At 31.8% G+C, this 141,678-nt stretch overlaps 17 protein-coding genes across 22 annotated transcripts; 12 read left to right on the top strand and 5 right to left on the bottom strand.

The window, feature by feature from the left end:
- Positions 1 to 5,239: 5,239 nt before the first annotated feature.
- On the top strand, positions 5,240 to 6,420 carry LOC114164539 (uncharacterized). Its single transcript, XM_028049252.2, has one exon. It carries the CDS (start codon positions 5,565 to 5,567, stop codon positions 5,940 to 5,942), a length of 378 nt encoding a protein of 125 aa, XP_027905053.1. The 5' UTR covers positions 5,240 to 5,564; the 3' UTR covers positions 5,943 to 6,420.
- Positions 6,421 to 9,880: 3,460 nt separating this feature from the next.
- Positions 9,881 to 12,617, bottom strand: LOC114173132 (rho GTPase-activating protein 2-like). The gene is made up of 4 exons (XM_028057371.2): positions 12,142 to 12,617; positions 11,361 to 11,481; positions 10,894 to 11,244; positions 9,881 to 10,811 (listed from the first exon to the last, which is right to left on the bottom strand). Exons 1-4 carry the CDS (start codon positions 12,447 to 12,449, stop codon positions 10,254 to 10,256), a joined length of 1,338 nt encoding a protein of 445 aa, XP_027913172.1. The 5' UTR covers positions 12,450 to 12,617; the 3' UTR covers positions 9,881 to 10,253.
- A 6,603-nt stretch (positions 12,618 to 19,220) lies between these two features.
- Positions 19,221 to 20,716, top strand: LOC146888996 (peroxidase 3-like). Its single transcript, XM_085667058.1, has 4 exons — positions 19,221 to 19,488; positions 19,581 to 19,772; positions 19,867 to 20,032; positions 20,117 to 20,716. Exons 1-4 carry the CDS (start codon positions 19,279 to 19,281, stop codon positions 20,521 to 20,523), a joined length of 975 nt encoding a protein of 324 aa, XP_085523184.1. The 5' UTR covers positions 19,221 to 19,278; the 3' UTR covers positions 20,524 to 20,716.
- A 4,442-nt stretch (positions 20,717 to 25,158) lies between these two features.
- Positions 25,159 to 26,613, top strand: LOC114178961 (peroxidase 3-like). The gene is made up of 4 exons (XM_085667059.1): positions 25,159 to 25,435; positions 25,528 to 25,719; positions 25,821 to 25,986; positions 26,071 to 26,613. Exons 1-4 carry the CDS (start codon positions 25,226 to 25,228, stop codon positions 26,475 to 26,477), a joined length of 975 nt encoding a protein of 324 aa, XP_085523185.1. The 5' UTR covers positions 25,159 to 25,225; the 3' UTR covers positions 26,478 to 26,613.
- A 12,910-nt stretch (positions 26,614 to 39,523) lies between these two features.
- LOC114192772 (NPL4-like protein B) lies at positions 39,524 to 43,090 on the top strand. Its single transcript, XM_028082588.2, has 2 exons — positions 39,524 to 40,714; positions 42,558 to 43,090. The coding sequence occupies exons 1-2, from the start codon at positions 39,731 to 39,733 to the stop codon at positions 42,810 to 42,812; spliced, it is 1,239 nt and encodes a 412-aa protein (XP_027938389.1). The 5' UTR covers positions 39,524 to 39,730; the 3' UTR covers positions 42,813 to 43,090.
- Positions 43,091 to 45,550: 2,460 nt separating this feature from the next.
- On the top strand, positions 45,551 to 55,095 carry SCC3 (sister-chromatid cohesion protein 3). 2 transcript variants are annotated; one of them, XM_028072007.2, is made up of 22 exons: positions 45,551 to 45,839; positions 45,947 to 46,142; positions 46,397 to 46,509; positions 46,706 to 46,798; positions 46,997 to 47,160; positions 47,238 to 47,474; positions 47,584 to 47,728; positions 47,834 to 48,012; positions 48,127 to 48,272; positions 48,364 to 48,491; positions 49,113 to 49,286; positions 49,705 to 49,866; positions 49,939 to 50,139; positions 50,228 to 50,368; positions 50,459 to 50,662; positions 50,760 to 50,904; positions 51,093 to 51,199; positions 51,309 to 51,446; positions 52,081 to 52,343; positions 52,429 to 52,553; positions 54,087 to 54,386; positions 54,735 to 55,095. In XM_028072007.2, exons 1-22 carry the CDS (start codon positions 45,792 to 45,794, stop codon positions 54,746 to 54,748), a joined length of 3,423 nt encoding a protein of 1,140 aa, XP_027927808.1. In that variant the 5' UTR covers positions 45,551 to 45,791; the 3' UTR covers positions 54,749 to 55,095. The 2 variants fall into 2 exon arrangements, with proteins under 2 accessions (XP_027927808.1, XP_085530148.1); XM_085674022.1 differs by lacking the exon at positions 54,735 to 55,095 and having other exon boundaries at positions 54,087 to 54,415.
- A 951-nt stretch (positions 55,096 to 56,046) lies between these two features.
- Positions 56,047 to 57,128, top strand: LOC114184616 (large ribosomal subunit protein eL21z/eL21y). The gene is made up of 2 exons (XM_028071936.2): positions 56,047 to 56,350; positions 56,753 to 57,128. Exons 1-2 carry the CDS (start codon positions 56,114 to 56,116, stop codon positions 57,008 to 57,010), a joined length of 495 nt encoding a protein of 164 aa, XP_027927737.1. The 5' UTR covers positions 56,047 to 56,113; the 3' UTR covers positions 57,011 to 57,128.
- Positions 57,129 to 59,827: 2,699 nt separating this feature from the next.
- LOC114184624 (large ribosomal subunit protein eL21x/eL21w) lies at positions 59,828 to 60,901 on the top strand. Its single transcript, XM_028071945.2, has 2 exons — positions 59,828 to 60,131; positions 60,515 to 60,901. The coding sequence occupies exons 1-2, from the start codon at positions 59,895 to 59,897 to the stop codon at positions 60,770 to 60,772; spliced, it is 495 nt and encodes a 164-aa protein (XP_027927746.1). The 5' UTR covers positions 59,828 to 59,894; the 3' UTR covers positions 60,773 to 60,901.
- Positions 60,902 to 68,050: 7,149 nt separating this feature from the next.
- LOC114185169 (carbon catabolite repressor protein 4 homolog 1-like) lies at positions 68,051 to 74,643 on the top strand. Of its 2 annotated transcripts, none has more exons than XM_028072737.2 (12): positions 68,051 to 68,590; positions 69,957 to 70,701; positions 71,122 to 71,208; positions 71,298 to 71,381; positions 71,461 to 71,547; positions 71,637 to 71,720; positions 72,160 to 72,213; positions 72,296 to 72,387; positions 72,488 to 72,602; positions 72,713 to 72,857; positions 72,953 to 73,107; positions 74,456 to 74,643. In XM_028072737.2, exons 1-11 carry the CDS (start codon positions 68,433 to 68,435, stop codon positions 73,099 to 73,101), a joined length of 1,800 nt encoding a protein of 599 aa, XP_027928538.2. In that variant the 5' UTR covers positions 68,051 to 68,432; the 3' UTR covers positions 73,102 to 73,107; positions 74,456 to 74,643. The 2 variants fall into 2 exon arrangements, with proteins under 2 accessions (XP_027928538.2, XP_085530145.1); XM_085674019.1 differs by having other exon boundaries at positions 74,451 to 74,643.
- A 3,368-nt stretch (positions 74,644 to 78,011) lies between these two features.
- On the top strand, positions 78,012 to 80,741 carry LOC114164383 (Ubiquitin carboxyl-terminal hydrolase family protein). Its single transcript, XM_028049037.2, has 2 exons — positions 78,012 to 79,392; positions 80,375 to 80,741. The coding sequence occupies exon 1, from the start codon at positions 78,092 to 78,094 to the stop codon at positions 79,313 to 79,315; it is 1,224 nt and encodes a 407-aa protein (XP_027904838.2). The 5' UTR covers positions 78,012 to 78,091; the 3' UTR covers positions 79,316 to 79,392; positions 80,375 to 80,741.
- A 3,018-nt stretch (positions 80,742 to 83,759) lies between these two features.
- LOC114176167 (uncharacterized) lies at positions 83,760 to 86,359 on the top strand. The gene is made up of 2 exons (XM_028061116.2): positions 83,760 to 84,378; positions 85,537 to 86,359. Exons 1-2 carry the CDS (start codon positions 83,854 to 83,856, stop codon positions 86,062 to 86,064), a joined length of 1,053 nt encoding a protein of 350 aa, XP_027916917.1. The 5' UTR covers positions 83,760 to 83,853; the 3' UTR covers positions 86,065 to 86,359.
- A 4,264-nt stretch (positions 86,360 to 90,623) lies between these two features.
- On the top strand, positions 90,624 to 94,699 carry SPP1 (Phosphatidic acid phosphatase (PAP2) family protein). The gene is made up of 8 exons (XM_028082292.2): positions 90,624 to 90,977; positions 91,099 to 91,194; positions 91,272 to 91,346; positions 91,450 to 91,580; positions 92,141 to 92,244; positions 92,331 to 92,459; positions 92,722 to 92,837; positions 94,172 to 94,699. Exons 1-8 carry the CDS (start codon positions 90,810 to 90,812, stop codon positions 94,571 to 94,573), a joined length of 1,221 nt encoding a protein of 406 aa, XP_027938093.1. The 5' UTR covers positions 90,624 to 90,809; the 3' UTR covers positions 94,574 to 94,699.
- Positions 94,700 to 95,194: 495 nt separating this feature from the next.
- On the bottom strand, positions 95,195 to 101,188 carry LOC114194131 (serine/threonine-protein phosphatase PP2A catalytic subunit). The gene is made up of 11 exons (XM_028084204.2): positions 100,939 to 101,188; positions 99,739 to 99,795; positions 99,258 to 99,341; positions 98,872 to 98,943; positions 97,967 to 98,038; positions 97,724 to 97,764; positions 96,997 to 97,063; positions 96,175 to 96,366; positions 95,969 to 96,058; positions 95,770 to 95,877; positions 95,195 to 95,683 (listed from the first exon to the last, which is right to left on the bottom strand). The coding sequence occupies exons 1-11, from the start codon at positions 101,029 to 101,031 to the stop codon at positions 95,618 to 95,620; spliced, it is 942 nt and encodes a 313-aa protein (XP_027940005.1). The 5' UTR covers positions 101,032 to 101,188; the 3' UTR covers positions 95,195 to 95,617.
- A 2,290-nt stretch (positions 101,189 to 103,478) lies between these two features.
- On the bottom strand, positions 103,479 to 104,896 carry LOC114191013 (putative strigolactone esterase DAD2). Its single transcript, XM_028080142.2, has 2 exons — positions 104,499 to 104,896; positions 103,479 to 104,203 (listed from the first exon to the last, which is right to left on the bottom strand). Exons 1-2 carry the CDS (start codon positions 104,876 to 104,878, stop codon positions 103,762 to 103,764), a joined length of 822 nt encoding a protein of 273 aa, XP_027935943.1. The 5' UTR covers positions 104,879 to 104,896; the 3' UTR covers positions 103,479 to 103,761.
- Positions 104,897 to 109,949: 5,053 nt separating this feature from the next.
- LOC114163540 (Cleavage and polyadenylation specificity factor (CPSF) A subunit protein) lies at positions 109,950 to 126,235 on the bottom strand. Of its 2 annotated transcripts, XM_028047846.2 has the most exons (15): positions 125,814 to 126,232; positions 125,441 to 125,575; positions 125,224 to 125,303; positions 124,646 to 124,729; positions 120,497 to 120,581; positions 119,983 to 120,143; positions 117,910 to 119,854; positions 116,540 to 116,850; positions 115,218 to 115,533; positions 114,725 to 114,880; positions 114,143 to 114,281; positions 113,487 to 113,563; positions 112,477 to 112,616; positions 110,842 to 110,950; positions 109,950 to 110,554 (listed from the first exon to the last, which is right to left on the bottom strand). In XM_028047846.2, the coding sequence occupies exons 1-15, from the start codon at positions 125,979 to 125,981 to the stop codon at positions 110,360 to 110,362; spliced, it is 4,101 nt and encodes a 1,366-aa protein (XP_027903647.2). In that variant the 5' UTR covers positions 125,982 to 126,232; the 3' UTR covers positions 109,950 to 110,359. The 2 variants fall into 2 exon arrangements, 1 of the variants encoding a protein (XP_027903647.2); XR_014995405.1 differs by lacking the exons at positions 109,950 to 110,554; positions 110,842 to 110,950 and having other exon boundaries at positions 112,534 to 112,616; positions 114,143 to 114,277; positions 125,814 to 126,235.
- Positions 126,236 to 129,705: 3,470 nt separating this feature from the next.
- Positions 129,706 to 133,101, top strand: LOC114191006 (uncharacterized). Of its 2 annotated transcripts, none has more exons than XM_085667150.1 (3): positions 129,706 to 129,806; positions 130,197 to 131,132; positions 131,992 to 133,101. In XM_085667150.1, the coding sequence occupies exons 1-3, from the start codon at positions 129,801 to 129,803 to the stop codon at positions 132,895 to 132,897; spliced, it is 1,848 nt and encodes a 615-aa protein (XP_085523276.1). In that variant the 5' UTR covers positions 129,706 to 129,800; the 3' UTR covers positions 132,898 to 133,101. The 2 variants fall into 2 exon arrangements, with proteins under 2 accessions (XP_085523276.1, XP_027935929.1); XM_028080128.2 differs by having other exon boundaries at positions 129,793 to 129,948.
- A 2,154-nt stretch (positions 133,102 to 135,255) lies between these two features.
- LOC114165079 (eukaryotic translation initiation factor 3 subunit C-like) lies at positions 135,256 to 139,328 on the bottom strand. Of its 2 annotated transcripts, none has more exons than XM_028049767.2 (4): positions 139,202 to 139,328; positions 139,024 to 139,075; positions 137,106 to 138,908; positions 135,256 to 136,451 (listed from the first exon to the last, which is right to left on the bottom strand). In XM_028049767.2, exons 2-4 carry the CDS (start codon positions 139,045 to 139,047, stop codon positions 135,456 to 135,458), a joined length of 2,823 nt encoding a protein of 940 aa, XP_027905568.2. In that variant the 5' UTR covers positions 139,048 to 139,075; positions 139,202 to 139,328; the 3' UTR covers positions 135,256 to 135,455. The 2 variants fall into 2 exon arrangements, with proteins under 2 accessions (XP_027905568.2, XP_085530133.1); XM_085674007.1 differs by having other exon boundaries at positions 139,024 to 139,091; positions 139,202 to 139,291.
- Between the last annotated feature and the right edge of the window lie 2,350 nt (positions 139,329 to 141,678).

The raw sequence follows: 141,678 nt of genomic DNA, 5'->3' as shown, positions 1-141,678 counted from the left end.
AATAGTATTTAATAATTTATATTCAAATAAAGCTTAATTACTATACTAATTATTAATTAAAAATAAAATAATTAATTTAATAGTCTATGTAAAATTTTAAAAATAGTACTTTTAAAATAATTAGTTTTCTTCTGAAAAGGTTTTGAAAACTAAAAAATCAAATTAAAAACCTGTTTTCAGAAGTGGACTTTCGACCTGTTTTTAGGTCACTGCCGAAATGAGGGAAGGAAGACACAGAATTTGACTCTCTAGAGGCCCATTTATAGTTGAATAAATATTTGTATAATGGATTTATCTCAGAAATTTGCTTTTGTAAAGGGTTAATTACATAAAAAATTTCACATTAAAGTTTGTATAAATTTATTTTAAAAATATAATATTTCACCAATCATATTTTTATTTTCAAATCAATTTAATAAAATCGTTTAAGAAAAAATAAATTCTTTTACAGTAACAAAAAAAATCTTGAATAATGACGTGATTAAGAAGATAAATTATTATAGCCAGTCACATTTTTTGAACAAAAAATAATCATAGGTAAAATTAGTACTTCCTATAACATTATTACCAAAAATATTTTTTAATATTTAAATTAATAAATATTGACGAAGCAAGATCACAGAAAGAAATGATATTGAAATAAACAATGCTCAAAGATCTTGATACTCTTGTTTTTTGGCTTGATTTAAATTATGGATGTATTTTTATAAATTCCATAATATAGATTTGTAATCTTTTTTATAATGTATGCTTTTTTTTTAGCTGTTCATTTTTCCCTTAATTTTTATTTTCCTGTAATTTCGTTTAATTATTTGTATTTTTTTTTATCTTTTAGTAAATTGTGAACTATTCTTATAAGCATTTAACGTATGAATTTAAGATTTAAAAATACCTGTCCAAATAAAAAAACGAAAAACATCACAATAACTTGACTACAGAGAAATCATGTATCCATAACAAAATATAATTTTGTTATACTTTTAATGAGTTAAAATATATATTAATTTAGTTTCTATATTATTATATCAAACATACTTAACTACATAATATTATAGATGAAAATAAATAATGGGTTATAACTCCATCATAGGAAAGTGTAAAGAGAATCTAAATTCGTCAGTCTGTATAGACTAATTCAACATAAACTGTAGTCAAATTATCTTATCATGGAGTTAATATTATTTCTTTTAGTTTTTTATTATTTATATCTTGTAACTAAATATTTTTATTTATTATTTTATTAATATCATATATTTACAAGTATGAGTATAAATTTTACAATATATTTATCATTTATTTATAATAAGTAATAATTATTATAGTTCAAGTTTTCATTTTTATTTTTATTTTTTATAATAAAATTTTTTATAAGACACTCAAATTTAATATTTAACGTTGCACGATTTTATTAACATTTCTACTTTTTCAATTTAATAAAATATGATAAAATCATGCAGGTCAGGGAAAAAATGGAATGGTTTTTCACGCATATATACCCCTACATAAGATCAATATAAATGTAATAGTAAACTGTAATAAAATTATGAAAGTTAAAAATAGGGATCAAAATTAGTTTAAAAGAATCCAAGACCAAAATTTCAATTTTAACAAGATTTTGCAAAATATAATAATCAAAATTAAGAGTGTTAAGAGTGTTAATAGTAGAACCACGATGAGCTCTAAAACAAGAAGATAATGAGATGTAAGATTTAGATAAGAAAAAAGTTCATTATCGTTGGAAGTCTTACATTGATTAAAGATAAAACAATTTTATAATATATATAAGTGAGGTGCAAACCTCACCTTACAAGTCAGTTTTGTAGAGTTGAGTTAAACTTAAAACTCATTTTTAACATGGTATCATAACCAAGTTAGAGTCTATCATAGCGAGCTTTCTTAAACATTTTATTCCACTTCATATCGAATCGCTAACGGATCATTTACTAATTTCTAGTCTCATGCACACTGTCACTAACTTTCGCAACATATTTATGCTGTAATGGGATGAAAATACTTATATTTTTTTTAAAAAAAGTAATTTTCTTATAGTAAGATATTAAAAAGAAAAATTTTAATTAGACAGCTCTTCATGATGATAGCATAATTTACTCTCAATTAATTAACTAATTAGTATAAGCTTATGCATTATATTATAAGCATGAAGACATAAAGAAAAAGTGATGATTAATTAGAAACTTGTTTTAGACATAATAGGTTTTGGTGATGGCAATGACAATTGCCCACACGCTTTATAGATGTATGCTGGCTGCCTAGTGCATAACAAAAGTCAACTTTTCTCATTATCTCTTTCTTTTTAATAAATCAATCGCCACCCACCCACCATGCCTCTCTCTCCTTTTTTTTTTTTTATTTCATCTTTTTCTACCATCTTTTTAAATATTTTACGAAACAATTAAGATATGTTAGGTAACACACTAACAAAATAGCAACTAACAACTAAGATAAAAAAGAATATTAAACACGTAAAAAGACAACTAAAACTAAGATATCATTTATATAGAAAACAATATTTTTTTCAATAAAAATACGAAAAATAGTTATTATTTTAAAAAAATAAAGAAGACTTTTTTCCCCTCAATCACTAAAATAAAAGGAAGTGACATTTAGTATGTTTTATTAGAAAATATTGTGTTTCTTTTATAAAAAAAAAACATCAATGTTTCTTCTTAAGCGAGGCTTCTCTTCTAACATTTTTCTTCTTAAAAAATTCTTATTAAATTAATCAAATCTTCAAATCATCATGTTTATTAATTACTAACATTATTTTATCATATGTTTTTCTTTTAAAAATTTAAATAACATTTAGAGTTGCTTTTATTGTTCATTTGGTTTATACTTTGTTTTTTTAAGTTCAATGGTAAACAAATCGGAATAAATCTCAATAAAACTTTTTACAATTATAAAATTAAACAACATTAAAATTAAAAGTTAGCTCAGTTAATGATACGATTAAATTAAAGTATATTAATAGGTGAGAATTTTAATTCTACAATCAGTTTCAAGTAGTGGTGATAACACAGTCCAATCCATTTTGATTCAATTAGTCTGTAAAAATTGGGTTGAGCAAAATTGACTCGTCAAACAAAAACAGGTTAATAATGGTAATTTGTCTTGTACAGGTACATGACAGACTACCGAGTTCGTCCGTCACTTTTTAATTTGTTTTCAAAATTTTTAATCTTTTAAATTATTTTATATATATATATAAATTAATATTAAAAACATATTTAATCATATAAAATATTTTTTAAACTTTTAATTGATTAGTTAATATTTTTAATTAGATAAATTAAAATAAATATTATATTTACTTGTTATATTACTCTAATCTAACTAATAATTGAAACATAATAAGTGTTAATGATTTAAATTTACATTTACATATTTTTCAAAAATATAATATAAAGAATTCAACTTTTTAATTATTTTTATTTTTAATTTTAAAATAAACAAGTCGAGACAAACTAACCTGTATTTTAATTTATGAAATTGATGAATCAAATTGATGAACTGAATAAAACGAACTAACAAATTGAAATATTTAACTCGCACAGTCCCTTTAACATGAACTGTTATGTAGAAAATATTGAAGGTAAAGGTTGATAGTTTTAAAAATAGTAATAAAAAACATGTTGATAGAATACCGGTGGATAAAAAACTTTAGATAATCCCACATTTATTTCTATCGGTATATATTAAAAATGAAAAGTAAAAATTTGATTATAATAGTTATCTTTATTATTATACATCAAAAGAAATTCCACACCTCTACTTCAAAGAGTTTGTTCGTGTTTATTTTTTAAAAAGGACTTTTTTATATAATATAAAACTTTTACTTTTTATAACATATTTTCAAATCCGTTTATTTTCTTTAAAAAATATATATTTTTTTAAAGTAATCCTATCTATTTCTTAAGTCATTTATTTATTTTCAGCTTGACAAAAATGGTTGAATATCTCTTTTACATGTAGCCGTACGAAACTGAAAGTAACAAGTGTGATGCAAGCATGACAAGTGGAACAGGGGAACTTAATTCACGGAGTTAGAACAAGTGAACGGTGATGATTTTATTTTGAATGATAGTACTTTATTTAACAGTTCTAAGGTCAAGTTCAATTGTTTACCGTGACGTGAATCTCATGGTGACGCGGTCTTTCTTTTACCTTTATTTTATTTTGCTAAATCACCAAATATTTTTCTAAGTTGGCTGCCTCAAGTTTCATGCATTCGATGCTGCCCATAACGTTTCTCCTTTGCATTATCAAACACGGAACTATTCACCTTATCACAACAACAACAACGTAAGCCATCAGACCAACCTAAGGTTGGAGGATGTCACAAATAACTTAATGCTTCATTCTTGCCTTAATCATACCTTCATTTTTAATCTTCATACCCAATCAAACCAGTATTTTAATAGTTGAATTTTAAGCTTAATTTAATTTTATTATTTATCTATATTTGTTTTGTCTTTAATTGCTATAAAATAGAATATGCAACACATTTTTTATATTGATACATATACATTACAAACATGATATTAAATATTAATGATAGTTGCGTAAAAGGTAGTACAATAAAAATAACAAACAATAAATCTTATTAGAATATATTTAAAATGAATTTATATTATCTTAAAAAGTAAATTTTAAAATTAGATCAATTTTATAAAACTAAAAAGTGAATTTATTAATAAAAAAATTATGTACAAGTGAGATATAGAAAATACACATGATTTTTTTTATCGACAAATAGTAATTGTTAGTATTTTGATAATGGAAGGAGTTGAATTCACAATCTTTTTTACCCTTTAGTGACAGTTCCACATCAACTAGAGATAAGATCATTTCATAGTATATAAGTGAGGTACAAATCTCATCTTACAAGTCGATTTGGTGGGGTTGAGTTAGGTTTACAACCCACTTTTAACACCCTTCCTTCCAAACACTTTAAATCAATTTTATAACTCCAAAAATATTAATGAAGAGTTAAATTCACATCCATCTTACATTTCATCAAAATTTTCAAAATCTACAAATGAAACAAGAAAAATTTTATAAGAAAAAAAAAGTCATACATAGATCAGACTTGACCAGAGCCACGAATTTTGACACCTAGAGAGACAAATAGAGGCAAAGGCTATGTTTGAGGGTTAAGATCTTTTGTACTAAAATAGCAAAACAAACGTGGCTATTAAGATAGTTCCCATTTATGTTTCATTGTCTTAAATCTGTTCTAGAAGAATGTTGAAACATGTTCTTATTGCTCTTGGATTAAATAAATAGTTGCTGTCCCTCTAGAAGACCATGACAAATCTGAGGCAAATCCTTCTCCTTCAGTAATGACAATTGACTGCTTCCATACGTTAGAGGCTAAGTCTTAGAAAGATTGCCCCGTCACTGTCGCAAAAACTATCAAACAACTTCTTCTTTCGATCTCACTGTTTATTTCAGTGTCTCGGAGATGCCCTTCTGCAGTGTTGGATGCACCACTCGCAGAGTTTCAAACCAAATCTTTGCTTCATTTTGATGATACAAGGTCGATGGACATGAAGAACCCTTCTGATTTCCCTTCTAATTACATGCTTCTTGAGGCCAGTGGTGACTCTGAAACTGATTGCAATCCCACTATGGAAGAACATGGTTCTGATGATGATGCTCAATCTTGCATCCACGATAGTTCTGAGACATGTAATGCTGCAGAGCTCAAAGGATACGAGTTTTGGAAAAATGATCATGATGTAGACGATGTTGAAGATGATGAGAAGAAAAGTGAGGTTCATGGAACATCATATTGTGATGATGATGATGATGAGATGCAAGAACACCAGAAGTCGTGTGTCTCTGATGAGTCAGGCCATGAAGTGTTGGATGAGATGGAAAAGAACAGAAGGTTCTGGGAAGCTTGCTTGGCATCGTGATTACGTTTGAAGTAATTCCCTTTTTCTCTGAATCACACTGTTCTGGCTTCAAGAACATTCATACAAATTTCTTTCTTTTTGGGTCAATTAAACTTGTCAAAAAGATAAAAGCTTTCAATTGTATGTATCTATGGCTAAACGGAATTGTTCACAGTTTCAAACCACATTTACTTGTATAAATCATTGATCACACTATTCAAGTATTACCATTTCTTATAACAGCTTAATCATGTAGCATACTCTTGATACAGAATCGATTGATTCAGTTTAGTTATCTTTGAAATTGGGATTATGAGATTCCATGGTTAAGGAGATTCAGGGAAATTCGGTTCTGCGATTCATTCTTTCAGAGTTTTAGCTGTGAAAGCATGGTACAGTAGTTCAGCAGTTTTAATGCACAGGAAAGTATATTCTGGTTTTGCTTAGGCCCACTGATTCAAAATTCTCACATGTTGATCAATTTCTGAAGTTTTGATGAATAATAAATGCAATGCAACATGTGATCTTTTGAATAATTGAACACCAATTACGGTCCAACTGAGTTGAGTATTTTATTATTGTAGTACCAGGTATTATGCAGCATTCAAAATTCAAACATTTTCAAATAGTTTTATGGTCAAATTTCACACTTTTTTTGGGTCAAGTTCATGGACTTTCATGAAATGGGAATGATAATAAAAGTGTTGAAACTGTGACAAGTAATAAATTGCCACTTATCTATTCTATTATGTGATGCTAGAGTCGATAAGATTATTTCTAACTTGAATTCATCATCAAACTTCTAAGTTTTGACTAAGATATATGATATATTTATGAGTTTAATTGTTAAGCATTAACTGTATAAATATATTGTTAACCAAACAAAATTTGAAATAAATTCCTTGCTTTTTATTATAGTGTTGGTTCATTTTGGACTAGAGACTGGGTTATGGTCCATTGCCGCCTAATATTTTTTTTTTCTTCAACTTTTTAGCTATGATGAGATAATAATAATGTAAAAAATCATTTAAGTAAATTCTTTTCTTTGTATTTATCGATACATGTAAGAGACATTGGATCATGCACCACACATCTTTTTAGAATATATATATATATATATATATATATATATATATATATATATATATATTTTGTTGAAGAATTTTTTTTTTTTGTTAGGAGAAGATAACTTGTGTGATTTCATTATGAATCAATTAAATATGAAGCTAACATAACCAATGGCAGCCCTACTAACACGTGTTCTACCATGTTAGTTTGCATTCTAAAAAACTTAACATTAAAGTTTGGAAATTGGGAAAAAAAGACATTACATTTATGGAAGATCAAACCAAACTCAGAAATATCTTCCCCTATGAAGTCAATATCATTAACCACAAGTTTGCAATTAGGTTAAGAAAAATACTTATTGATAACCAAGAAAAATTACTCAATGCAAACTATTAAGTAAAACTCATGGCTTAAGTACATGTTGTGGTGAGATTTTGAATTTTTGAAATATAGTTATGAAATATAAAAAATATAAGATACAGGTTATATATAGAAGTTTATCATCTTTGTGTACTTGTATATAGAAAGTAAAAAAGTGACAAAATATTTATAACTCTTGATCTTAATTTTTTAAATTTAAATAATAAATAAATATATTTGTTATCTTTATGTAAAAAATATTTTCGGAAATAGAAAAATTTTCTAAAATTTAATTTAAATAATTTTTTTAGCATTCTTTTTCCCTAAATATTTATTTTAATTTCAAATTTCACAAAATTAATTATCTTTTTTTAATCTTCCTATTTTTTGTTTATAAGTTTTGTCTTTCTTTTTCTTTCAAGACATTATATTTTCATTCAATTTGATATTTTTTTATTGTATTTATTCTTTTATAAATCTTATGTTCTTTGTTTATTTTGGATCCATAGTACTGAGATGGTACATTTGTGGATGTTAAAATGTGATTCTTTATTATTTTTTCCGCTTGAACATAAAAAATTTTCAAGAAATATTCATCTTTTTTCAATTTTGATCCTTCTTTTATACATTCTTTATTTGTAATCAACTCTTCTTTTATTAAATATAAAACAAATCTTTTGTCTTTGATATAAACTTTGAATACTTTTAGGTTCTTTGCATCTTTAACCACATAAGGTTTATGATTAACATATACAAGATGCCAGAAATTAATTTGACACCTACATGAATCTTAATTGCAACTATTCTTATACCTTTCACAGTAAATTTTTCTCCATTCCTAATTCTCACTTTAGAAATATCTTATTTGTTGAGTTCTTTGACAAGGAATCGAACATAAGTTATATGTTTTGTACAACCTTTAATCCAACATTTTGTGAAGTTTTTGATTGTAACACATGGTGTTCAAGGAAGCAGTGAATCTTTTAATTCGTCCTCCACAATCTTAATCTTGAGAATGTTGGAATTCATCCTCCAAAAAATTGTTTTAATATTCTTTAATTATTGCAGACTCTTTCATCATTTGCATCTCAAACTCTCGAATCTAATTTAGCACTTTAAGATCGTGATTATGATGATAATCATTTGTGAAATAACAAAAAACAAACATGACTTCGTCTTTATCTTCTTTATCTTTTTGTTTATTTTGCATAAATTTGGGTCATAGTAGAATTTTTAGATAATGCATCAATCATGTAATCCTTTGTCGCAGTTTTTCATAAATCTAATACATCTAGATAAGTTTGCATTCTTAAAAATCATAAATCATAATTTTCACTATCATATAGTGAAATAACAATTTTTTAAAATTTTTCTTCTATCTTAATTTTATTGGTTTCAAAATAATTATGACTTTTGACATTATTGATGAAATTTTGAATTTTAAAAATATAAGAGATATCAAATATATTAAATGGAAGAGCTTATCAAATATATAAAAACACAAAACAAAATATGATAAAATATCAAATATTTATAATATTTCAATCTTAATTTTTTAAATTTAAATAACAAATAAATATTTTTTTAATCCTTGTATAAAGGATATTTCTAAAAACAGAAAAAATTTCTAAAAACTAAGATAAGTAAAAATAATATAAATAAGATGATGATGAGCGAATATTCTCCACATGTGATACCATAGCATTCATTTACTATCTCTGTCTTTTTACAAATAAATTGGCCCCCAAGGAGTTCAAATTTTATTTTGTCTGACAAAAGCATCAAAATTGCATTGAAGTATAGCATGGTTTGATCATATCAGAATTGTTGAAAGATAAAATAATGACCTTTATTAGATCTTGCATACTACATTACGTAAGGAATATGTCTTAAGTCACTCATTTGGGCACCAAAACAATATTAGTATCATTTATAGAACTAAAAAAATTCACCCAAACATAACCATTGGCATCATGCATAACAAATATCTTCTATTATACCTCATACAGCTTCCGCCTTAAATATAAGTTTCCAGAGTAATAATCTGCAATATCACGCAAACCCCTCATCTTCAACATTTTTATTACGTCCATCTTGCAACTTCTGAATTTTATTTAGTCTTCATCTAGTAGAAGCATGGTTGTGGAGAAACCCTTTATTTGATCAGTATCACGTAGCCAATAAATCTTGGACCTTTGCTTCCAGTTTTGTTCTCGGAGCATTCTCTTGAAACAAAAAAGTCACAATTCACTCGATATTATTTACTGAGAATTCAGGTGAGTCTAAATGATAAAGTTGAACACCATATAAAATTAAAAATTCGTAAATTTATTGTTTTAAGATTTTTTTTATTAAACGTGATATAATCTTTTATGTAGATTGAATTCATGTCTGAGTGATGTTTAAGGAAATGGGTGCCAAGGCCTGTGTTGAATTATCTTCTTTTGTGATAATGGATATACTTATTGAATGCTGTCTTTGCCTCAAGAATAGAGGGTGATGAATAGTGTACGACTCTAACAGCTATACCATTGTGAAAGGAATTCAACATTTATCTACCAGTAATGTTACATTACCACCAAATTTTGATCATGCACAGATACAAACAAAGCAAGCACCATTTCTTGCTGAACCAATCTCTCTATTCCCTAACAATTCGTCAATGCATTCATCACCACGTGTTTGAAATTTGAAAATACGCTTAGCCACTGCTTAGACTCCCCCATCCAATCCGGTACTGGGACATAGATAATCAGAATCAGGTCAAATTCAGCCCTAAACTGAACATAACCACTGTCCACACTCTTCAACAAACAACACATTTCCTACACCCGTGTACCAATTCATTTACACAAGGTTAGAAACTTAAACACCGCTTAAGAGTTAAAATACATTCAGTTCTTATTAACTAGATGCAAACAGTGGAACTAGAGAAACAGGATCTGGAAATTTATCGATCATCTCCACATCATTGGTGCTCGTGCTTCCCATTGATGAACTACTTGTGTCAGCATTTGATTCCTCGGCAGTAAGAGTTGTTCTTGAGTCATCTTCGGAAGAGAAACTTGAGCAGGAATTCTCAGTTTTTATGTCAGTAAATGATAAATTGGATTCCAAGTTATTATCTACAGGTTTTTCAGAGAATCTTTTTGTTTTCTCATCCAAACGTTTCAAGAAGCACTCCACTATCTCACTCACTGATGATGCATCACCCTCCTCGTCCTCTTCACTGGTAGGACTGTAGATAACATCATGAAGATGATGATCATGATGATCACCATCATCATCATCTTGCTGACTATCATAGTCACCCTCGGATTGGCGATCAGATGAACCAGATGACATGGGCGAGTATCCTCCTTCGGCTGCTTCCTCACGTTTTCTCAGTGTGTTCAGAATTAGTGTCTTCAGTAAATTCATCACTTGCACCGCATGCATCAGAGCAGTTAATGGATCAGACATCTGTTTCAGGAAACATGAAAATATTTTGACTAGTTAATGATTTAGATTTTAAGATTTTAAGATGTATGTATAGGAAACATACCTGAGTCATATTTGGAGCAAAAACCATTGCAATGTTTCTTGCATCCATTTTGTTGTAATCCTCTTCAGCTACAACATCAGCCATGAGATCAATGGCCCAGTTGAGCAAGGCTGACTCGGTTGGCTTTAGCTGCTTCACAAGCTGAACACAATCTTCTTCTGTGTCGCACTCAATAACTTGCTCAGGGGAAAGTCCATCAAGAACTCCTGAAGGAAGTTCTCTGAACCATGCTTTGATTAGGCCGGCCAAGCAGTGGACATCAATGTCATCAGGCACAACACCCTTATTCAACTGCTCCCTCAAATGCTCCTCTTCAGTGTTCTCTGGATTTATGCGAAATATACCTTCAGCCTGAAAATTCATCAAGAACAGACCACACAAATGAGATAGTCAATGACCCAATCTCGCAAGGTTTTTCTTTGTCAATGGTCCAAATGGCAAAGAATGTAATAACATTTGGTACCTACCTTTAGGCCACCCTGTGAGTATAATCGCTCTTGCATTAGCAGTAGAATGGTGGGGACACTGTTTCCTTTTGAATCGTAGGAACACTGCATTGATTCTGCTGAGACGCCAAACACACTAACGCTGCAAGTGTTGAAGATGGCAAATCACATCAGAATACCGATAAAACATGAATCCCACCCAGATCAAAAAACACAAACACCCCACTTTGCAATTACACAAATCAAAGAAACTTGCTTTCATTTTTCAAAAGTGTTACTGTATATCCAAAAGCATGAGAAAAAATAGGACAGCTTTTAAATCCCACATTACCGTTAGGTATTTTTTCAGCAAATAAAGGCAAACCTTAATTCACCTTTTAATGCAACTATAATAAAGGTAAAGTTTAATCTCCTTTTGAATGCAACTATCTAACTTTTAGTTTCCTCCTTATTTCACTTTTCTCCCACGCAACGGACGAAAATCCTTATTGAAGAATATTAACGTACATTCCTCCGTCAACACACTCAGTAGAAATGTAGACGGGTTTATGGCCATAAAACTCTCCACTTCATAAAATCCCAACACAGTGGATAAATTTCCAGCTTAATCTGTCAATTTTGGTGTTTGGCGAAACACTCCAGAGGATTTGAACTAGAAAATAAAAAACTCTACCAACTTTTGAAAAAGAAAAACTATTTACTCACGCAGAAACAGACCCACCAACACCAAATATGAAACAAAAGAAATAAACTTGGAGCATTTTTAGTAAACCCCATTTGAAAAAGGTGAAGAAAGGAGTACCTAGCACTGGGAACAGGAGCGGGTACATGAACCTCCAGCTCAAGGGGAAGACCCAGAAACCCATTGAAGCGATCGAAAGTGACATGACTAACATGCTTGACGTTTGTGGGCCATCCGATCTCCATGGGGTGATGGACGGCGGAGATAACATCGTCGGGACTGTCCACACTGCAAGCCACCATCGATTTCCTCAGCGCCGCCAACAGAACCGCCACCGGCGAGGCCGGGTTTTGGTCCTCCTCGGCGGCTCTCCGCCCCTTCCCAGCACCGCATCCGCCAACGCTGGTGACCACGACTTGCCCCGTCATCCTTATCTTCTTCGACAGAGAAACGAAAGACACACGCTCTATCTATGTCTCTCCGGGTGCACGAGTGGAGAGAGATTTTTGTTGTTTTTTGTTTGTGCTTGTGTTTATTGGGAGGTGGGAATGGAGACAGATTTGAAATTTGAGGATGAGTTTGGTAATGCGAGTTTTGTTGCGTTGCATTGAAGTTGTTTGCTAGTTATGTATGTTGTGTATGTATCTGTGAACTTTGAACCTCAACGGCCACTCGTTTCAAATTTTTGTTCCAGACTTTATCTACCCTCTTCTCTCTCCTTTTTGACCTCACTGTCCTTACTATTAACACCACATGCCACCACACATTATTAACTGCATCTTATTACTTCCAATTATCATTATTAATTCTAAATAATTATTTAGTCCCATTATTAATTCTAAATAATTATTTAGTCCCATTATTAAACTGCAAAAAGGGGACAACTTTGAATAATGGGCTATTTTGTTTTCTTTCGCCTTTCATTTTAGTATATTAATCATGAACAAAAGAAATAAATTTCCTGAAATATTTTTTTTTGTTTTGTTTTGTTACCGCTCCCCTGTTGAATTAAATGTAGTTTCATCCTTAAATCATCTAAGGTAATCGTTTGTTAAAATGTTAAATCTTAAAACGGCACAACCGAGAATATTGGAATAGTATATTCTCGTAGAAACAATTCATATAGCCAACGAAAGTGCCCTGCATAAAGGACAATAATTAGTTGGCAATAAAGTTTTTATAGTGAAAAAAAAGTGATCCTATTTGCTTCTTGCGTTGAGTGAGTCAGCTAAAATAAACAACACAATCATTTATGAAATTAAGGCATCGAATTCGATGTGCGTTCTATAGTTTGAACATCAAATCAAATCTATAAACTCGGTTTCATTTAATACGCAAATGGTGAAAAATTAGAATTTATGAACATCATTAAGGTGGTGTACTTTCACGCAAGGACAAATTATCAAATTCCAATGACCCATAGAAAGACATGCCGTCGTCCTTCATAATAAAATTCGAATTTTATGGAAGACCGTTGCAAAAGAATATGATCGTTCTTTTATGGACACTTTCCTTGTTATGTAGGAAGTGTTATCATCGGAGACAGCAACCTTTGCATCTTTTTTGCCTGATTCTAAATGCTTTATGAGAAACGGGATGCACAAGTAAAATGTATACGTTACAACCTTTGCATCATCCATGCAAGTAACAATAATAAGAAAAAAAAATTGTTTATTTCATAATTATAAAACTGTCTCTTTATTTTGTTATTTTGTGGGATACCCTAGAAAAAAAAATGAATGGGTCATAAACAAGCACGAAAAAGAGAGAGAAAACACAAATACCTGAATGTTGGGTAATTGTGGACCCTTATATATTAACATGGGATTGGGATGAGACTCTTAAAGACTGACATGTAAAGGGTCACTGATAGGACACAAGACTAGAAAATAATTCAATGGAACCATTTTTAGGAATTCAACTCACATATCGTATTGGAGAATGAACACCTAAAATAGACTAACTGATTTATGCTTTCTAACACCTTCACCTGTTGATATTGACTATACATTTTATTCCTATATAAATCAATTACTTTTTGTGAGAGATTGATGTTGAATTTTTTATTCACAAAAAAAAAAACAAAATAATATGTTGCTAAGAGAAAAAAAATGTTATTTTTTACAGGAATAAATGTAAAAATGTAAGGGTCCTTTTTCTCATTCCTTCTGTATTAGAGTTTGGCTGAGTTTAATTTATCTAACTCGAATTCTCGTTGTGTGTGATATTTTGGTCAAAGATTTCTTCTCGTATAATGAGAAGATTGTCTTTTGATAATTAGATAAGTATAGGGCCGAGGGAGCGGCACTTGAGGGGTCCATGGACCCAGCCCCAACTTTCTTTAAAATTCAGATTATATTTTTTTTCTTTCTAAATTGTAATTTTTATTCATCAAATTTTGTTCATGCATTTCAAAATAAATATATCTCATATCTTAAAAATTTTCAATATAATTAATTTATAACATTTATTTTCGCATTGCTCTATTATTTTCTTTGCTGGAAATAAAAAACAATGTGTCCCGCCTAAGTAAATTGTAATATCTTATTTAGATTCCTGAACTAAATTTACTGACTACAAATTTAATGACCTTCCTGTTCACAATAAATTATTAATCTCAGGAACTAAAATTTCAGATTATATATATATAATTTAAAAAAATACTGAAATCTTCAAACTTTTTTATCTTTGACACTAATTTGTTGTTTGCAGAGAGGCCCGGAGAAAGTTGAGATTTAATAAACATGTATAATTGCACTGGTACAATTTTTTTCGAATAATTGGGCCTACTTGGCCCTAAGAATCAGTTATTGGGCATATATGCAATACTTTATTTTATGAGCTTAGCTGTATGTCCTTTCAAATATTTGGTAGTGGCATTCATTTTATTTTATTTCCTCTTTTAAATTTCAACACGCGGCTTTCTACGAAACAGATATAATTAACAAAATAAGAGGGAGAAGATTAATTACTTTCTGGCATATTTAAATAATTTTAATTTATTTTGTTAGGTTAAAAGATTTGGTAGAAAAATTATGTTATGGCTCATTTTTTTAAAAATATTTGCTTTTAAAAATTAATAACATATTTTTAGATGATCAATGAGAATTTAAGTTAATAAAAAGCAGAATTTATGATAATCACTTATTTTTCTTTTACAATATGTAGTGTGTGATTTAAACTTATATATATATATATATATATATATATATATATATATATATAATATTTATAAATCATTCCTCAAATTAATAACTTGATTTTGTTCTTTTTGTAATAAAAGATATATTTGTTTAAAGTCAACTATATTTATTATAATTATATTTCTACATTGAATATGATTTTGTTACAATAAATTGGTTTAAAAATTATGTCATGTAGTTTAACATTAAAAATTATTTTATGTCTATATAAAATATGGTGGTTTTTATTTTTACTCCCTGCCTTTTTCTGTTTTTGAAAAAAAATACCCATTTCTAGTTCTTAAAATGTCATAATGAGAACCAAAACAAAATATCTGGAAAAAACTAAGTTACGAGTTTAATACTTAACTTAAATAGCTTATAAGTTAATCCAATGCTTATTTATCAAAGATCTTACCATAATTAAACAAAGCTTATGAAGAAATTCAGTAAGTTAGAAGCTAAATTATTTGACATATTAAAAGTTATTATATATATATCAGTCAAATGTAGTCTAATTCGTCATTTAAGTACTATTGAATTTGACTGAAGTGTTCTATGAAAAATAACTAAGCGTGTTCTCAACCAAGAAATTTTTCACCACTTCATAGAAGATTCATTTCCTTTTCATTTTGAAGACGACATACAAGACATCAATTATAAAGTCGTTTTATCAAAGCAATCATGATTTTAGCCAGACAAAAATCTCTTAGCACTAATTGTTATTTATTTCACTTTCATTTATTATTTAGATGTAAAATGATCAATTTCACAGGTACGATGTAAGTTAAAAAAAAAAAACTAGGATTAAATATGTTTTTTTTGTCCCTTGACTTTTAGTGAATTTTGGAATTAGTCAAATTCAAAACTTTATATCAATTTAATCTTTCATTTTTCGAAATACGTGGATTTAGTCCTTTTAATATAATTTTATTAGATTTATTTGATGTTTTGTACGTATTTTAAGATTGTACTTGAGTTGTTTATATTGTTTGACACATTTTTGTTTTAATGTTAAGTCAAATAATATTAGAAAACGCATTTGAAATGTCAAATAAACTTAACAAAGTTGTATTAAAATGTCTAAATTCACCTATTTCAAGAGATGAAGGACTAAATTGGTTAAAAATTTTGAAATAAACTAAAAATTAAGGAAAAAAATAACTTAACCCAAAAAACTATCGATAACAATTAGAATAATAAATAGTGTAGTAATGGATGTTACGTATAAATTTTTTTGCAAGTACTGGTAAAAATATTAACTCTCTTTCTAAAATAAAATAAATTTATGCATTTAACTTCTATATGCGTTTTTTTTTATCTAATAACTAAAAAAATGTATAAATTGATATTAATTTACAGATAAAATCTTAATTTAATTTTTCATTTGTTACACATATAATTATTTATAACAAAAATTATTAAATAACTTCTGCCTTCCCTCCGACTTGGATTCTAATTATTCAGAAAAAAAGAAACTTGGATTTTAATTAATTAAAATACTTAAATAATTAATTTCTAGGTGGCTACGTACGTATAATGATAATGATAAAAGATATGAGATAAGATAAGATGTAATCAGCTAAGAATAATCTCATCTTCAATTTTTGATGAGGGTATATAAGCTTTCTCTTAATCTGATTTCTTTTCTTCATTTACAATAAAATAAAATAAAATGAGAAGTTTATTGAGAAAAGCAAAGTATAGCTGTTGAGAATTTGTCAATGGATGTGAATTGTAATGGAATCGTTATCTTTATCGTAGCAAAAACAAATCCTAAAAGCATGAGTAGTGTAGGAAATGTTATATTTAAATACTATTTTTGAAGTAAAATATTCAATTCTTTGTTTTAAATTTGATAGCAATTTTTTTTTTGGTCTTTTTTGAATTATTTATCTGTTAGTGCTTTAGTTTTATTCATCAAATTTGTAATTTTGGTGACAAACAAAATTATTAAAATTGACAAAATAAAAGGGCACAACTTTTATAATAAAGAATTTCCAAAATTAATAAAAGAATCAAATGTGTTAAAAGTAGGTTTTAAGCCTAATATCAGTAGTCGATGTAGGACTTCCAAAACACCTTAAGATAAACTCTAACTTAACTCTGATACCATATTAGAAGTGAACTTTAAATCTAACTCAACCTCACAAAATCGACTTATAAGGTAAAAAGTCTTATCTCTAGTCGATGTAAAACTTACAACAAAATGAAAACCTAGAAAATAACTAAGCATGAATCCTTGCTATTATTCCCATTTTTTATTGAGTCTTAACCAAGCATGTGAAGTGGGACACGTCATTCTATAGACGACAAACTGAATTTTTGTGATGTTTGACATAGATAACATTGACTTTCGTTTGTTTGCTGAATTTTTCTAATAATTCCAATACTTTAGGAGTTGACATTCGATCACGATAACAACCACAACAATTTATTTGAACATTTTATAAATGTCTTTCAAACTTGTGTGTCTATGTTGCTTGTTGGACAAAACAACATATATATATTTCTAATAACTTTTACAGAATCGGGTGAAAAATAAATTTACAAATATACTGCAAAATAGATGCAACAAATTACAAACACAAGATCAAAAGAGACATTTATATATTATCGTGATTGAGATCATAAAACTATAGAGTACTTACCTCAATAACAGACTTAAACCTACAAAAACTTCTAATCAAGAAAAATTACATCACAATCATAAGCTAAGAATTCTAATTTAAATAAGTTTACATTGAAATGTTAGTAGTCTGACGAAAAACTTAACTACTAACATACAATTCGACATAATGTCAAGTTTGATGTTAGATCTCCAAGAATAAATAAGTTATAATTATTTACAAAATCGTAAAATTTGAGTTGTTTTTCTTTTAGTCTAATATAAAATATTTAACGACGTAAAAGACTCATGATTTTTTTGTGTTGTTTTTGTTTTTTTTCCTTTTATTCATTAGTTTGTATTTATTTTTGTTTTTTGAGAAAATATCACGACATTAACCTTAATATTAAATTGTCTGAAATGAATATAATTAAGTAGAGGGAATAAACCTTCTTAACAAGACTAACGACGCGTTTATGTCATCTTATTCTCCTAATGAATAGATTAGAAGACTAGCCAGTGGAAAATTAATGGCAGGAAAAAGACCAAAGATGTACACAAAAAAAATAGATTATTTATTATTCTACCATTGTTTTGGGTCATTGTCATTCATGTGACTGATTATGACGATGTACTTATTTGATTTTCGTCAAACTATTTAACATGTCAATTCAAATTCTTTAACCAAGTTAAATGATAGTAACTAACTAATAACATATTAACAGGTTAATTGCTAATTTTGTAATTTTAGAAAACAATTGGATCTATCAAATTAAAACAAAAGAGTAAATTAATTAATAGATTACAGTTTATATTTTTTCTTATTTGAAATTATCCAATCTTAAAATGTGTTATAAGACATATATCTTACTCATCAGAATAACATTCAAGCAATCGTCTGGTAAATACTGCATAAGCCCGAAGAGGAGAGGCTGAAATTTATTAAGTTTTGAAGATTCCACATTTGCATCTATATCTTCTGCATTTGTAAAACTACTCATATTCGTTTAGAAAAAAGTTTGACCCGCGAAGTTATGTTATGACAGTGAAGAACATATGTGCAAAGTGCTGGCAGATTGTAACCAACCACTGTAGAATAGAGAAAACTATTCTTTTGACACAAACTTACTAAAAAAATTAACTTTGATTTAGATTATATCCTATCAGAACCAATGGCAGTTGGGATTATCTTAATGCTACATTCATACATGCATTCGATGATTGAAGTGGCAATTAATTAAATATGGTTGAAGCTGGTTTGAGGGCACAAGTTTCCTTCTCAGAATAATCTTCTCACACAATTTAATATTAGGTTGTATGTAATGCTTAACTGGATTTGCTTGACAAAAATGACTTGGAATGCCTATAAAAGGGAGCAAATGTTCTTGTAATCAAGCACTGCACTCACTAATTAAGAGTTAGGACAAGTGCATAGCATAAGAGTGACACAAAGGGATTAAAAACAGGATGAAGATGAGAGGTTTTCTTGTAGCATGTTTGGCACTGTTCTGTATCCTAGGGGTTTGTGAAGGTGGCGACCTTAGAAAGAAATTCTACAAGCGAACATGTTCTGAGGCCGAGGACATTGTTAGGAGCAAAATCCAGGAACATGTCTCTGCAAGGCCTGAGTTGCCTGCCAAGTTGATCAGAATGCATTTTCATGACTGTTTTGTCAGGGTAAACATTCATATAGTTCCTGCTCTTTAATAAGTTTAATTAATTACACGCCGATTGACACTGACACGACATGGTTGTAATCAACATTTCAGGGCTGTGATGGTTCGGTTTTGCTGGACTCCACTGCCAGCAACACAGCAGAGAAAGATTCCATTCCGAACTTATCTCTGTCTGGCTTCGATGTGATCGATGACATAAAAGCAGCATTGGAGGCAAAATGTCCTGGAACTGTATCCTGTGCTGACATACTTGCATTGGCTGCTAGGGATGCTGTTTCTGTCCAAGTATGCAAAACCTAATTAACCATTATATATACTACAAAACTTGCATATGCAATTTTGTGTCATGCATGTAACTGACTACTGGTAATATTTGCAGTTCAAAAAGCCTATGTGGGAAGTTCTTACCGGAAGACGAGATGGGAAAGTGTCTATTAGTGGTGAAGCCTTGGCCAATCTGCCAGCACCGTTTTTCAACCTCGCCCAACTCAGACAAAGCTTTGAGAGTAAAAAGCTTACCGTGCATGATCTGGTTGTGTTATCAGGTACATTTTTTGCGCAAAGTTGTGTTAAATGTACATAATTATGAATGACAAATTAACCTTTTAGGTATGTTTGTGTATATATAGGAGCACACACAATTGGGGTAGGTCATTGCAACTTATTCAGTAACAGGCTTTTCAACTTCAGCGGAAAGGGTGATCAAGATCCTTCTCTGAATCCTACTTATGCCACTTTTTTGAAGACAAAATGTCAAAGTCTGAGTGACACCACCACTACAGTAGAAATGGATCCTGAGAGTTCAAGCACCTTTGACAATGACTATTATTCTATCCTTATTCAGAACAAGGGTTTATTCCAATCAGATGCTGCCCTTTTAACAGCCAAGGTTTCGAGAAACATTGTGAACGAATTGACGAAACAAGACAAGTTCTTCACAGAGTTTGGACAGTCAATGAAGAGAATGGGAGCCATCGAGGTCCTCACAGGCTCGGATGGAGAAATTAGAACAAAGTGCTCTGTTGTCAACTCTTAATTAAGAGTCCTCATTGTTTTTAATTTGTTGTCTTTCTTTTCCTACATTATTTTGTCACAATTTTATTTGCGTTTCCCACGCCACTGTGTTCTAAAATTTGTGTTGTCAGAAGTCGATTCATGTGAAAGTAAGAACCTTGTGGTTTATGTAATAAATTACTTGATGGAATAAAATGGCAAACTATTTTGCAGCAGCAACAGTCCAAATTTGATCGTGGCTACCACTTTGCAACCAGCAATTATGTAATGCTAGTATTGTCAAATGTACGACAAATTTTAAATTTTTTTGAAATCAAAAGATACTACAAAGTCAAAATAATAGAAACTATATACTTATCCGTAATTCGATTACGAAAGCCAATATGATACGACAAAATAATCTTGATTTTCTTTTTGTAATTGTATTTGCAATATTAAGGTAGGTAATCTAAACTATTCAATGGGTCGTGGTTGGAGTCTTACTTTTTTTTTCCTGTGTAACTTAGATAAAAGAAAATTTTTCAAAAAAAGAAATTTAAAATCAAAAAGTGACATATAACAGTACATATATTTACATTGTTACGATAGTATCAATCGATCTAATTGTTACACATTTTTTAAAATAGGAATCTAATGAAAATTAATCAAAATAGGATAATGATATTTTGACCAATTTTTTTTATTCACTTTTAACACATCATTCCAATCATCGTTCAATTATCTATTTTATTTTTTAAGTAGTATGATGTGATGATCTAAAAATGATTGGAGTGGTGAATTAAAAGTAAGTCAACATATCATTATCCATCAACACATAGGGACATACTTGAAATTTTCGAACAAATACAGTGATCAATTTTTAACCTAATCTTGAGTTAAAATTATTCAAGCATGAATTTTAAGCAATAGATGTTGCAATTATGTATTTTGAGCTTGTTTATTACACTAATATAATAGATCTTTTGTAGGATTTTGGAAATGTTTTAAATTGTTGTATAAAACTCTTTCATGACATATTTTGACTCAAGTATAATATCTTGCCTCATTAGAAAAATAAAGAATTATCTTTGATTCAAGTGATAAATTTTTACCCTCAAGAGAGAATAATTTTGGTTTAGAAAAAAGAAGATAGAAAAATAACCGTACTTTTATTCTTTGTTTGAATCTCATTCAAGGGAGACAAGGTTACTCAAAAAACATTTTATAGAGTTAGATCCTTTTAATGATAATAAAATGATTGTGAATGATGATATATATTTATAGAATTAGTGGAGGTTACAAACCTAAGAGGGTATGTGGTATGTGAAACTTGTAGTAATGTTTGTAATTAATATAAGCAAATATATCTAAAAGAGATATTTTAAATGACATAAGTGGTGAGAAAGGGATGGAGGATTTACTGTATATGTAGAACACATGAAGGTGTTTGAATAATGAATGTCTTAAACTTACTCTAACATTGAAACCTAGGTTGCGAACTAGGAATGTCAACGGGTAGAGTCTAAGTTTTATTATTTCATTATGTAACACCTCAATTATTATATAAATAATTGTTATTTGATTAATTATTTATTTTTATAATAAATTTTCTTAAAGAGAATATTAATAAAAAAATAACTTTATATATATATGTATGTAAATATTTTGTACCTTTATAATTATTATAAGCATATTATAAAAAATATATATTTTGTACAAGAGTTCAGAATAAATGACTACTTATATATTTAATATATCTTCTAAAAATATTATTATAAATTCTCCATGGGTTAACATTTTAAAGAAGATATCCCAAAAATTGGTTGAACAATTCTTATTGAACAAGTTTTCCTTCTATTGATATAGTACATACACTTCAAAGAAAAACACAAGAAGAGTATAAAGTCTTTGTAAGTCTTAAATATTAATATTAATAAACTCAATAAACAATGGGGGCATAAGATTAGACTTACAACCATAAGACTTAATCTCATTTTATCAGATATATGGACCAATATTCCTTCCACTTATGATGATTAAAAATTACTTTGGAAAGTGATTGAGTTTAGTACTTGAATATTTCCCATTAAAAACATTGATACAATCATAACTATTTATTTATGGAGAATACCAGCCATTTATTGGTCCAAAAAGTCACTACCTAACCTTCTTGTGCTAAATAGTCATAAGTTTTGCCTATGAATATCACATTATAGGGTGCTAAATATAGATTAAAATATCATAAACAAATATAATAATATAAATATAAATTAATATAAGGTACTAGTGCATGATTGAAGATAAATAAACTAAATAAATAAATAGAACGAGTGACTCAAAATAAATTAAGTGAAATAAAAAAATGGGTTAATGCATATAACTAGATATAAATTATATTCTTGTACACTCAATAAGTCTTATATCGCTTAGGAGTTGAGATCAAACACAATTTAAATATTTTTTCCTCCCTCCACCTTATTAAGCGATGGAAACTTATTGAGTGTATCAAAGCCCCCAGTTGAAAGTAAGGGAAGAGGAGAGTGTGGAGTTCCATCACAGTTTTGTGCTCAAAAGTTGCCTAGAAGGATAGAGGGAGGAAGCAATATTTAAATTGCGCTGGACCGTTTGACCTCGACCGCTAAGCGACGATGTGAGACTTATTGGATGTACCGAAACAAATTAAATAATATTAAATATATTTTTAGTCTCTGAACTTTAACAACTGAAAATCGTTTTTGATCAAAATTTTGAAACATTTTGATCCCAAACTTTAAAAAACATTAGATATAGTGTTTTTAACTCACTTGCATTCATTTTTTTTTAACGTCCCAAAAGCATTTCCTAGGTTACATCAAATTTAATGTAATTGGATTAAAAACACTATATTTATTTATTTTAAAATTTTGAAAATTAAAATGTATCAAAATTTTGAATAAAAACGTATTAAACTCATTAAATAACATAAATATAAATATAAATTAATAGGATAACAATTAAAAATAAATTAAACGAATAAAATAATATATCATTCCAAATAAAAAAAAGATGAATAAAAGACACATAAATCTTTTAAAATTAATATTAAAAAAATTAAGATCACTTCCCTTACCTTGTTAATTGTTGAAGTACCTTATTAATTGAAGTGATACATTAGAAATAGTTCTACCAAGTTAAAATTTAGTTGAATATGTTGCTCAAAATTCTCTCTCTTCCCTATCCTTCCTTAATTTTTTTTACATTTTCTCTTCCAATTCACAACTTGTCACATGATTAAATGCATTGTGATAGTATAATTTCTTATTTCGTTATTTTCTACTTTCTTTTTCTTTTCTTTTTTATTCTTTCTTCTTATGCCTTATAAGATTATTTCAAAAATAAATTTTAATATATATATATAATTAATACTTTTTTATTTGGTTTGCTTTTTTTTCATTTTACTTACAAAATATTTCCTTAAAATTACTTAATTTGTCATTTCCAATGTTCAGACATTATAAACAACAAATGTTATTCATTTGTATAAACCGATGTTATTCATTAGAAAATATGATAAAAATAAATTATTTTTAATATCATCAGTATGTTAAAATATTATATTTCATAAAATAATGCATTATTTTAAAAATACTATAATTATAAGTATGTGCTATCTTTAAATTTAAATTAAATGTAATTATAAATTAATTAAATTCATTAAAATATAACCAAATAATTTAATTTTATATAATTTAGTTATTGTACATAGAAAAAGATATTCATAATGTACATTTGATGAAATTAAACAACAAATGAATCGTAATTGAAGTCTTAAGCAATCATAAAACGCGGCGGGACTAGTATACACACGACAAACTTGAGAGAAAAAAAGTTGACTGTTTGCGATGCCTTTGACATATGAATAAGATTAACTTGGCAGCTGAATTTTTCTAAATCATCTGCACTTGCTTCAAATACTTTAAGTGTAGTTGACATTCGATCACCATAATTGTTCAACTACCTACCTTAAACAAATCACTTAATATTCAAACATCGAATTTGTCGTGTTGATGAATGGGCCAAAACGTGTGGCTCGATCAAATCACTGTTTTTCCCTGAAAAGCTTAAACTATATTTTTTGTCTAATTCGTCTTCCAAAACTTAAGGGACACAATCATGTACATTTAACTTGTAAAACTACACTCACTGCTACAAAACTAGAGAGGGTTTGGTCAAGCCTAAGAGAAAGTCCGAAAATGGTTGACCCAGAAGCTTATGACAGCAGGGAAGATATGTGCAGAGTGCTGGCATATTCACCACTGTACAATTTAGTAACCTATTCAACTCTCTTAACACAAAAACTCACCAAAAAGAAAAAGAACAACTCTTTCAACTCAAACTCACTTTATTATAGAATGCCAAACCAATTGAGAGAAGTATTTTGATAGAAAAAGTAATATCATGTGAAACCAATGGTAGGTGACATTATCTTAATCCTACTGGATACCTAAATGCATGCGATGATTGAAGTTGCCATTTATTATATATGGTTGAAGCTGGTTTGAGGGCACAAGTTTCCTTCTCGGATTAATCTTCTCACACAATTTAATATTAGGTTGTATGTAATGCTTAACTGGATTTGCTAAACTAAAATGATTTGGAAAGCCTATAAAAGGGAGCAATGCTATTGTAATCAAGCACTGCATTCACTAATTACGAGTTAAGAAAAGAGCATAGCATAACAGTTACACGGAAGGATTGAATTAAGGATGAAGATGAGAGGTTTTCTTGTAGCATGTTTGGCACTGTTCTGTATCCTAGGGGTTTGTGAAGGTGGCGACCTTAGAAAGAAATTCTACAAGCGAACATGTTCTGAAGCCGAGGACATTGTTAGGAGCAAAATCCAGGAACATGTCTCTGCAAGGCCTGAGTTGGCTGCCAAGTTGATCAGAATGCATTTTCATGACTGTTTTGTCAGGGTAAACATTCATATACTTCTTGCTCTTTAATAACTTTAATTAATTACACACTGATTGACACTGACACGACATGGTTGTAATCAACATTTCAGGGTTGTGATGGTTCGGTTTTGCTGGACTCCACTGCCACCAACACAGCAGAGAAGGATTCCATTCCGAACTTGTCTCTGTCTGGCTTCGATGTGATCGATGACATAAAAGCAGCATTGGAGGCAAAATGTCCTGGAACTGTATCCTGTGCTGATATACTTGCATTGGCTGCTAGGGATGCTGTTTCTGTCCAAGTATGCAAAACCTAATTAACCATTATATATACTACAAAACTTGCATATGCAATATGCAATATTCTTGTGTCATGCATGTAACTGGCTCGTAATATTTGCAGTTCAAAAAGCCTATGTGGGAAGTTCTTACCGGAAGAAGAGATGGGAAAGTATCCATTAGTGGTGAAGCCTTGGCCAACCTGCCAGCACCGTTTTTCAACATCACCCAGCTCAGACAAAGCTTTGAGAGTAAAAAGCTTACGGTGCATGATCTGGTTGTGTTATCAGGTACATTTTTTGTGCAAAGTTGTGTTAAATGTACATAATTATGAATGACAAATTAACCTTTTAGGTATGTTTGTGTATATATAGGAGCACACACAATTGGGGTAGGTCATTGCAACTTATTCAGTAACAGGCTTTTCAACTTCAGCGGAAAGGGTGATCAAGATCCTTCTCTGAATCCTACTTATGCCACTTTTTTGAAGACAAAATGTCAAAGTCTGAGTGACACCACCACTACAGTAGAAATGGATCCTGAGAGTTCAAGCACCTTTGACAATGACTATTATTCTATCCTTATTCAGAACAAGGGTTTATTCCAATCAGATGCTGCCCTTTTAACAGCCAAGGTTTCGAGAAACATTGTGAACGAATTGACGAAACAAGACAAGTTCTTCACAGAGTTTGGACAGTCAATGAAGAGAATGGGAGCCATCGAGGTCCTCACAGGCTCGGATGGAGAAATTAGAACAAAGTGCTCTGTTGTCAACTCTTAATTCAGAGTCCTCATTGCTTTTAATTTGTTGTCTTTCTTTTCCTCCATTTCTTTTTTGTGAGAAGCCATTGAGTTAAATTTGCTTTGTACACCTTCAAAATTGATTTGAGAAATAAATGTTGTGTTCTTTATTCTTATAGCTTAAATTGTGATTTAAATAGTTAGATCCCATTGCATTAAATTTCCTTTGTTCTTGTGGAATTTACCTTATAGAAACTCCTGTATTACCTCAAGATTCTAACCCCAATTAACAAGCATTCCAAGGTTATGATACAAACTCAAATATCACTACTATTCTAGACCTTAACACATGCATGGTGCATTGAACAGAAAAGTTTATCTAAGACTATTCAAATATAATGTTATCTTCTTGCCTGACATGAAATTTTTATAAGAAGGATAAGAGAATTTGAGATTGGATGAGTTATGAGAAGGATTGTAGGAAGGAAAATGAAGAAGAAATAACCGTAGATATTAGAATGGAAAGTAAGTAAACTTTGTCACATTAAATAATAGAAGGAAAATAGCACCAGAAAAGTACTACAAGAATGAAGAATTATTTTGGATGTATGGGAGACTTATATGTCATTGAAAGATATACCATCTTTCCAACCGATATTTTGGAAGGGAAAATAAAATACAATTTTTTAAAGTGTAATTTTTATTATTTTCACAGTTAAAATATCATGTTAGACCATGTTTTATATTTTAATTTGTGTTTTAAAAAGTACTAGAATCATAAATTACAGCTTTAAACCAACATTTAATTTTCCTCATATTGTTGTAAATTACATTTTTAAACCAACATTACAATGCTTTTTTGTTTCATTGTCTCACACAAGGCAACAAAAAATATGAAGTTTGATAAAAAAAAAGACTTCAACATTTTTTTTTCAGATGAATTATTATATATTACTATCTTTTTTTTTGTTTTTTCAAGCGGGTTTAAAGATATTAATAAATTACAGAAAAAAATAAAATACGTGGCTTTAAAAGTTATTTAAAAGAAAAATGTGCAGGATCTAAAACAGTTAAGATATAATTAATTTAGTATTATTTTATATCATCATTTAAAATTCTTTTAGCTATTTTCAGTTTTATATTTATTTTTTCACTCTCGTTGTAAATATTTATTCATGTTGTGCACTGCAATATTCATTGTGCAGTCAAATATCAAGGGTAGGAAAAATTAAAAAACGTGATAATATTTAAGATTACGTTTAATTCATACCACAGTTCATATATATATTTCATAAGAACAAACTAATGACATAATGCAATATAAAATATGACAAATAACCTTTTATTTAATAAATCTATTTGTTTATGATATTATTAGAAAAAAATTCGTTGGCTTAAATATAAATATAAACATACAAAAATTGAAAATTGAACCAAAATTATATTTTAAAAATATGAAAATAAAAAATTGTATAAAAACATATGAAAATTAAAGAAATATCAAATTGTAATAGGTGGTGATAAAATAAATATCTAATCATTACAACAAAAAGCAGGTATTTGACATCCCAAGAGGGGGATCTTCTAAATCTTTATTCTCACTTTATTTTGTTCATATAATATACTTTTATATTTTGAATCTAAAATTATATTTAATCTTTCTAGGATATATAATATTATGGTTAACGTAAAATAAATACTAAAGAAAGTATATATTAAATAATCAGATTATCATACTTATCAATTATTTTTATATCATCATTTAGAACCATTAACAACTTTATACATTTTCAATAATAATATTTTTCATAGATTTTAATTATTTTCTTTGTACAGTTTCATCCAGTGATGTATGAAATTATTTCTATAACACATATGATTAATTTTACTTCTTTTTATATTTGTATTTGTTATTTTTTTATCATGTATAAAATATTGTTTTTAATAATTTTTTATATACCTATTTTTGTTTTTATAGATGTAATTTTATCACCATATAAATATAATATAATAATTAAACTTCATAAAGATAAAAAATTCAATGTGTAAATATAAATTATTATTATTTTAATTTTTTGAACGTTTGATTTAGCAAGTAAACCTCTCAAATATTTTAAAACTTAAATATTTGTCTTTTTCTTTTATAATTTTTTAAAAGTATTTTATAACTTTATCAACTGTTTTATTAATATTTTAAAAATTAATAAATATTTTAATTGTTATTCAATTTTATTTATGTACAATATGTAATATTATATATATATATATATATATATATATATATATATATATATATATAAATTTATCCTATTAGTAATTAATACTATGAATATAACACTAACATACCATATTGAAGCTTAACTGGATCGGACTGGAATGAAGAGAACTGAATCGAATTGAAGAGATATGAATCGGATTGGAGAGAAATGAATCGGACCAAATAGGAGAGAACCAAATAAGAGAGAATCAGATCGGACCAGACCGAACCGAACAAACTGAAATGAACCAGATCGAATAAGAGATAACCAAATCGGACCGAACTGGACAAGAGAGAACCAAATCGGACCGAACTGGATCGAACAAGAAAGAACTAGATTGGATTGGACCGGACAAGAGAGAATCGGACCAGACCAAACCGGATTGAATCGGACCGGACCGAACCAAACCAAACGAAATTGAATCGAACCAAACCGCACCGAATCAAACCAAACCAAACCAAATCAGACCGAACCAGACCAAACCAAATCAGACAAGAGAGAACTAGACGGACCGAACCGGACCGAACGAAATCGAACCAGACTGGACCGAATCGGACCGAACCGAACCGAACCGAACAAAACTGGACTGGACCGAATCAGACCGAACCAAACCGGACCGGACCAGACCGAACCAAACCGAATTGGACCAAACCGAACCGTACCGGACTGAACTGAACTGAACCAGACCAAACCGAACCGAACCGAACCAGACCGAACCAAACCAAATCGGACTGAACCAGACCAAACCGAACTAAACCGCACTGAACCGAACCAAACCGAATCGGACCGGACCAGACCGAACCAAACCGAATTAGACCAAACCGAACCAAACCAAACCGGACCGAACCAGACCGAACTGAACCGAGCCGAACCAAACCGGACCGAATCGAACTGAACTGAACCAAAACGAACCGAACTGAACCGAAACGAACCGAACTGAACCAGACCGAACCGAACCGAACCAAACTGAATCGAACTGAACCGAACTGAACTGAACCAAACCAAACTGAACCAAACCAAACCAAACCGAACGAAATTGAATCGCTTCATTGCCTTAGTGTCAAAGGAAAGTTGCTTTGTAATTGTGAAAAGAATGTCACATCCAAATTCAACACCAATACCACAATCGAAAGGTCCCTCCTCAATAAATGAAACAGAATGTTAAATGTATAAATAATAAAATAAACAAATTTTTTACTTCCAGTAAAAAAAAAGAAGCACAATGTTATTCTCCAAATTAAATATAACAAGTGTATTAATAATAACATAAACAAACTATATATTTTCAATAAAAAACATCCAAAAGACAAACTTAAATTGGTATATATTAACCATTGACAAAAACAATTATGTTGTCAAAGCGGATAACGAGTTCCAAAAATGGCAAAAGCATATATATTGAAGAAAAAAATTTAAAAAGAAAATAAAAAATGGAAATGGTGAAACATTAAGTATAAAAAGATGAGAAGAATGCAAAAGACAAATAAAAGAAGGATAAAGTGTTAGGGTTGGGGTTCACAAAAAGACATTCCATGGGGTGAAGTGTGGGGTGTTAGAATTGCACTGAGTGTGGGGTTCACAAAAAGACATTCCATACGAAGACTGAGAGCAACGGGGAAGGGACGACATGACCTTCAACGATGGTGATGGTGATGAGAAGCTATTGATCATTGTGTGGATAGTGGTGATTGAATTAAATTGGAGTGTGTACGGTGTTTATGATAGGAGGTCACAAAAAAGTAAAAGAAAAAAGAAAAAATAATTCAATTAGTGAATATTTAATCCATAAAAGCTCAGTTTTTTAAAACAGAATAATAAAACAATAATATTTAATTTTTATTATAAATAGTTTAATTTTTCTTACTTTAATATGATGTAAATGATTATAGTTAAATGAAGTTAGATTAATTTTATCTATCCTAATAAATAAAATAATTTTATAAAAGTGAAATATTCTTTAATATAAAAAAAAAATACATAAAAAAAATCATAACAGAAAAACTAAAAATTATAAAAGTACTAACTTTTATAAATTTTAAAATATTTTTTTATCTTATCATATTTTTTTTATTATATATTTTTTTCTGTGTACAATCTCATTCAATCGTACGGATGAAACTAAAATAATTAAATCACATGATCAAAAATGAGAAAAAAAAATCAAGTTACACACTTTTCTACAAATATGATGATAAAAATCGTAAAAGTAATTAAAAATTCAAAATCTTATTTTAAAAGATGAATAGCATCAAAATTAGGATTTTCTCTTTATTACTTCTGTTAAATAAGAAGGATAATAACTAAACAGAAAGATTGGAATATAAGGTTTCTGCTTGTAATTCTTTTCTGCATCTTCCGAATAACCTTTTAATATATATATATATATATATATATATATATATATATATATATATATATATATATATATATATATATATATATATATATATATTTCTTTCAAAAGAAGTATTAATACATACAGAAGATGTAACGTCCCATTTAATTACTAAACCAAATTAAAAGGAATGTCACATAGAATAGTATGTTAATCAGTCCTGGAGTACAATCACAACTCCGTACAGTAACCAAGGCACACCACGATGCCAACATAAAACCTAGAGGAATAACGACAAAGTTTTCAAAAAAAGAAGCCCAAAGGCCAAACAATACATGGGCCATTGCCCTAAAAGAAAAGCCCAATCAGCACAAGAAGTCCAGCCCAGGAAGACTATGCAGCGGATTCATCTCTCCCATGTTGACCACGATTTCCTCTCGCATTTGCTCCCATCAATAAATTGATGATCATCGCAAAAGTAGAAGAACAACATACAAGCAATCAAACAAGCAAAGGGTAAGCTAGAGCCAAAAAGATTTTCATCATGCAATCAGGTATACTTTCACAATCTAATATACATACAACACCCAAGCATGTTATGACTTTCAAATCAATACACTAAGACTCGACTCATCCGGATACATATAACCTGGTCGGATTCAGCGGATGCTTGCACTTGTGGTGGATACCTCTGCTCACCCCCGAGCTATGTGTTACAAGTGTTACAACGAATCAATTTTCCTCACACACAAGGTTAGCCCTTAATGAGTTTCAGGCCTCCTGCTACTCTCACCACAGAAGTCAGTCCGCTCTAAGTGAAACTAACTGACTCCTTAGAGTGTCAGGATGCGATCCTTACCTTGAATCCTTACCAAGTTATATAGATGGGGCACCACCATGGACATCCACTAACAGGGGCTATGGAATTACGTCCCGACCACTGAAGCACGACCCTGAAATCTCACCTAGAGATTCCAAGGAATTACGTACTGACCACATACTATACATATTCAAACAAACAGTAATATTTATCATGCTTATAAATCTCATGCCAACCTTTATAATCCATCCTCATACATGTTCCATGTTGAATCCATTCCAAATCATCCTTCCCAATTCATGAATATAGAAGTGTAATTCATACCGACACCATGCCACTTTGATTACCAACCATCTCATACAAGTCACATGCCAAGGTCATGTTAAACTTATCAATCACAGACCATAAACCATTCTACTCATACCCATTCTCCCAATTCATGCTTTTAAAGTAGTTGAATCAATCCACAAGTTAAAGTTAAAGTAAGGAATTAAAATTCTGCAACAATTCTCGCTTAAGCTAGACTGGTCTCGCTTAAGCTAGATTGGTCTCGCTTAAGCTAGAAATTCTCGCTTAATCTAGACTGATCTTGCTTAAGCTAGAAATTCTCGCTTAAGCGAGACTGATCTCGCTTAAGCTAAAATCCCTCGCTTAAGCTAAACTGACAGCTTTTTAATGGTTTCAACGTGTAAAAACACAAAATCCCAAACGACAAAAATTTAAGAAAACACAAGCACGTTGTATAAAACGTTGGCATCATATTTCATGCTTTAAAAGAGTAAACAATTCAATAATTCAATCATGGGAGCATACAAGCATTTAACAACCGTCAATCTCGCTCAAGTTAAGGAGCTCTCTCGCTCAGGCAATAGGGTCTCTCGCTCAAGCGAAAAACTTTCGCTTAAGCGAGATTGAAAACAAAGAGTACTTCAAGTTCTCGCTCAAGCGAGAGGCCTTCGCTCAGGCGAGCACTCGAAACTAAAAGGCGGCGAGTTATTGCCATTCTTGCTTAGGCGAGAGCTCCTCGTTTAGGCGAGAGCTTCCCGTTTGGGCGAGAAACAGCTCGCTTAGGCGAGCATAGCAGATCTCACCTGCTCTCACGCATGCAAAGCCCAAAATCCATCCAGAAAATAATACATCGATTATTTTCACACCATCAAAAGCGCATCAAATTATCAAGAGCACCCAACAGAAACAAAAAAGACACATTATTTATAAAAGCAGGAAAAATCCTAGCTTCCCTCACCTGGACAGATGCTAGTGGAAAGCACATGCACCTACGGCAACGAACCCAACAGCTTCAGGGGCATACTCAAGAGGTGGAGCAGAGAATGAGGTTGAGCTGACTTGAATCTAAATGAGCTTCGAGCCCTAGCAGAACACTGTTTGAGGGGAAAAGAGGAGTAAGATGGTTGATTTTGCAAAGTGGGCAGAACATGAGAGGGTTAGGCTGGTTTAGGGGTTTTGGGATGCCCTATGGGCCAGCCTTAGGCCCAACTGACTAAGAGAGGCCCTTAAATTTTAGGACAAAATTAAAGTGGGTCTTACATTCTCCCCAACAACAAAAATTTTCGACCTCGAAAATTCACCGACGAGATGGGAAGAAAACTACGTTTTCCTCATTTCATCCGACAACCACCACTTAGACATGACTAATAAAACGACTCCAACACCTATAGTAACTGGAAACTTTACCTCTGTGCTAAGCGATATGTGTTCAACTGTGTAGATTGGTTTAGTCACTACTCTCGAAGTAACTTCCAACCTACAACCTTAACACTGGGATTGCTCCCTCATACTTGCCTAACTAACTTGTGTCTAATATACTGACTCACCCACCATATGTTTTCCCATACCTGTTGTAGGTTTTTATCAAAGTCTTGGATCACTTTAAGTCTGAAACTAAAGCATGTTCGTTATCACTTCTCGTCACCTTGTTCGCTCCTTTATGCATCACTCCACTAACTTGATCACTATTGAGTTCTGGCCCACTACCTCACTATCAGCACTCCTGACCACTTTTACGCATAACGACACTCATAACATCTTGCCTTCTGTACTACTTCAACCAATGGTAGCAAAATCCACAACTAAGTCATTCCATTTCCAAATTACACTTCCCTCTTTTACAACCACCAAATTCATTTCGGTATCTCACCTTCATTTCCGATCTACTAACTTGTAACCATCCTTCCACAAAAGCCTTAGAATCATGTCTTTCCTTGACTTGAAATTTTTAGTTTGATTTATACCTATCAACTCTAATATACTTCTCAACTAGATTTTTCTGAATTGCTTCTTCCCTAACCTTGTTGAGAGACTCACTAATTCTAGTCGGATGACTAAACTAATGAAATCTCCTCACACATTCTCTTTCCAACCCAAACACTTATGTTTCTCGATCAACCCTTACTCTTAACTTGTCAAATCACGGATCTTGAATTTCATTCCTTGACTAAACATCTACTCTCACTTTCTCAATTCCAAGTTGGCACTCTAACTTGAAATCATAACTCAAACCATCTTCTACTACTCTTGCACAACTTTCTCTAAGTAACCCCATAATTCCAACTCTAAATGATTCTGTGAACCTCTTTAATTAATACTCATAAGAACGACACTTTTGTTGTTCAACAAGAACTGGTTGTCGTAGTAATACTTTAGGTCGTGAGTAAGATAGTTCTTTTCACGCACCTCTTACCCTTCATAAGTATCACTTGTCGTCATCCCGCTGCGCTACTCTGATCAACACACAAAGTCACTTATCTGTTTACTCAAAATGATGCTCCTTTCATGTCTGTCGTGACAAGGAATCAATCATCACTGAAAAACCTTACTCCAAAACTTTTATGGAACTTGCAAAACCCTTTTGACTCCCCTGTTTATAGCTTTAACATCCTCTTTTCTCAACATCGCATCCACCCTTTTTAAACCATATGTCTTACTAGTCACTCCAACATTTGTCAATACTCCTCTCGAACATTTTAAGGACTCTCTTCACACTTGGAAAACCCTCCGCTAAACCTTGATGATACCGCTAACCTGTTTGAAATTTCTTACCTTTATCATGTTTCCACCCCTTAAAACCACAGGCCAAAAATTTTATCCTCCCTTATCCAACGTTTACCCTTGAACAGTTTATCCTCCCATTTCCTCTCCTTTAAGATTCACCAAACTCGCAGTCATCATTGTCGTTATATTTAGTATAAGCCACTACTTCTCCAACATCTCCCCCACTTCCGTATTTACTTCAAATTCTCAGTAGGAACCATCCAATTAGAAATTATTGGCACAAGTCCTCCTTCAGACACCAATTCAAAAGTGAACTTCACCACACCAAAGTTAAAATTCTAATACTTGCTTCATAATACGTCTACAAACTCTTCTGCTACCGAGATCCTTTGCGTCTAGTATTCACTTTCCTTTATCAGATGACTCTGATTCACGTGACACTCTCCCCTCCACTATTTAGTTTGATTCGTACTTCATACGCAATCACTGACTTATCTCTTTTAAATCAAAGAACACCACCTTGTTCGTTGCCTCAGCTTATTACAATGAGATTGAGAAAATAATCAATTCACCCTTGAGACTATGTCCCAACCTTGCAAAGCAAACAATTCAAATTGGGTTTGAATTTAAACGTTTTGATCACCACGAAGGCACCACACACCCGAGCGAATCTTCACTTGGTCGCTATTGTAACAAAAACCACCTCCTCAAACTCAGCTCCTTCTTGCAGACAACCATGACTCCTATACCATACTGGCGATATCAAAGAGTGTATGACCCTAAGCGAAGCCAAAACCCATAATCCAATCACCACCTCTGTAACATGTATCTTTTAAATTAGATTACCTGTGCTGGCCACTTTAGTGCCAATCCTCACAAACACTCTCATAGCTACTCAAAAACTTTTGTTTTCCCTTCCCCTTTCCTCGTGTTGTGACATTACTAATTGTCCTTCCCTACAAGAACAAACTTAACTATGTGTTTCTCCTTCTGATGCTTGAAATCGTCCATCTCATATCCAATGTCAATCCTTCCACTTTTGTGGGCCATTTTACTTAGAACATCCTTTCTCCTCCTAACTTTGGTAACTACTACTGTTGAGAAGACTCGACTACTTCTTTTGGAATTAATCTAGTATATAACTCCTAATATACTCCATTCTCCTATAACATCATTACACTTGGCTTATCTTCAAAGCTTTGTCTCCCATAAGCTTCCATCTTCACGTCTGCTTTCCATATACAGTTCAGGGCCTCCATCCTCAACCTCAAACCTTGCCACATGAGCACGCACCGATATTTTCTCATATACTAATCTCTAAGCTGAACTCTTCTTCTAAAACTTGTGGTGTACGATCTTAGAACTTGATCTTGTACCTCTCTCTCAGCCCAAAGCGTTGCTTCTTAACTTTCAACATCATTTCTCAGTCCTCTAAACCAAGACTTAACTTTCATTATCTATCAATATACAATCTTCTACATTTTCGCACCTTTGAGACAAGAGATTTCCTCCTAAATCTTGGTAAGGGTGAGTAGGTCAAGTTTCCCTCATCGCTACAGACACGAGACACAAAACACAGAGGCGTAACAGGATAAACTAGAACATACAAGGCAACACTCCATCATCTACAGACACCCAAACCTTCCGTCTATCATCCTTCCTTCCCTAAACCATTAGAATTAAGAAAGGAAAAACAACTTTTGATCTAGTCATGAGTGTGCACCCTCATCACTTTATCAAGACGTTTTCTGTTCTTAAAACTTTTGGTTTCATTAACAACCTCAACTAGACTTGGCAACTTACGCACGCGAGGCATGACAAACCCAAAACCTCAAGTCATCCTAAGGACGAACTGCTCTGATACCATTAATGTAACGTCCCATTTAATTACTAAACCAAATTAAAAGGAATGTCACATAGAATAGTATGTTAATCAGTCCTGGAGTACAATCACAACTCCGTACAGTAACCAAGGCACACCACGATGCCAACATAAAACCTAGAGGAATAACGACAAAGTTTTCAAAAAAAGAAGCCCAAAGGCCAAACAATACATGGGCCATTGCCCTAAAAGAAAAGCCCAATCAGCACAAGAAGTCAAGCCCAGGAAGACTATGCAGCGGATTCATCTCTCCCATGTTGACCACGATTTCCTCTCGCATCTGCTCCCATCAATAAATTGATGATCATCGCAAAAGTAGAAGAACAACATACAAGCAATCAAACAAGCAAAGGGTAAGCTAGAGCCAAAAAGATTTTCATCATGCAATCAGGTATACTTTCACAATCTAATATACATACAACACCCAAGCATGTTATGACTTTCAAATCAATACACTAAGACTCGGCTCATCCGGATACATATAACCTGGTCGGATTCAGCGGATGCTTGCACTTGTGGTGGATACCTCTGCTCACCCCCGAGCTATGTCTTACAAGTGTTACAATGAATCAATTTTCCTCACACACATGGTTAGCCCTTAATGAGTTTCAGGCCTCCTGCTACTCTCACCACAGAAGTCAGTCCGCTCTAAGTGAAACTAACTGACTCCTTAGAGTGTCAGGATGCGATCCTTACCTTGAATCCTTACCAAGTTATATAGATGGGGCACCACCATGGACATCCACTAACAGGGGCTATGGAATTACGTCCCGACCACTGAAGCACGACCCTGAAATCTCACCTAGAGATTCCAAGGAATTACGTACTGACCACATACTATACATATTCAAACAAACAGTAATATTTATCATGCTTATAAATCTCATGCCAACCTTTATAATCCATCCTCATACATGTTCCATGTTGAATCCATTCCAAATCATCCTTCCCAATTCATGAATATAGAAGTGTAATTCATACCGACACCATGCCACTTTGATTACCAACCATCTCATACAAGTCACATGCCAAGGTCATGTTAAACTTATCAATCACAGACCATAAACCATTCTACTCATACCCATTCTCCCAATTCATGCTTTTAAAGTAGTTGAATCAATCCACAAGTTAAAGTTAAAGTAAGGAATTAAAATTCTGCAGCAATTCTCGCTTAAGCTAGACTGGTCTCGCTTAAGCTAGATTGGTCTCGCTTAAGCTAGAAATTCTCGCTTAATCTAGACTGATCTCGCTTAAGCTAGAAATTCTCGCTTAAGCGAGACTGATCTCGCTTAAGCTAAAATCCCTCGCTTAAGCTAAACTGACAGCTTTTTAATGGTTTCAACGTGTAAAAACACAAAATCCCAAACGACAAAAATTTAAGAAAACACAAGCACGTTGTATAAAACGTTGGCATCATATTTCATGCTTTAAAAGAGTAAACAATTCAATAATTCAATCATGGGAGCATACAAGCATTTAACAACCGTCAATCTCGCTCAAGTTAAGGAGCTCTCTCGCTCAGGCAATAGGGTCTCTCGCTCAAGCGAAAAACTTTCGCTTAAGCGAGATTGAAAACAAAGAGTACTTCAAGTTCTCGCTCAAGCGAGAGGCCTTCGCTTAGGCGAGCACTCGAAACTAAAAGGCGGCGAGTTATTGCCATTCTCGCTTAGGCGAGAGCTCCTCGTTTAGGCGAGAGCTTCCCGTTTGGGCGAGAAACAGCTCGCTTAGGCGAGCATAGCAGATCTCACCTGCTCTCACGCATGCAAAGCCCAAAATCCATCCAGAAAATAATACATCGATTATTTTCACACCATCAAAAGCGCATCAAATTATCAAGAGCACCCAACAGAAACAAAAAAGACACATTATTTATAAAAGCATGAAAAATCCTAGCTTCCCTCACCTGGACAGATGCTAGTGGAAAGCACATGCACCTACGGCAACGAACCCAACAGCTTCAGGGGCATACTCAAGAGGTGGAGCAGAGAATGAGGTTGAGCTGACTTGAATCTAAATGAGCTTCGAGCCCTAGCAGAACACTGTTTGAGGGGAAAAGAGGAGTAAGATGGTTGATTTTGCAAAGTGGGCAGAACATGAGAGGGTTAGGCTGGTTTAGGGGTTTTGGGATGCCCTATGGGCCAGCCTTAGGCTCAACTGACTAAGAGAGGCCCTTAAATTTTAGGACAAAATTAAAGTGGGTCTTACAGAAGATACATTTTATTGTATTTATTTCATTTTTAATTAAACATTTTAATCTTTTAATAGATAAAAATTAATTAAATAACTTTCTACTTAAAAATAGTAACTATATATGAATATTTTAATATCACCGTTACAATATTATATATATAATTATTTTACTTTAATATTTTTCATTATCTTTTTCACAAAACTATGTGTACATGTATTTAAAATTATATTATTTTAATTTAATAAAAAGATAAAACAAATGTAAATACCTGCGCCCGTATTTTATTAAAAGAAATAAATTATACAATTTAGAAAAAAAATTGATTTCGTAACTAAGAATTTAGAATGTTGTTGACCAATAATATGGAATTATTTTTTAACTGTTTTAGAATAATATTTTTCTAAAATGTGAATTCAGATCTAATTCATTTGAATAATATATTTTAAAATATTAGAATTATGAAAAAAAAAAAAAAAGAAGTTATTTGTAACAGAATGAATTTGGGGATCTAAGCGAAGGCCCAATATGAGTGAAGTGGGGCTATATAATATAATCTCTTCACATGAAAGGGCACAACCTCCTCTGTCTTACTATCTGTCACTCTCATCATCACACCACCCTCTTCTTCTTCACCATCAAACCTCTTTTGCTTCTCTGCACCTTTTCTACTTCCCCAAGCCATCACTCATTCCACATTCTATTCCCCAATTCCACTCCTAAATATCTTCTATATAACCCTAATTCCACATTCATACGCAACAAATCCCAAACATAAGCAACCCTCAATTCTTCACCATGATGCTCAGACTTCGAAGCCGCGACGGCCTGGAGCGAGTAATCGTCGAAAACCCGCACACCACCACAGTGTCGGAGCTAAAACGGATTATCGAAGCCCAATTGAGAATTCCGGTTCACAACCAAACCCTTTCCACCAACCAGAACCTTCTATTGGCGAAATCGCGTGAAGATCTCCATCGATTCACCGATATGGCCAACCCCGACCTCACTCTCTCATCTCTCAACCTCGCCCACGGCTCAATCGTCTTTTTGACTTACGAAGGCGAGCGCCACGTGGCGGGCCCCGCCTTCAACCCGGCGGGCTCCTTCGGCCGCAAGATGACCATGGACGACCTCATCGCCAAGCAGATGCGCGTCACGCGCCAGGAGAATCCGCACTGCGAGCTCGTCTCCTTCGACCGCGACTGCGCCAACGCGTTCCAGCACTACGTGAACGACACGCTCGCCTTCGCGGTCAAGCGCGGCGGCTTCATGTATGGCACAGTTTCCGAGGAGGGGAAGGTGGAGGTGGACTTCATCTACGAGCCGCCGCAGCAGGGGTCCGAAGAAAATCTCTTGTTTTTCAGAGACCCCGAAGAGGAGAAACTCGTGGAGGCTATTGCGGCGGGGTTGGGGATGAGGAGGGTAGGGTTCATTTTCACGCAGACTATAAGCCAGGACAAGAAGGACTATACTTTATCGAATAGGGAGGTGCTTCAGGCTGCGGAGTACCATGCTGAGAGTGGATTGAAAGAGTGGGTTACTGCGGTTGTTAAGCTTGAGGTGAATGAAGATATGGGTGCGGATGTGCATTTTGAAGCGTTTCAGATTAGTGATGTGTGCGTGAGATTGTTCAAGGAAGGGTGGTTTGAGACCGAGATAAAGGACGACGATGATCCCAAGTTGTCTAAGATGAAGAAGGATGTGGTTGTCGGGGTTAAGGATACCAAAGAAGTTGACAATGATTTCTTCTTGGTCGTCGTCAAAATCTCAGATCATCAGGTATGGTTCCTTGTTTATGTTCTCTTTATGCTTGCTCCATGTCAATGTGATTGTGATTGTCTATTACATGTTACCATGTTTGCTGAATTATGGTGGACGTCTGTTGTACTCCTGTTCTGTTCTACCCTTAGGCTGTATTTTAGTTCAGCCGCTAAGAGTTATTCGCCGTCTATACCATTGGTTTTCTTTTACAACTCTTTATTAAAGATTAATTATTTTTCTCATAACCACTAGGATAAACTTCGAAACTGTTTATTTTCATGAGGTGCTTGTAGCTTTAATCTTTAAACTGTAGAATTGCTGTTGATTCTGCCACAATTGGGCTTGCAAAAACCTTATTTTTGTAAAATCGAAAATTTTTTGGGGTGGATCTGTAGGGGGAATTGATGGAAAGGAAATAATTCCATATTCTTCTAGTTTCTTTTGGAGCATCTGGGGTAACCCATCAAATGCAATAAGCTGGGCAATTTAATATTGATTTTAGGCAATTCACGTTGATATTTCATTTTGGTACCAAATGGTGGCTTACTCAGTGCTGTTGTTGGGTATGGCTCTTTTTTATGGATGGATCAGTTGGACTGTATAGGGTATGAATTCATGGTAGTAAAGGAAGAGAATAGCTGTTTCAGCATAAGCTAATTCCACCCTTTGAGGATGTGCCTAATTAGATTCAATGGACTGTAGTAAAATCAAGAAAGCCCGGTTCAGAGTGATTTTCTCTTCTTCCATACATCAAGTTTAATTAGTTAAAGTACCATGGATTCCATGGTGATGGTTAATGTGACATGATCTTATATCTGAACTTTCCTTCTTTTAATTGTCTACTGTTGTGAGTATAGGCTTAATATCTGATCTGGAAGTTTCCACAGATTTACAGAACAGATTTCAGCGTATCGAAGTAATAAACAGATAATGCCTGTATTTTGTGACTGAAAATTTGATCAACAAGCGCTAGTTTAATATAAAATTGTGTTCTTTTTTAATCATGTCACTTAGTTGTTCTAGTCTTTAACCTCTTTAGGGAATCAAGAAATATTTCCACCTGTATTATTTTTCCTGCAAACTAGTTAATTCCCTGAACATGATTTATCTGGAAGGTATTTATTTTTGTTTAAGGAATCTTCAGATAACTTAAAATGTGAAAAGAATATGGAAGGATCATATGATATTTCTTAGTTGTCAATTGCTACTACAGAGGCTTTCTTTGTTAAATAGTTGTCCTGTGCTTGTTAGGTATTGGATAGGCAATGTTTGTTAAATAGTTGTCCTGTCATTTTGTTAAGAAAATGAGCTTCCATACAATCAACCTTTTTAACAAAAAGAACTTAAAAAAAAAAGGCAGCTTCTAAAACAGTTGGTCCCGAGCTTTTAAAGGAGTTAGTTTTAGTAGTTTTTGACTTCTACCCCATATTTTCCTTTTTGTTTTGAACTTCAGGATCCAGTAACTCCTTACCCAAAAAAAATTAACTTAATAAGTATCTGTTAAGCTAAAAGAATTATAGCAATACTATTTAGTTAAAAAATCTAAGCTCTAAAATAGACAATCAGGCACATGGTCTCTTTAACCAGGGTTAGCCAAATTTATGTGCTGCAGATTGCTAAATGATTGACTATATTTTGTTCTCTCTTTATTTGAAGTAATAAACTGTCAAATGTTATACAGATGTCAACACAAAAAGTTTTTTAATCTTTTTTTTGTATACCTGTGACTTGAACCAAGTGTATGTTGCTATAATTTCAGGCTTCATAAAAATGTTTCTTTTCTTCAAAGCATAAAAATCATATAGTTTGATTTGTATTACAACCATCAGTAACTTACCAGTGTCTTGTCACCCAAATGCAGGGTCCTCTTTCATCATCGTTTCCCATTGAGAACCGGAACACTCAGATGACTATGAAGGCTTTGAGGAATCATCTGGACAGGACAAAAAGTCTTCCATTTGTGAAGCGAATTTCTGATTTTCACCTTCTTCTTGTACTGGCAAGGGTTTTAGACCTGAATGCTGATGTCCCTGCATTGACGGCATGTGTGCAGACACAGACATCTATACCAGAAGGTTACCAGATCCTTATTGAGTCTATGGCAAATGCCGCTTGATGCTATGCACTCTACATTCAGGCCCTTTGCAGCAACACGGTGCATATTGCTCCATAGCTCCATAGCACTCGCAGAATGTTTATGTTGGAGATTTGTACATTGCTTCTTCATAGTATTGCCACTGAAAATCTCGGATCTCTCGATTTACTGAAAATGAGCTGATGTGGTTCACTTGTTTTATTGTTTAAATTAATTAGAGATAACTCTTACAACCATTAGTCACTATTTTAAGGGCGATAATGTTTCAAATTATATAGTATGAAGACGATGTTTTTTAACTGTGTGTTCACGGCTTCTGCTATATCTTTTCACATATACTGCTTGTTCAGCGGGTATCGATCTTATCTATGAACAATTTCGTTAATATTGTGCTCCTCGAAGGTTTCTAGACACGCATAAAGAATGCCTTGTCCTATGTTACCTCCTCATTTCCAAAGGCAAAAAACACTGGATTGTGATTTCTGTATATGTTCTGCATCCATTGAAAAATAATAGAGTTTTTTGTAAGGACTTTTAAAAGAAGGCAATTAATATATATCTTTCTAAAAGATAAATACAGTATGGATTGACTAATTTATCAAAAAAAAAAAATTAATGACTTTCTAAATATAAATATAAACTAATTGAATATTTAGGAAAAAATTTCGTTATTTTTTTCTTCTTTAATTTCTTATAGAAAAAAAAATAAAAATAAAAAAATTAATAAAAAGTTACACTCCTAGAAAAGATAGAAAGCGAGGTAGGAAATTAAATGATGTTGTGGTGTCTAGTATGACTTCGTTGTATTGTATAATTCTTCATTTTTTTTTGTATAATAAAAATTATAAATAAGAATGATTTTTTTATTGTATAATTAAACATATTAAATTGAAGTAATTAAAAAAATAAATAAATGTTAAATGGAGTAAATTGGGGGTTTTATAAGAAAAATATGATGTATCGAAAATAAAGTGCTTGGTAAGGTTGTGAATAATTTTACAATAAATGAAATTTTACTATCTACCTGTTATTTGATTTCTATTATATGAACATTGACCGATTCATTTCATTATGAATATAGTTTGTAATTGATCTTCAAGATTTATGAGGTTCGATTTCATTTTCTTCAAAGTGAAGATTATCGATTTACTTACATGAACCCAATTTAATATATGAAATGATGCATTGTAAGGAATAAGATAGACCAACTACGATTTATCCAAAATGAAATGAACCAGTCAATTCTAAATAAAAAACTATTGTACAAATAAAAGTCATAATACAGGCAATTGTCTATATGGGCACCAAAATTTCAACACTTGTAAAATTTTTCACAACCCTATAATACACTTTGTTTACTGTATTTTCAATTCATTATTTTTTCTTATAAACTTTCAATCTATAATATTTACCACATTCAAAGATTATTTTTCTTTACCTTCATTTAATATTTATTTATTTCTTCATTACATCTTAAATAAATTTATTACACAATAAAAGAAAAGCTAATCTTGTTCATCACTTTTATTATACATAAGTGAAAAATGAGAATGATATGGTAACATAGTGAAATTGTGCTAAACACCAAAGACTTCAATAATAAATAAGTCTTTTTAATTTTGCACACTTTGAGTACAATCTACAGACACAAAAGTTGTTGCAACATTTCACGACTTCAATACACTTCACAACACAACTAAAACTATACAAACATGACACAAGTTTATTATTAGATTAAAAACATAATTAACTTTAATCAAAGTAGTTTCAAGCTACAATAACTTTAATTTTTTCAAACAAATCGTACAAATTTGACACGAATTCATTTTAGCCGCAGCGAAATAATTTTTGTACAATTTTTTTGTTATAAAGTTATGGCAACATGTCATGACTTATCAAATCTCGAATTTTTTTAAGAGTTGCACCATTTTAATAATTTTACAATCAAATTTACCCTTCTTGGCTCTAGTGACACCTTTACCATATTAGGCACACATGACCAATTTGTTAACTTGTGAATTAGAGCAGTTACAATACAACTGCATTGCATTGTGTGCTGGAGAGGCCACTCAATAAAAGTGGAAACAACTTAATAAAATTATCACGGATTTCAAAAGTTGCAAGAGACGCTCAAAGCATAAATGGTCACACTAATTCTTAATTTTTTAAGATGATACATACTTTTTTAATTACATTCTTAATTTAATTAATACGAAAAAATTATTAGTTAGGACTATGTAAACAAATTAATAAAACGTAAACATACTTCGAAATAAAAAATATATAATAAGCAACTCGCTTAAAATTATAGTTACATAAAAAAGGCTATAAAGATAGCACCATTTTAAACTATTCTTCACACATCTCAATGGAGGGTCCAATGAAATTGAGAACAAAATATTTGTATAAATTTTGATGAAAATAAATTCGGAATTAGTAATATTCCAAATCGGTTTATCACATATTTCTATTATTTATAAAATTTATTTGACTCAATTTAAATTAGTATAGCAAAAATCAATTTGATTTAGTTCAAATTGGATCACCTGATAAAATAAAATAAAAATTAATAAATAGACGAAAACGTATAAATAATATAAGAATTAGAAGATTATACCATGTAATAATTATTATTTTTAGAGTTAGATGGATTCAAGTTCTACATATTCAAAATATTATTGAATTTACAACTGTAAAATAAAATTGAAACTATAATATGAAATAACTCAAATTTTCTTTCCATTCACCAGAAAAATCTCAATTTTTAATCGAACCCGTGTCTACCATTGTTCGGTTGAATCGGTTCGGTTCGATTTTACGCACCATGTGGTTTTGGTTGGGTGTGGATTTGGATGGTAAATAGTTGTGAATTGGCGGGAGATTTCTTAACTATTATTTGGAGTGCCAGAACTCTTCATCCTAGTTGCTGCTACTTCTTCTCCACCAGGACTCAGAGTGTGAAATCGTTGATTCGCTGTGTTGAAAGAGCATCGTTAGCAGATGGAAGATCCAGCTCCACCTTCTGAAGCTTCAAATCGACCCCCTCGTGTCAGTTTCCGATCTCACACTTAGCATTCTTGCTTGTCCCTTCTTTTCTCTTCTCAATCGTGCAGTGATTTGACCTAATTTTGTTTCGCTTCTTTCAAATTAAGCAGAAGAGGGGCAGACCTCCCAAACACCTCCCCAAGGAGCACGACGGCGACGCCATGAACCGCGACAAGACCACCGAACACGCGTACCGAGAGAGTTCGCCCGACGATTTCGACGAAGGGCGCAACAAATTCAAGCGAGGTCGCGCTTCGGAAGGAACCTCTAGTGTGGCGCACAAACCCTCTGACCAAACCCTAATTGGTAAACTGAACACTCTCTGCTACTTTTCTTACTGCTCAAATATCTAGGGTTCAGATTTTTAACTTATACAGTTGATATCTGCACCGTTTTGTTGATACTGTGATTAGAGAAAATATGCTTAGTTTTTTTTTTTGTTATGAAATAGTTTTTAAATGCCGTGTGTATGTAATTAGGTATGTCGTTTTACTTGGCATGGTAGAGTTTGTTGTGCAGTAATCGGACCGGGGCTAATTTTATTGTGTGATTTTCTGTAGAGGTGATAAAAGGAAATGGCAAGTTTATTCCTCATGCGGTCAAATTTTGGGTTGAGCGCTATGAAAAGGATCCGAAACCTGCAATGGTTGATCTCCTTACAATGCTGTTTGAGGTAATATGCAATTCCCAAGCAGTTTCAAAGTATGTAGGACTACTAACATTGGACATTATAGTTTCATTCATATAAATAAAAGGTGAAAGGTAGACTTGAAAATAAGTTGGAAACTTTATTATCATCATTGTTCGTAAATACCCTTATTGATTTATGAACGCTTACGGATAGTAACATAGTGAAATTTTAAGTGTAGGCATGTGGAGCCAAGTACTACGATAAAAGTGATCTCGTGGATGAGACTGATGTTGATGAAGTTGTAATTGCTCTGGTCAATTGTGCTAAAAGAGTATACGACTTATTCCCTTTTATTTTTGTTTCCTGTTTATTGTTCGTTTTTTTTTTTATTTACATATTTTTAAGCAGTGCTAAGGCCAATAGTATACAATTGCCAAGTCTTTGACATCTTCTATTTTGACATAGTACTCAAATAATTGGTTAGATGGTGGACCTTTATCCTCTCTTTTGTTACCTTTTGACATTTTAGGGTACAGTTGAAGATTATCAGAATTCCAAAAAGAAAGAAATTAAGAACTTCAAAGAGAATCTAGAGTCATTCTGGGATAATTTGGTTCGGGAATGTCAGCATGGGCCATTGTTTGATCAAGTTTTATTTGACAAGTGCATGGACTATATCATTGCATTGTCATGGTTAGTGAGCTTACTTCAAACTTCTGACCCTATGAAAATATATATACCATGACTCATCTGCTTCTGTACCTATGTAGCACCCCTCCAAGAGTTTACCGTCAAGTTGCATCACTGATGGGTCTTAGGCTGGTCTCATCATACATTACCATCGCTAATATGCTTGGTGCTCAAAGAGAGACTACTCGTAGACAGTTGGATGCTGAGAAAAAGAAAAGAACTGAGGGGCCTCGAGTGGAGTCACTAAATAAAAGGTTTTCTGACACTCACGAGAGAATAACTTTGTTGGAGGAGATGATGCGCAAGATTTTTACTGGGTACGAGTATACTAAACTAAGATTGTTTTTATTTAAAGGAAAAGATTATCACCAGTATTGAATTTGTTGTGGCTGTAGATTTAACCTGCCCATTTAATTTTTTTTGAAGGTTATTTGTGCACCGGTACAGAGACATTGACCCAAATATTAGAATGTCATGCATTGAATCATTGGGTGCATGGATCCTTTCATATCCATCACTTTTTCTGCAGGATTTGTACTTGAAATATCTTGGATGGACGCTGAATGACAAAGTATTGAACATATTTTTATGTTCTTATCATGCAACATTTAATTGTTCATGTACTGCACAACTTACTGTCTTGCTGTAACTTTTTCTCCCACCCTCCAATTTGTAGAATGCTGGTGTAAGAAAGTCTTCTATAAACGCCCTGCAAAATCTCTATGAGGTGGATGATAATGTACCAACCCTTAGCTTATTTACTGAAAGATTTTCGGGCCGGATGATTGAGCTGGCTGATGACATTGATGTTTCTGTGGCTGTTCATGCCATAGGTCTTGTTAAGCAACTACTAAGGTCTGAATTTCAATCCTTTTTATAATTGATATATATTAACTATTTACTTGTGAGTTTTTATGCAATAGATTGTAAATTGTTAATTGAATCAATTGTATCTTTGGTTCACTGCAGACATCAACTTATTCCTGAAGATGACTTGGGTCCTTTGTATGATTTGTTGATTGATGATCCCCCAGAAATCAGGCATGCAATAGGAGCATTAGTGTATGATCACTTAATTGCTCAAAAATTTAATACCTTCCAATCAGGATCAAAAGGTCTTAAGTCAATCCATGTATTTTCACTTTTGTATTGAATACCATTATTTTGACAAAGATAAAATTGTGATGAGACAATTTTTTTTTACAGATGAAACTGTCAATAACTCTGAGGTCCATCTAAAGAGAATGTTGCGAATTCTGGAGGAGTTCCCTCAAGATCCAATTTTGAGTATTTACGTAATTGATGATGTGTGGGAATACATGGCCGCTATAAAGGTATGTAAGCCTTGTTAATACTAGGAAAAATATTGAATAAAGTGATGCCCCCTCCTTTTGACCATCATGCCTTTTAACTGCCTACTCACGCATCTCTGAACTGAATATTCCAATCCTGGCTAGGATGTGCTTTATTGTAGGTAAACGCAAGGTATGGGATAGAAGGATAAAAATATTTTAGAGTATTGCATTCTTATAATAGGTAACAAATTCTAGCTTATAATAGGTAACAAATTCTAGAGTTCCTGCCTTGCTTAGGCATGTTGCTATTTGGTGAAAAATTCTAGAATATTCCAATCCTGGCTAGGACATGCCTTACCTGGAACTTTTGTTAATTAAGCAGTGCTGTTCCTAATGAATTTGTCACATATATCTTCCTAATAAATTCTTACTACTTTTTAAAGATTCCACAAATGTAGATTGAGTACAAATCTGAAGTCCTGGGTATGATCTCACTCTTCTGAGTTTTTGTACGATGTATATCTTTTGCACATCGTCTGTATGTTCAGGAATTGCTGTCCTCTGGATATTATGCCAATGCTGCACCTAAAATTGTTCTGGTAATAGTTAGTGTTGTACTGTTTAGTGGTTTCTTGATAGTACTTGATATTTTGTTTGCAGGATTGGAAGTGCATCATAACATTGCTGCTTGATGAAAATCCATCAGTAGAGCTATCTGACAGTGATGCAACAAACTTGGTGCGGCTCCTGTGTGCATCTGTGAAGAAAGCTGTTGGAGAGAGGATTGTCCCTGCTACGGATAACAGAAAGCAATACTACAACAAAGCCCAAAAGGTTTGTGCCATCTTGGCTTTTAAACTTTTGAAATCTAAATATGACGTATTTGTTTTATTAACTCCAACATCCAATGATTTTTTTATAGTGGTTTTTAATGTGAGTGTTGCACATGATGTTTAATGTTTATTTTGACATAATTTAGTAATCCATGCTTTCATGTACAGTATATATAACTTTATTCTTATTGTCATTTCTAATTTATTTTGGATTTTTTATTGTGTTTTTGAAGTGTAATTATCTATCTGATTGCTTCAGGAATTCATTGCGTTAAATTACTTTTGTTACCAAAGAATGCATTTTTTGGATACTCAATCAGTAACAACCGAGTACTATTTGAAAACATTCATTGTGATGGAAGGTTTGTTTTATTGTTCATTGTGACAGCCCCTAATTTCTTTCCTCCAATTAATGACAGGATGTATTTGAAAATAACAAACAGGAAATAACTGTGGCTATGATGAAGTCATACCCATTACTCTTGCGAAAGTACATTTCAGATAAAGCAAAAGTGTCATCACTGGTTGAGATTGTTTTGCATATGAATCTTGAATATTATTCCTTGAAGAGGCAGGAACAGGTTGGTGAATTTTTCTGTCATTTTAGATTTTCTATGTTGTTTCGGAAAAACCTGATTAGTGTTGCTTTTCAGAATTTCAAAAACTTACTCCAGCTCATGAAAGACGCATTTTTTAAGCATGGTGACAAAGACCCTCTTAGGGCTTGTGTGAAGGCAATTGATTTTTGTTGCATGGAAAGTCAAGGTGAATTGCAAGATTTTGCTCGTATTAAATTAAAGGAACTTGAAGATGAAATCATTGCTAAGCTGAAATCTGCTATTAAGGAAGTAGTGGTATGTTCTATGCAATTCAAATTTCATAACTTTTGTTACTTTAGCTTCTTGTAGAAGAAACTTAACATATAGTGAGATGACACTGCAGGATGGTGGTGATGAATATTCTCTTCTTGTAAACTTGAAGAGGTTGTATGAACTGCAACTGAAAAGATCTGTACCTATTGATAGCCTGTATGAAGACATTGTCAGTGTGCTACGTGGTTCTAGGAATAATATGGAGGATGAGGTGAGCAAGTGGTTTCTCACAATGGTTGTTTGTTTTTTGTGACATAGTTACTTGTGTTCGATTATTAATTTTCTGCTCATTCAAATTCAGGTTGTTGGTTTCCTGCTTCTGAACATGTATTTGCATCTGGCTTGGAGTCTACAGTCTATAGCAAATGAAGAAGCTGTTTCTAGCGCATCCTTAACTTCTCTTTTGTCTAAGCGTGATACCTTGTTACAAGAACTTGAGTACTTTCTCAACTTGGCCGCTGACAACAAGGAAGGGGGTAAACCTGGAAGTGAACTTGCATGCAGAGTAAGAGGGCTCCAATTTGTCTCCTTTTTTCTTTGTTGATTATAAATACATGTCTCCATTCTCTTGATTTGGTCTGATGAATATTTTATGGCCGAAGGTATGCACCATACTTGCAGAAACATGGTTCTTATTTAGAACAACAAATTTCAGAAAGACACAGCTAGAAACACTCGGATATCAGCCAGATGCAATTATGCTTCGGAAGTTTTGGGAACTTTGTCAACAACAGCTTATTATTTCAGGTGAACATGGACTGGTGTGATGGACTAGTACTGAGATTCATCTTATGTTTTGTAATTAAATTGAAACTACACAATTTTTTGTGTACTGTCTGTAGTTTGAACTTGGCACTTGAAGTATGCATTGCTTATAAAATTGGTGTTATTGATTTAGTGATGTCTCTTTCACTTGCCTGCCAATCAATTTTTAGATGACGCAGAAGATGAAGATGTTAATAAAGAGTATGCTGTGGAGACAAATAGAGATGCTGTGATGATTGCTGCTGCAAAGCTGATTGCAAATGATGTTGTTCCAAAGGTGGATTGTTATTTTGTTTATGTAAAGTTATGAATATTTCTTCTTTTTATTGGGAAATGTTGCTTGTGAAATGTCTTTTGATGTCAAAATTTGACTATTCCTGATGTAGGAGGATCTTGCTTCTGAGATTATTTCTCATTTTGTGATGCATGGGACTAGTGTGACTGAGATTGTAAAGCATCTGATCACAGTTTTGAAGAAAAAGGATGTTGATTTGGCTTTCATTTTTCTGGAAGCGCTTAAAAAGGTTAGTCTTTTGGCGCATTTCCTAAATGGTAGATATAGTTGGGTTTTCTTTTGTCTTTGCAAGTTCTATTTTAGCAATGATAAACAGTCCAATTTTAGCCATGTGTCCTGTTTACTTTAAATCTAAATGCAAAAGCAACTCACGAGTGTATTATTCTTGCTTAGCACAAATTGACATGAACTCATTTTATTCTTGTGATGACACTCCTATTTACTTGAAATCTGAATACAAAAGTTACTTGCAATATTTTACTTTTAAAGTAAGACATATAAATAAATATTTGCCTCTAATTGCTAAGGAGATTCTTTATCTTGATAAAAAGGAACGGTACTATACCTAAGAAACAAAATGAATATTATATTTTGGAGCGCTTCCAATTTCAAACCCTTTAATTTTTCTATTTAAGCTTGGGCTCAATGTTGACATAGCTGAACATAGGATTCACTTCCTTCCAAGAAGTGGTTCAACTGAGGTTGTCTTTGCATGCTTTCTGGAATTTTAGTTTGCACTGATTGGAAATGAAGGTCTAGTTTTCACCATCCTTTTCCTCAGGAGGAACACCATATTTATATTCCACCCTCCTGTCCCATCTTCTATGGTTCTTTTTATAAATCTTCACCAATTTATTTGGCAGGCATACCATCGCCTTCCGGTCAATATCTCTGGTAGTGAAAATGGTTCTTCCGAAAACAATCCTTTAGGATGTAAAGATCTGGCTGCTAGGCTTTCTGGAACATTTATTGGTGCTGCTCGGATGAAATACAGGCCTGAAATTTTAAAAGTCGTCAGGGATGGCATTGAATATGCTTTTATTGATGCCCCAAAACAGTTGTCATTTCTTGAAGAGGCAGTGCTTCATTTTTTGCCAAAACTCCCTGCACCAGATTTAAATGACATGTAAGAGTTTGTTTCTCATGTGCTGGTGTTATTTATAACTATTTGTAGCAATACACATTTTGATGCATGTTCTTTATGAAATAAGATTGAATGATGTTCAACAAAGAGCACAAAATGTCAATACGGAGGAAAATCCCAGTGGATGGCGTCCCTTCCACACATTTATTGCCTACTTACGAGAAAAATGTGCGAAGAATGAGGGATTTCAAGGTAATTTATACATTTTTTTTTTCATTCTTAGGTATGTACCAGACAGCCAAATACTTTCCGTCATTAAGCAATCATGGGTTTTATCTGAGTGAAACATAATATATGACATAGTGATTATTTATTTTGCAAATTTTGGAAGGTTCAAGCCAATATTTAACTAGTGAATAACATTTGCCAAATTCTTTTTTCCAGATTCGACTTGGTTAACTAGTTGTCGTTTGTAAGTTCATTCTGCATATAATATGCTTGGCTGGGCTTTGCTGACTTTGTTATTTACCTGTTATTGAAATAGATTTGTTAGTTTGGTGAAGAGGATGGGAAATAATTGAAGACGATAGGCAAAAAAATTTAAAAATAAATTACTATTTTTCCCTGTATGTTTGGTTTGTGTTGCATAAGGTGCCCGGGTATAATGAGTATTAACTATCCAAATAATTGATCTCTTATCAACTCAATCAAATTGCTCAACTTTCAAAAAGCCCTATTTCTTTCCTGTTTCTACTGTTCATAACAACTTAACATTTAATTTTATTTCTTTACCTATTGCTCTTCTAATTTATTTCTTCTCTATTTTCACTCACTCTATTTCTCTCTTCAAAGCCAAACATGGCATGATTTATAACATGCGCTGGTTAGGACCCTGTATAAAAGATATTCTTTACTGAAAAGTGATAGGACCAAGAAACTCAGATATATTCGTTAGGGGATCCTTCAAAGTGCATGGACAGTGCATAATTTTATTTCTTAAGCAAATAAAATAGGTTCTAAGGTAGGTACTTGGGATTCTGTATAATTAAATTTGGTTCTAAGGTTAGGTACTTGAGAACAAATCGAAGTTAAGTTGCTATTATATGTTTAGTGATGACTTAGCCGCTGTTGTAGCATACTGGCAGTGAAATTGATCGTGCACAGTGCAGGTGGTGAGTATGACCTTATTAATGCGTTCAGATACGATTAGATGTTTAGTGATGACTTTGTCACTGTTGTAGCATAGTTGCAGCGAAATTGATCATGTGCAGGTGGTCCGTATGACCTTATTAATGTGCTCAGATATAAATGTATGCTTTTGGTAAATATGACGCTAATTTCAAAACTATGCATTTACAATTGTAAATCCGTAGTTCTTTTACATGTTCATTTCTTTTTGGCTCTAGTTTTCGGGTTTTGTACTTGTGTTTCAGTTTCCATGATTAGACAAATTGCCTGTGTCTAATATGTGCTTCATTCAGTGGTAGTCATAATACTTCTGAGTTGCCTGCCTGCACGAGCACAACATATGAAATGAAGTTTTCCTTTAGCATCCCATCTTGCTACGGTTTTATATTTTTCATAATTTTGATAATATTTTATTGACATCAAATATCTTCTCCCTTTTTTCTGTGTGCTACATGATGTACTTAAGATTACAATGATGACTATATACAGTATGTTTGGTTCGTAAAGGCCTTTTTTAGTGAAATAATCATTTTTTACAATTCTTTGGAATGCTTTTAATTACTAACTCTTTTGGGCACAAATTGGTTAATTTTTCAGATGAAAAAGAAGGGGTTTCTGTTAGGCGTAGGGGCCGGCCACGAAAGAGGCAAAACATACCAGGAAAGAAGCTTTTTGATGACCAAAGTTCAAGCGAAGACGAGGATTCCATCAGTGCATATGAACAAGATGCACAAGACGAAGGGAGAAGACATGAGGAGGAGGATGAAGATGCTCCCTTGATAAATTCAATCAGATCATCCAAACTTAGGTCACTTGGAGTTTCAAGGGAGGAAAGCAAAGCTCAGACAGGGAATTCTAGTAGAGCTACAGATAATTTATCTGCTTCGAGAACATCAGGTATCGTGCATTAGCAAATCAAGATTGTCGTGCTGCTAGCGATGAATAGAATTTAATACAGTATTTTAAAACAAATTTGGACGTCTGACTTCGGAATTGAATTTTGCTTTTCCAGCCTAGATAATGAAAGTGCTTGCTTGATAAGTAATATTTTCTCCTATTTAAATTTAAATTCAATCTTGTTTTCTTGAGCTATTCTGACCAAGGGTGCAATTTTTACAAGCTCTAAATTTCTTTTCCGAAACAAAAGATAACTGGCTGTAGCTGTTATCTTGAAGTGCCTCTTTTAATAAATATATATGGTGAACGCTTGGTTTAACTTGAGTCCCTTTTTCTTTCATTGTGCAGGGGCATCAAGCTAGTCTTCCACTGTTGTAGTTTACGATTGTATGTTGGCAATTGCTTGACACTAACTATTACAGTTGGTAAGATTAGGTGTACCTGCTTGTAATTCAACTTGCTGAATGTATATATAAATGTATCTTGTTCTAATCAAGGTTGCCACTGCTGAAAATAAATTCAGTATAGATCCATGCCTCTTGAAGGCCAATTTGAACTGCAAGAGGTGGCGTGGCATTGTCTCCTCGCTTTAAATTTTCGCCATTGTGGTCAACAATGTTGTTTGATTCAATGCCGATTATTATGTACTTGAATTCTGACGTCAAAAATAGATCATAGAATGGAATGAATGTTATTGTGAATACCAAAATTACTTGGTTCTTTTATTGTGAATTTGAATAGTTTGAATTTTTAAATTATTTGGTTGGTCCTTAAAAAAGTTTTTTTTTTTTTTCACTTCATTAAATATTAAAATAATGAACCAATTTAACTCATGAAAAGAAGAACGATAAAAGTAAGGCAACTTTAGGTACTTTTTAAATACCAAAGTCACACCTAAAATTGGTATAGTCACACACACACACACACATATATATATATATATATATATATATATATATCACCGTAATATATGAGTATTACCTGTAAACGTTAATTGTGATAGAAGGTTTGTTTCATTGTTTATGACAATCTTCAATACTTTTTCCTCCATTTAATGACAGGAGCTCGATGATAAAATTATTACTAAGCTTAAATCCACAATTAACGAAGCTGTGGTATGTTCTACCAAACTCAATTTTGTAGTTTTTTGTGATAATGAATTAAAAGAGATTGTATGAATTTTGACTCAAAACTAGGATAGCTTTCTTCTAAATGATATAATCTTAAATTTTGAAAAATAAAAAAATTAAAATTAAAATAAAATTGAAAAAAAATAATATAAATAACATATTTCTTAGCCAACCATAATTAAAATTATTTTTCTAGAACCAAATCTAATATCTTTGAAGTTAACTATGTTTCATTGCCTAAATAGTCTATTTTATGTAATCTTAAGAGTTACCATGCAACAACAAAAAATATAAAAAAGCACAAAAAAGTACAAAATCTTATTAATATACTCTACAATTTGAAAAAATAATTAAAATTATATTTAAGACACTGGTATCATGATTTTAAAAAAAATGGGAGTATAATTAGAGAATTGCTAGGTCTAAGATATACCAGTGAGTCCATTAATAAAAGCCCAAGGAAAAGCCCGTTGGACATATCCAAAACCCTAACAATCTGCTCCACTATAAAAGAAAATGTAAAGATGGTTTTGAAGACTGATAGCTCCTTCTACCCAAAGCCGAGCGCAGAGTGAGAGAAACCCTAGGTAAGGAACAATGCCGGCTGGTCACGGTTTGAGATCTCGCACCAGAGATTCATTCTCTCGTCCCTTCAGGAAGAAGGGAACCATCGCGCTCACTACTTATCTTCGAACTTACCACATCGGCGATTATGTCGACATTAAGGTTAACGGTGCCGTCCACAAGGGTATGCCTCACAAGTTTTACCATGGCCGCACCGGTCGCGTCTGGAATGTCACCAAACGCGCCATTGGTGTCGAGGTTAACAAACAGGTATTCATTCTTTTGGAAACCCTAATGCCGTTATTTCTTTTCTTATTGATCCGTTGTATTGTTGTATTGTCTATTTAATACTGTCCGTAATATTATATTTTCCGTTATCAATAGTAAGCGTTTTGATTTATTTTTTTTTTTTCTTTACGTTATAGGTTTTATCTATTCCCATGTATTCTTGACTTTAGTTTTAAAGTTTACAGCTCTGCTCTCTAGTTAGTATATCGTGCCTTCAACGGATTATTGTTACCTTATTGGTGTGTTCTAATGTTGCTGTTTTATTTGTGTGGTCTCTTCCTATAAAATTAATATGAGTTTATAAATTTCTTTGTTCTGAACTCGTCGTTATGCCTTTTGAAATAGGAGAGATTTCGTGTTCAATAAGTAGTTTGTATTGTGCAGGTGGGGAACAGAATTATTAGAAAGAGGATTCATGTGCGTGTTGAGCACGTGATGCCTTCAAGGTGCACCGAGGAGTTCCGTTTGAGGAAGATCAAGAATGATCAACTCAAGGCGGATGCCAAGGCAAGTGGTGAGAAAATTAGCACCAAGAGACAACCTGAGGGTCCTAAACCAGGTTTCATGGTCGAAGGAGCTACATTGGAAACCGTCACTCCCATTCCCTATGATGTGGTCAACGATCTTAAAGGAGGATATTAGTTTTATTTCTGTTTGTTGGTTTGCCCAGTTTTTTTGTTTTTAGTTTATCCTCTGTCAGGCGACTTGTGAACAATTTTGGTTGTTTGATTCTCTAAATACAATTATATGTTCTATTTTATTCCGTTTTTAATGAGTTTTACATCCTATGATTTGCGAACAGTGTTCTTCTTTCATGGTTGGCTTATGTGCTTGGGTATGATTTTTTTTTAATTGCTAGGATGGAGTTTGAGAAAGCGGTTTGAGTAATTTTGCTATATTGTCATTTCCATTAATATTAATGTTCAAGAGCACTGGATAGATGGTGGACCGAAGTGATTGAATATAACTAAAATTTTTGGTAAATATCTGTGCTGAATTGTTTATTTTCCAAGCTACTTTCATTGTGCTTAGAGAGAGAGTGAAATCATTTTAGTCGTTATCTTGGTTGTATTCTTTTGTTTCATAATACTGTATCTTGATTCATCGTGGAAATAGTTATAATCTACACAAGCTAAACGAGATTAGGTTTCCCAATGCCATTTTGGTAGTTTGTAGTATAGAAGAGTCTGGAACCAGGGAAGGAATAAATAAGCATACTTGAGTGGAATAAATTTTATTCTAAGTTGGTATTTATTTTTACTTGATCTTGGAGAATATGTTTTCTGCTAATTTTTTAAAACTATTTAGTATGAGAAGACCAAAGGAGTTGGTTACATTACCGGATTTTCAAAATCTTTTTGATATTAATCTTTCTGCATGTCAGCCATTTGGGAGTGGAAAACTGATATCCTTCCGACTTGTAGGTATTTACAATGCAATGGCAGAGTTAAACAGTTTTCATTTTTATTTATCCGAATAATAAATTATCATATAAGGTTTCTTGATTTTTATGGACATAATAACGCTGATTTCTATTTGTTTGATATCATGTGTTTGGTTCAAGTTGAACATATGTTTGAACGTAAGAACTCCCACAACGTGTTAATGCTATAATGAAATAACTCTTGAATTTATTTACTTTAGAATTTCGCAAAAAATATTATTGAATAAAATCCAATAGAGATTATTGAATATTCACCCTGCTTTCCTATTGTAACATAACGTTTATAATTAATAACATCTTTGCTTTCCTTTCTTCACTTCCTCTATTTCTCATCTTATATTATTCAAGTTTTTCCCCTTTCAGTAATTTTTGTTAGTCTCACGTGGTGGTTCTTACTCAACATAACGTCTATTACATTACATCATTATTTTTAAACAAAATTGATTGTTGGTTTAAGAGATGAAATGTTAATGTTTGAACACTTAGTCATTTATGAAGGATATAAAAACTAAACACTTGTTTAACTATTTTACATAGCGATAAATAATTATAATCAAAACCTCTTTAATTCATAAATAATAGGTGTCTATGATTTTTATTGTAGCTCTACCAGATTTTGTTAATACACTTAAATAAATACTTGATTGAGTTAAACATGTTACAATATTTTGTACTAACATGAAGTTAATAACTAATTAACAGAAGAGATTATAAGACAATAATTTCATTATCTAATTTATGTTTTTTTTTTTCACATAATACTATCATATAAAGAGTTAAACATGCTTTTTAGTCAATAAATTTTAAGAGATTAAAATTGGTACGTGTTTGAAATTTGACACATTTTTTGATTTTCAAATTAAAAAATTTAATTAAAATAGTCATTTTGACTTAATAATATTAAAATTATTTTACGTGTCAAACGTGTTTTCTAGTTAATATTTAAGTGAAAATATGTTAAATGTGTAAATAACTTAAATCCTAATAAAGAGAATGAAATGAATAGAGAAGAAAACAATTATAACAAAAGTATTAGAAAATTAAGAGAGAAACAACATGATTGTAGAGAGGCGTTGGTGAAAGTCTAAGGAGATGGCAGAAGGGAAAAGGGAAGAGCAACCATAAGTTATAATAGAGGTCATACATGTAAATACATGTAAAGAGAGTCAAGTGTGTGTCACCTTTTAGATTGGTCACTATTAGAAGAAGATAACCACTCATTTATTTTTATAAAGTCATCTTTGGCTATTTGGTTTTCTCTTTTAGCTATTTTTCTTTTAGTTTTGTTTTTCCATTTTTTTTGATGATTTTTTTGGTTAGGACACGTGCCAGAACAATCTTTTTATATTCCTTTATTTTTGTATAGTTTATAGGTAGATTATTTGTAAAGTTGACTTGAATGTTTGTTTCATTGTTCTTTATGACAATCTCTAATAACTTTCTCTCCATTTGATGAGAGGAACTTGAAGATAAAATCATTACTAAATTTCAATCCACATTAACAAAGTTGTGGTATGTTTTACGAAACTTAATTTCATCTTCTTCTTTTTTTAATAATGGATATTCTCTTTATGTGAACTAAGTTTATTCTAAATGATATCATTTGAACATTAAAAAGGTTAATTTAAACTTAAAATTGAAAAGAAAAAATATATAAATAAAATATTTCTCAGCTATTCAGAATTAAAATTATTTTTCTAAAACTAAATCTAATATTTTTAATACCAAAGTTATTTCACTACCTAAATCTAAATCGTGTATTTTATTTATTTTTAAGAGCTACCATGAAAAGAAAACAAAAAGAGAGAGTAAACTAGAACGCTCCACGATTTGAAAATTGAACAAAATAATATTTAAGGCACTCGTTTCCAATTTTTTGCTTTTTTTAATGGAAGTAAAATTAGGGAATTGCTGGTCTTTGACTTTTAAGGTCCGAGATATACCAATGAGCCCATTAATAAAAGCCCAATGAAAAGCCCGTTGGACATACCCAAAACCCAGGTTTATGTAGACTGATAGCTCCTTCTACGTCTACCCCAAGCCGAACGCAGAGAGCGAGAGAGAAACCCTAGGTAAGAAAAAATGCCGGCTGGTCACGGTTTGAGATCTCGCACCAGAGATTCATTCTCTCGTCCCTTCAGGAAGAAGGGAACCATCGCCCTCACCACTTATCTCCGAACTTATCACATCGGCGACTACGTTGACATCAAGGTTAATGGCGCCGTCCACAAGGGTATGCCTCACAAGTTCTACCATGGCCGCACCGGTCGCGTCTGGAACGTCACCAAACGCGCCATTGGTGTCGAGGTTAACAAACAGGTATTCACTCTCCCGGAAAGCCTAACGCCGTTATTGCTTTTCTTCTGGATTCGTCATAAAGTCTATTTACTATTGTGCATCGTATTATCTATACTCAATGCATTTGGATTTTTCTTTTCATGTTGTTTTTGTTTTAGTTATTGGTTTTCTCTATACTTCATGCATTGTTGAGTTTGGTTTGAATGTTTATAGCTGTGCTTTCTAATTCGTATTTTGTTCTTTCGACGCATTACTGTTACCCTATTGGTGTGTTCTAATGCTGTTTTATTTGTTTGGTCTCTTCCTAGGAAATTAATTTTAGTTTATAATATTTTTGTTCTGAACTCGTGGTTATGCCTTTTGAAATAGGGATTTGTGTTAAATAAGTAGTTTGTATTGTGCAGGTGGGGAACAGAATTATTAGGAAGAGGATTCATGTGCGTGTTGAGCACGTGATGCCTTCAAGGTGCACCGAGGAGTTCCGTTTGAGGAAGATCAAGAATGATCAACTCAAGGCGGATGCTAAGGCAAAGGGTGAGAAAATTAGCACCAAGAGACAACCTGAGGGTCCCAAACCAGGTTTTATGGTTGAAGGAGCTACATTGGAGACTGTCACTCCCATTCCCTATGACGTGGTCAATGATCTTAAAGGAGGATATTAGTTTTTTTTTACTGTTTGTTGGTTTGCCCAGTTGTGTTTTAGTTTTAGTTTACCCGTTCTAAGACTACTTGTAAACAATTTTGGTGGTTTGATTCTCTAAATACAGTTATATTTCATATTTTGTTCGGTATTTAATGGTTTTTACATCCTGTGATTTGGGTATAATGTTCTTCATGATTAGCAAGGGTTATATTTGAATTGCTAGTGTAGAGGATGTATAAGCAGTTTGAGTTGTCTTTGATAAAACGTCATTTCCATTATATTGTTGTTCAGGAGCCCTGGATAAATAGACCAAAGTGATTGAATAAAACAGTTTTTTTAAATAACTGTGCTCTGATTTGTGTTTTTGGCCAAGCTTCTGGCATAGTATTAAGAGAGTTCGATGCCAGAAGAAATCATTTAAACCATATTCTTGATTCTATTGATTTGTTTTATAAAATTGTATATTGAGTTATCATAAAAAGAATTGTACTCTAGAAAACCTTGAGATTTGTTTTCCAAATGCCATTGTGGTAGTTTAATGAATTAGAGTGTTATAGATTGGATCCCATAATCAAGTGGTTGTTCTCTTGCTTCGTTTTTATTGTTCATGTGTTGTGGACAGAAATTGTGTCAGGTATTTTTGTTGTGTTTGATCTCTACTAGGATGCCATTATGTCACATGTCACGATCTCCTTCGAAGACTAAATCCTATGGTCCTTCTGCTCATTCTTTTTGCATTATTGTGTAGTTTATTTGTCTGAAATTCAGGTGTTATGTATTAGTGCTTTTTTGGTGTACTTATTTTAGGCACTGAAGTGTGATATAGAATAGTCATTGGAATGAAATTGTTTTCACATTTTTAAGAAGTAACACGAGAGGAATACATTTTATAAAAAGTTGCATATTTATTCTTTTTAAAATTATTTTAATATGAGAAGGTTGAAGGTGAATGATGGCACCTTCAGATTATGGAAATTTGCTCATAGCTACGGGTAACTAGTAATAATTGTTAGTAATAGACTCTTGTTGGTTACGTTATTGATTTCCAAACGTGTTGAGCCATTCTTAAATTGGAATTGCTAAGGATTAATTTGATTAAAGAAAATGTAACTGTAAATATTAAATAACTAATATAATGGATTGTAACTTTAACAATTAAATAACTAATATGATGGATGCTATAATTCTTTTAAGAAGTAACACTATTGTTTTATATCCATGGAATAAATTGTCATATAATGTTTCTTGATTTTGAAAGACATAATTACTATAATTTCTATGTGTTGGATGACATATATGCTTGATAGAAGTTGAACATATATATTTGAACGGAATTGCTAGGGTTTGGTGGAAACATGTTTAAATTTTGAACGTTTTGGGGTGCAACATGGTTGGATTTAATTTGGATGAACTCACTGACCTATCAATAAATTTTAAATATTAAATTATATTAAAAACATAACTTTAAATGTTATTTTTTAATTTAACTTTCTCATTAAAATAGAATAACTCTAATTTTTCGTGTAAAATAAATTATAGAACTTTGTATAAGTATTTAGAGCAAATACAATTATACAAGTAAAATGAATGATAGAACTTTATATAAATATTTAGAACAAATACAATTGTGTAAAGGTGTTTAAGATAAAAATTTGAAAAATAAAATGACACACCAAACTTATAGTTATCAACTTAATTTCACTTTTCTTCAATTTTTAGTACATTTTCTTTCGATCGAAGGTAAATTTTGCGAATTTATGAACTTATAATATGTTTTGACTTTATTTAGAATTTAATCAAAATTATAATTTAGTGTTTTTTTTAGGATTGAGGAAAAGAAAATTGTAAATTTTTTAATTAATTGAGTTAACATATTTAACCTACTAACGCGTGGTGAGAGTCAGTTCAAATTTTTTAAATTTATTGATAACTAAGTCGGGTTGGATTGATTCAGTGTTATCATTTTTTATTTTTGTTATTTTTATTTTTTATTGTTATTTTATTTTTTAACTTTCATACATTTCAAAATATTTAATAAAAGTGAAAAAGATAAACATTTAATTTATATTTTACAAATAAGTGTAAATCTCAAAGATTTAAGAAAATTATTAACAAAACTAATAAAGTACTGAATATTCAAAGATCATTAACAAAAAAAATCAAATCCATCAAGTTGGTTACTCCAATTGCAGTCAAAATATTTAAAAAATATATAAAAGATATTGAGTTCATAAAATTTATGACACTTGTCAACAAAATAAAATTTGTAATTAAAAAAAAAAAACTAATCCTAACCCTCCATTTAATCCATTCAATCAAAAAATAATATATACCAATTAAACATGCATGACAAATTTAAATGAAATCCCTTTCTAATATAAAAGATAATATCACTTCTCATCTCATCACATATTTAAACTGAACTTAATTGAGTAAATGTAAAAAACCATATGTTTAGAATATGTTAAGCTACTTTATCTTAAAAAGAACAATTTCAGTATTCATTAGGTTGATGTCCTTTTCAAGACATTAAACTACACAACAAATATACCTACTTGTTTAAATTATCTCCATATTCCCCTTTTTTTTTTTGATTGAGACAACTTGAATATGTATCGTTTTCAAACTCCAAGAAAAAAAAATGTACATAATCAGTAATAGAAAATAAAAATAAAAGCTTACACTGGTGATTTGTCTTGATATATTCAATACCATCTTCTAAAAAATATAATTATTGATAAAAAAAATTAACTTATCAACTTCAAATTATAGACAGAAAGTTTTTATGATTTAGATATTTTGTTAGAGTGGATAATTACTTTTTTAATAAATATTTACAAATTTCTCATTCTTCATTTATTATGAAATTATATATCTGTTGAGTCATAAATTTGGTGGAAGGAGATTTACTTCATATGCTTTGGATATCTATTTTACTTGATAATTCGTTATACGATAAACATTTAGAAAACTTATATTTCGAATTATGTTTTGTTATTTTTATGATTGTACATATTAAACTTTGGATAAGTTTACCATTTATGGATACACTCTTTAGAGTATATTAAGTGTTGAAAATTAAATTAACTGGTAAAGAGTTAACTAGTTTTTAAATTATGCCAAACTTGCTAAATTTAACATATTCAGTGAATCTGTCAAACCAACGATTATATTGATTCAATTTAATACTCATAAATTTTATTAAACAAAATAAGTTTTACATAATTTAATACTCCTTCTGGTTTCAAAACCACTAGTTTGCTTGTAGGTTGTTTTCAATAGTCCTGAGATTTTGGCTTTTTAGAATTGTTTAAGTTTATCTTTCTTCGTGACTACATATTTTATATTCATTTTTTTAATTGATATTGGAAGTCCTATCCTATTTTTAAAAATATTATTTCAAATTTGATTTCCTTCTTTATATATATATATATATATATATATATATATATATATATATATTCATAATTATGCTTTTTCATAAATTAATCTTGGTCCTTCTAAGACATGTCATGTGATTCTGAATCCAACTACTTACAATTTTTATTTATTTTTACTTAGTACAGTTATATGATATTGTTTAGATTAAAATGCATATATATTACCACAAACAAATATCAGAAGATGCTGATGCTGAATACGTTATAAGAAAATAATAAATTATTTGTTTTAAGATTTTAGGAATTAACCTAAGATGACAGAAAATGATTTGCGAACATAAAAGTGAATAGTGAATAGTAAAGAAATGAAGTTATATAAGAAAAAACGTGGAATGGTTGAGGTGTTGCAATAAAGAATATCATTTGGGACCACTTGTGTTGGCAGATTGAAGACCTTTTATTTTCATATGCTCTATATTATTTTTTTTTTCTCCTTTTTTGTTTTTGTCGATATAAAAACTGTTAATATTTAAGAACTTGCAAAGCAAATAAAATGGATATTTTGAAGAAAATCATTACAGGATAACATTTTGTATACAAAATAATATGATAATATATCTTGCAAACTTTGCATAGGACTACTAAAAGAACTCATTTTTTATAAATTTTGTTTATTTTTTTAAAAAATATTTTTAAATTTTATTATGATAAAAAAATTGTAAAAATTTATTGTTAATTTATTTGCAGAATATTTTATATAAAATACTTTTCATAACAAATTTTATAAGAAATACTTACGAAATTTTATAATTTTATAAAAAATAATTATAAAAAATTACCTATTAATTAAAATTAAAAAAAAATAATAAACAATTTATTTTTTAAAATTTTATAACAAATTCATTATGAAAATTTTTAATAGTTGATGAACCATGAACATAGTAAACTTTATCAACCATGAATATCTATGATTAAAAAATCTCCGACTAAATTAAAAGTAACATTTCTAAATATATATTATAAATTTAAACTTAACTTACTTTTAAAAATGTAGCTAAATCATATTTATAATTAATTTGATAACAATACAAAATAAATAACCAATGGACATAAAATTAGTATCAAAATAAATCTTTTAAGTATCATTTTTATACTTTCCACCTATTACTAATTTCAATCCCAAACTTTAACTTAATAAATAGGACTGTTCCATCAAAGTATTACAAGTTCATATGTATAATATCTACTATTCTTATCTATAATATATTATTTTAACATGCTTATACACAAATATGTTAAATTAACAAGAAGATTAAACAAGTTTTTTTATTTATATAAAATTGATTATTAATTAACTACATGGTTTCAAGCATATGAGAAAATGTTTGACACTTTTTATCTTCGGACAAAAAAAATTAAATTGAGAGTTTCAGCAAAAAAGTTTACAAGGAAATTGAATTAATTGTATGGTATGGAGACATTTTTTTACCAAATTTCTCACTAGATAAACTTAGGACTAAGTTAAGAATGTAGCTGATACATTTTTGAGAAAAAATGGTTATTATTGAATATGTTTATAGAGGTACCACAATAAATCTAGATATGCAAATTTATATTTATTATGATCCACCAGACTCAATTGGTTTCTTAAATTATGCTTTATTAAAAAAATTGTTTAATCTATACGACAGAAGAGACAAAAATATATAGTTTTATAAAATAAAAAAATAATTGAGCTAAAATATGCTACTGCTATTGTTTTATTTGTACATTTACACGTACTTTTTACTTTGCTAAATAAAAAAAGTAGCTAATTTACCAATTCTAAAGTTAGAGAATAAAAAAGTTTGAAAGTGAGATTGATATAATGTTTTTTCTTGATGGTCGATATTGTGATTTAATTAAATTATTATCAATATGACAATATCTATTATTATGTTGTTTTATTTCATTGTCACTATCCATACACAATTCATAATTCAATAATAAAAAAGATCAAAATAACAAGCAATTTAAGTATTCAATATTTCATATTCAGGAAAAGATTCATAGAAACAACATACTATTTACATGAAAACCATAATTCAAACACAAAACTAAATAACTTGCATATTGTCACAGACAAATATGAATTCACAAAATTGAAAGACTAAGGACCCGTTCGTTTGTATGTATTGTCCTGTAGAGAATGATTTGTGAGGGTGGATTTTAAAAAAATTTATGTTCTCATGATACGATTTGAAAAGAAAAGTAGAGATGGATTTGCGAGATTAGTCTGAAAGTTCATCACTTCATTTTGCAAGGATTTAAGAAGATAATATATTATTTTACATTTATACCCTCTTTCAATTTTATATAAATATATATTTATTTTAATTATTAATTATAATATACTATTATTATTTTATTAATTATATATATATATATATATATTTTATTTATTATTATAATTTATTATATATATATATATATATAATAAATTATAATAATATAATATATATATATATAATTAATAATATAATAATCATTAATAATTAAAATATTATTTAAAATATAATAATTCATATATTTATATATAACAACTAATAATATATATAAATATATATTTATTTTTTTTATTTTAAGATTTCATATAATTTAAATATTTTATTTAATTTGTATTAATTAATTATAGTTATTTTTATAATATTAAATTACAAAATTATATTTTTATTAAGGGTATTTTAGTAATTTTTTAATTTTATCTATTTTTACAATTAATTTTATCTATCACATCAATCAAATCTTTCACTAACTTTTATAAAACTTATCTTCAAATCTACTCACTTTACTTTCTAAATCCACTCAAAAAAACACAAAAATTCATCTATCCAAATCTACACAAATCTATCTTCAAACTCTCTCCCATATCCACTCCTTCAAGTGAACACACCCTAATGCATAATAATCCCATTAGAGTAGGAGATTGAACCCAATCAAAAATATATATAATATATATATATATATATATATATATATATATATATATATATATAATATTCTTTCATTTTATACTTTGATATCGGATTATAAATCGGGAGACCTGAGTCATGTTTAAAAGAAATGATTAAATGTTTTTGGTTTTTTAGGTTTAAAATTAGTTTATTTTTAAAATTTGTGATCAATTTAGTCATTTATATTTAGAAATACTTAAATATAGTCATTTTAATAAAATTTGGTTAAGTTGATCATAAAATATATTTCAAACATTAAATAAATTTAACAAAATTTAGATAAAACGACTAACTTTGTACATTTTTAAAAATAAAAGTCTAAATTGATTAAAAATTTTAAATAAAAACTAATTTTAAATTTTACTTGAGAGACAAAATCGTATTTAATTTTTTTCTAAAAAGAATGAACATTGTATTAACATATTTTCAATCACTATATATCATTCTTAAAAAACGAAAAGTTCATAAATTAATATTGATGGCTGAAAATAACATTTTTTTCTAAAAATAAGCAGAAATATAATTTTTTAAAAATAAAAACATATTTAAGTATTTTATTTAACAATTAAAACTTCACAAAAAATATTTAAATTAATAATAATCACATGAATTAAAAGGACAACACTGTCTTTATTCGATTCCAACATAGATGGATGTTTACAGTAGGAAGGATAGATGTTATTTTTGTAGGTACAATTGTACTAATTGCTTCACAAAAAGCTTAACTTATTTTCACCTGAGCTTAAACTCCTAAAACAAGTATTATAAATATTATAATATTTTGTTATAATATATATGGATTTATGATGATGTGAGTGTAAAAATGGAATAAAATAAAATGTGAGTATACAGAGAAAATAGGAAGAAGAGAAAACAAAGTCATAATGTATTCATAATTATAACCCATAGATCCTCTTTCTCTCTCCCCACAAGGTCTCAATAATTAAAAAAAAAAAAAAAAACAAGGAGGAAGAAGCGGAAGGGAAGGGATTAGTTCCACTCCCCTGTAAAACCCTAATATCTTCAATCTTATATTATTTATTTTTCTGTTTCTCTCTCTAGAACCCAACTTTCTCTCTCAAGAACGTCAAATCTCGATCCCTCCCTTTCCCTGCAAGATCCGGGGGTGGTTCCGATTGCGCAACAGGGTTTGGATTGGGCAGGTCCCTCAAGGCTGGCGGGTATTGGGGTGAAGTAAATGGCGGATCCGGCCGGAATCCGGCTCCGCGAGAGGTGCGAGCGTGGTGTTGCGGCGGAGGCGTGGTTGATAGGGTTACAGTGTGGTGACGATTGCCAAGAGTGAAGCATGCTGAGCGTGCTGCGCGTGCACCTCCCTTCTGATATTCCCATTGTAGGCTGTGAGCTCACGCCTTACGTGCTCCTACGCCGACCTGACAAGACCGTTACCACCGACGATGTCCCCGAAGCCGCCCCGTTAGACGGCCATTTTTTGCGCTACAAGTGGTTAGTTCTGCTCGTCTATCATTCCTCCCCCCCGTTTTTTTTTTCTTTTTCTGAATTCTCTATCGGTTTTTTTCCTACCCAACACTGTTGGTTCCTATTTGTTACCTAAGTGGCGTTTCGTTGTCTATCAGATTTTTCTTTGTTACTCTTAGTTGGTTGATATGTGAGTTTCAATGTCTGCGTGCTTTTGAATTTTGTGTTACTAAAGACAAGAGTGAAGTGTGTATGCTCCTAGATACTTGTTGTTGAGTGTGTATTAGCAGGGTATTTTCTCTCTCTTTCAATGTTTACTTGTATTTTATTTTGGCCCTATTTGGGTTGACTTTTCAATTTTTTTTAGTGTATATTTTGTGGTGATTAAATTAAGCACATTATGGTTATCCAGCAGTTTTGATTATTGCCTTATCAATTAAGGGGATAGTTCAGGTAGTTCTATTAATTTTGTGTCTTTTGATGTCTCCGTGTTGCATTATGACTGAAGTAGAAGTCTGAGAAAAAAATATCGAGACAGGGGATTATAATTGAAAGAAGTTCTTTTTATTTTTCTTTGGTGGTCTCGTGGTTACTTGGGTCCTGTCTCCTTTACTATTTTCGTGAGACTTTTTTTTGCTTATTCATTGTTGTTAATTGATTTTATTATTCAAAATTTCAAGGATAGTATTGAATTCTATTAGGCTGTGATGTATCGCCTGATTATATTTCGTTTTTGGTTCTAGTCTTTAGAAGTATCAGTCTGCGCAGGTTTTCATTCACAAACTAGTTTGCATTTGGAATGCTATAACATATTCCACCTTCTCAATAAATCACTATCCAAGTAAAGTTTTATTCAGAAGCTCCCAATGCAAAATAATGAATTTCCTTTCCATCAATTTGTATGTGATTATTGCGATTTCATGTGTGTAGGAGAGGACAATGTGTGTAGTAGGTTTAATCAATCTGTCAGGGATGGCATCTCATCTCTGCTGGTGTTTTTTGCTGATGAATAGACATTGCCTAATGTATCTGGTCCAGTTATAATGTTAGTCATGTGTTTACTTGATACATGCTTTGATGTAATTCTATTTCATAATTTAGTATGATGTGTTTGGTGTTATCTGTTTTTTCACCTTTTTTTTTGAAGTTTGGACCTGTATAGAACTATCAAAGTTATTCCATTATTACCCTAAATTGGATAACTATTGAAAGAGTTTTGTTAATGTTATTAGGTGGATTTTGCTTAAATAATCGTTTGATAATTTTGATTATGAATTGCACTTTGATCCCCATTTACTACCTTTATGTAATTTTTTGATTGAGCTGATGCAGATCTAAGTATTGAACCTTTTCTGCTTCTGTCATTTGACACGTGTTTGGTAATCTATGCAAGGTATCGTGTACAGAGTGATAAAAAGGTTGCTGTTTGTAGTGTACATCCATCTGAGCAGGCCACTCTGCAGTGCCTTGGTTGTCTAAAGGCTAAGATACCTGTTGCCAAAAGTTACCACTGCACTCCAAAGTGTTTTTCAGATGCTTGGCAGCATCACCGTGTCTTACATGATCGTGCTGCAAGTTCAGGTAATGAAAATGGAAATGAGGAAGAAGAGTTATTTGGGCGATTTAATAATTCTGGATCTGGATCAATCAGTACCACCTTATCTTCCTCTGCATCAAGTGCTAGTTTGACAAACGGGTCTGCACCCGTGTATCCAGCTGCCATTACTCAACGAAGTGGTGGTGAAACTTGGTTTGAAGTTGGACGATCCAAGACGTATACACCAACAGCTGATGACATTGGTCATGTCCTTAAATTTGAGTGTGCTGTAGTTGATGCAGAGACTAAACTTACTGTAGGGCATGCTAGCACTCTACTAACATCCCGTGTCATTCCTGCCCCCTCGCCTAGCCCACGCCGAATAATACATGTTGAGGGGATGGGACATTTGGATGCTGATGCACGTATAACATCATCAGGAACATTTACTGTTCTATCATACAACATATTGTCTGATTCATATGCCTCAAATGATCTATACAATTACTGCCCTTCATGGGCTCTTTCCTGGCCATATCGCAGGCAAAATTTGTTACGAGAAATAGTTGTTTACCGTGCTGATATTATTTGTCTTCAAGAGGTATGCAAATGCTCTTTTGGCTATGATTTTATTGGCCAATAAACTACTTCTAATAACACTACTGATCCTGAACTCATTTATTTCCAAGTTTTCTTTTGATAGTCATGTTCAATTTCAAATGGTTTATATAATAAGGCTTTATTATGGACTTGGGGACATGAAACAAGGTTTCCACCAGTAGCTCATTGTAATATTTTATTTTGAATGTTGATTGCTAGTGGTTTTGAATGAATTTTAAATAATTAGGGCTTAAATTTCCATGCTTTTACATGGGTGGATTTCAATTTTTTGGGGGGCTGGGGGCTGGGGTTGTTGTTGCTGGAAGTGGTATGATGTTCTAGTAAATGCATTACTTAGAATGCATTATATTCAACATTCTAATAATTTCTATTGCGTGACATGCAATCTATATTTTCCCAGGTTCAAAGTGATCATTATGAAGAATTTTTTTCTCCTGAACTGGACAAACATGGCTATTATGGTCTTTACAAAAGGAAAACAAATGAGGTTGTTATAGTATTCTGATTTATTATGGTTTGATTCATCGTTTTTTTAAATTCCTTTTTGATGTTAAGTCATTTATGGTCGGTTTGCAGGTATATAGTGGCAACGTTAATACAATTGATGGGTGTGCGACATTCTTCCGTAGGGACAGATTTTCACATGTGAAAAAATACGAGGTTGAAATTTGTGTGTATCACTGTATGTCTGTTCTCTTTGGTTTGTACACAACATAAAGGGATATCTGCTTGTTTGCAGGTTGAATTTAATAAGGCTGCACAGTCTTTAACAGATGCTGTGATTCCAACCACTCAGAAGAAAACTGCCTTGAATAGACTGGTTAAGGTAGCTTATTGCACTAAAGATTGCATATTACTTTGAAATAATGATTCTCTTATTGTGGAGTCCTTACCACGTTTTCTATACATTCTTAGGATAATGTTGCATTAATAGTTGTTTTAGAAGCAAAAGTTAACCAGCCTGTTGACAATCCTGGGAAAAGACAGCTTCTTTGCGTGGTAAACTCTTACTTTTCTTTATTTGTTTCAACCAAGATGGTCTTGCATTCTCTTACCTTCAAGGTCCATGATGTATACTTTATATCTATGTTGTATGCCTTTTGTTTTCTCAGGGTGCTCTCTTCTTAGTCATGCATTGTTATAACAGTTTTTGTAATATCTGTTTATGGCTTTTTGTCTTAAGCAGCTTTTGGTTTATTATTTTTAGGATGATGGTTGTTCTGATACAAGAACTCTTGATTTTCTTTTTACATAAATTAAGTCTAAATGTTTAATTTAATGCGTGTATGGTTTAGTTCCTTTTTTTTGTTTAAATCATCATTAGGTCAAATAAAGATATGCAATATTTCACTCGTCCCTTTTTGTGAGTTTGGGTTAAATTACTTTTTTTAGTAACACAATCTCTATTACTTAGTCATATATTGCTTGTGGATTTTAGGCAAATACCCATGTAAATGTTCATCAAGATTTAAAGGATGTCAAACTCTGGCAGGTAAGTAATTTCTTTTGCTTCATCATATTGAATAGTGTGTTTATTTGGAACATGACACTTATGAATTTCCTCTTCTTTTTAGGTGCACACTCTTTTGAAAGGATTGGAGAAAATTGCTGCTAGTGCAGACATTCCAATGTTGGTTTGTGGGGACTTTAATTCAGTTCCAGGAAGGTCTGTTTACTTTCTGGTTATATTATTTGTTTCTTCTGCAAGGGTCTTTTATTATTGTCAATAATTTGTTTCTTAAAGTTATTTTCTTATTTTTCTGTAGTGCTCCTCATGCACTTCTTGCAATGGGAAAGGTAGACCCATCCCATCCTGATTTAGCTGTTGACCCACTTAATATATTGCGTCCTCACAGCAAGCTGGTTCATCAGTTGCCACTGGTAATGTATTGAAGAATTGCTTATATATTATGTATTTTCCCCAAAATGGTTGTTCCTGATTTTAGTTGTTTTTTTTTTCTTTTCTGGTTGTGGATTTATCTCAATTTTAGGTCAGTGCTTATTCATCCTTTGCAAGAACGGTTGGTCTTGGATTTGAGCAGCATAAACGGAGACTAGACAATGCAACAAATGAACCTTTATTCACTAATGTAACCAGAGATTTTATTGGCTCTCTAGATTACATATTTTACACAGGTGTGATATCTTGCAATGATGTAATTAATGTGATCAACTTAACATCCTGGTCATTTGTTTACAGTTTATGAAGTGATGTCTTTTTGTGGTTTCAGCGGATTCATTGGTTGTGGAGTCATTGTTGGAACTATTGGATGAGGAGAATTTGAGGAAAGACACAGCACTTCCTTCTCCTGAATGGTCCTCTGATCATATAGCTCTGTTAGCCGAGTTTCGCTGCTGCAGGAATAGATCTAGGCGATGACTTCAGGTGCCATCATCTCTTCCCTTATTATTATTATTATTATTATTATTATTATTATTATTTTATATTTTCTTCTTTTGTGCTTGATTAGTGTTAGTGGTTATCATCTTTCTGGAAAGATCAACAACTTGGCATTTGTAATTCTGTCATAATTAATGAACAGCTTAAGACTCATTTTCTGTTAGCATTGAAATTCAAAATGTGTATTGGAAAGCCTATATTCATACTTGTGAATTGAAGTTTACTACTTAATTCATAAAGAGTTAGTTATACAGCTGGTTGCATCCTGATTTTACATTATTTATTGCATTGTTCGCTTTTATCACAAAATTAAATTTGATTTAAAAGTAATTGATCTAAATTGTTTATATTTTCTTTTTATTTCTTTCTATTAATTTCTATTCTCTTCTAGTAGACATAGCTTCTTTAAGCTCCTTAAAGCCTATTGCCATTATATCAGTCTCTCGATATGAGGGTTGTCCCAAACACAATTCTACTGCTACATCTGTCTGTCCATGTAAGAACCTTTGCCACTATAGTCTACGGATTGTAGGTAATTAGTACTAGGCATATTTACTGGTAGCTTCATGCTTAAGTTGGTGAAACTGCAACACCAATATGTAAGTTTATTAATCCATGTACTAGGCATATTTTCGATCTTCCTCTATGTGCAAGACTATTGATTACAGAGTGAAGAATGAGATTTACCTTACCACTTTGAAGTGTTTTTGGTGATCTTAACAACAAAGTATAGTAAGTCAAGAATGTGAATGAGCACGCCAACATTGATGTAATTTTGGTCTCATGACCTTGCTGTTTGACACATTGAAGTATAAAAAGAAATAATAGATGATTCCTTGGCTGAGATTAGGGCAGCAAATGACTTTAGAGGAATGCTCATTTTCGTTGGCTGAGAGATGGGAAAGAGTGGGAATTGTGAAGGGAGAGATGATGAAAGTGCCTGAAGTTCAAAATAGTTTGATATAGGAGTCTTTTGTTATTGGTCCCAAGAACTTCAAGCGATGCATGCATTGATAAAATAATACTGCAGTGTATCTGATACCAAAAGAAAATTTGTCCTCTGGTATTGAAAAATTTCCATTCGGCATGTTGACATTGTTAAGTTAAATGATTTTAGATGAAAAATTTCACCATAATAAGGAGGATACGTATTTGCATCTGCTTTACTTACCCTTTTGCTGTATTGCTGACTGCACTTTACAGAAGTGCTGGTTGTAGTTTATTTTGTCTTTTTCGGTCTTTTGATACGTATTGCTCAGTACTGCAGTTTAAGTTGGTGTCTTTTTCGGTCTTTTGATACGTCTTGACGATGTTTTCATTTTGTGTAGGTCAGATCCAGAGAGACACAAAGAAAAAAGGTCGAAAGAAACGTTTGGTTGATAAGTTATTGTAAAAGTGGTAGATCATACCTTTGTCTTTTTCCCAGGTATCTCCTTGTGGGGGGCCTTGAAATGATCTGCTTTGTATCATGTCAACTTTGCCATAGAAAAATTATGATAATGCCTTACTTATTTTCGCCCATATCTTGCCCAATCGTTTTCCTTATAAACTAAATTTTCTTCGTACGTTTCCATTGGGTTCTATACATGTATCAGTTAACTAATCGCCCCATTCTCAATCCCTTCCGTTCATGTGGATAATGAGCTTGGGACTTTCAATATCTCTCACTACTGTAGCGAAAATATTCAGAGTTTAGGCTGTTTTGTATCTGCAATGATCATCATAAAGCTGACAAATTCAAAATGTTATATTGATATAAAATAGAAAGTGGTTACGAGAATACTAATATGTAGATTTAATTTAATTTTACCGCCTAAGTGTAATTTTTTATTACTTTTGTTGTTCAATCAAAAAGTTATTAAATGAGTTTGGCTGTTATAGTTGTTACTCAAAAGTAGTATACGTCTTACGTGAACACCATGTAGGGTGAATTGTTGAGCATTATCCATTCTTAGTAGCATATGCATGCTCAACATTTTTATAAAGCTTTCCTTTTTGGATTTTCTTGTTTTTAGCATTTTGGTTCTTGATTTCTACCCTTGGTTTTTAGTTTTTCCCTTAGTTCTCGACTTTTCTCCTTAACAATGTGTCTTGTGCACTTGAAATGGTTTATGTAGGTCATGCATGTTCTTTTTTTTAACACTTCCTATTATAGCGGCTAAATTCAATCGAAAAATATTACTTGTATTGGTCTACTTTAGCGGAGTTATGGTTCAAGGAAACCATATGAGCATTGGGAAAGTTATATTAATTAGAGTTATTCTACTGAAAATAAATTTCAGTGGTAAAATTGACTTCTAGCTATTTGTTCATCCACTAAGGCATGTTCTTTTTTGAAGCAAAATTTTTGTTATTCATTGTATTTTTTATGCAATTCAAAGAATGGACCAATCTTGATGTGAATGGAGTAATCATGATATGATCTTGTGGCCGACTCATTGTAAGATATAGACAAAAAAACTCTGTAAGTTTGTATGGTGTTGATTAAGTTAAAATTACGTCTAGATTTTGACAATGTATGTTATCAAATTCTAGTTGTCGATTATCGACAAGATTACAAAACTGGTCATCATAAATGTTATCTGGTACTATGTTGAGAATAGAGAAACTCGTGTTGAATTTTGTGTGTTGTGAATACAGAAGAATATTTTTATTTATAATGAGGAAAATATGCAATAATAAAGAACAAAATTAACATATAATAGTGATAAATATTTGATAAGATGTTTTCGTATAAAATTATATTATATCTTTCAATTTAAAATACCCAAACTATATTTCTAACAGTGATCGATTTTCTTTATTAGACAACTTAATCACTGGATTTCTTTATCAGTGATAGTGTAATATTTGGTGTAATTACATATCTTTTTTTATCTATATATTTCTCTCACAGTCGCTACTCAAGGAAGTACGAATTTTCTTAGGTGTACACAGCATATGGTCAAGAAGTTACATATGAACAAAAAAAAGAAATTTATCTGTTTATCTCCATGGACAATTGACATCTGATTAAACATGAGAACTATTCTATGCAAGAAAAATTCATAGTTGTATTTCTAACATTTGAAGTTGAAAAATTTGGAAGCAGAGAAATTAAAGAAAGACAACATAATGGACTTTAATTTAATTTTACAAAATTAATTTATACGATAAAATCTGTATTTATTTACATACTCTGTGATTTAATTTTATCTTTAAACGAAATTACATCTCAAACAAATTTTGTTAGAAATACATGGATTAAACACATAATAACCAGAAGGAAATTAAAGAAGTGAATCATACTTCATCGCCTGGACTTTAAACCTGCATGCCATGATATAATTAGCTCTCTTCAATTCCCTCCTCTCATCTTCTCTTTTGGAAAGGTTCAGTTATTGGCTTTGTACACTGTAAGAGCATTTGGTGGGTATTTATAGTAGTAAAGAATGTGTATGAATGAAAGCTATACATTTAGCTTCTTATATAATTGCTCAATTCAACCTAACCCTAACCCTAAATTCAGACTAAACCTTTTTCGATCTTTGTTTCATATATCTCTAAATGGTTTTGTGGAACTTAAACCAACTAATAAACAATAAACAATTATGAGAAGTCGAACAAGTCACTGTATATACACACAAAAGTACTAGATTCATGTTTTGTGTACTTATGAATACTTGTTTAAGAATAATAACCTTTTTTGTTTACCTTAATTTGAGTGCATTGAAATAAGACACTATCTCCACTGTTGTGTAGTCTTTTCCAACAGGGGTTTCACCATCTAAATGATATAGGGTTGTGTTATTTTTGTGGGAAAGTAATTGAAAGGAGCATGCATTGATTCATATATGGTCACAACAACACTGTGAAGATCCCTCATCTTTCTGCAACACCATACCAGTGAAGAAAGAGATAACAAACATGCATGTATCATAATCATAATGGAATTCAAACTGTTTTTTCAGATAAAGAAAGATAAGGGAAAACAGTATATAATAAATAAAAAATTGAGATATTAACTGTAATTAAAATTTATAAAAAAAAAACTCAAATTTTTAAAAATTTACTTCAATTAGGGTTTTAGTTTTTTAATATAAGATATTGAAAAAAAGGAACTGTTACATGAATTATTATATATCTTATACAGAACAAAGTTATATTTAAAAGTAATTTTGATAAGAAAAAAAAAGTTGAAGAAAATTTTGATCATGTATTATTGTAGATCAATAAGTTGAAGTTCAAACAGGCATTAAAAGAATAAATTTAATATTCGTAAGACCGACAACAAATTTAAAATGTGTATGGTTCGACGTAAGAAAAAGTACTTGCAATATTTTTTTTTACACAACGTTTGTACTTTTAATAATTTGTGATTTGTTCTTTCAATAATTTGTGATTTGTAATTGTTGTCGGGATATGCCAGAAAAATGATACATTAAAGTACACATGTATTTCTCAAAATAAGCATCTAAATGTAGAATTAAAAGATAATTCTAGCTTTATAAATTGATTTTAAGGATGAGTTTAGTAGAAATAAAAATAAGAAATGAGGAAGAAGGTGAGAAAAAAAAAAGTGGTTTAGTAGGTGAGAATAAAAATGTTATGAATCTCACTTTTTACTTAAATGTGATGAGAAAAAATTTTTGCAATATAACTCATTGTGTTTTATATTTTTAACCTTTTTTAAGATTGAAAGCCTTTCACGATTAATAAAAAGAGGATGTGGTATGCTTTTCAATTTTTTATAATAAAAATATATATTGTAAAAATAACATTATCTATGACATTTTTTTTCTCCTCAGGATGATTGATGTTTATAAAGCTTATATTATTCCAAGAATAAAAAATATGGTTTTTGTTGGGCCGGTAAGCCTTATATTTTGGGCCGATGTTTTATTGGACAGTGGGTGAGGGCCCATTGGCTGACGGTGATGATGGCCGAACACGAAGAGGGGTTAGGGGAAGATTGTTGCAAGGTTGGGAGATGAACAAAAATGGCGTCACTCCGTGGATGAAGCAGCAATGGCGGGGCATAGTGAAAGTCCGTTTGAAATGGGTGAAGAACCGAAGCCTCGACCACGTCATCGACAAGGAAACCGATCTCAAAGCGGCATGCCTCCTGAAAGACGCCATCAACCGCTCCTCCACCGCCTTCCTCACGGCGAAATCTGTGGCAGACTGGCAGAAGCTCCTCGGCCTCACCGTCCCCGTCCTCCGCTTCCTCCGCCGCTACCCCACACTCTTTCAAGAGTTCCCGCACCCGCGCTGGCCCTCTCTTCCCTGCTTCCGCCTCACCGACACTGCACTTTTCCTACACTCCCAGGAACTCGCCCTCCACCAAGCTCACCAAAACGACGCCGTCGAACGCCTCTCCAAGCTCCTCATGATGACCCGCTCACGCGCCCTGTCACTCTATTCCCTCCACTCGCTGAAGTGGGACCTCGGCTTACCCGACTCCTTCGAGAAAACCCTCGTCCCCAACTTCCCTAACGACTTCCAATTCGTCAAGTCCAACGGCGTCGCTTCGCTCAAACTAGCACGATGGCCCGAGGAATACGCTGTGTCCGCGCTGCAGCAGAGAAACGAGTGTGGGACCCACTACCGGGAATTCAAGCGGGGACAATCCGCGTTGGCTTTTCCAATGAAGTTTCCGAGGGGTTACGGCGCGCAGAAGAAGGTGATGACGTGGATGGATGAGTTTCAGAAGCTGCCTTATGTTTCTCCCTATGTTGATTCCTCCAAGATTGATCCCAACAGCGATTTGATGGAGAAGCGCGTGGTTGGGGTTCTGCACGAGCTTTTGAGTTTGACTCTGCACAAGAAAACCAAGAGGAACTACTTGAGGAGCTTGAGGGATGAGTTGAATCTTCCGCACAAGTTTACCCGGATTTTCACCCGGTATCCCGGCATTTTTTACCTCTCATTGAAGTGTAAAACGACCACTATTACTCTCAGGGAAGGGTACCAGAGTGGGAAACTGGTTGACCCGCACCCTCTTGTCCGACATAGAGATAAGTTCTACCGTGTCATGCAGACGGGGCTTCTCTATCGCGGGGATGGGTCATTGAAACATGACGACAACAATTCGTTGGTGGAGAATGATGAGCTAAGAAGCGAGGATTCTGGGGAGGAAGAGGTTGAAACGAGTGATGAACTCTGTGAGGGTGAATCGAGTGATGAACTCTGCGAGGGTGAAGCGAGTGAATAAGTTTTTTGGTGCTGTATTCTGTTTGTATGATACGAGCAACGGGTATTCTCTTCAAAGATAATTTATTTCCTCCTCCGGTTAGTAGTTCTGCTCCTTACTAACTTGTAACTAGCTTGATTGCTTGGTTCTGTTATTATGTATCACACTGTAAGGAACCTGTGTTGACCCTAATATTTGTTTGATATGTCTTGCCCGTAACAGTAGAACATGCCTGTAGTTTGCTATGTTGTTTTTAACTATTTTAACTCATGCCCTCTGGGTGACCTATTTATTGTGTATCTGAACCTTAAAAATAAATTAGATCTGAACTTAAAAGTTCAGCGGTAGAGTGGAAATCCCTTTCTGCTTTCTAGCTATGTTTGTGGATGGGGCTATTTTCTTTATAAACTGTAAATATTCACGGAAGCCAGATGATCACTTGCTATTGCGTCTCTGCTTTAGGTTGATAGATAATTGGATGTGCTTTTTGTCAAATTTTGAACTCTGATATCTGTCGTGCTATTTTTTAGTTGTTCACGTAACTGGGTAAAGGGAACAGAGTTCTTTTAAGTTAGAAACTTGCAGATACTAAGTAGCAACCAACTGTGGACATTATTAACCATGCCATACCAACAGGCTTCACCATTTTTGGCTAATGTCTACTAGATAATAGTGACATTTTGGTGGTATGGTTGCATCTCTTTGAGAGTTATGTAATAGTTAACTTGATTGATTTACATATTTACATTTCTGCTCACTCAAGCCAGGTTCTGCTTGTATGGATTTGTGTGTACGTTTATCTTAATTTTTTTGAGAAATAAATCATGTTAGAATGATAGAGAAATGCAGTATTTGGTATTCAATTGCACAGAAGGATTGAAAACAACTAGGATCCATGTACCTTTATTGGTAATGCGAATAGCACTCTACATCCACATGATCTGCTTCATTTGTGTTTGTAAATATATACTGGTGCTATGTCGGGTAGAAATGGACGGAGTTTATAATCCACATAGTCTTCTGAGTATTGCATGCATCATTAAAATAATCAGTAATGAACGAAATTTCTTTTCTATCTAGGTTTGCAGGAAATGTTATAGGAGTGTAAAGAAGATAATTTCAGGGCAAGGAAGACGATCTCCCTTCAAAAATTTGTTGCAAGCAAATGTTGTGTACCTGTGTCAGCGGTTTTAATCTATCTTGTCCGAGGCCAGTTTATTATCAAGTATGCTGGAGATCACTTACAGAACTCAAACTCGAAGCGAAAATGATTCATAGACATTATTTTGGCTGCTCTATCAACTAATCATGTTACGGTAATCTTTATTTTTCCCAGTCTGGGTATATGTCAACCAGCACTTACGTTTTTTATTGTATGAAAATTTTAGTTAAAAGATGACAGAAATTGAAGGATATTTTTTCTCTGTTGAGGATTTTTGCAACGAAATATTATGGTGCACTCGGTGGTAGTATACTTACGGAGCTTAGAAACAAAAATAAATAAATAAATCCCTATCTCCTTAACATGTCTATTCATTTTTTCACTCGATCACTTCAATGGCTTTATTCAAAGGAGGAATGGACTCACAGTAAGTAGGACATTTCATTTATGGATCTTAAGGACTACATAGGTTTGGGTTTTGAATCTAGTAATCAAATCAATAATGGATTTGAGTGTCTTTTTGTTATGTAAGGATTGATGCTTATAATTTATGAAATTCACATGTTTGGCCACCGATGGATAACATGTTGCACTTATTATATGGTCCAAACTATGAAGAAAATCAAGTTTTGTAAAATTCTAATCCAAAAGGCAATCTCCTACGACCGAATCTCATAAAAACGTTAGGAAAACTATTGAGATTCCCTCATTACAAATTTCACGATGTCATAAGAAAAAAGGAGATATGAAATAATCGCAGTGAATTTGGCCATACCAGATAATGGCATTTTTTGTTTGTATGTACCATTTTTAAATGACTCTGTGGTAATTATGCCACATCCTCCATCTGTTTGCCAGTGATTTTATTGCCTTATTTATCTTGTGCCTCTTTCTCTCAAGAACAAAATAATTGTTCTTTCTTTCTCTATCCCTATGGTATTTTCATGCAGCTTCAGGGACTGTTGCAAAAGTTTAAATTGCCCATGTGTCCTAATTTTTAATTAGGCGTTTTAAAAATATATTTTGGATTAATTTAGATATGTAGTCCAGATTGTATAATTTTAAATATATTTTTGGATCTAAAGGATTTATGCATTACATAATTTGAAATCTATATTAAAAATGTTTTTCAGATTACTGAATAAGTATTTGGATTGTACAATCTGAAAATGTGTTTTGAATTAAACAGATTTTTTAAATTGTGTAATTCAAAATACATTTATGAATTGTATTTTTGCCGCACAGTAAGCAAAACATTACGAGGTGTTGAAAGAAAACGTTGAAATAATTTACCGAACCTCTGGTTGGAGCCTTCATTCTCAAACAAATTCCTTCCTTTACCTATCATGAACAGTTATGGAAAGGGTTATTGTATCATAGATTATCAATTTATACATGAGATTTACTGTACTCTAATTGTTTTTTAACTGTATCATACATTTACTATAACTTTTTTTTCTTAATTCACAATACTTAAACTTAAAATCTTAACACCGAATTTAGAACCCCTTAGACCAATAAGTTATTAGTACTTTAATATGTATAGTCTTTTTTCTCTCTTAAAACCTTAACTTGACACTATTTATGTAACTTTATCGCATAAATATTGATTTGATTAAATAAACTCTTTAACGAGATAAATATATATCAACACAAATTTATTAACAAAAGAGCATTCAAGCAGTCAATTATACCTTAAAAAAAGAATTAATGTAAATATATTCAATCTGCAAATATTTAAAAAATAAGGAAATTGAAAAGATTGAATAATGAAAGAAATTTAAAATGAAAATAATAAATAATATTTGAAAAACTGTCTCACACTATAAAATATCGTAGTCTATCATATAATTCTAAATTTAAAAGACACTATTGCCAAGAGAATAAATAAATCTGAGCTAATTGAAAAATAATAAAAGTGGAAGATACGACAAAATTAAATGTGTGTGGGCCACACATGTCATAAAAAGTCAGCCATTCTACAGACTAAAACTACCCTCTTGGTTTCTAGGACAAACATATTTAATTCGTATAGTCAGAAGAAGAAAAATCGTTTTTAATCTGAATCATGTTGTAAGTTTTAATAAAAACACAAGACACTCTTATCACTCAGTTTAGCAGTGATATTAAATTTTCTTACAAGAAATTTAAGTTACACAATCATCTAAATATTTATTTAATTAAAATTTGAACTAAGTACAATATAGAAAAAAAAATGCAAATTTTCACCAGAAGAAACTTATCTGAATTTTTGGATATCCATATTGAAGTCGCTATCGCATTGGATTTGCAGCTAATAGATGAAATGAATTGCATAATCCAAAATATGTATTTGGTCAACAACTTTTTTTCTTCCATTTTTAGTCGCAACTTCTACCTTGCTTTAAAATATGTATCCTAAGAAATGAAGTTTGGAACTGTCCCACTATTTTCTTTCAGCCTTAGCTTCTCCATTTTTCATTTCCAAAATTCTGAACAATAAGTGCAACCACATTACATTAGTGCGTGAGTTGAAGATACTTAAAATCTTTGCCAGAAAATCAGGAACCAAAAGAAAGCAAAGAAAATGAAAATGGCACCGAACTACCAGAAAAGGAATTATTGAAAATGGTAGAGGATGTGGACACGTCAACAGCATTGCATTGCATTGTAGCCATTGCCTCCCTTAAAAGCTCCTTCTTCTCCTCAAGGTTACCAAATACACCACCCCACCACACTCTTACTTCAAATCCCACGCGCCTACTCTATTATATTTTTCTTTTACTTTTTTAATATTCTATTCCAAAGTAATTGTTAAAATTTCATTCTATTCCATCACTATTGTGAGAAAAGATGCGGAGCACGTGAGAAGCACAAGATGATGAGAAGAGTGTGAGGAACGTGGATTTCCTCCAATCAAAAGAAAAAGAAGGCATGGAATAACCTGCGACACTTCCACTCAGTCAAAACCCTTTTCAAGAACCATGTCACTTGCTCCAACCAACAACACCGATTCTATTTACTTTTCCTTCTTACTTCTCCTCGTACTTCATGCGTGCCCACAACTACGATCCTTAATATACACCATATGTATTTTCACCTACTTAAATATAATTTTATTTCCTAAATTTAGATGGAAAATTAAAATTTATTTCTTTTATATTTTAATATATTTTGGTCTATAAATAATAGCTATTATATTTAGATTTTTTATTTGATAGGGTTGGGTGGATGGTGTGTCACAGACACGCACTTCTCATGCGTGTGTTTTTAGAAGGTGAAGAAGCTGTCGTGTTCCTTTTTAAGAAAGAGTGGGAGTGTGTTTGCATTGCATACATTACATTTACATACATTGTCCCATTCCACAGCTTCTGCTGTTTTGTGTGTATCTGAGAGAGAGAGTGATCTGAGGAAGAAGATGGGTCGTTTGGCGACATTATCGGAAGAACCCATAAACGAACAAGAGAAGAGAAGCAGGTCGTGCAAGAAATGGCGGAACTGGAACTGGATAAAGACGCACTTCTTCCACAAGAAACCTGACCTCAAGATCTTGCTCAGCGTCCTCGCTTGTCCTCTCTTCCCCGTCCCTCCCCACTCCAAACCCCACGCCCCCCTCAACCAGCTCTCCTCCTCCGCTCAGTATATCATCCAGCACTTCACCGCCGCCACCGGCTGCCGCAACCTCCACACCACCGTCAGAAATGTCTTCGCCACCGGCAAGGTCGAAATGTGGGTCGTCGACGACGTCGGCAACACCGGGGTCTCCGAGAGAGGCTGCTTTGTCATATGGCAAATGCTCCCCGACAAGTGGCAGATTGAGCTCGTCGTCGCAGCTCAGAAGGTTGTCGCCGGCAGTGATGGCACCGTCGCTTGGCGCCACACCCCCTGGATTGGCGCACACGCCGCCAAAGGCGGCGTCCGTCCCCTTCGACGCGCCGTTCAGGCAAGTTCAATCGTTAATTTTAAGTTTACATGTCTTCATGTTCTATCTATTATTTCTTTTTTATGTATTATCAAGATGAATCTGAAAAGGATAACCTCTGAAAAATTGAAAATAAAAAATGATTTTAACAGTTAAAATACTAAACTTAAAGGACTAAAGATAGTTTTGAAATATCATTGTAGTCTCTCATATATAATATATTTAAAAATTAAAATGATATTTAAAGATTTAAAATCAAATCCATCTTAAATGGCTAAAGATATAATTAAATAAAAATTGAAATCGGGGTCATGCAAAACGTAAAAGTAAAATTGGGAAGATCATAAACTTTAGTAATCTGAATTGTTTAATAGTTTGTCCATTACCTGTTGTCTTAATAAATTATAATTAGTGGCGTGTCCTTGGTTTGTTTCGGGGTAGTAAGTAAGATTTGTTGATATTTAATTCCGATAGTGTTGTTGGTCGTGTTTATCGGATCCGAGTCCCAATCTAGTGAGAGTGAATTTTAAATTCCGGTGGCTCTTGATCGAGCCTTGGCTATGAAAAATAAGAGTTACGAATGTTTAAGCCACTTTAGAAATGAAATATCTGATGTAAATGATACGCACCACTCCTAATTAAATTAACGTTTTTGAATTTTCTTTTCAAAATTCACGAATGCTGGTTGCTGAGGGTTATGGTTCATTTGAATTAATCTCGGAACAATTTTTCCACAAATGACAGGCCAATATAACGAATGGATCTTTTTTTCCTACTAAATTCCCTTCATTTGTTGCATCTAACCACATTCCTCTGTTTCCTTTTCTTATTTATGGAGGGGCCTATGATGATGACCATGTGTGATTGTTTTGGCACGACTTACTTAATTCAAGATTCTCTTATAAAAAAATAAAAAAAAAGTCTTCAAAGATTACTAAGATCTTATTGTGTGTGTTAACCACCACATTGCAAACATAATTTCGAAATTCATTCTGTAACCAGAGTTGGGAAAAAAAAAAAAGTAGTTTGTGGGGGAAAAAGTGGGTTTGGGTCTAGCATGAAGAAGTAGGTGATTTGACATGATCGGCATCTTAAGGTGGTGGGTTTGGCAAATTGGCAGTGACTGGTTGTGTGAGAGCCACAGTCTTAAACCAGAATTGACTTGTACTATTGTTGTAGGGACTGGACCCATTGGCAGTGTGTGGTGTATTCTCCGCGGCGCAATACATGGGAGAAAAAGAAATGTCAGGCATGGATTGTTTCGTGCTAAAGCTTTCAGCAGATCAGAAGGAGCTGGTTGAACGGAGCGACAACACTGCTGAGATGATCAAGCACGTTGCATTTGGTTACTTCAGCCAGAGAAATGGTCTACTGGTGCACCTAGAGGATTCCTACCTCACCAGGATTCAATCCCCTGGGACACACCCCACGTATTGGGAGACCACAATGTCAACAAAAATTGATGATTACCGAATGGTGGATGGTGTGATGATTGCACATGCTGGGCATTCAACCGTGATGATCACAAGGTTCGGGGACAATCTGAAGACAGGCCCTGCCATCACACGGTTGGAAGAGTCGTGGAGCATTGATGATGTTGCATTCAACGTCCAAGGCCTCTCCATGGACTGCTTCATACCCCCCAAAGAACTCAACAGAGACTACCCTCAACAGGATCTTCATTGGAGATCACCCTTGCATACATGATTTACTTATAATAATAATAATGCTTACTAACTGTTACTTAACATATAAAATATATGTAGATTGGTTTGTAATTGTGTATTACTGATCTTGGGCATAGATAACAGATTTGGCCATGTGATTGGGGGCATCATAGGTGTCTGTCGGCTATTATTTGTCCATGGAATGTTACTTTTTTGGGTTCCTTGTATTGAAATAGGCTGGATTTGTGGCCGGTTTGTTGGGTACCTTTTGGCTGCTTTAGACTCATGTAAACAACTGTAAAACTCACCTTCTTATGCCACTTCACTCTCTCATATCTTCCTCGCCTTTTTCTTAAATCATCTTTTAATTATTTATTGATTTTATTTAGTGATATGATATGATGATATAAAAGTAATTGGAGTGGTAGATTAAAATTGAGTAAAAAAAAGTTGTTCCAAATATCTAAACTATCTATTTTTTCAGTGACCCCGTACTACTTATAATTTTCATAATTTATATCTAGTTTGCAAAGAATTTTTACTGTGACTTATTGGTTGACTAATTAGTCTTTAAATTTGTTAAGAAGATGAGCAACGGTATTTAAAAAAGGAAAATTCAAGTTAATATAAAAGCAGTTATTATTTTCTTTTTATGCAACAGTTCAAAAGTTAATATAGCAAGGTTAATTCACAAATTGCTATACAATACCTGGATAATTTAGGTTTTTTTCTTTTTCGAACATGTGAAAATGTGGGAAGAAGGTATGAAGGTTCTAAAAAAAGTTTTCTCAAATATTATGTATATGCTAAACTGAATGATTGAATGATACAATACAAACCAAATATTCATAAATAGAAGGTGTTAAGTGCAACAGTGATGCAAACTAACTTGAGCCATGAAGCCCACAATGGCTATACATGGATGCTTGTAGGCTTCTACTTCCTGCACCTCCTAATTTTTTAAATGAATAATATAAGTTAAATGTCTACCTATGCACTACTACACTAGAAATGACTTTCGAAACCGTCATTCTGAAGTAAAATAAAAAATAATATATCATTTGAAAATGACTTTTAAACACCTGCTTTAGATTTTTATATTTTGTACTCCAAATTGGGTGTTCTGAAATATAAAAAAACTTTTGGAATAAATAGTGCTTTAGAAAGTATTTTCAGATCCAGAAATATCTTCAGAAACATTCATTTTAATTTTGTTTTCTTACATTCCTCATAAAATTTTTGAAAGTCATTTTTTGGATTTAAAAATATCTTCCGAACATCCAATCCGAAAAATATTTAAGGTAAGAAGGTGTAGGGATTTTTATTATATTTTTAATGAGGGATTGTTTGGAAAGTATCACTTTTATGGGGGTGCAATTAGAAAAACAGAGAGGTGCAGGAAGTAAGAAGCAGACATACTTGTATGTGAAGCCCATTTAGGTATTGGTGATGTATATAGATGTGATATTTGTATTCGTGTTCCGGTAATTTTTTTTTCCTGCACCTCGATAAAAATATTCTACTGTATAGTTTGATTGGGAATGTTTTAAATTGAGGGGTTTGTAAAATTTTTGAATTATGGATAGAGAAACCAAAAGAAAGATTTAATGTTTCAGACACATAATAATGATTATGGTCCATATAATTTTAAACATTTCAGAAAGTTTATGAAAAGTAAGAATTAATTCTTAAATACTACAAAGACAGACTGAAAAAAACACATACTAATCAAATAATATGAATAATGAAGAGGAGAAAGATAAACTTTGTGGAGTTTTCAAATGAAGAGACATAACAACAACTTATCAAAAAATTTCATGTCCTCCAAAGTTAATCTCAAACTTGTGTGAGCTACTATACTTCACAATATTTCATTTCAGTAGAATCCAAAATTGTGTTTAGCTTAACAACCTAAATCGTGTCATATAGTTTATATATTACATACCAAAAAGAAGGAAAACAAATTATTAGTTGATTAATCAAATAAATTTTTAGATGTTTGTTATTTATTATGTCAAAGTTTATTAATGAATAACAATAATAAATTACAGGGTTAAATATATTTTTTATTTATCAACTTTCATTAGAAATTGGAATTAGTATCTATTTGAAATTTTGATTCAATTTAGTCCTCTAGTTTTATAAATGTGTGAATTTAGTCATTTTAACCAAATTTTGTTAACTTTATTTTACGTTTCAAATGCATCTCATGATAACATTTGAGTTGTTTATACCGTTTGATACATTTTTGCTTTAATGTTAGATGTGTAACACGTTTGAAACGTGATATGAACTTGATAAAAATTGGTTAAAATAATTAAATTCACACATTTATAAAGATAGAAAACTAAATTGGTTTAAAATTTCAAAAATAAATTAATTACAATTTATATTTTAAAAGTTAAGGACCACAAATATATTTTAATCTTAAATTATATATAATCTTACAAATCTTTTGAATCATCACAATAGAGCCTTAATAGCCAGCAAACCCAACAATATTCTCAAAACTAAAAAAATGGCACATCCACACTCAACAACACCTCAAAACATCTAGAGACAAAACTAAAACATGTGAGTCTAAGGAAATATCAAGAAATCTACTAAAGAAGGATTTTTGTGGTTAAACTAGTTTATGAATTATCAAACTCATTTAGAAAGGAGTTGCAGATCCCTTTACCCATCATTTGATGTCCTTTTGAGTTAAGCAGCTTCTCCGCCCTCCATTGGAGTTTGTTTTACTTTTTTAATTCACTCATAAAAAGTTGTATGAACTCTTATTTCATTCTACAAAGAAAAATAATGATATTTTGATAGTTAAATTTTGAAAATTTTTCAATAATTTAAGATGATATCTTTTAAATGATTTTCGAATACAAATAAATAAAAAAATGAAAAAAATCACTTAAAATATGGTAAAAATTATCGAGTAATTATTAAAAAATTATTTTTCTTCCGTAAAGAAAAGTGTTTTTCCTATGCTCTTTACGCACTTTAAATTTAATAAAAATTAACATTTTATGAAATGTTTGGTGTCCTTCGTTTTAGAGAATTTCTAAGTCATGAATAAGCATGATAATATTTCTATAGTGTATTCTTCATATTCTTACCTTTTTTATTTTATATTTTATTTCATACTTCGTTTCCTTGCCTATTTTATTTTTCATTTCACACTGTTTATTTGAAAACTTCATTTTTTATTTCACACTTTATTTACTTGATGATGATTGCAAGTTTAATAAAGTATCTAGACAAATGTTATTAAGTTTAAATCCTTTTATTGAATTAATACGTCTGTTTTTTTTTTCAAATTTAAAAACAATTACATCACAATAAAATATGTCTAATAAGAAGAAAAAGATGATACGACAACTTCAAATTAAGATATTTTGTTTTATAAATTATTTCCAATCCTTACAAAAATAATATAAACAGTTTTAAATATAAGTTTTGCTTAACATTTTGTAACTTTTAGTTATTATTTCATCTATAAGTATAAGTAAAATATGAATAATAAATATGGTACAATTATATAATTATATAAGCAGTTAACAATAAAAGAAATGAGAATTAAATACAAGAAATTATATATAGTAATAATCTAAATAGGCTCCAATCTTGTAGTACCAACTTGAGTGTTTTTACCGAAAAAAAAACAGAAAAGAAATGGCAAGTGGTGTGATATTATTATTGTTATGGAAATTTCCAATATTTGATTAGATTTTGAGTGGCCTAACAGAAGAATCAAAGTGTGACAGTAATTTAAGTTTGAATGCATTTATTGCGTCCTATCTGTCATCCAATATTAACCAACTAACTCTTTCAGCTGGACCCTCTCAATTAGTTATCGATCACAATCAACAATCTCATGTTCTCTATTTTTTCCTATTACCAAAACTTTTAGGAAATTTTTAATTAAAGCTACTAAAATTATAATAATCAATTTCAATATTTACGAAAAAAAAACTCAAACAAATGAATGAAATTTAAAAATAAAAAATCCCATGGCATAAATTTCTCAGCTATAGGGTGGACTATCTTAATTTATGGCTCACCGGTTGTCCATCACAATGACCTGTGATAGAAGGTAGATTTTTTTGAGGAATTCTTTTAACATAATTGTGTGTTGTTCCAAATTTCCACTGTTTTATCAAGAAAAACGAATTTGCAGATACATCCCAAATCTCAATCTCGTACTAGGACTCAAATGTAATTTACAGAAATAATGTTAGCTTGCATGAAATAAATGAATCTTAGTTGTTGATTATTTTGTTAACATATCTAATGGTAAATTTTAATGTCTCACGATTTCAGTGCTTCACAGGATCATGACCTTTTTCACTTAATAGAATTTCCACGAAAAGAAAAAGAAGAAAGAGGGTTTTTTTTTACCGTTAACGCGTTGAAATGTGAAGCTTCTTCTCCTTAAAGCTATACTGTTCTCCGCCAGCCAAATTCCACCGAATCCGTGGACTATAGTCCAAAGAATATAAAATTTCATGGCTCACAAATATCTTCCTGTTTCTCATTATTCAAAAGCAATAGAAAATAAATAAAAGTTAAGTTTTTCACCCTTCTCTTTTATTTTGGAGGATATAAAGAAATAAATAAAGTTGAATTTTATGAAGAATAGTTTCCTCTATCTTCCACGGTCCAATTTTGATTCAGCCATTCATTTTCCTGCGAGTCTCCTTTGTTTTTCTTTCTCGGTTCCTCTCTTCTTCTTTTTCCCAAACCAACACCCAGAAAGAGGGAGGGAGAAGAAGAAGAAGAAAAAGAAGAAGAATGGAGGGTGAGGGTGCGGCAGTGTGGCAAGGTGCGGTTTTGGGTGGAATACTTTTCTGGATTGTTTCTGCTTCCTACCTCGACGTTACTCGCAAGCTTAGATCTTTGTTTCAACCTTGGGTTTCTCATCATGTTGAAACTCAAACCTCTGTTGTCCTTAAGATCCAGGTAACTCTCAAATTCCACCCCAATTTTGCCTTCGATTTAAACATAGTTTTCTATTCTCCCAAAGCTGTGAGCTTTTTTAACTTTTTGGTGTACGAGTTGAATTTTTCTTTCTGGGGTGCAGAGTTACGGGTCTGGGTTCCTGGATGCACTTTTCTCAGGGTTGTCTTGCGTTGTTTCTGTGCCCTTCTACACTGGTTTTCTCCCTCTGCTGTTCTGGGTACGAACTACATGTTATGTTGGTGATGTCAGACACCTGAGATTATGGCTTTGAAGAATTATATTTTGTTTGTGTAGAGTGGACATGGCAAACTGGCGAGGCAGATGACGTTGTTGATGGCGTTTTGTGATTATCTTGGTAACTGCATAAAGGTATGTGTTGTTTGTTTGCTTGTATTTAATGATTTAATTCAACATTGGATTCGGCCATTTGTTATATTATTAAATGCTTCTGATATTATTTGTGACTCAACAGGATGTGGTTTCAGCCCCAAGACCTGCTTCTCCACCTGTCAAGAGAGTAACTGCCACAAAAGATGAAGAAGAGAATGCGTTAGAATATGGATTGCCTTCTTCTCACACCCTCAACACAGTTTGCTTATCTGGGTATTTATTATTCTTTGTTTTTATTTGCTTTTATTTCTGTCATATTCTGAGCATGTCCTTAGATGGGTGAGTGAGTGTTTATGCATTTGGATTCTGTCCTGAGTTCTGTTACTCTGTTCTGCCTTCCAAACTACCGTGATGGACACTGATTTTGAGATTTCAAAATATATTAAAAATATTTTTAAAGTACTTTTAATGTTCGGTAAAGAACAACACAAAAAAAACTCAGTAAAGAATCTGAACTCAAGTGATTATGTCATGTTATAAAGGTTCCTAGTATTTGGCAAAATGGCTGTTGAGATGTTACAAACGTTATCTGGCCTGGGAACTGATCAAATGCTCAGGTAGCATGCCTTATAAGTCAAGTTAGGTGGTTAAACTTACTTTTCATCCTTTGTATTTTCTGGTTCAAGGAAGGAAAGTAAAAATTAAATGAAAAAGTAAAGAGGTGGAAATGTGTTTGCAATGCTAGATTATCTGTTGAGAGAGATGAAACCTTTGCTTTCAACTCTCGTGGTTGTCATTAATGGATTACTTTCCTTGGAACGGATGTTTGTCAGCTACCTTCTGCACTATGTCCTGACTCATACTCAAATTCAAGGTGCCTATGTTACTTATCTTGGAATTTCTCTTGCCTTCATGCTGGTGCTTCTCATTGGTTTGGGTAGGTCTTGTAATCATTAGCAGCTTCCTCTTGTTGGTCTATTTCACTGCAAATCAATGATTTTTTTTTTTCCGGTATTTTTGCAGGAAGAATTTATCTTGGCATGCATAGTGTGGTTGATGTTCTTGCTGGCCTTCTTTTTGGATTGCTGATCCTTGCATTCTGGCTTACGGTTCATGAACACATAGACAATTTTGTGATCTCAGGACAAAATGGTATTCTGTCTTCTAATCAATAAATTCATAAGATGATAACTTCACACTTTGTTATAATCACAGCACTTGCTGGTGTTCAGATTGTAGAAACTAGATTATTTTTTTACATTAAAAACCTATATTCTCAAGGTATTAAAGATTCCCCCTTGATTTCTTAAGCATTTTTTTTTTTTTGCTTATAAATTGATTGAAACTATGTAATTTTTTATGTACAACTAACTTTCTCCAACTTTTATCTCGATTTAATCTGTTTTTGCTGCAGTTACATCCTTTTGGGCTGTCTTGAGCTTCCTCTTGCTTTTTGCTTATCCTACACCTGAACTTCCAACTCCAAGCTTCGAGTTTCACACTGCATTCAATGGTGTTGCACTGGGAATTGTAAGCTCTTACTCACCCTTAGACATCATCTTAATTTGTTTCATTTTTCTTCTTATATTGTAAATGAATCTACACAAGATCAAGTAACATCTTCATAGTATAAGGATAAACAGTTAAACAAAATTAGTGAAAACAAGATTTTGGAATATAACACTCATTTAAAGTCATAGACCTTAAGATACAATTCTCTAGACAACTTTCAACATTAACAGCAACACCAGATCAGAATTTAAAATCTAAGTGCGACTATGTTTTATTGGGTTTTGGATGGTGACTTCACTGAAATGATTTAAACCAGCCACCTTAAATCTAACATTGTTCCTCTAATGGCATGTAGTAGTAATGTTTAGGTGAAAATGCTTCATATAAATTTATGCAGAGTAGCTATATAGAATAGAGTGTTGGACGTTTGATTTGGTCAAATGCCAAGTTGATCAGGTTCTTGACAGTGATCAAATTGGACACAAGACTTGACAATTTTATTGAAGGAAAAAGATGAACCCTTAAACCGTGCCTGAGTAAGCCGTTTGTTAGGAATTGTAGCAGTTTTTAGAAAGTGAAGTAAGGGGGGCAAAATGGGGGAACTAATGAGTTATGGTTAGTTAGTTTGGTAAGAAAGTTATCTCTGTAGAGCTTAGGCCGTAGGGGTATTTGGGGAAGTTAGAATAAAGTTCTTTCTCAGGATTTGTTATGATAGTTCTCCAATGTCAACTCAACATGCCAAGGGCCAGAGAAGAGTTGTGCTATGTTTTTGGGTTAATTGAATTACTATTCCCTTTAAATTTATACATTCTTCTGGTTTGAATATAATAACAAAACTTAATTCATAATGATTAAAAAAGCTAGTCAGTAACATTTAATTGTACTAATTTCATTTAGAAAAGAAGTATTTTCCTTAATTTGTTCTTCTTTGATGAACTTGTACTTGATTTCTATTCTAGAATAAAAGAGAAGGAATAAAACCCTAAATAAGCGAAGGTCATTTGGAGATTGACTCGTCAAATAAGATAAAAGTAGTTTATGTTTGTTCAATAAAATTAAAATAAATCGGAAATATTTATCCAAAGTGATAAAAGATGACAAATTTTATAGTTAATTATAAAAATACCGAGATTTAATATTTTTTATAATTTATTACATATATTATTCATTTTCGCATAATTTGATTATTAACTTTGATAATTATAATCTTATATTTTAGAAAATTGTAGAAGGAAGAAAATAGATAATAAAAGCTGTGATAAATGAAGATATATAATAAAATAAAGTTGCAATTATATTTGATCATAGCGGTGTTTCGTACTTTATACTTATGAAATGGTGGTGTTGTTCAGGTGGCTGGAGTACAGCAAACATACCATCAATTTCACCATGGCGACGTTCCTCGTTTGTTTTCTTCTGAAATGAGTGTGGCTGTATTTGCGGGAAGGATGCTGGTGGGTATACCTACAATTTTAACTGTGAAATTCTGCAGTAAGGCTCTTGCAAAATGGATCATTCCTATGGTAGCAAATACTTTAGGCATTCCAATAAAATCAACCAGCTATATACCCACATTGAATGGATCCGCTGCGCTCAAAAAGACTGATAAACTCAGACAAGGTTACTTCCAAAAGCTCCTTTCGCGGCATAAGGCATTCGATGTTGATACCGGAATTAGATTTCTTCAGTACGCAGGTCTTGCCTGGTCTGTAGTTGACTTAGTGCCGTCGCTTTTTTCATACATGAGTTTGTGATCACACGCTTACAAATTTTGGAAAAATTCTGTATAGCCAGCCAGATATCATGTCATCGAGGAACATAACACTAGTCTCTCCACACGGTTTAATTTTAACGTGAGAATCCGTTCCGGATGTTTACAATTTTTGCGCAAAAGTGTAAAGATTTCTTCATACATTATTAATTTCCTTTCAGATTGCAATTTTTTTTCAATTAATTCCATGCCAATAGCACGGAAATAAAAAGGCTTAATTTATGTCCGGAAAAATACCTTTGAAGTTGTAGCTTTGCACCCTATCCACCAATAAAACTATAGCAAATAGACCAAATAGACGTAGCAAATTCAATTTTATTTTACTTTTACCATAGCCCCACGGTGTTATATTTTACTAAAGCACTTTAATTTTTAATTAATATTAAACGACAAACATCGTACGACGTGCATAGAAAACAAGTCTATCTTGGTGAGCGGAGCTAACCTCAATAAGAACCCAATAATCGTATGTTAACAGCAAAATATCACGTAAAATATATTAAGATGAAAGATAGCAAACAGTGATAAGTGGAGGCTAACTTCAGATAAGCGTTAATGATAAGTTGAACATAAGAACAAAACTGAATCACTACTATCATGCAACTTGAACTGAAAAATGATAGAACTTAGCAAAAACATCCACGAGACAAAAAAAGTCCAGTCATATAGCTTGTAAAGCCTCGAATGAGAGTTACTGAACAAGAATTAAAAAAAAAATAATAAAGAGGGGAAAACAAACAAAAAATATCCACATTTTTGCTGGAACAATATGAATTCTGACATAGTCATCATCTTGGCGACGTATCCAGACAAGGTGCCCAGCAAGTTCTCGAGTGTAACAGATCAGTGGAAAGTTACCTGCCTATTATACATCAAAGCAGTCTTTGGACAACCCCAAACGCACGGAACGTGTATATCAATGGAGATAAATGCTTAAAGCAATCTCATGATGAGGATGCGCGCAACTACCTGAAATTAGTGCAGTAGAGGTAACAATGATATACCGGTATGACATTCAACAGCTACCTTATAAGAAGTAGTCAGGCGTTCTACGAGTCACATCAGGTTCTCCTCTCCTAGGCGCAGGTTCAAACTGCAAGAAATTCAGACTATCCAACGTCAAGACCAAGTTCACAATATGTCACCACATAAATTATATTTTGAATGGCAGAAAAAGACCTGAATAAATGTGTGGCCCTTGCAGTCATCAACCTCCAATATGGAAGCCATGTTCCCACATCGGTAACAGTAGTTAGGCGCACTAAAAATGGTAACCACCTTTTGTTCCTGTTCCAAAATAAACAACGCACATCCAAGATTTTACACCTATAATTCTAAAGAGTGCAGATGAAAGAGAATACATCAGAACAACAATTACATGAGCCCAGTTAAATCCATCCATAACCAGCTGATGAGCTCTAGCAATCAACTTGAGGCTGTTTGTGTGATTAAATTGTTCTGATATGTCCTGAAAGGAATAATGTCAATTCGAATAAAAACCAAAATAATAACAATAATAGATCTCTAAATGCTTCAAAATAAGAAATTCAATAATGTAGAGTACGAAAATAAAGCTATGTTTACCTGGCCAAAAGTATATCCAGCACCTCGAGGAGAAATTCCCCAGCCGCATCTGTCATCTGGGTCAGACCACAATAAATCACACATGGGGCCTTCATGAGGAACTTCTTGAACACGATCAAAGTTCCGTATGTTATCAAGGGTCTCAATTGAAGGTGAAAGTCCACCATGCAAGCAGAATATTTCTGATTCAACCTGAAAGGGAATATATTAAAATAGCACCCGAATGATCAAAAGCCTCAAACTAAAATTTTAACAAAGAATGTCTAATCTCAGTTAAATGAAAGTTGTTCAATAGTCAGTCTAACATTTTAGAGCGTAATAAACACAAATTATATCCGTTGAGAGAAATTACTAGATAATCATGTCTAGTTTTGACAATTAGAAAGATATTTTGACAGGAGCAGTGTTAAAAAACTTGCATATCTAGATATATAATATTATCGCATTTATGCTTAACCAACTATATGTAATTGTTAAAAACATATCACTTCATATTATATCCCATGAAAGTTGAAACATTTTGTGCACAAATGTAGGCTAGTCATCGATTGTGAAAAAAGTACAGCTCAGATAAGGCGTACGACATGACAATATAAGGAGCAATGTTAGCATAACGTTGTTTTAACATCTTGAGGAAGCAGCCATGCCATATTTAAAGAAAAATGTCACATGTAAAACAAGTGGACATCAGAGTTCTCTGAATCTTTTGATAAAAAAGGCAAATACTAATAACACCTATGATGTCACAAAAAGATAATGCAACGCATTCAAAAAATTCCCCCAAATTTTAAATTTTTAACAGGGTAGGGAAAAGATACTAACCAACGCTGTCAATGGGAAAAAATCAAAAAGATCTGTAAAGGTCTTCCAAACATTAGCATTACCATACCTGCACATAGAAAAAAAAACTGTCACGAAAGTGAAAAAAGAAACACGAAATCATATTGTATAAAAGCTAGAAGCCAAGTATCCTTATTCTGTTCTCTCACTTTCAATTTATACCGAAATTTTCACATTTAATATAATCATATAATTTTTATTTTGGGATCAAGCAGGGGCAGAATTAATTATTCATTACCAATGTTAACAAGAACATAGCACATTAGGCATCAATATGATATTTTATACCAAACAACCACCATCACATCACCACTGAGTACTAAGACAATCAGATGTCCTACTGTCACACATCAATATGTGAAACTGAATTAACATTAAAATTACAGTTTAACAAGTTACATGACACCAAACCAACAGCAAGATTCAGATGGTCATCCCAGAATTATAATTCAGTACATTAAACTAACAAGAAACTAGTTAAACAAGTTCTCGTGTTGATATTCAAAAAGAATCTATTGCAGGGAAAGGAAAAAGAATTCCTGTACAGTTGTCATCCAAAATGAAATTTGAGTGATTCCATCATGGTAAAAGTCGTGAAATTGAATCAACTAAAACATCGTACACAAACAATCTTTCTTGAGATAGAAATATCTCATGTTTATAACTTTTGCTCCATAAAACCTTATAAATGAAGGTGTTGAAAACTCACTTTCGAAGGCATTCATCATAAAATCCATACACTTGAGTAATCTGCATTAAAGACCGATAGAAGGAACTGTTAGTTCAACAGATAATGAACATCAAATGCCCATACAAGTCTTCAATCACAGATAAAAAAGTTTAGAAACAATTTATCATCAAACATACAAGCCTAGCTAATTTCTGTGCCATTCACAAATAACTACGAGATCAAAAAAGTAATTCATACTTTGAAAAGAGTTCAAGCACAAACCTGACGGCTTTCATGGTTTCCTCTAAGAATAGTAATCCGCTGAGGATACCGCACTTTCAGTGCCACAAGGAGCTGTATAGAATAACTAATTAGCATGTCTAATATACACTGTCAATAAAAAAGAATAAGAAACAACAACATCAAACAAAAGAAAATATCAATGTAACTTTATCATCTCACTCTGCATCCCAACTTAAAAGGAAAATTACGTGATCTAAAATTATCACAGCATATTTGCATAAGTAACATAGAGAAACTCTTGAATCCTCTAAACAGGTGAGCCTCTTTCTAATAACTGTAAAGAAATTTACTAGATGAATAATGAAGATTAAGAAAATTCTTATGTTGCTTCAACTATCAACAAACGTCAAAATCAGTAAAGTTAGAAGATCAATCCTGAAACATCTTCTACAAGAAATTCAACTGCATGTATCAGTTGCAGGTTTGAGATTTCATCAAAATATGACCTTTTTTAAAACCACTACAATGCCTAAAAATGTATGTCAAACTACTTTATCTTCCTGAAAAATGATTTTAGGATAATGCAAACTTTATTACAATTTTAATGCATATAATCCACCTTTCATCTCAGTGAGCCTTCTAAATACTGACACGTTGAAAAAAATTTGCGACTCAATTATCAGGTGCCTTTGTAGCACATTCTAAACCCTGAACTATTAGCTATTTGGGAATAGTTCCATTTTCTGTTTTCAACCTTAATAGAAAGAGCTGTCCAAACTTCATTGAATACCACCCGAGAACAAATTCCCAACCTAGTGCATGAATTAAACAAAAAATTACTATACCACAGAGAGGCTTGGGGACAGAAGTGAATCCCAAATTTTCAATAAAAATAACCATCCAAAAGTTAAGAAAACAAACAAGTTTATCATGGTTGTACTTACAGTTACAGTCTCAACTGAATAGTAACCGCGATCCACATAATCACCCATAAACAAGTAGTTAGTGTCTGGACACTGTAAACAAAACAGGTATATTTAGAATCCATGCCTAAATAATCAGCAAAATATATTACCCAGCAGCTGACAAAAATATATCCACATAATGCATTTCAAAAATTAAAATGGTACGGAACTTTTAACAAAGTAATAGGGTCACAAAGGAGTTAATTAGTAGTTCCTGAATTTTACAATTTACTCTTCAATACCTCTGATGCACTTCAATCTTCAAAAGCTTTTTCTTTGACAGGTCTCAATTAGTTTATTTAAGACATTCCCCAGCTGAAACAGAAGATTGAAAACAGAACCACATCTACAGTCAGAAATTATACCTTCCCTCCAATTCGAAACAGTTCAGCAAGATCATGAAACTGTCCATGAATATCGCCACAAATTGTCACCGGGCTTTTAACAGGCTGCAAGACAGAAGAGGCATACAAAAGAATAATTAGTGTTCTCTCTCTATAACACAATAAACTAGTAATTAACAGATGCAGAGAAATACAGTGACGTAAAACATCTATACAAGACAAGAAAATTAGATCCTCCTCCAGTGAACAGGCATTAAAATAGAAATGACATTAGATGAATGAATGACCGAACCCACATACAGGAAGAAAATAATAAAACTGAAAATAACAAATACAAACTTCAATAGCTCAATTACGACTTAAAAAAAGATACATGCAAAGCGAGCAAGCAGAAATTGACAACGGTGATGCAACTAAAATCAATGTTTAAAAAATAAGAAATAGAAAATGACATCATTGAAAATGAAGGCATAAGTTAAAAGACTGGAAGATAGGGTTGCACCTGAACATTACTTTCATCCATTAAAATCTCCTTGGCCTTCTCACATAAAACTCTGACCTACAGGCAGAGCAGAAAACACAATCATTATTTCCTTTTATATCTATTTACCCCAATGTAATAATACCACAAGGAGTAGTTGAAAATTGAGATAGCTCCCCAAAAAAGGACACGGCTGCTTAAAACAAGATATAATGAAATGATGGCAAAACCTTTCCTAACACACCTCACTAAGGAAGCAATCAAATCCAGACACTTTCCCGATCTCAGTACATTTCGAGTAAACAAACTTAGTGAGATAAGATCCTTTTTGTAAGGAAAGAAATATGAAATAATCTTGCTGCAAAAGACAGACACTCTAGAAAATACCACTAAAGTAATACCTATACAATGCATCAAGCACCGGCATTCCTTTCCGTTAATCTAATCACTTCAACCGTAACCAGTGTTAAGTTTCACTCGAAACAAAAAGCCATAGGAAGCCAACCCTCAGTCCGCTAGCATGCCAATAGAGCCATGTCTCTCTTTAAAAATCCCTCGCCAACATGCTACTCTACTAAAAAAGGGACAAGTACATTACCTTAGGTGTCTTGGGTATTGTTGTATAATCATTACTGAAATTTCACTCTGATAACCTACGGTGACCTATAAAGCAAACCTTTGTCATACTAATCATCAAGATGAAACTCCAATTCTAATTAGAGAACAGCCCTAATTGCACAAGAATAACTGTCTAAGTTTTGTTCTTCTTGAATTTACCTAATGTTATATTAGGTAAGTAGCAACAGTTCACGAAAAAACAAATTTCCAGTGTCAAACAGTTTCAAGTACATATACGTTTAGGTATGGCTAGCCTCCTAACGCCTAACAAAACATCCATATAGCCTCTGAGAGGACATCGAGATAATCTTCTGCAAACGAAACTCGTTAACAACATGCTAAAACGTCTAAAAGCAGATTCCACATCCGAAAATCGTTTTCCAGTGGACAAACACCACTATTAATCTCCTAATCGTTCCACATCGCACCAAAACGCAACGAATCATGACATCGGAGTCGCCATTACGTGAAATCAACACATGCGCTGTTAATAGCACTCCTATTGAGCGTGAAAAGGTAACAAGTATACAAATCGAGGAAAATTGGAGGCGTGAGTTGCGTTTTTGTAGGTAAAAGAGACAGATCGAAGGAATGGAAAGGAACCTGTTGCTCGGAGAGTGGCTTGCACTGCATTAGCTGGGAGATCTGATCGTCGACATCGTGAGAGAATTCGGAGAGCATGGAATTGGCGCCCATCGCGGCGGTGGAGAATATGAGCGACGAATCTCCGGCGCCGTTGCAGAGAGTGAGCAAGAGAAGGTCCAAACGAAGAGAGAGGGCGCGTGAAATAACAAGCAACTAAATGCTTGATTTGCACGGTGTCCAACAATCCCTTTTTCCTTTTTCTTTTTCTTTTTCAGATCTTTTTCTTTCTCAATTTACCTGTGGAGGGAAGGACTTCACCGCTCCCAATCACGCACGGCCACGTTGTATTTTTTTACTTAAAATGAAGTTTTCTTATATTATTTAATTTCAATATTGGTAATTGTTTTTCAACAATTCACTTATTTTTTTATTATTAAATTTTAAAATTGTCTAATAAATAATTATAATTTTTTAAAATTTCTATAAAGCCAACAAATTTATTATCATATAGTTCTTGTAATATATTATCAAATTTAATTTAAATTTATAATTGTGTTTAAGTATTTATTCTAAATGACTTTACTAAATACTATAATACACACACATATATATATATATATAAAATATATATATATATATATGATTTAGTTACTTTTATATAAATCCAATAATTATTAGATCAAAATTGTTTATTGATATATATGAAAAAATAGTTAATGAAACTTAAATGTTTAAAAATATAAAATAAATATTAAAATGCTTTATATTTTCGGAATGCAGATAATTTTTTTATTGATTATATAATAATATAAAAATTATGTATGGTCAAAATAATCTATTTATATTAAACGATTAAAATAAAATTGCATTATTAGAAAATCCTTAATCTGTAATTATTTGTATCTTGTTGACATATATTTAAATCAAGACGAGTATATGATTAAAATATAATAAAAATTAATTCAATGATGTGATGAAACTAAATTGAAAGGAATTAAATAAACTTTATCAAATGCAAGAATAATAATGATTAGTAATTTTTATAATTATTAATTATTTCAAAATAAAAAATTCCAATGACTTAACAATTTATTTGACTTCTTAAATGACGTTAAAAATACTATATTAATATTTTTAAGTTTGGGATAAATTGTCTCAAAGTTTAGAATAAATAAATTTTAATTTTATTTCCAAGTTCAAAAATTAAAAGGAAATTAAGAATTAAAAACATATTCATCTCTTTATATTTGGTTAAAAGAAAACTTAAGTGAATTTTTTTGTTATGCAAATTAAAAAGATAGAACCTTATTTAATATAAATTACAAATAAATAAATTTCTTGAGTTATATATCTATTATACTAGAACTCAATACCGATGATATAAGAATATAAGAGTAACAATCATTGAAAAAAAAATTACGCTTCCAAAATACGAAATTATTTTATCATAGATGATTATTTAAGATAATTTTTTTATAGATTTTTATAATATTTATTTTAAAATTGTATTGATGATGTTTTTTTTTTATTAATTAGCAGTGTATATTCTATAACTTTAATACATCACCTCTAAATTAGTTAATTACTGTATTAATCTATGTTAGAGTTATTAAATTATCGTACAGGTAACTTAAATTATAAAGGTACTTTGTTAGCCAACAATCCAGTATTTATTAAAAACAACGTTAATTATTAAATGTAGACATGACAACTTAAATAAAATTAAAACTTTAGTTTAATTTGTCTGTTGAGAATAAGTAGCCTATGCCTATCTCCTTCCTTCCTTAATCATTTAATATTGCCTTTTTTTTCTCTAAAGGCCAAAATTTCGACAACGCATTATAGTACCATGTAGTTACTTTTTAGTATAGGAATTTAATATTTAATTTTAAAACTAATTAATAACACAAAATTATATATATATATATATATATATATATATATATATATTAAATGAAGTTATATATTTGTATAGAGAAAAAAATCTAAGTCTGGCTCTATCAACTTTTTCTATGAAACATAGGAATGTCTTTTTGAGATATGCCAAACAAAGATAATTTCAATATTACAAGTGTGGGAATATTCATAACAAAGCCCAACATTATTCTTAACTAACTCTTTTTAGCTGGTGGCTGTTTCTTCTTGCACCTTCTTAATTATCAGTTGATTTTATTAAACGTTTTATTCAAATACTAATCGAATTAACTTAAAATTAAATTTATTCGAAGACCGAAAAAATAATCAACTTGTAATCAACATTATTTTATTCTATTTTTTTCTTTAAAATAAATAAATTGTAGATATATTTATTAAATTATAGTATTTTTTTATCCTTTCATTCTAAAAAATATGTCTTCTAATTTAAGTTAAAAAATGCATTCAATATTAAACAAGCTACAATAAATCACAATTATAAGTAACATAAGTAACACCATCTATCGAGATAATATAATCGAACAGTTGCAGTTACTTTTATACTTACAACTAATTATTTTATTTTTAATTGAAATTTTGAAATATAAAAGTGAACACAGAATAACACTACAACATAATATTTTAAGAAGAATTAAAAAAAATGACAATAAATTGCAGTAATAATAATAAATGACTAGACTGCTGATTGAGAATAATAATATTTTAACTAATAAGTTTTGACAACTTTCTCTTGTAACATGAGGTGTTATTTTTTAAATGATTTTAAAATATAGAGAATAAACAAATAAAAAATCATTAAAAAAATGTTATCTAAAATTGTAAGAGAAAGTAGTCAAAATTTAGTAATAAGAAAATTATTTTTCTCACCTTAATATGTTTCTTGAAATCATATATATCTCAGAGTTGTTAATGTGACTTGAGGGAGAGTGAATCCTTAAGAACTTGCAGCAACAAAGGAGAAGCTGTCAAATGAGGAAAATGACCTGGTACTTCTAGGATTTTGACTTTGCAAGCAGTGCCCAATTTTCTGTTCATGTAGAAAGAAACATTTACAGGAACAACAGGGTCTTTTCTGGTCTGAATTATGGTGCAATGAGGCACACGAACTCGTGGCAGAACCCATCTGAGATCACTCAGAAACACTGTTTTAGCCACACTCAGTGCAACTTCTGGTTTCATTCTTACCAGACTGTCTTCAAACTCTGCAACTGCAGAAGGATCGTTTGCGCTGATAGCGTATGGAGCGAATCCCTGTGCCCAACCTGAAAAGTTTTGTTGCATTGATTCAAAGATTGTGTTCAGTTCCGATCTACTGAAACCTCCTTCGTATCCTTCTTCGTTCAAATACCTAAACAAAGTTTCACACAAAACGGAAAAAGAAATATCACATAGACTGAAGTTCAATTTTTATTATACGAATATTTGATACATAACGGTCCATAATGGGTGGAACATCCAACATTATGTCCGTTCTGATTATGATTTTGATAACATGTTAGAAGTTTCACGTCGACTAAAGATAAGGCTAATTCACAATATATAAGTCGGTGCAATCTCACCTTACAAACCGATTTTGTGGGGTTGATTTCTAGACTACGTAGAACTTCAGACATACAAAAATAAAAAGTAGAAGAGAAACTAACCTTGGAGAAGCACCTAGTAGGATTAGATGTTGAAAGAGTTGTGGTCTCTTTGTTGCAGCTAAGCTTCCAATCATGGCTGACATGGAATGTCCGACGTAAATAGTTTTGTTCAAATTGAGCTCATCGAGAAGGCACACCAAGTCCTCAGCATATGCATCCAAAGTTGAATACTTGTTTGGATTATAAAGTGAAGAAGTTGCATTTGGGGTGAAAGCCAAATCGAAAACTAGGATCTTGAAGTAGCATGCAAGAAAGGGGATAAGATAATGCCACACAGTTTGGTCTGTGCCAAATCCGTGAGCCAGAACCAAAGTTTGAGTGCCATTTCCACTGAGATTAGCGTTTAGAGCATCAACTATGCCTCCACACACTGTTCCCATGTTTGTTAAGCAATGTAATGGAACAGTTAAGGAAGAAATTAATAGAGAGGTGGTTGCTTTTGGAGGCTGTATATATAGAAAAAAATAGTGCGAAAAAGTGCTCAATTGACAGTATTATATGCACGTCACTTTCTGTACAACTAAGAAATTATATAATTATGAGACGGATGACTTTGCTCGCAGATCCTTTTTACGTTAATTTCAATAGATTCGTGATTTTTGGAAGAAAAGTGTAAAAGTATATTATTGAATCAATTGATTATTCATATGATTAAGCATATTCAAAACTTAGAACAAATAACACAAACTCCTAATATTATCCCACTTTCACATCGAATCTACAAACATTTCTTTCTCGAAGAAATGATCAATATTGTTGGTGTTTAAGAATTCATATGTAAGGTTAGAGTTGTGTTTGGAAGGATGAGAATTATGCACACTAACTTACCCACGATGGATAACTGTTGACAAAATTAGTACAATTCGGTTCAAAATCAGTGTAATTTAATTCAAAAACAATATAGTTAAGTTCAAAAATAGTGCAATTCAATTAAAAAAATAATGCAATTCAGTTTAAAAATAGTACAATTCAGTTCAAATATAATGCAGTTCAATTCAATTTAATTTATTAGAAATAAAAACAATGCACTTCAATTAATCTGGACTATTTTTCAGTTTAGATCGATATAACTATTGATAGTGCAATACAGTTTAGTATATTTTGTCCAACCCTACTAATCCATGTGAATGAATAATTTTAAGCGCAGCATGAATGAATCCCTTCAAATTCAAAGTCCAAGATATTGGCACAAAAGGAAAAGGCTGCTCAGCCATCGCAACTACTTCACAAAATTTGCAGATTTTCATATTAATTACGAACAATCTATCTGTCATACAACTGGATATAGCTAAAAGAAAAAGTATCGCTATTTTTTTGTTATTTTTCTTAATATTTTTAAAATTCCATCGAATACTTCGTATTTACACTTAACAAGCTATGATAAAACTAAATGCAATTAATATTTCAGAATGTATATTCATATATTGTTAGTATCGTACCTTTAGTAAAATTGACTTAATTTCAACTAATTATGTTATATTTAACTATTCAAACTCTTTAATATGTATTATATCTCCTTCAAATTTCACAATGAGTGTATTGATTACTGATTTTATGAAATTATAGTTTTTCAATTTCTTAATAACTAATCCTAATTACAATTACATTGCATTGTTAAACAAAATTCAACTCACAAAGAGTATTTAATTAAACTCGATTAACTCACATTAATTATACTTTTATGTTATAAGCATGCATTAAATATTCTTTTTTAATATTCAATGACTAACTTTTTATGGTTAAGGTTTTTTTGTAGTGATTGTAGAAGCAATAATCATAATGGTTTGAGTTTTTATTCTTCAATGTGCAGCCATTATTGGTTATTATTTTTTATGATAAAATATATTTAAATTTCCTTAAAATATTCAAAGTTTAGTTTAACATTCTATTTTTTTATTTCTGTTTACTCTATATTTTTTTTTAATTTGAAATGTGTGATTTGATTTTTTTTTCACAAAACATCATATAAATCACTTAAAAAATATATATAAAAAAAAGTGAATTTCAAAATGAAAAACACAAGATATTGTATTTCCCCGTACATCACGGTAAGCATAAACTGAACAGTTGACTTGCAGACCCAATAAAAGCAGCATCAATGCAAGCCACCATATTTGCTACCCAATTTATTACACCACATTCATAATTATCTTATAATTATTTTATAAATTCTATTAACTACTTTTTAAAATAGATTATGTCCATGCTAGATTTGGTTTCGCCACCGATTTAATTATCAATTTAATCATTATTTAGTCATCATCAATATTATTTTAATTAAATTAAAAACATATTTATTTATAATTAAATTAATTACTTAAAATTATTTTATTAAATTAATATATGTCTTAGTCACCAAATCAGCAACTGTAAGTTTGATTACCGATACTTTAAAGTGATTAAATTTATAATAACAAATTAGTGATCGTAATTATGGTGACAGTTTAGTCACTGATTTTGAAATCAATAACTAATAATTTTACGATTAAGATATTTTTTACTATTTATTTTTTGTGAATAATTTGATAATTAAAGATGTTAACCACCAATTTTAATCATTTAGTTACTGATTTCATCGATAATATTATATTATATTATATTATATTATATTATATTATATTATATGTTATGTGTATAGCAAGAATAACAAACATGATTTAATGAATTAATTTGTAAATTCACTATAATTTTGACACGTCGAGTTAAAATTTTAATTATCAGTATGTTATTTCTTGTCAGATCTTTTTATATAAAAATTAAAATATAAAATAATTTTAAACAAAAATAATAATTTTTATATAATGTATTATTTAGAAAATATAAATATATAATAATATTATAATTTAAATTATTAATACTTACAAATTAAATTATAATTGTTAATTATAATGTAATAAGTTAATATGTAAAAATAATAATTACTTTAATTTATTTTATTAGATATATTAATTAATCAATTAAAATTTGAAAAGAAAAAACCAATGAGCCAAATTCATCTTTGACAAGACAGATTAAAATGTTTAGTTCATTTTCCTTTGATGGATTAGTTCAACATAGTCTCCTTTGGCTTAACAAGCCAGAATTGATCTGACTGATATTTTTGTCATTTTTAATAAAAAAGAAATATTTATATATATATATATATATGATTTGTTTTTTATCTTCTTTTTCAAACATTAAATAATAAAATTATTATATTTTTATTGAAGACTGTTTGTACAACCGATAATCATTTATTTGCGAAGAAGTCATTTATGTAAAAAAAAGGCCATTTCGGTGTTACCAAAAAAAGCATGCAAGTGTGAAAAGTGTGAAAAGGTAGCTCTGAAGATTCTCTAACTATTAAAGATAAGATGAATGAAAAAAAAGTGAAATAGAATAATTGGGTTTTTAGAATTGACTTTTCTACTTTGTATTCTGTATAGTTTAAACCAACTAAGATCTTTGTACTAAGAAAAGGTTTTTTCTTTATGAAAGAAAGAATGTTTTAATGATTTGTGGGATTTCTAAGGTAAGGATGCTATAGATTCGTCAGACTCAACTTCCTTATTGTGAAGTTTGACATTTTGTTATGCCAAACATTTTCAATATATTTTAATGCACTTTGATTGTGAATGTAAAACACAACCATAAGCCTTTTCAAGTCAAACATAATACCACACTCAAATGTGTACACTATCCAAACCTCTCAAATGGTTTTTGACCATTGTTTTTTTTTTTGAAAAAAAAAAGGGAAAAATATTTGTCAGTTAGCTCAGGAAATTTTGTGTTCCTTGTCACAGTTGCATCGAGTTGTTTAGAATGAACTAGACCTGAAATTTTAATGGGAACAGATTCAAAAAAAAAAAAAAATAGTCTACGTACTACAATATATGTTAAAATTAGTATTTTATATTTTTTTTATCAATATCGATTATTTTCGCAGCTTACATGCTTTACAATTAGAATACAGAATTATAATCTCAATTTTTTTTATTTGTCTCGGACATTAATTTAGAATTTTAATCAATTTTCACTTTTACTGACTTCAAATTAAAATTTTGACACAAGTGTTATTCTATCATCTGCAGTTATATTATGTTGTAACTATCTTTTATTCTTCAGTAGGTTACACGGAGTGTATTCGCAACTTTTGATTTGTTGTTATCTTTTCAAATTTATTCAATTTTTAATATATAAAATAATAATAATATTTTGACCTACTTTTTTATTTATTTTAAATTTATTATTTTAATTATTTTTTAATTTTAATTTTTTATTATTTTAATAATGTAATATGATGATTTAAAAGTGATTGAATGATAAATTAAAAGTGAATAAAAAAAATAAATTAAAATATTATTATAAATATAAAACCAGACACCATTTGTGATAGTCCTTTTCTTAAGTGTCCATTTCAAGCCAAATTTTAATGTTTTTTTCATTTATTTTCATTGACAACAGTGTATATTTCATTTGTAATTAATTAATATATCGCAATCATATCCTAAATAGTAATCAAAATTCAAGTGACTTTGTTTCGAGTTAATTTTTACAGTGGCTACAATTATTTTTGTTTTAAAAGTTTAAAATTGTTATTTATTTACATATTATCATTTTTTAAAATTATATATATATATATATATATATATATATATATATATAAACTCTGTAGTGATGTAATTAAGTTTATTTATTTATCTTATTTGTACAAATGATTCCAGGTGTTTTGTTTATTTTTTGTAAATTATAATTGATATTATATGAAAAATATCACACACACTAAACTTATAGTTCTAATTATATATCAACAAATTTTATATGCTTTTAATGAAAATATTTGTACCTGAATTTTAATAATTGTTTAGAACTGATTTTTTTGATGTTCAATTTCAAAATATGGGTGCAAGTAATTTTCATTTAATACTTTTAAATAAATATAAAAAAATTATATTAGCTTCATCTTACTGAGTGTTAATATTTCATAATAAACTTCACCTTTGTAAGTCTCGCATCTTTCCCTAGTAATTAAATTTAACTTCATCTTTTCCACAATAACCTTTAAAAATTAACAAAAATATATCAATTGTGACAAACGTGTAAGTAGTTTTATAATTAAATCCGTATGAACAATACACTCTATGTAAACTACTGAAGAATAAAACATCAACCCATTCATAGCAGGGTGGAAACACTAGCTATGTTACAATACATATAGAAAATATGTGAGAATTAATTAAACCTTTTTGGTTTGCATAAACACTTTCTTTAGTGAGAGAATTCTTTTAGAGGGATTTAGGATTTCATATTTGCGTAGAGATTGAGTTTTCATATTCTCTTTTGTCTATCACTTTCTTATCTACGACCAATTGCAGATCCAACTACAGATAAAATAAAACCTTATTTCAAGCACCAGTACTCTAAAGAGAAATCTCAAGTGGGAATAATGAATAACTACACAAGAACAAGGTCTAAGAAAAAGCTCACACAAAAATGATTTTATTTAATATACAATCATTCTAAAATTTGAACATAAGAACTAAGAAAAAAAAAAAAAAAAGCTCCCCTCACTAACTAATATACAATTTACCGTGCCAAAGATATTTTCCTACAGTATAGTTTACGAAAAGTACAACAGATACAGATACAGAGACTAAGTGATGCTGATGCAGATGCTGAGTGTGCACCTGTGGTTGAGGACAAGGAATGTTACCACCTGATTTTTGGTTTCAGACTTGAGGGGGATAACGTGCTCTATATCAGACAACACTTTGAGGCAGGCAAGTAACTGTTGACGAAAAGTATTGTTTAGAACTGCATATGCATGTTCCGGTTTCTGCTGCCGTTGTGAAAAAACAGTTGGAAAGTGGAAGAAAGGTGAATTAGTTCAGAGCATAATGGACTCGTTCAAGAAGTTGAACCACCTGATTTACAGAAACATGGGGGGGTAGGAGTGGCTTCAAACTTGGTTTTGCTATATCAGGTGGCTCGGAAGACAAAATCATCTTTTGCTGCATACTTGTCAGCTCCAGAAACTGGGTTAACACGTCACCATCAAGTATCTTGGGCACTCCACCCTAATATAAATTAAATGTAAGAAAACATGCTTCGCAACATATTCTTTTCAATAGTTGTTTCTTTTAAAAATGCTTTATCAGGAAGCTATAAAAGGAATTTCCTTCAAATATGCTAAATCAAGAATCGAAGGGAAAAGAGAACGAATCAAAGATATGAACGGCAAAAATCTATTCCATGTAATGATAGAGTCAACCATATTCAATCAGTGGGAAATTATTTATTCTAAGAGGAAAATTGAAACGAAAATGAATCATCACATGATAATAAACTTAAGTGAAGTACTTACCCGAATTTCGCGACTGCGAAACTCATTATGATCATTTCCTAGAACAGGTGCGGTCAACTGATGGACAACAAGTCTTTCTTGGACAGCTTCTAATAACTCATATTCTTCCCTGTACACAGGATAAATGACGTTTCTCATACATATAAAAAACTAATATCTAAGCAAAAAGCACAAGATCCTCGCCTCCCAAAACTCGTCAATCCGCTGAAAGTTGCTAATTATATATGTTAATAAACAGCATCTAAAATTTTCAACAGTGCTGAAAGTATGGGTTTTAGGTACTGGGCATAGAGACTTCGTATATTCTATAATCCTAAAGGATACTCCAAGATACGGTTCATATATTCTAACAAACAGAACAGCATTACAAGTATGGTTTGCTGAAATAACATTTTTAACATTCAAATCTTCAAAATAAAGCAACACGCTCGTAAATGACACTCTACCAACAAAAATTGCCATTCCACAATCCCTCATCAATGACGGAATAAATATTAACAGCTAATGTATTATCCTTTTATCCATACATTCAGTTCAACTGAATCCTCAAAAGGCAATCTTATTCTCAGCAAATAACTGGCGCATGTGAAAATTTAGATGGAACTCAATGTTTCTACTTACTGTTTCATGTAAATTATCAAGGCTAAAACACTAAATGCAGTAAAGTTAAAAAAGAAAAAGCTCCTATATTGGAACACATGGTCAACCATATCATCATCAAGACAATAAAATATCTTAGTACAAGGATCACCCACATTCCACCCCATGTAAATTGGAACGCAGTAGCAAAAGATTGCGTCAGAAATTAGGGTGAAACTGTATGCACGTAATTATTTTCTATTATGATATCAATGATATACTCTATTATGATATCAATGATATACCAGTGTCAATGAGATGAAAATTTACACATAAATAGCATTGAAACAGAATTGTAGATTCAAGGTCTGAAGCATAAGTTAAGTTATTATTTTTTATCTTCTAACTCAGTATATATATATTTTTTTAATCAGCTCCAACCCAGAATATTGTTCATTCCAGGTACTATGGTTCCCTTCCCTTCTATTATTCTCTGCCTCTAATTGATTCCCCACTACTCAGCCCCGAGGCTCTTGTACATATGTAGGTAGTTATGCCTACATTACATGCAAGTCGTGCCATTCAGGGTTCTAAATCCCTGCTCGAAGTATTTAGAAGGTGGCGAAAAAAGTCTGCAGATTTACACTGGCAATTTAATTGTCATAACATCAACGAGGAATAACTCATTTTAAGAAATAAGAAAAGGTTCCGGTACAATACCAAAAATACAGCTTTAGAAATGGGCATGAAATGCAAAATAACATAGAAGGGTGCCATATTTTTGCTTGATTATCTTAACATCACAACTTTTGAGAAAATCTCTTGGTTTGCCTCAAAAAGGTAATAAATGAATTTCTTTTTAATAAAACTCATCCATGCTTTTAAAATGGACCAAGGACCCCAAAATGTTTGAAGTCCTTATTTGGTCAGACCCTGGAAAGCTAGAAATCTATCTCAACCAACATCATGCAAGATAAAAAGTTCAGAATGACCAAACTGAACCCAACTAATGTTCACCTGGATATTTATAGAGTTACTGACAACATATATTGGTACCTTGATAAAGGGATGAAGATCATTATGCTTCCTAACAAGGTACTGGCAATAATAGTATTTTGTAGTGAATCAACATTTGTCTTGGGGCCATTGCCGCCTTGCAAAACATCATCAGCTGGAAGTCTGTATGAATATGAGCCCTGAGTAACAAAACATCAATTATGTATAAATTACCGGAAAAGCAAATTAAAAGGAGAGGGGATGAGTACATGTAAATTGACGAGTTACAGAACAAGTCATCACTAAATCAAAGAACAAAATGCTCAACATGAAAGATCATCAATGTTCTTCTAAGAGCAAAGAAGCTAATCCAAAGTATAGAATCACCCAAAATATAACGCCAAAATACATGAAATAGTAATGAATGGGGCTTGTGAAAGATAGCACAGTCCTTCTGGTTTAGGTAGTGCTATTGGTTGCACCAATCACAAAACATATATAGACCATAAAGTATGAGCTGCTGCATCAAGACATTTGATGAGTCATTGCAAATATTTTTTTGGAAAACATCTCAAAGAGATTAACCTTTTTTATATCATATTTATAAATAACAGTGTAAGGTAATGCTTTGTAAGCAATAATTCTAGGATTCAAGTCCATGTATCTCTGTCTTTATTGGTGAATAGCATTATTTCCATTATCATAGAATCAGAATGCCAGAGAACACCTTTGGAGCGTATAACATACAAAGAAGAAAGGACTACAGTTGAAAGAATAAAACAAAAAGGTTTTTGTTTGGTATTTTGAGTCACGTATGAAGACATGCTCTAGCACAGTTCACAATTGGATAGCAGACAATTATAATTGAACAAGTGCTTAACGAGTAGAGTCTCATGTAATATCAAAACTATCTCTAGAAGAGTGATTCACATCACTATTACAGTGATCGATTATAGCACATTACATCAGCACTGGGCAACCTTTGCTTCAAACAAATCAAATTTTCTATAAAAGCTACGAGATTTAAGGCATATTAATACCCATTCTTCCAGGAAATTTAAAGGATATACCTTCTGGACGCTCAAGGCAATCTCAGCCATGAAATAAGCACAGCTTAGTGTCATGTTGCATTCAGTACTTGCATTGTCTGGTGCAGGTCACCAATAATAAAATATGGTTAGAATCTTACTTTCAAGTGGAATATAAAAAATGAACAAATAGCTTTAAGCTTGCTAAAAGCATAAAAATAGCCTCTCTTTTTTTCAAAATCTTAACCAGCATTGCAATATGACACGGGCAATACTAACATATCACATTCTATTAAAGATAAAATCATTTACACCATTAAGCATGATACAAACAACACAATTCCAGTCACACCATGAAAACTGGGTGGTACTGAAGCTTTGAAAAAAACTTGTTACCATACACAAACTACAAGGTCTTACACTCTTATTCGTATTTTAAAATGAAATTGCATTGATTCCACCATTCATTAGGAAGACCACTATGTGTATTACATAAGCAGGCAAAATATTTAACAGAAATTAATATGACGTTCTTCTATTTCATTCAAACATAACAAACAGAAGTAACAGAAATGGGATATTTTGATTAGTATCAACTTGCAAAACATTATAGTTTATATTTTGAAAACCCAGGTACCAAAGAAAACAAAACATTAAATATTAAACCCTAGAATTGAATTGCACAAGGAAAAGCATACCTTCCAAATGATTTGAACATAAAATAGCAATGCCTCCTTTCCGATCCGAAACAACAGCTGTATCAGCATCCATCAAAATGCAATCAGCAACTAACCTTCGTGATGGATCACAGCAAAGTTGCTCCAATTTTCTAGCTTCCTAGCATAGAAGATACAAACTAAACAAGTTCAGCAGCACTCTGACTTTTCTAAAATGAAGAAACGTTATAAAAATAACAATATCAATCATAAACTAATAAACATACAAGATAACTTCTATTTTGTAAACAAAGATTTCATTAAGATGGAATGGAAGACAAAGAATTGAAAGAAGGGGTCCTCAAAACTGAAGAAATTGAGGCTGAAAACTAAAAAGAAAGTGGTTCATAACACGAAACATGCAATGCATACCGACGAGTGCTTCTCTTTTTGCACCTCAATCATAACACAACAATTTTAATACAAATGGAAATGAAATAAGAGGCCCAAAAAATATAGAGTCTTTAAGAAGGAAAGGAGTACAAAGGATAACTCTAATATTTAGTTTAGTCCTTTAATTTAGTTTGAAAAATAAATACACTGCAGACAGCCATCACCACTCACCTCATGATAAGAAAATAAAATGATTCCATCACGACAATCACCAACTGCAATTCTTGTAAAATGTGCACTCAAAGATGTTATCATGTGGTGCGTCCTTCCCATAGCATACCTTCTCACTCTTTGAGGATTGTCATTAGGGAAACCACAAACATAGAACTGAATAGCAAGAAAGTAACCTGATGAGAAGACTCTATAAAGCAAATGAAGATAACAGATACAAAACCTTCTGATTTGGGACCATTTTGGGAAAGTTAGGAAAGTGACAAGTGACAGAACGTGTTAGATATATTGTTAGATATCTTATCTTTATTTTCTATATTCAGTTTCTTTGTTATTATTCTTTATTTTGTATATTAGGCTTAGCCCATATGTCCTTTATTATAAATACATTATCCTGTGTGTATTTTTTACACAAGAGGAAGATTAATCTCAAACCTATTTCACTATATTCAATAGAATGAATGGAGAAAAAAGCAAGAGATTTGCTACTTACAGCATTGCCAGCAGATGCCAAGAAGTAACGATCAAGATAAGGACAGATTTTAAAAACCACCCCCTGCCATTTCGTTGCATAAGCCAATCGGAACTGCCATACTTCATTTTCATCAAGTTTGATGCCATCAGAACTATTATCATCGGGACTGCTGCCAAGGCTGCTGCTCGACAACTGTTCAGGAGCATATGAAACAATTTCATGGAATGGTGAAGTTTTTTGAGATGATGACCCTCCCTTTGAACAGAACGTCATCGAACCACTATCAGAATTTTGCACATGAACAAGACAAAGAACAAGAAGACGACCCTTGCAACTGCCAAAGAAGCAACCTATTAGAATATGGTAATCAATATGAAGCGCATAAATTTCAAGAACGGTATGCACATATTAACCTTTCACCACCATACATGCCATACAGGGTTATCAAAGTAAATATAAGCACTGTTTTACAGTCCCACACACATGTTCTTCATACAAAACTATACAGGACATGGAACCTGATATTTTCTTTCTCATGGAGAAAACTCTAAACAAAAGTTAATTGGTTCAGCATACGCCAGCTCTTAATCAGAAAAATGCAGACATTCTGACCAAACCCCTCCTGTCAGATTTTTACATTAAGCCTACATATTTGGTAAAGCTACTAGGTTCAATGCTTCTTGCGAAATATTAGTATCTTATTTCCCTCTTGTAAATTCTTTATGCATTAATTATCTTTGTAATACTCCTGAATATAAGTAGACCATTCTGCTGGGTGCAAAATACATTCAAGCATAATCAGAAAACTGCATCTCATTCTTCCACATAAAGATTCCAGGAGACCACCTGTTCAAACCTATGTGGAAAGGAGGAGAACCGTTCAGAAAGACTACAGTGTACTCTTACGCAAACTTACATTTGAGACTTCAATGAACAAAAAGTTCAACTGAGTTCCCACACTTCTTGATGTAAGGGCGATAAGGTATGTGATGGAGCTGGTGTTTACTGGTTATTACCTGAAGCTTCATTAATCAATTATACTGCGTATCTTTTATTGATTGCAATATTGCACACTAGTGGGACTCAGTTGTCACTGAAGCATGAATCAAACTCTTCTTTTCGAGAGTCGAGATGTGTACACTCTTGAGAAGGAACTTTCAAGAAGCTCATCAGCAGCTCAGCTCGTTTGAAGTCATAAAAAGCCATGTGCAGTTCAGGGAAAATTGGTAGCTAGCAGTTTCACAATTTGATAGTAAAAAGGAAAGAAATTCCTACCAATGAGCTTGTGAATTTAAAGCAAACAAGGAAATTCAAAATACAAGGAAACCTAAATGTCATACCTTTCAGCTTCACCACTGGGCATTATTGCTGGACCAGAAGACAGACTAGTTCCAACAACAAGCACTTGCTCACTTCCAACTCTTATTAATTCCATGGATTTTCCTGTTTCTCCAAGTTCAAGTCTAAAAGACGACACTACTGATCCACTTAGGGGATCCACACAACATATGTCAGACAAACATGTACCACAATTCAGTTCAGTCCTCATCACTAGCAACATTTTGCTTTCATCGTGATACAGGACCTTCCTAGGAGTGCCCTCTAAATGAAACTTCTGCATATTAAGTCTCTTGCTGTGAACCATCTCCACCTAAAGTATCAAGTCATAAATACAGTACAAGTCAAAACAGGAAAACAATAAGAACCACATAAAGCATAAAACTAGAAATGAAAACAGTGGTTATTTTTTGGAGAGCAAAGTCAGCAAAATAGGGAAGAGAAGTCAGTTGTATGACCAAAAAGCTATATGTTTCTCATTTTGAATTGAGTATGTAATGTAAACCTAAATCATATTAATTAACGGAACTTATCAGTTTCAGACTGAAAATCAACTAATATTTGGAAGACAAGATCTTAGAATGAAGCCGCATCCTCTGGTTTATGGGAATTCAAACGCAGAAAACAGTAGAGAAGATAACTAACACAACACAATGGTTTCTCCAGACCAGGGAATACCACCACCCAAAACTTCTCATAATTTTACATTGAATAATGTTGTTTGTACATCTAATTTTACAACAATGAGAAAGAATAAAACGAGAGAAATTTGGGATGAAATGGGTGATCCGATGGAGATTGAAAGAAAAAATGTTTTATAAACTGCTGTATGAACTACAACTTTTACCTAACAATTTCCTCCCCTCACTCGGCCCCCACTCATTTCTCATCCTCCCTCCCACACTTGCAAATCTCCCCCAATTATTGCTATCCACTCTCTTGTTACCAGCTGTCCATTTGCATAACTAATTTCTCATCTGACTTTCCCCAACCAAAATTATTATAATATGCACCCTTTCCCATCTCAAACCACCCGTATACATGTTTTGATGGTGAGCCCCAAGGGTGTGATATTATCCTCTTATTCCCAAAAAATAGGAACAATAACCTAGTAGACACCATTAAGAAACAGGAACAGCAAAAATTAAGAAATGAAATGAGACAATCTAACAAAATTATGGTATATTCACCACCACAAAAGTTAAAATATTGATAGTAATCGCAACAAATATATCTCAAGATTTCTCAGTGCATTTAAATATACCATCTGCAAGTATCTTCAATGCAATAAGTTACAAAAGAAAGTGCAACCAAAGAAATAAAGGAACAAAAAAATATGGCAGCAAGGAATGCTGTCATATGATTTTCTTACCAGATGTAAACAGTTTTCTGCAACAAACAATATTCCTTTTGGACAATCAACAGAGCAAACAGGAGTCACATGTGTGGAAGGTTGAAATGAGATAGAAGTATACGAAAGGCTATGTCTTGCACTATGCAATAACCAAGGCCTATCACTAAGAGCAATTATATCAGCATCCAGTGTGTCACCTAGTGGCACCAAGAAAACTGGAGTAATGCCAATGCGTCGAATGGCAATCAATTGAAGTGTTGAAGGAAGGTCGTTTCTCTTGCCTAAAGCATTACTTGCAGAATTTACCAAATTTATAGAAGATAAAGCAGTATCCACCATATTTATTGGTGATGATGGACATGGTTCCACCGGCCACTCAAAGCGGAGGAGCATTCCATTCCTCAATCCAACAAGAACATAATACTTATCAACAAATACAAGTCGTACATCTTGAGGTACACAACCACTGATGGCAGTCCCTATTGTATTTGTCAATGAAATTGTCCCACAAGCAACTACTGTAATTCCTCCACCTGGTGCATAAAACCAAATTTCCACAGAGGGCCTGTGTGTACCGATAACAAAGGTTTTACTGATGTCCACTCCACTTTGGAAAGAAGAGATGGTACTATTATTTGCTGAAATGGATGAATTTGATGGTTTTTGCTCAATTTCTTGTCCAGGGATGGAAATGCATGATAATTCATTCTGCAGTACCAAATGTTGCATTTCATAAATTTCATATTGATAAGCTGATAGCAATCTAACCCCAAGGATAAACAAAAAGCATGGGTTAGAGGTTGACACAACTATGAAATTATGCCCAACTGCCCCCAGACTGATACTCACATTGTCTGGAGACCAAGATGTGGAAATAGGAGAGGGCAAAGGGATACCTTCAGAATGAGCAGCTTTAGTGGGCAAACAAAGCTTAACAGTATATCGGTGGATCTGAACAAGTACACCATCAGTCACAAGGCCACATGCCAGAGTACAGACATTAGGTTCGAAACCAACTGAATCAGTCACATCAGTAAAACTTAAGCCAACTGACAATATTCTGGTTTCCTCAACAAAAGATAGAACTAGAAAAGAATGATGTGAATCAGTAATTTTCATTCTGACAGTCCAAGTACCAGTTACCCCTTGGTATATAGAAGCAGTCCTGTGTAGATTTTCCACATTAATACCATTTCGAATTATCCGTAATGACCCCTCTGGAGCCACACCACAGCAAGCAAACATTTGATCATGCTTCTCATCACGATAATCTACAACTGCCATATCCAAGATTGGTGCAATGTTTTGAATAGGGTTTGTATAGCATAGCCTTCCATCTTCCAATTTAAGGACCACACCATCCCCCATTTCCACAAGGGCAGCTACATATCCACCTTCAACCCACAAAAGTGCTTTACACGGCAAACCTTTATAGAGACACTCAGACAGATTAACTTTAGGGCCTTCAGAATCAAAAAGAACTTCCATCATAAAAAACTCCCCAGTATCTACACAGAAGATCATCCTAGGATCTCTATTATTTTCAGGTCCCCAACTCCATGAGCATATGTACTTGTAGCTTGAATTAGCACCACCATTGTCACTGTCTATGCACATAGGATCATAATCGCTCAGTTCCAACAAAGCACAGGCAGCAACATTAAAGCGTTCATCGTCAACATCATGTAATTTACAAGAGTCATCCACATAAGTCTGCTCTTCCATGGCATTAGGCAAAATGTTCAAGTTAGTCTTATAAATACAGGATGGGTTGCGGGGATCTCTAAGATCCATCAAGAGAACATCACCAGTCCTGAACAGGAATGCAAGTCCCCCGGAGTTAGGAACTTCAGCAATGTCATATGCCAGAGGACCAGCTTCAGCATACTGAGAAATACAAAGTACTTTGTGTGCTTTAACATTCCATTCCAATAATAGCAATTCATTTTGAAGGGCTCCCCTCCTGTAGTGCAAAAAAATGCATGTTTCAGTGAGTACACAGCAGAAACAGAAGATAACTTCCATCACGGAGGTGTATTCAAGACAGAATAAACTAGTGAGAGTGGCCAACATTGTATCACCTCACCATACCTATTTATAATAACAGCAAGTACAGGATTCTGCTCCTTGCTTGGTTGTCTGGAATCTTGTGAAATGAAGCAGATGCTCCAAATGGTACCACAGATACTGGTTCTTTGGATGCTTCTGGAAGAACTTGCAGTTCCTTCACTTTCCGAAGGATATACAATTCTCTAGAATTAAGCAAAAAAGGTCACAAGTATATTTCTTCAGGCATCAATCAAATTATCAAAATTAGACAAAATTTAAAAAAATACAAATAAGATAACAATATATACTGTTACAGCATGAAAGAAAAAGAAATGAAAGGTTAGTAAAGGAAACCAATACATTAGAACCTTCAAAATTCAATCTCTTCAAAGATCCACCAAAAATCATGCCCTATATGTGTCTCTAGTTTATAGCCAATACCACCTTTAAAATAAAACAGTCATCTCCCATATTCATATACAGATTTTGCTAACACACATAAAGCACACTGACATGCAGCTTTTCTAAAATGAAGGATGGTATAGTAACTTTAGACCTCATCAATGATATCACCACTGGACATTGACATAGAAAACAAAGCCAGCCGATCTTCATATGCACTAGAAGCAACAAAACAACCACTGCAGAAAGAGAAATATAGGAATTAGTAATATTCACCAAAAAGGTTTACCATGCTTTTTTTCGTTTGTCATTGAACATTGTTAAATATAAAACTATTCATGAGCCTTCATCCAACATCTTAAGCTTTTAGATGAGTAAGACCTTGACAGGATACCAAACCTATTTAACCATGAGGTTAAAAGTTCAATCATTGATGCTTCGAAACTTATAAATTAAAGTTGATTACCCACACAAGGTGGGACCAAGGAATGTACATGCTTTCAAGCGCAAGGGACTCTTGTATCAAAGGCCATGCTAGACATAAAATAATTCATGACCCTTCACCTAATGGGTTCAGTTTTTTAGAGAGTTCGCCAAGAACAAATGTAATCCTGAAATTACTCTATTGCTTACACAAGAACATATCATAGCAAAAAAATTATGAAAATAGATCTCTAGTGTGTTAACAATACGAGTCACCTAACCAGTTACGATACGAGTCACCTAACCAACGGTGAAATAATTCACTAGCATTAGTGACTGGTGTACTGGAAGGATTTAAATTTAATCTACGGGTGCAGTGATAAAGCTTAATACTATGTATTAGAATTTAGGATGGAGTCTAATTAAACCCTATAAAAACAAATTTGTAAGATGATATTTGTACCTCACATATACTTTTGCTATATTTCTAAAAGATAAGGAATCTCCAACACATCCTTCTCACACCAATGACTAGATATCTCAAGGGACTGGATGTTTGTAAGTTGTCTAATAGTGACTAGCTAATAAGCCCAACAAACCTGGTATTGGTAAATTTTGATACTATACTATGTGAAAATTTAGGATTGAGCTTAACCCAACTCTACAAAATCCTACAAAGTCAACTAGAAAAGTTAAATTTGCACTCAAAATATATACTCTATTTAACCATATCAATAAAGGAGAATCACCAACACTATGAACAAAACATATGAAGACACATGTTTACAGATGGTTAAAAGAATTTACTGGAAGCTAAGTGATAAGTGTATTACTAAAAAACCTCATATTGAGAAGGTTTATGATAGAAGGAAGTGGGGTACAACAGGGAGGGACCATGTTTCTTGAATTACATGGAGGATTCTTTCTTTTATTTTCCTTCTTTTTCTTTCAATAAAAGTTCCCTTATTTTTCTTCCCCTTAAACTTCTACCATTTAGGTATGACAATCCACTACTAAGCACATCTCAATCCTATATAGCAAACTGACCATGCCTTCCCTCAATACCACTGTATACCATGAAAATTCTCTTGGGAGCATACAGTTGGAAAAAAGATTTTTTAGCAGACAAGAGCTTCTTCAATGTTCTTTTTCCAAGTACCATAAACACTCACTTGGTATAGTTAGGTTCAATACATCTTAAGAACTAGGGGTATTTAAATTCTTCTCTTGTAAATTGTTTTGGCTTTAGTTATCTTTGTCCCTTTTATATAAATAAGTCCAATTTACTGGGTGGAAAAAACACTTCAGCACAGGCAGAAAATTTTCCCTTCTCATTACTCACATTGTATTAGAGCTCCCAATCCAAGGGGGACGGACTCTGCTTCAAAATAAAAATCCATAGAAGGTCTGACCATGCTCTTGAAACTGCCAGACATTAAAAAATTCAACTAGAATTCCAGTAACTTCCGGTCACCACCAAAATTTTCTGGCAGCTGCTTGGCATGTTTTACAGGTAAGTTTTGCTCCAATGTCTCTATGATTTATGGCTGGTGCAAGTCCAACTAATATCATTACCTGTTCAATATGAACAAGTACTGAGCTTTTTTTTTTCATTTTTGTTTCTTTCTGGTTGAAGCTACTCAATCATCAACAAGGACAATAGGAACCTGCGCTAGGATTTCAACCTAAGCTGCTAGTTTTCTTCTTTATGAAATGGGTTAAATATGATTTTGGTCCCTCAAGTTTCAGTGAAATTTGGAATTAGTCCCTCTTCAAAACTTTCAACTAATTTAGTCATTCATCTTTAAAAATGCATGAATTTAGTCCTTTTAACCAAATTTTGTTAAGTTTATCTGATGTTTCAAGCGCATTTCATCATAGTATTTGAATTATTTATACCGTTTGACACATTTTTGCTTCAATGTTAACTCAAATTTTATCATAAAATGCGTTTAAAATGTCAAATAAACTTAACAAAATTTGGTAAGAAGGACTAAATTCATGCATTTATAAAGATAAAAGACTAAATTGGTATAAAGTTTCGAAGAGGGATTAATTCCAAAATTCACTGATACTTGAGGGATCAAAAACATATTTAACCCTTATGAAATTTTAATTGCTTCAACAAATACTTCACACATCTATATGCAATTACTTATCATAACTGAACTCAACTAAGCTTGCATCTGACCATAGGGTTTTCTTGGACAATTTGATCTCTAGACTCTGCGAAGGTGAGATTGCAAACTCAGTTAATTATTACAAAGAGTTAGTCTGGTAAAACTAGTGACTATTTTTCAGCAGGAGGAGGTGGAAAGGGTAAGAACTTTTCTCATAAGCTTGAAAAACATCATGTACTTGTACTATGGCATGTCTAAATATGTTTTCACTATCATTTGGATTTAATGTCTCAACCATCTTTCTCATTGATTTGCACTTTTTTATTCCATAGTTGCAAACCATATAATTCCCTCATGTAATAATTTCTCCACATATTCAGCTTGTCCCAGCAATAACAAAAAATAGGTGCGGCATGCTTGTATCAGTAGTTGCCATAGGAAATGTTAAAATATACAACCTTCAAAGATGTTCATGCTCAAAACTTATCCATGATCCTCGTTTCCATACAAAGATATTTACAAAACGTTAAAGCCTCAAATGGGCTATACGGGGTCAGAAGGGAATATGGTTTCTACAATTGTCTCGTGAGCCCAGAATTTAGAAGGTTTACACTAAGGGGGATAGAGGGAACATAGAAGAATGATGAATTGGAAGTAAGAGCGAAAGGGAGGAAGGCTGTTAGTTATTGAATAGTTGAATGTGTTTTATTGAATAGTTATTAAACTGGTCCAATCTGCCAGATTCAAAGAACAGAGAGCAACAAACTAAGGAGATCAATACAAATAAACCCAAGGGAAGAAGATGGAGGCAAAAGTAGCAGCTCAAGAAAATTAAGTAGCCAGTCTCAGATCTACTCTGGGAGAAATGGTATAAGGCATGAGCACCAGGAGAAGTTAATGGAGAAGTTGACAAAGGTCATGGAGAAATTACCTTCTTCATCAGGATGGAAGAAGCTTCAAGGGAATTTTATGGATGACCTCTTACAATAGGTGAAAAAGGTGGAACTACTGATGTTCAACAGAGAAGATTCAACTGTTTGGATAGCTCAAGCAGAATTTAGTACTTCCTAGTGATGGAGACAAGTCCAAATGTTCAAGTGAACCTCGCATGGTTGTGTATGGAAGGATCCACAGTCGCAAAGAATCCTAATATGACTTGGAAACAACTCAAATATGAATTTCTTGAAACATAGATAGATGAGCAATGCCACAGCTTAGTGTTCTTCAGCAAGTATGGAGTCTAGCTGAGATGAGTGCATACAGGAGTTTGAACAGTTAACAGTCCGGGTAAAATTACTGCCCAACAACCAATACTTTTGGTATTTCATTCATGGATTGAAATAATAATGAATCTAGCAAGGGCAATCAAGAGTGAATCATAGGATCAGACTCCATTTAAATAAGGGATGAGACTTCCAGGAATAAGGGAAATTTCGGGTTGGGTTCTGCTACACAAAATGGGCCATTTAACTCAGGTGGCACACGTATTTTATAAGTATTTAAATATGATTACAAAAGTAGATTTAAGATCTGGAGATCCTATCAGCCATGTTACCTGTTTATCATTAACCAAAGTAATTTATGTGGTTGACCTAGAAGCTCAAGTAGACCAATTATGATGAGGACTTCCTTATTGTTTTGCAATATGCAAAACGAGTAATATATGCCTACAGAATGGAACTAGAACACATAACTGAGAGATGTTAAAAAAGACAAAGTAAATGCTTTCCAAAAATTTCTGTGACCAGAAAATACATCACCTGGAATCAACGGCTAACCTTCTTCCAGGAAGATCCATTGGGTTTCCAGGAATAGACATCTGTATATGTGTTACAGAAACAAACCTACAAAGATGCATAACTAAATTAAAAAATCATACAAATTAATTATTGTTGGGTTAAATAAACTTTCAGTACTGCCAAAATTGATCCATCATAATAAAATTGGTACCTCCAAAAAAAATTCCTTTTTTTTATGCTCAACAATTAATAAATATGTGAATTTGATCCCTACAATTATTCTGTTACTTTGGAATTAATGGAATAGACATACTGATTTGATAGTGTCATACGCCACATACTTGAAAATAACTTAATAGAATGCTTGCAAGCCAACATTAATAAAGTTACTCTCAAGACCAATTTCAATATGGATCAATTTCGTAGGTGCCAAAATCTTATTTAATATCTTTTTTTCCACTAAATAAAGTTTCTGTCTTGTAATGAACAGTTCTGATGTTCTAAACATGCACTAATGAACCAAAACTGGAAACACTCGACCATAATGTCTTGTACCAATCCAGTGAAAAAGAGAAGAGACGAAGACAGGGCAAGCAAACCTGTGCATTTCATTGCAAAACGTGAGCAACGACAGCTTCCCAGAATCGGATGTAGCAACCAAAAGGTCTTTACCCCACAGCTACAGAACCAAACAAAAAGGACTAAATAAAACCAACCTCGGCATATAAAAGTAATCCACTCACAACAACAAATAACTTCATCGGTTCAAAACAGTCAGATACAATGGTTTCCTTAGTAGCAAACCGAGCAACACACCTGAGGATCACGTGCACGAAACTTCTCGTTCCAAGGCAATATGGCAAGATCTTTGATGGTGCCAAAGACGGGCTGATCACACACAGATTGCACATTCCCATCATCCTCAATAACCACCAATTCAATAGACGTCTCCTGAAATAACAAATAAACAGGAGCAACACAACATGTCATCCCAATCTCAATCAAATCAAAATAATATAACAAGAGAACACACACGGCTTGGCTCGGCTCGGCTCAGTTCAGTCAATTACACCAAATACAAGACCTACTCTACACTGCAGCGTTTAGTGGCAACACATCATAAGCTAGGTTTTCCGTAATGTGCGAAACAAAGAGACAAAAAGGGAAAATAGAAAGAGAAGAAGCTCACCTTGCCGAAAACGATATCATTTGAGGAGGGAGAACGAATGTGAGCGTAGAGAACCTGAAGAACGACGCTTCCTCTGAGGACGCATTTGGAGAGGTAGTAGCGCGAGGCGGAGGAAGAAGAAGAGGGACCAGACTTTGCCGAAGAGCATTCCTCTTCGGAAACCGCCATTTCCGAATAGTTGCCCCTTAGGTTTGAGTTGAGCGATTGATTGAATTTGGTAGCTGAGAAATTGAAGAGTCGGAATAGCGTTCATCGAGAGTTGGATAACATGGTGACGACGGTGAGGATGATGCACGCACGCAAAAAAAAAAAACACACACACACAGTTCCAAGTTCAGTAGATGAAGATGAAGGAGGAGGAGAAGAGGGCTCCTTTACTTTCGTTTTCGTATTTTTCCTTCATTCATGTCTCAGCAACAAACAAAATCGAGACACACACTTTTTCTTTTTTTTATTTATCGGGTTAAATATAAATTTTTTCTCAAAAATTTCACTAAATTTTGAAATTAGTCTTTTTTTAAATTTTATATCAATTTAGTCATTTATGTTTGGAAATATGTGGATTTAGTCCTTCTTACCAATTTTTGTTAAGTTTATTTAATATTTTAAACGCATTTTATGATAATATTTTAGTTAACATTAAAGCGAAAATGTGTCAAATGGTGTAAACAATTCAAATACTATTATGAAATGCGTTTGAAACATCAAATAAACTAAACAAAATTTAGTTAAAAGGACTAAATTCATGTATTTTTTAAAATGAAAGACTATATTGGTCGAAAGTTTTAAAGAGGGACTAATTACAAATTTCACTAAACTCGAGGGACAAAAACATATTTAACCCTTATTTATTTATTTATTTATACGATTTATATATACATATCTCTTTTAATTTAATTGTATATATTGTATATATTTTCGTTTATCATGGTTTTGCTAATTTTATTCAATTTTATTGAAAATATACAAAAACTTTTTAATGTGCAAATGGTTAATATTTGATTTTTAATTGTTTTATACGCTGTAGTACAATAAGAAAATGTCACAAAATAATTTTTAAAAATCTTACAATAAGAATAAATGTAAAATAAAGTGAAATCTGAAAATTGTTTAAAAATATATTAAAATAAAATTTAGTATAAAATGCTGCAATTATTATTAATACTTTTCCCACATATATATTTTATATTAAAAGCTCAAATAAATTTCAAGTTTTAATTATTTCTAGTTTTAGTTTTCAGTTTTTTTTTTAAATTAAATATCTAATGAATTATGCCATTTTAGTTTAGCTCATAACAAATATTTTTTATATTCTGGTTTTTTTATTTTGAATTTTATTCTTAAAATAATTTTTATTGCTTCCTTTATTTTTTATAACAAATTATGTTTATACGGGTGTTTTGATGCACACGGAAAATAGATTTGTCGTAAATAATAAATTAGATTTAAACAAAAATAGTTATGTTATTGTCATTTAAATTCAAAAGAAAAACTAAATACTCGAAATAAAAATGTATCGCATATTAAAAAATTTAAACTTATTTATACATATGCAAATAGTTAATATTTGATTTTGATATATTTTTTCAAATTTGGTTGAAATATGAATGCTACTGTCAGAATTAATATTAGTTACTTATGTTATTTAGAATTGCGGAAAGAAATAAATCGACTATGTCATTTCATACTGATTCAATTTCATAATTTCGTAACATTTAGAACATAGTTCAAATCCGAATATGGGCACAAGTTACGTTATAGTATAAAAATATCATTAAATAATATACTGGAGTAATAATAACAATGAAGATAACAATATAATATTAATTTGTTGATTAAAAACGGTATTTGTATTATAAAGGTTATGAAATTATTCTCACCTGAATCTATTGATGTGAGAGTGTTGTTGGGTGGTACATGGTTGAGTTCGCTCATATAATTTTCATAAATTTTGTGAATAATACTATCACTATTAAATTTTTCATACACATTTAATTACGAGCCGAAAATCCCATTTACAGTATTTTATATATGATTCACATACATTAAATTTTATTTAGTTTTTTAGATGTTTAAAAGTGACTTCAACAAAAGATAAAGTCTCATTATAACATTTCATCTAATAATTTAATATTATTAAACAAAATTTTAAATATTGATAAAATAAAATGGATAGCTTCGAGAATAGAGTATTAATATAATTATCTAAACAATAACAATAAGAATATAAATATATACAGAAGTAAGCACATGATCTAAGAGTTTTTTAAAAAGTCACACAAACATAAACTGTCTCACATTTAATAGAGGTTACTTTGCAGTTTCAACGCTAATCAATAGAAAGTTGTCTTTATTTCTGTTTTGCTTGAATCGGTCAAAATAATATGTCTCCAACGGTCTCACATTATTTTAAATAAGTTAAATGTTTACGTCTTTTATTTTTTACCGATCAAAATAATACGTATTACTAATCATTTAGAAATAAGTGATATTAACTATATAATAGACAAAAAAATTTAAAAATTTTCATAAATATGAAATAAATTGAATGACAAGATAGAAAATCTAAAAATAGTTTAAAATTTTATTAAACGACCTAACATATAGTAACAAAAGTAAAATATAAATAAACATTTTTTCACCAACTTAAATAAAAATACACAATATGTTAAAAGAAGATGAAGCGTGTTTAAATCAATAACTTTTTCGTATTTATTCTGTCACAGTAAAGTAACTACTGTAAAAATAATCAAACAAGTATTTACTTTCTTGCGTTATTTAATGGTATGTATTATGTACTCTTTTATTATAATAGTCTTATTTATCTATAACTAGTTATTCTAATCATTATTCTTTTTATTCACTAACAGTTTTCTCTTTCTCTATTTATTTTATTTTATTTTTAATAAATATAAATTTATTTTATATAAATTAATATATATTAATACATACTAATATAATATAATATATATATATATATATATATATTTGAAAAATACATAGAGACGAAATAGCATCTATATTTACAGTAATGAACATTAATATTATTCTTGAGAAATTATTTGTTAGAGAATGGATCTTGCATGAAATTATTTATTATAAAAATCAATAATAGCATCATGTATATTGTGCGTAATATAATATTTAATTGTTAGTTTGTATGTTTTTATATAATATATTTCAAATTTATAAAAGGATAGAAAATTATAAGATAACATAATTTTAATTATTTATAATTTCAAAAGTTTATTGAAAAAGACAGACAGTTTAAAAATAATCTCCTAATCTCCTAGTTATATATTACCATTTGATAATATAAGAAAAATATTTATATATCAATTTCAACTTTAAAATTAAAAGTAAAGTTTAACAGTTGTTCTGCCAATATTTTATTGCAGATTAATATAAAGAATAAATGTCATCAATGAGAATTTGTGTTTAAAAATTTAAACAAAGTAAACATTTTGTCTCTATATTTTTATATGTATAATATTATACATTTTGTATCACAATATTATATCATTCCCATCACTGATTAATTAATGTATACTATTAGTATAATATTAGATTGAGTGCTGTTTTGTTAACATTGACATGTTAACCATCAATTAACATAATTAATTAATAAACAGTAGAAACTTTGAGAGAGAAAATCGGAAAATTAATTAATAAAATAATATTTATTTAAAATACTACATTTTCAAATAACATTTATTCAAAATAACTTTGATTAATAAAAACTAATAAAATTATATATGTCTAAATTTATCAATTTTTTAAAGGTTTGCAAGAGCTACTAAATTTCTAATTTTATAAAATAAAAATAGTAAAAGAAAAATTGTATGGCTAAGATAAAGAATTGATAATAAAGGGAAGGGAAGGAGGTTGTGGCGTTTCATCATCTAAAATATTGAATGTTCTTTCAACATTGAATTTCTACAATAAAAACCAAAACCAGAAACCCAACATTTTAGATCGGAACATTGTATGTCGGTATGTTTTGTTCCTATCGTAATATCCTTTGAACATTCAAAATTTTGTATGTAGAAATTGCATGTTTCGTGCAATCATAAACATATTTCAAGTGTATCATACTTTTAGAAATTAACTTTTGTGATTACCATCTCCTAACAATGTAAGTTCATCTTTCATATTTGGGATTCTAATTAACGATGATGCATGATGATATCCAGAATTTCAAATTATGAAATATGTATGAATAATGATATTTTGATTCACTTTATTTGAAATGGGTCAAAATAACATTATTTACTATGTATTTAGTAATGTGGATTAGATCTTACGATCTTTTAATCAATTAATAGTTGGTCATTTCGTAAACAATACATGGTAACGATTTATCCTTAAAATTATTGTGTGTAGATATTACCAACTATGGACATGCCTACCATTGATGTGGACCTTGGGCCAGAGAAGTTAGAAGATGAAAAGCAAGCAGGTCCATTGTTGCATTGTGATCTTTGTGATACAGAAGTGATTCATAAGTTGGCACAAATGTTCCTTCCAGGTCTAGCTAGTGCTTGTGTTGATAACACATCAGGAGATCTTTTTAAGACAGCAGGTTCGATAGCTGTTGATATAAGGAAGGAGATGATAGAGTATCTTACCCAAAGAAGTGAATCGTTTGTTGCAGAGTCTGTTATATTAGAAGGTGGTCCAGACGGTGAAGTTTCAGACCATCCTTATGATATAATTTCTAACCTAGTTGATGACTTTGCAAGTTCAAAGAGGAATTTGTTTAGTAGGGTTTCTGGATGGCTACTGAGTGAAAAGAGGGAAGATAATATAGAAGATTTTGTTCAAGAGATGGAAGTGAATGGGTTTTGGACACTCGAGCGGAGGGAAAAAATTGCAGAAACTTTGTTAAAAAATGTTGACTTTGAAAACTCATATCATTGCAGCATGAGTTTTAATTCTGCAGAAGATCTTGCCAATCACCTAGATGATTGCAACTTTAGATCTATAATATGTGAAAATGAGGGGTGTAATTCTAGGTTTTGTGCATCTCATTTGAAGGATCATGATTCGACTTGTCCTTTCAAGATAATTCCATGCGAACAGAAGTGTCCTGCAAACATCATGAGACGTGAGATGGACCGACATTGTATAACTGTTTGTCCGATGAAGCTTGTAAATTGTCCTTTTTATGCTATCGGTTGTCGATCAGCCGTTGCACAATGTATGATTGAAAAACATCGTTCGGATGATATTAATTCTCACTTGTGGCACTTCCTTAAAGGGATTTACAAAGAAGCATCTGGAGATGATCTCACTCGACGAGTGGAAGAAATTATACAGGTTAGTATGTATAAGTAATATAATTAGCCTAAAGCTTTATTTCACTAAAAATTCAGTATTATTTGTTCTTAACTAAAAATTTTAGTTGTAAAATTTTTAAGCCTAAATCTATGTTTTTACTATGATTATTAAGATCCATAAAAAATATTTATATTATAAACTATGTGTTTATCCATCAATATAGTTTACAATGAAACATTTTTTTGAAATTATTTGTACAAAAAGATATGTTATAAATAAATAATGTAATTTATGATTAAGAGTATAATGGAAGAAAATCATTGTCTTTACATTGTAGAAAAATATTTAAATAGTAAAAGACAAAAAATAATTAGTTATTATATTGACTTACTTATACATTATTTTATAAATTAAAAATTATTGGTATCTAAAATAGTTTTAGACTAACATACAATTTTAAATTAAATAATAAGTTTTTACATTATTTATAAAGTATCCCATTGAATAATATTGGATGTAACATAATTGCATCCACTTTAAAGTTTTGACTTAGTCATGTTTAAGTATAATTCTAAAAATTGTATTATGATTTGTAATATTATTGTCATAATGTTATTATTTAAAATAACTTATCTATCAAGGTGGAATTTGACAATATTTTACATTTTGTCTCATATATTACATGTATTTATTGTGAGTATTTATCAACATCAAGAATGAGCAAAGACTAACATAAAAGAGGAATTATCTCAATTTGACCTTAAAAACTTACTTATAATAAAATTGATAACTTTCATCATTAGTAATAATTTATGTTGTCCATTATCTATTTGTCAAATGATGTCATATTTTTTATTTTATTACAGTGAGTACTTAGATTTTTAGTTTTGTATGATAGGCATCGCCAAACAATCGTTTAACAGAGGCTCGAGATGCAAGATCTTTGAGCTTTGTTGTCAAGGATATTGAAGCTAAGCTAGAACCTTTCAAAGTAACTGTTGTGGATAAAAGTAATGAAAAGACCGAAGACAAGAATGGTGAAGAAGAAGGCGGGGAAAATAATACGAACAATAGTGAAAGAAGCATAGATACTTCAGATATGTCCAATTCATCAGATAAAGTTGAAGTGAGTGATACACAAAATGCATCAGATAAAGTTGAAGTGAGTAATACACAAAATGCATCAAATAAAATTGAAGTGAGTGATACACAAAATGCATCAGATAAAGTTGAAGTGAGTGATACAAATAATGCATCAGATAAAGTTGAAGTGAGTGATACAAATAATGCATCAGATAAAGTTGAGGTGACTGATACACAGAATGCACCAGATAAAGTTGAAGTGAGTGATACAAAGAATGCATCAGATAAAGTTGAAGTGAGTGATACACAAAATACAACACAAAATGAAGATAATAAGCCTAGTTATGTTGAAAATGAAGATCACGAAGAAAGGACACAAACTTCAAATATGATTAATGTATCTGATACTACTAAAACTGACCTCTTGGATGACAATAATAAAGATGTTGCAACTACCAAATTAACAACTAAGGCAGATGATGAAGAGAGCTCTCAAACACTCAACACAAATATATCCAATGAGGAAGTTGGTGTAAAAAATGAGGACGGTGCAGAGAATAACACTATAAGCAAATCCATTGAAGACAATGAGCAAATATTAAACGAAGATAGTAAATTCGAAGATAAGGACGATGATCAAAATATACATAATTCAAAAATAGAGATCAAGGGTGGTGCAGAGAATAATATCAAGAACAAAGATACTGAAGATGACAACTAAAGCAATACACAAAAACTTCAAATGTGCAAAGCTTATGAGATATAATTGCAATGGTATAAGATATATCATTAATGGTAATATATGTAAAGGAGCAATAGAAAGAGAACCTTTATTCAAATTTTCAATAATGTACTTTTACTAAATATATCTTTACATGTAGGAAAATGATTTCAACTTTTGTAATAAATGACAACATGTTTATTTTTCTTTTTTGTCAAAACTCTGATATCATTATTGATTATTCCCGTCCTTTTCTTTTTTATGATTATTCACACTTCATTATATAATTTTTCACTTTTAGCTATACACTTTATGTAACTAAATTTATTTATATTTATGTTATTTTTGCTAGCATCATTATTATTTTTCATTAACTAATGTATAGTAACTTCCACCCAAAAATAAACATCTATTAATCCAATATCACATCTCTTTGTTAACAAATTTACAATTTAAATAATTTTTATTATTGTAAATTCACACAACACAAAAATAATTACATATCTTCACGGGGAACACCTACAAGTAAGAGGGTATCATTTAAATAAAAGTGAACAATAAATTTAATATATTTCGACACCTCAAAATTTACATTCACAAATACTCAATATACAATTTTGTTGGCAAAACTACAAGCATTCATGCAAATTTTATGGATAAAATTACAAACCTTCTCTTACATACAATTTTGTATCCACTTTTATACTATAAATTGATTTTATTTCTATTCGACGTAAAATTTTCAACACACTTCCTTACGTGACATATACTTTTCAAGTGTGAAATAAATACTTAAAAATGGTCAGATAACAATGAATGACATGATAAGCCTAACAAACAATAAATCTCATTAAATTTTTAGATAACTCTAATATCATCTTAAGAAGTTATTTTTAAACATAACTTAATCATACAAAACTAACTTATAAATTGATATTTACGAGTCAACTTATATATTCTAAATTGGTTTATCTAAGATTTTTAAAATTTACTATATGTTTAGACTTATCATTACAACTCCACTAAAGTCCGGTAAATGCCATAGTGTTAATAAGGTGTTAACTTTACCATATTATAAAAACTTCCAAATTTCTTGCTAGTCAAATTCTTCTAAGATACTAGAGTTTAATTCTGATTATAACTTTTTTTTTTATTTTAAAGTAAAATTATAATTTGTTCACTTTTATGTCATTTTCAAAATAACTATTTTATTTTTGTGTGGGCAAATAATTGAGGTGGAGCACTCGAGCTTTTAGAAGTCAATTTATGTGTAAATGTATATAATATTTACTTTACAAAAAATAACTAACATGGTAACGATATCATCGTGTCCTTGTAGTCATTTGTTATACTCAACATAAACAAAATATTCAGAAAATAGAAGCAAATGAAAGTTTCAAGCAGGTTTTAATAACCATATTTTCAGTCGAAAATTATTATAAAGAAAATGGACACTTTTAATTAACCCGGTAAATATGAGATTTTACTAATATAATTTCTATCCTTATACATTTAACAAGGGTAAGGTAAAGTGTTTTTCTTTCTTTAGTTGTAGCTTTTATATTAAAAAATGCAAAATTATACATTATGTCCACTGCATTTTTTTCATGAGTTGAAAAGGAAGTAGAAAAAATGTAGACTTTATCCTTCACTTCACGTTTGCAGATATTAATGGGGGACGAGGATTAACTTCTTCACAACTATTAACAAAAGCACATTAACTAAAACAAAACACAATAAATAAATAATAATAAATTTTAATGATACCTTTTCCCCAATGTTATTTCTGTTCCACTCAAATACATTTTTTTTGTTGTTGGTTGTGTTTATCTTAAGTGAAACATGTTATTGTTGTCAAAGTAATGGATCATACAGGTTTTAGATGATAGATTTAGAGTTTTTGAATGATCTGAAGTCTTAGCAATATGAAGAATGTAAAAGGACTGGTGAGAGGAGACATTCCTATCATATTGGGGTATGATAAAGGAGGCAATACGAGGTTCTTCACTAACATTTTATGTTTTATTTTTGCTCTGAATTTATTTTCAATCGTATCATGGCTTCATTTTGGTGCCATTAGTTTAAAGCTTCGAGATTGGACTCTGTTTACGTTAATATGGAATTAGGCTTCTATCAACGCTATTCCTTTTTTGCTACATCGTCCCTAGTTGAGTGGTAGTCCGAGTAATTTTAATGAGTATAAATAAATGGGTGGCAAATGCAAATCATTACAAACTGATAATGTTGGTTAATATTTATAAATGTGAAAAATAAACGGAGGAGCACAACTCATTCAAGCACTTTCCATCATACAATTAAACAGACTAGAATAAACAATTTTGCTGTAAAATAGATTAATTGACATAATGGCACTCTTGTAGTAATGGTTAATCAAATTCGAACAGAATAAACCCTGGCGAAAACAAGCTTATGTGTAACATTATAACAAATCCATAAACATTTCCATGCAAATTTAGATAAAGTCTACAATACAAGAATACAGAAAGTGCACTAGTCAAATCCTCAAAACTGATGAACGGATGATAATTTTAATTTCTTTAAGCTCGAACACCTTTAAGGCTAACCATGCGTGAAGATGTATCGCCCTGAGGTCCCCTCAATGCAGAACCCCCTTGAGCACTCCTCCCATAACCTCCATCTTGATACCGTCCACTCTGGTAGCCACCACCTGTTCCCCGTCCCATTCGATCCCTGGAATAGCCACCTGCGGCTACTTGACCTATTGACCTTCCACCACCACCATATCCTCCAGCACGCCCACTGCCTTGCCTTGGCTGAGAAAGGCCCAGGTCTTGCCATCTACCACCTGAAGAGGCTGTTCCACTACCACCGGCGGCAGCAGCAGCATAGTCCTGGCCATCTCTCCGCCTTAGAGGCAGATCCAATCCACCACCACCTATCCTTGCTTCCGTTGCTCTTTCATTGCTCTCTGCAAGGATAGATAACTTCTCTGTCAACTGGAATGCCAATGCCTGCAGCCTAGAGTATTCAACATCCTGGAAAACAACACACCCAGTTGGCTGGTCCCAGCTTGCATGGAGCTCCTCATTGATCATCATCCTACTGACAATACTATGAGTGCAAGAAACAGAGAGATCAAAAATTTTTGAAAGTTGATCCAGGCTCAGGGATTCATAAGAAGAAGCGAAGGTAAAGAGGTATGTCCTCAATGCCTCCTCCTTGATTTTGTCTTTCAGCATTTCAAGCACAGTGTCTCGATTTCTCACAAATTTCCATACATCGAGAGACACAATAATGTCAAAAGCCTTCTGGAAGTCTCCCTTTATGAGAAACCTTGTGGCAGCCATAACATGGTCCCTCACATTTTCCGGTGGACCAGTGAACGTTTGCTTCTCGCTGGCCTCATGCAAGCGACGGAAAGTCTTAGAAATTACCTTGCGTTTAGCATCATGAACATTGGCAGCCATATTAGGAACTTCCAGCAGCATGGCAGATACCAGATGTACTGACTCCAGGAGTTCAAGATTGATGTGCATATGATATGGCATTTGCCTCCTTCTTTCCAACCTTTCCTGAAAGAGGGTCGAAAATAGTTAACATCAATATCAAAATTTAATTCTTACAATTGCAAAATAAATACAACATCTAAAAAATACATGGGAACTTACTACGTCCCAAAACAGAATTTATCAGCTACATTGATCAGTAATATAAAACTGAAATAACTAAGAACTTTGGACTGTTAAAAGGCACAATATGAAACCTAATAGTCTATTGACAGGGACTAGACTATTGCAGAACTAATAAACACAGATCAGTTTCTACCAGCAGCTGAATAACATCACGCTGAACAAATTATTATCAAAACTTCACATTCCTTCACTTCTGAGTTCTTTTGCAACACATTATTGACATGATGACAGTTTCTCATGAAAATAGATACTATTGAGTTTTTATTGTTGTAATTTGTGAACCAGATCAATTAAACAAATTTATAAAATGTAACACTGAAAAGCCTAATTGATGACTAGGAGTGGGGGGTCTTGGTATTTTAAAATGATTTTCAAATTTGGAAATATATATGGTATAGCACAAATATAAATCCATTTATACATCTTTCATCACTCTCTTAGTCACCTCACAATGAATGCATTGAATCTTAAGATCAGAACCCAAAAAATATCCACAATATCATAAACATTAGTAAAAATGGAGGGGGAAACTACCTGTTCCGGAGTCTTCTCATGATAGCGACTTTGTGACACACCTTGGGCAAGTAACTCTTTTACCCTTCCACCAGAGTACAGTTCAGAGAGACAACCATGTGCTTCAGAAATCAGTCCAATCCGAAAAGCACATAAACCTAACTGTGACATAGCCCTGTTAAAAAGTATCTGAGTTGAAATGTCCATGTGTTGAATACTATCTTGCAAATGACTCATAAGAAGCAGATCACGGGCAATTGAGAACTCATCAAGGAGAGCATGGTGGTATATATCACAGAGCATTGCACGTGCTTTAGTTCGCTCGTCTCCGTACTTGTAAATCAATGATACCAATACATCCATTATGGTCCTGCTATTATCAGGGAATGTGGGCTTCCGGGCCACAATCTCTGGGGTAACAATAAATGCAGAAGGAATTCTTGATTCCTCAAATCCTTTTGACTCCTCACTTGCCTCCCCTCCATCATCTCCATTCTCTGTCAGCTCAGTCAATTTTTTCATTGCATCATAAACTTCTTGCGGTTTGTAGTAAATGAGCTCAACTCTCCTCAAGGCCACCTTAGAAGCAGCTTTGAAATTCCCAACTCTTTCAAGATATTCCTGGACATTTTGAGCAAGAACCAGAAACAAGGGTTCATCCCTGAGTCTCTCAACATAGTCCCGTGTATGAGGATCTATGCACTGCAAGCTCTTGAAAAACTCAACGTCAATCCTTTCTAAGAAAGCAACTAAGTTACCCCAGACCCGAATTGGTCCATTGTAGTCAGCACCTTTCTGAGTTTCGTTCTCATCTGGTTCCACCGAATCGTCAACCAATATGTTTGGATGCTGCACTAGAATATCAAGAATGACCAGCATGTTTTGCACACATTTTTTCCACACATTTATGGGCATATGTCCATTGAGCCCTGGATTGACATCAAATTGAGCAGAAACCACACTGAACAGAATTTCCAACTTCTGTGCAGGTGTCTTAGCAACTTTCGTTAAGAAAGTAAGCTGCTCAACCTGTTCGAATCTCCCAGTCCCCTTTCTGCCCCTAGCAGCCACAACCTCTTTGAACTTCTTGTTAACAGTGTCCCATGTGATCTCACTGGGGTCTTTCATAAATTGTCTATCCAATAGCCGATCCTTCTTGCTAAGCTTTTGGTCCCAAGGACCATCACCAGCATCATGCTTCTCATCATCATACTGAGAAGCTTCAGAATCAGATTTGGCTTCTGGTTTCCGAAGCTGCTCTGGCTCAATAATCTCATCATCACTCTCATACTCTTCCTCGCTCTCCTCTTCTTCCTTCTCCTCGTCGCTCTCAGGATTCTCCCTACACTTATTAATCAAATCCTCGTACTGCTTATTATTTTTCTTCAGCTTCTGCTTCATGGTGTTCAAAGCCTTAGCATTGCTACTACTCATCTTCTTCTTGGCATCCTTATTAGCCAAAGCCTGAGCCAAGAAATCTTCCAACATCACAAGCGTCTTGATGTAGAGATTCGGAACCTTCACAGACTCAGTGACACGCATAACCTTCTCAAGCTGTTTGTTAATCTTGTCAAAACTCTCTTGCAGGCTCACCCAATCATTAATCTTCATAGCATTCTTCATCTGATCAACAGTGGACGCCATCTCCTCGAAACGCTTATCTTTTGCCGACCGCACAACACGCTTCTGCCCGTCGGAATCATCACTGTCACTAGCATTTTCCTGCAGGTACCTGCTTGTCACTGCTTGGCTAGCAGATTCACCTGCCGTGGGTTCAACCTCCTCATCATAATCACTCTCCTCCTCCTCGGAATCACTTCCACCCTACAATTAAGTAAATAACAATGCAAAAATAAAAAAATAAAACTTCCACACATGATAATTTCCTTAACCTAAAGGAGCAAACAATTAAAACATTGATTGAGAATTTTCTAAATACCTGAGTCCAGAATCTTGAAGCCATCTTTTAGTCAAAAAGTTGAGTAGGGAATCTGCAAATGAACTTAACTGTATCACGATGAATTGACAAGAAGCATCAATTCAGATAAAATTGTAACTATTGAGTTCCAACAATCGTAGAAGAAAAACTAAAACAGCAGCGTTGAATTTGCGCTTACCACTTCAGAAACTGGCGTGTGCTCCGGAAGACGAGAGACAAAAGCGGCTGTGGATTGAAATCGAACGCGAACACAGGAGCCTAGGGTTTGCTTTGTAATATTTGGGCCGTTGGGCCGAACCCAATTGTGACACGAATAAAAACAGAAGCATATCATATAATATAATTATGATGTAATTTACTGTTACTTTCTACTATAAAATATATTAAATGAATAAAAATAAAATAAATAAAAATGGAAAGAGGATAAAATAAATAAATACACATTATTAATCTATATTTATATGCTATATAAAACTGTATAGGATATCATTTTTTATGTTGGCAATTATTATTCATATTTTATTCTTTATGATATATAATATATTTATTTATTAATTTTTTAAAAATTAACAGTATTTTAATTTATATTTTTTGGATATGTGTTAACAAAGAATGTTATAATACCAAAAATTTATAATACTTTTAATTTAAGTACTTTTTTTAAAGATTTTTTAAATGCTATCTTATTCTATTTAATTTTAAACAGTTTTATCATTTTACACAATTTTTTAATTTTTCTTTTGAATTTGATGTTTTATAAGATTCACATTTTTATCAAAATTTATAAAGAGTATATAACACTTTCTAATCTGTCAGTGTTATAAGTAGAATAAATAATAAATATTATAATTATTTATTTAGTAAAATAATTTTTCAATAATATTATATACAAATACACACACACATGTATATATATATATATCAAATTGTATTATTTTTTAAATGAGGAGTCGCGTTAATTTTTTTCATTAATCTATTATTTAAATTGATGATTAAATTTTATGTTTTGAATGTTATAAAATTTTAATAAAAGAGTTCGTTTTCAAAATGAAACAATTTACATAAGTTATTATTTCAATATTAACATAAAATGTCGAAAATATTTTATGCGATAATAATATTAAAACTAATAATTAATATTTGACGTAAATAAATAAGTAACATAGTTATTATTTATGAAGATGCTAATATTTCCCGCGAGTTTGAAAAATATTTTATTAATAGATTAATATTTTATCAATTAGAGAAGATATAATTTCGAAACAAAAGTAGTAAGGGGAAGTTGTTAAAACAATTTGAGAAGGTTTTTCAAAAATCTAAGGGATTACCTTTTCTCCAGGCAAAATCTTATAATATTAAACTTTTTCTGTGTGCGTCTTTACCGACATACACCACCAGAAAGATTTTCAGGTGAAAATAAATCAATTGTATGCTAAATGAGAGTAAAATTATATATACTCATTCATTGTTATTAATTGATGAAAGAGTTATTATTTCATACATACAAAATTGTATATTGTTTTATATCATACAATTATTTTTTATAGCATAATTTGTTTTTATATGTTTTATAGTTGTATTTTCTCCGAAGCCAATAATGGTTAAATTCCTATGATTTTCACTTATCATGAAATGTAATCTAGTTTTTAATTTTATAAAAATTATAGTCAGTTCTGCTGAATTTGTGTATATAATATAGATGCAAATAAAAATGTTATTTAAATTTTAGTCTCAAATATGGATTGTTTATATGTTCCTCGTTTTTCTTTAAAATAGATTTTTATGTAATAAGTTGGAAACATAGATAAGTTAACTTCAAGATATATCAATCATTGTGATTCATATGAGATTTTAAAACATATTCTAAATTAGAACTTCCATCAAACAAACATGGAGAATAATAATCAGAAAGTCGCGAATATTTATTGAAATAACATTTTTGTAAGACAAAAAATTTTTATGTAAGGATTAATTTTTGGAGTTTGAGATAGTTTTTTTTTTGTCAAAGTGCAACCAGATAAGATATTCATCAAGTAGACCATAAGTTTCACATAGTTTAGGAGTCGAGATCAATCGGAGTTTAAATACTCCTACCTTTCTCGATCCTCCGAGATGTTTTTTAGTGACAAAACCTTGATAGAGTTCAAACGCTAATATTTTAAAAACGCGACAGTGATTATTTCTAACGATAGCTACTAAATGAACTTGGATTAGAATCGATGAAGTTTAAATACTCCTACTTTCATCCTTCGACAGAATCCAACTAATCACTCCAAAGAGGAGCCGCTTAATCACACGAATTGCTTAATTAAGCAAAAATTGTCACCACTTATTAGGAGTGAATTATCATTATTATTAAATCTAAATTTTTTTCCATAAAGTATTAAGTTGGTTTGATGGAACAAGACATAAAGTTACAAGTTAGTTTGATATCGTTTTTGAAATTATTTATTTATTTATTTTTTATAGTTAAATATTCAATACTTATAATTTTTATCATAATAAATTATTTAATTGTATTGTATGCATAAAATAATAAATATTTATTTTTTTAGGATGAAAATATCCGTTTAGAATTTATAAACAAGGATAGTTTATTTTACATATAGAATATACAATGTTTATTTATTGACATAGACAATATATATATTTTTT

The sequence above is a fragment of the Vigna unguiculata genome, chromosome 1, assembly GCF_037176805.1.
Source record: "Vigna unguiculata cultivar grain cowpea cultivar isolate G323 ecotype 2 chromosome 1, ASM3717680v1, whole genome shotgun sequence".
Lineage (NCBI taxonomy): Eukaryota > Viridiplantae > Streptophyta > Magnoliopsida > Fabales > Fabaceae > Vigna > Vigna unguiculata.
The sequence above is the reverse complement of the archived record's forward strand: the minus strand, read 5'-3'. Positions and strand labels throughout refer to the sequence as shown.

What these genes read in the sequence shown, in the direction of transcription:
- LOC114192772 (XM_028082588.2), top strand. Translation starts at nt 39,731, where the DNA reads ATGATGCTCAGACTTCGAAGCCGCGACGGCCTGGAGCGAGTAATCGTC. An exon ending in TCAAAATCTCAGATCATCAG is followed by an intron (nt 40,715 to 42,557) that starts GTATGGTTCCTT and finishes ACCCAAATGCAG; the next exon opens with GGTCCTCTTTCATCATCGTT.
- LOC114184624 (XM_028071945.2), top strand. Translation starts at nt 59,895, where the DNA reads ATGCCGGCTGGTCACGGTTTGAGATCTCGCACCAGAGATTCATTCTCT. An exon ending in GTGTCGAGGTTAACAAACAG is followed by an intron (nt 60,132 to 60,514) that starts GTATTCACTCTC and finishes TGTATTGTGCAG; the next exon opens with GTGGGGAACAGAATTATTAG.
- SCC3 (XM_028072007.2), top strand. Translation starts at nt 45,792, where the DNA reads ATGGAAGATCCAGCTCCACCTTCTGAAGCTTCAAATCGACCCCCTCGT. An exon ending in CTTCCAATCAGGATCAAAAG is followed by an intron (nt 48,273 to 48,363) that starts GTCTTAAGTCAA and finishes TTTTTTTTACAG; the next exon opens with ATGAAACTGTCAATAACTCT. An exon ending in CTGCTATTAAGGAAGTAGTG is followed by an intron (nt 50,140 to 50,227) that starts GTATGTTCTATG and finishes ATGACACTGCAG; the next exon opens with GATGGTGGTGATGAATATTC.
- LOC114163540 (XM_028047846.2), bottom strand. Translation starts at nt 125,981, where the DNA reads ATGGCGGTTTCCGAAGAGGAATGCTCTTCGGCAAAGTCTGGTCCCTCT. An exon ending in GTGGTGATATCATTGATGAG is followed by an intron (nt 120,144 to 120,496) that starts GTCTAAAGTTAC and finishes GCTTAATTCTAG; the next exon opens with AGAATTGTATATCCTTCGGA. An exon ending in CCCAGTGGTGAAGCTGAAAG is followed by an intron (nt 115,534 to 116,539) that starts GTATGACATTTA and finishes CTTCTTTGGCAG; the next exon opens with TTGCAAGGGTCGTCTTCTTG.
- LOC114185169 (XM_028072737.2), top strand. Translation starts at nt 68,433, where the DNA reads ATGCTGAGCGTGCTGCGCGTGCACCTCCCTTCTGATATTCCCATTGTA. An exon ending in CATTTTTTGCGCTACAAGTG is followed by an intron (nt 68,591 to 69,956) that starts GTTAGTTCTGCT and finishes AATCTATGCAAG; the next exon opens with GTATCGTGTACAGAGTGATA. An exon ending in CCTTGAATAGACTGGTTAAG is followed by an intron (nt 71,548 to 71,636) that starts GTAGCTTATTGC and finishes ATACATTCTTAG; the next exon opens with GATAATGTTGCATTAATAGT.
- SPP1 (XM_028082292.2), top strand. Translation starts at nt 90,810, where the DNA reads ATGGAGGGTGAGGGTGCGGCAGTGTGGCAAGGTGCGGTTTTGGGTGGA. An exon ending in ATCTTGGTAACTGCATAAAG is followed by an intron (nt 91,347 to 91,449) that starts GTATGTGTTGTT and finishes GTGACTCAACAG; the next exon opens with GATGTGGTTTCAGCCCCAAG. An exon ending in ATGGTGTTGCACTGGGAATT is followed by an intron (nt 92,838 to 94,171) that starts GTAAGCTCTTAC and finishes GGTGTTGTTCAG; the next exon opens with GTGGCTGGAGTACAGCAAAC.
- LOC114191006 (XM_085667150.1), top strand. An exon ending in GAGTGGAAGAAATTATACAG is followed by an intron (nt 131,133 to 131,991) that starts GTTAGTATGTAT and finishes TTTGTATGATAG; the next exon opens with GCATCGCCAAACAATCGTTT.
- LOC114176167 (XM_028061116.2), top strand. Translation starts at nt 83,854, where the DNA reads ATGGGTCGTTTGGCGACATTATCGGAAGAACCCATAAACGAACAAGAG. An exon ending in CCCTTCGACGCGCCGTTCAG is followed by an intron (nt 84,379 to 85,536) that starts GCAAGTTCAATC and finishes CTATTGTTGTAG; the next exon opens with GGACTGGACCCATTGGCAGT.
- LOC114184616 (XM_028071936.2), top strand. Translation starts at nt 56,114, where the DNA reads ATGCCGGCTGGTCACGGTTTGAGATCTCGCACCAGAGATTCATTCTCT. An exon ending in GTGTCGAGGTTAACAAACAG is followed by an intron (nt 56,351 to 56,752) that starts GTATTCATTCTT and finishes TGTATTGTGCAG; the next exon opens with GTGGGGAACAGAATTATTAG.
- LOC114165079 (XM_028049767.2), bottom strand. Translation starts at nt 139,047, where the DNA reads ATGGCTTCAAGATTCTGGACTCAG. An exon ending in CTTCAAGATTCTGGACTCAG is followed by an intron (nt 138,909 to 139,023) that starts GTATTTAGAAAA and finishes ACTTAATTGTAG; the next exon opens with GGTGGAAGTGATTCCGAGGA. An exon ending in ATGAGAAGACTCCGGAACAG is followed by an intron (nt 136,452 to 137,105) that starts GTAGTTTCCCCC and finishes ACCCTCTTTCAG; the next exon opens with GAAAGGTTGGAAAGAAGGAG.
- LOC114173132 (XM_028057371.2), bottom strand. Translation starts at nt 12,449, where the DNA reads ATGACGGGGCAAGTCGTGGTCACCAGCGTTGGCGGATGCGGTGCTGGG. An exon ending in GCTCCTGTTCCCAGTGCTAG is followed by an intron (nt 11,482 to 12,141) that starts GTACTCCTTTCT and finishes CAACACTTGCAG; the next exon opens with CGTTAGTGTGTTTGGCGTCT. An exon ending in ACTCACAGGGTGGCCTAAAG is followed by an intron (nt 11,245 to 11,360) that starts GTAGGTACCAAA and finishes ATGAATTTTCAG; the next exon opens with GCTGAAGGTATATTTCGCAT.
- LOC114164383 (XM_028049037.2), top strand. Translation starts at nt 78,092, where the DNA reads ATGAACAAAAATGGCGTCACTCCGTGGATGAAGCAGCAATGGCGGGGC.
- LOC114178961 (XM_085667059.1), top strand. Translation starts at nt 25,226, where the DNA reads ATGAAGATGAGAGGTTTTCTTGTAGCATGTTTGGCACTGTTCTGTATC. An exon ending in TTCATGACTGTTTTGTCAGG is followed by an intron (nt 25,436 to 25,527) that starts GTAAACATTCAT and finishes TCAACATTTCAG; the next exon opens with GGTTGTGATGGTTCGGTTTT. An exon ending in GGGATGCTGTTTCTGTCCAA is followed by an intron (nt 25,720 to 25,820) that starts GTATGCAAAACC and finishes TAATATTTGCAG; the next exon opens with TTCAAAAAGCCTATGTGGGA.
- LOC114191013 (XM_028080142.2), bottom strand. Translation starts at nt 104,878, where the DNA reads ATGGGAACAGTGTGTGGAGGCATAGTTGATGCTCTAAACGCTAATCTC. An exon ending in CTACTAGGTGCTTCTCCAAG is followed by an intron (nt 104,204 to 104,498) that starts GTTAGTTTCTCT and finishes AACTTTGTTTAG; the next exon opens with GTATTTGAACGAAGAAGGAT.
- LOC114194131 (XM_028084204.2), bottom strand. Translation starts at nt 101,031, where the DNA reads ATGGGCGCCAATTCCATGCTCTCCGAATTCTCTCACGATGTCGACGAT. An exon ending in TTTTCCCATTGACAGCGTTG is followed by an intron (nt 96,367 to 96,996) that starts GTTAGTATCTTT and finishes ATTCCCTTTCAG; the next exon opens with GTTGAATCAGAAATATTCTG. An exon ending in ATGGATTTAACTGGGCTCAT is followed by an intron (nt 95,878 to 95,968) that starts GTAATTGTTGTT and finishes ATTTTGGAACAG; the next exon opens with GAACAAAAGGTGGTTACCAT.
- LOC114164539 (XM_028049252.2), top strand. Translation starts at nt 5,565, where the DNA reads ATGGACATGAAGAACCCTTCTGATTTCCCTTCTAATTACATGCTTCTT.
- LOC146888996 (XM_085667058.1), top strand. Translation starts at nt 19,279, where the DNA reads ATGAAGATGAGAGGTTTTCTTGTAGCATGTTTGGCACTGTTCTGTATC. An exon ending in TTCATGACTGTTTTGTCAGG is followed by an intron (nt 19,489 to 19,580) that starts GTAAACATTCAT and finishes TCAACATTTCAG; the next exon opens with GGCTGTGATGGTTCGGTTTT. An exon ending in TGATCTGGTTGTGTTATCAG is followed by an intron (nt 20,033 to 20,116) that starts GTACATTTTTTG and finishes GTGTATATATAG; the next exon opens with GAGCACACACAATTGGGGTA.